We start from the raw sequence: 135,100 nt of genomic DNA, 5'->3' as shown, positions 1-135,100 counted from the left end.
AAACAAAGCATAAATAACAGGTGTCTATGCAGTTGTTTGGAAAACTAAGTACAGCTTTACTGCATCCACAGGAATTAAGTGGTTAAGTATCATCCAGGTGCTGCTAATCATTTGCACTTGATTACCTGATCATCAGCCAGTCTGAGCACCTTTATAAAGCAAAGGTTTTGGCTGTTTGCTGATGGGTTTGAGGTGGGTTATATGGTCGTCGTTCTACAGAGAGAAAGATTGTTCACAGTTGCCAACATTCCCAGGAGTGGACATCCCAGCAAATTCCCCCCACGGTCAGACCATGACCAAAGACAGAGGACGTGAGCTGTCACACTCTTCCACAAAAAGGTTCATCAACTTTTCAAGTAAAGAGAGAAACTGCAAGTCCAAGAGCTGCAGCTCAGACTCTACAGACCTCAGTTAGCATGTTAAATGTTAAAGTTCATAACAGCACACAGTAAGGCAGATGAGACCAGAGTGGAGATCTCAGAACATCATGCACAGACACCTCATACTGACTGTCAGCACGGTGGTTCAGGGTGGATGATTTGGGCAGCCAAAGGACCTGGTAAACCTTGACCATGAACTCTTCTGTATATCAAAGTAGTCTAATGTCAAATGTGAGGCCATCAGTCCAACAGCTAAAGTTCGGCTAAAACTGGGTCATGCAACAGGACAATGATCCCAAGCACAGCAGCAAATCTCCAAAAGAAAGGCTGAAAAAGAAAAGAATCAAAGCGCTGCAACGGCTCAGTCAAAGTCCAGACCTCAGCCTGATGGAAATTCTGTGGCAGGACAGGACGAGAACCGTGCATAAAGCAAATGCCCACGAATCTCAATGAATTAAAACAATGTTGTAAAAAGAGTGGGCCAGATTCCTCCCCAGTGATGTGAGAGTCTGGACTGATAAAGTCAAACAGAACATGATCACTTCAGGTTATTGCTGCTAAAGGTGGTTCTACAAGCTACTGAAACATGGGCTGTATTACACTGCAAACAATTAGTTTGAGGTACATGACAAAAATTTAGGGTCTCCAAATACCAGAGATCTCAATCTGATTGATCTTCTGTTTGATGTTCTGGAAAAACAAGTTCCATCCATGGAAGTCCCACCTCTCAACTTCCAGGACATAACGGCTCTGATGTTAACATCTGGATGCCTGATACCACAGGCGGACTTCAGCAGTCTGTGGGGTGTCTAACCTGGCAGATCAGAGCTGGTTTATTTTGTCCTACACTACGATTAGACAGCTGGCTTCAGTGTTGTCCCTGGTTGGTGTATATTTCTATTTAAATGTATGAGGATTAAAGGCTGATTTGCAGCTCCTTTAAGCTTTATGGAGCTGTAAAGCTTCAGGTTATTGTTCAGTCCCACCTTTTCTGCTCTCATGGTGTAATATAGTGCAGCAGCCAGGAAGTGGTTTTCAGAATAAGATTTTTGTCATGTCTGGCAGTTTTCGTAATTGGAATGATGATCCGAATGCACTGACGTACCAAGCATATTTGCTTTTATAAGAACAGCTCTATAAGTTTTCTATAGGCTATTCTTGTTAATGTTTGTATTTTTATTTTTTTATTTAGTTATTTATGCCAGGCCTGACAGGCAATAAAGAAGGGATAAGAACATTCAGAATGAGATTTAAAATGTCTTCACAGATGACCTGAGCAGCAACCAGCAGCCCAAACCTTTAACGCTGGGGGAGGTGGAGACCAAAAACAGAGCTAAAAGTGGCTACATTTTAAAGCTATACTCATCTGCTGACATAACTCCAAATAGGTTCTGTTGGCTGATCCTTAGGAAAGTTGTCTTCATACATTTTCTTCAGAAATTTATTTATTTGTACTTTGTTGTTTTATTTTGTTTTGCTCAGTGATAACGTCTCAATGATCAGCCAATAGTACAGATTCAGTGGTTATTATTTGCAGCTTTTCTTGTCTCCACTGCACAGAGAGGTTTACCCTGGCGACGCCGGTCCAGCAGGCCAGCCTGTTCTTCAACACCTCGCGCCGATGCCAAGTGAGCGTTTAGTAAAACAAAACACGGCGAGCCTCCCAGCTGGCAGACAGGACGGCCCGTCGTCACCTCTGACGGCCGAACACAAACTGAATCTGGGGTCGAAGCCAAAGCTTTGCAGCACACAGACAGAATGTCGACTCAGCGCGTCACTGACTGATCCACAGGTAGATAAGGACGACAGGTAGGCTGATAGACACACACTGAACATAATGGAGCCGTCTGGCTGAGAGAAATGTTGGCCCTAAACGCCTCGCAGGCGGAGTCATCTGTATTTTCTCACATGGATTTCTTCATACATTTGTTCATATATTTATAAAATTATACATATAAGAATAAATGGAAAATAAAGATTTTATTTTAGTCTCTATTTACTCATTCTCAAATAATGACCGAACAGAGCCTGACTTTCCTTTGTTCCGTATTTGTCAGATTCAGTGAGGACAAATATTGTTTTTGAATATTTAACCTGTTTCCTCAGAAGAGGTTTCAAAAATTATTTCTCTCACAAGTTTAAGAGATTAAATCCACAGTTATGGGAATTAGTGTTCGTGGCGAGGTCATCGATATAGTGTCCAGGTGTCGTTTACATTTCATAGTAAGATTTCCACACAACATGCACAAAACACAGAAGCCAAATTTAAACTTTTGTGTTATTAGACAGAAGCTTCGCCTCTGTCATTAACCTGACATTAAAATCATTTTTGGTGCCATTTAACTCTATTGTGAAAACTTACTGTACTAATGAGCTGCTGTAATGAACAGCATGTAGACTGCTTTGTTCCATAGGACTGAGTCACCGGACAATCCTGCATTTATTTAAATGTATTTAAATATGAACGTGGATGCACAGATGCAGTTATATTTGGATTTTACATGGAACTACTGTGTGGTTCACTTTTGTGCCAACACATAATAGATTCTTATTACATAATTATTCTAATTATACACAATGATAAACGCCACAAACAGCCCAGGATAAAATAGAACATCTTTTATTTGGTGGAAAGTAGAAGTCCAATAAAGTCCAATAAAGTCCAATAAAGTATATCACAGTCCAGAACATAAAGCAAACCACGAGGCAGCAGGTAAACACACACACACACACACACACACACACACGCACACGCACACGCACACGCACACACGCACACACACACGCACAAACACACAGCTGGGGAAATGAAGTGCAGGTGAAACTAATTAAGGATAACAACACACTGGAAGTAAAACTAAATGCAACAAACAGGGCCGGAATCACCAAAATGTAACCAGCAGACAAACGAGGAGCCACAAAGACACACAAAACTCAAAACTCTGGGTCCAAAACCAGAATCATGGTGGTGACGGGTATTTATTTCAAAGTCCTTCTAGAAGGAAGTCCAACTATTCAGCATCCATGTTGAAACCTGCAGGTGACCGGCACCTACAGCCCCATTTCCAACCCCCCCTCCATAGTGACTGTAAAATGTAAATAAAACAAAATGCAATGATCTGTAAATCTCATCAACCCATATTTTATTCGCAGTAGAACAGAAAACACATCAAATGTTTAAATGTAGGCTTTTTGCTATTTCATGAAAAACATGAGCTCATTTTGAATTTGATGACAGTAACACGGCTCAAAAGTTGGGATTGTGAAAGCGAAAGGCTGGAAAAGTGGCACTAAAACGAGACAGGTAGAGGGACAGTCTGCAGCTAATCAGGTTAATCAGCAGAGTTAGAATCTTAGAGTCTGTTATAATGTCTGTGGTTACTTTGACTGTTTTATTCTGTCAATATCTTAATACAGTAGTTACATAATTACATAACTTGGATCCATTTTAAAAAGGCTTCCTGTTATCTGCACTGTTGGGCAGCAGACAGACAGAGAAGGACGCAGACAGCATCGTGTTTCATCAGAAACAAATGGGGATCCGAACAGGCAGGCGGTGCAGGGAGGATGGACGGACAGGTGAAACGACAGGTAGGAGTCACAACTGATCTTGTTGCTGTGGTGTGACACTACAGTTGGACACAAAGGCCAGGATCAGGGAGGCAGACAGGCAGAACCACACAGAGCATCAGGTTTCCTCAGGTGCTCAAAGTTTCCACAGACAGACGGCGGCAGCTCCCACAGCGGGGGTTTCAAACGTGTGGCCCTGATGGCCGACTCAGCCGACCGGTCTGAAAATCTGGGAAGTCAGTAATTACAAAACTTTCACTAAAATGCTGTTCCTGGTGTGGTGATGCCAGCATTTCTAGACAGGAGCAGAAATCAGCATTTCAGGATGTTGACAAGCTCTTTGAATCATAAACATACTTTTGGATCATTTTGTTTTTAAGTTATAATAATTACACGTGGTAACTGCAGGTGTCTGTGAACCGGGTCAGTGAGAACATTAAAGGCACGCCCACACCAAATCTGACACTTTAAAGCCAAAACTTTAAGTTTTTCTATGACCAACTTTGAGAATCATTACAATGGGATATAGAATATAGAAAAATGACCCCAATTTAATGTTGATGCTGTAAGACGGGGGGGCATTGATACCCTGGAATCAGGACATTTCATGTAGCTACTGTAACTCCTGTATTCATAAAGTTATGAGGGTCAAATGCTGGAACTTGGTACTGGTACTTCACTAGATAAACTCATTCAAATGCTCTTTAAAGCAAATAGATAATCAGCCAATCACGTGTCAACAACTCCAGCTCAGGATCAGAATGGAGAAGAAAAGTGATTTAAGTGGAATGACTGCTGGTGTCAGACGGGCTGGTTTGAGTATTTCAGGAACTGCTGATCTTCTGGGATTTCCCCACACGACCATCTCCAGGGTTTATAGAGGAAAGGCCGAGCGAGCAGCAGCTCTCTGGGTGAAAAGGCCAGAGACCAGAATGGCCGGACTGCTCTGAGCTGATGTGAAGGCAACAGGAACCATGGTATGAAGAACATCTCTGAATGCAGACTTAAAGCAGACTTCATGGGACCTGATTTAACTGCTAAAATAACACATTTATGTGCTTCAACCAGGCTCGATCCCTCAGTCCTTTTTAAATTTTTTATTAAATTTTATTTACTATTCTATTACCATAGTATTTATCTATTTACTTATTTATGTTATTCATTTATTATGCTTACCATTATGTGCCTGTATGGCTGTGTTGGGATATGTTTAATAAAAATCAAAAATAAACAACTAGATAAAAAAAAGAACAGGAACAGGAAACACAGGCTACAGTTCAGACTCACTGAAATTGGACAATAGAAGCCTGAAAAATGTTTCCTGGTCTGATGAGCTTCAATTTCTTTCAGACATTCGGACCGCGGGGTCAGAAACAACATCCATCCCAGTTTGTATCAGTGGTTCAGGCGGGTGGTGATATAGTGGTGTGGGCTTTATCAGCCGGTTTCCCAGTCATGGATTAAGCATGGTCCTAGACTACAAGGAAAAAGTCAATGAAGACCACAATAGGAAAAAGTATTTAGTCCAGGATTAGATATAATCCCTGTACGGGAAACTGGGCCAATAAGCCACAGCATACCAGAGTGTTATTGTGTGTCCATCTTCTGATGGCTGCTTCCAGCAGGATGAGGTGCCGTGTCCCAGAGCTCCAATACAGTGAGTTCACTGCAGTCAAGTGGCCTCCACAGTCACCAGATCTCAGTCCAACAACATGTGGTTGAACAGGTGATGTGATGTGGAGGGACGGGAGATTCACATCGTGGACAGCAGCTGACAAATCTGCAGCAGCTGTGTGAGGCTGTCAGGTCAACATGGACGGTAATCTCTGAGGAACGAAGAATTAACACGTCACAAACAAGGTGTGACTAATGAAATGAATGTCTCTATTTTATAGTATGTGGGGTAAAATTTTGCATGGCTTCATTAAATATAACTCACTAAACAAAGTAATCCAGAGAGGGTCAAACAGGAAGTACTGAAGTACCAAAAAGTGTAAACTGTAGTGATCGACTCGATGAGTGAGGCCTGCAGAAGGATGAGAAAATATTCAGATGATGTGGAAAGCGACCACGCGAGCATCAGTTTTTGCACAAACGGAAGCTCGTTTAACACCGGATCGTCCTGCAGTCGTCACTCCGAGTTAAAAATATTTCTGTGTCATTGCAGCTGCTGTCTGTGGGACAGCTGAGGTGTATTTATGTGGCACAAAAAAAAAACTTTTGATAGTTTTATTTACACTGTGCACCATTTTTTTTCCATTTGTGGAAATCAACAGTTGCTCCCTCAGTGAATTTAGCAGAAAGGCTCCCAGCGCCGCTGTAATATTCATGTGACATAACAAGAATATTTTTGCAGAAATAGTTGAGAACAATCACATCAGGGAACAGTAGATATCGTGCAGTGGTGAGTACAGATTTACGCCTACAGTTGAAACCCTGCGTCTGTCGGGCTACATTTGAGCTCATTTGACGCTAAAAATAAAAACTCAACAATTTTCCTGTTAAAGTTCACTGACCTGATTTTATTGATTTTTCTATATTAACATTAAAGCAGCATAGAGTTGGGAAAATCTTGTCATATCCCATCATCTAATTGGGTTTCCTGAAGATGATGTCATCGCCTGGGGCTGGAACGGAGCTTGTGATTGGTCAGAGCTACCAGCCTGCAGCAAAATGCATTTTAGATTAATGCATTTTTATGAACATATGTATTGATTTCAGTTAGTTCATGTTTTTAATGCGACTTTCTCTTTTCATATTGTTCTCCGTGTTTGTAAAGCTGTCTCTGCATGCTGAGAGAGGAACCGTCAGAGGCTTTCTCTCTCCTCCTTGCTCTCCTCCTCCAGCCGTCTCTTACTTATTCCTCCTGTATCTACTCCATCCTCTCACTCTTGACCTGCTCCTCCTCCTCCTTGTATCAGTGGGTAGATCATTAAACTGACACGCCAATAATTACTTTTTCTCTTTCTTCTTGTACAGTCCAGTTCTGTGAAACAGCCCGTTATCTCTCTGCCGTCTTCTCTGAACTCTCATTATTTTTGCTTCGGCTGAAACCGCCACGCAGCTCTGTCTGTACTCCTCTCATTCCATTACAAACAAACGAGTGACTAAAACAAATGTAGTTTTGTTTCCTGATCAATCACAGCTTCGTCACAGTGAAGGGCTCATCTGATGCAGGGTTAGGATGTTGTTTGTGGAGTGAAATGACACATAAAAGCAAAAAAAACTGTGTCATGATTAGCTATGAAATAACTTAGAGTCTTATTCTTGTTACTTTGTGGTGCCAGGCTGTGATACAAAGCTGCTTCACACTGTTTTTAATGATCACAGGTTTCTGTTTTCACCTGCTTCCTGTTGATAGGCTGCAGATGGAAAATGAGGACAACCTGGAAGTGCTTCCTGCAGTTGAGCCTGGCTCTGAAAAGGAGTCAGTGCCTGTAGACTCCCATGTTAAAGCGTCCACCTTTGCAGCTTTCCAAAGCATATTTACAGTCTGGTGCAAAAACACATTTTTGGTCTCTGTGGATTATTTCCACCCTCATAACAACCCCGAGTGGGATGAACTTTGTTATAACTCATCCACTTGGATAATTGAGTTAGGGGCGTTTACAGGCATCCCAACACAGGCAGCTGGAGTCAGTTGGAGCCTGTTAAGCCTCATCCACAACACTGAGTCATTAACCTGGACTTCTTCACTGTGTGTCTGCTGTGTGTGAGCCTTTTGGAGGATTTTTATGGATTATTTCACTAATATTACGGCTTGCAGACCATCCCAGAAATGTCTTTCTGTAGATTTCACCAGTGTCCTGACCAAGACTGTCAGACTGCTGCTTCCTTGTGGTTCCTAGGATACTTAAGAGTAGAATGGGAGGCAGAGCCTTCAGCTTTCAGGCCCCTCTTCTGTGGAACCAGCTCCCAGCTTGGATTCAGGAGACAGACACCCTCTCTATTTTTAAGATTAGGCTTAAAACTTTCCTTTATGATCAAGCTTATAGTTAGGGCTGGATCAGGTGACCCTGAACCCTCCCTTAGTTATGCTGCTATAGGCCTAGGCTGCTGGGGGGTTCCCATGATGCACTCTGTTTATACCCCACTCTGCATTTAATCATTAGTTATTATTAATCTCTGGCTCTCTTCCACAGCAGATGACCCCCCCTCCCTGAGCCTGGTTCTGCTGGAGGTTTCTTCCTGTTAAAGGGAGTTTTTCCTTCCCACTGTCACCAAGTGCTGCTCAGAGGGGGTCGTTTTTAAATGTTGGGTTTTCTCTGTAATTATTGTAGGATATTACAATATAAAGCACCTTGAGGCGGCTATTTGCTGTGATTTGGCGCTATATAAATAAAGTTGAAATTGAAACTGAAGGTTGCTAGCATAAACTGATAAATTAGAACTCCACCCTTTCGTCCATATAAGGTCACTTCCGGCTATCAAAAAACAACATGGCGTCGGTCTTTTATATGCAGTCTGTAAATGTAGCACCACGTTTTCACCAGTTTAAAACTTTTTTGAATTGTTGTCAGAATGATCACAGCTAATATTACAGAATCTGCTGTTTCTGGCAAATAATTTACTCTAAAACTGCTTTATAGAACTGCAAAGCTTAGGTTAAATATTCGTAGACCAATAAATGCTACCACACACAGTAGCTAACCCATTTTCATTGCTATTTATTTAAATTTGTGCAATCACTATAGGGCTGGATTTCATATAAAGAAAAAGTGGAACTAAAGCAAAGGGAGAAGTGATTACATTCTGCTGTGGATACAGATCGCTTCCTTAAATTATGCAAGATAAAATATTGGCCTTGGAAGAGGATGTACTTGCCACGCACCCTTTGAGGTTTTTTCTTCGGCAGTTTTTCCCTTTAAATGTGTATTTTTGCATCAGACTATAATATCCAATATATATATTTTTTAAATTTGGCGTATGCTGGAATCCATGCAGATTATAATAACAGAAACAGGAGAAGAAACTCAGACCCAAACGGACATGATGACATTTATTGTAATTTTTTTTTAGCTGCTCTACAGCGAGCAAAACACGTTGCATCATCTTGTTGTTACTTTGTGTGTCTTTCTAAGTGTTTTACATAATGTGGTCTGCTGATGTGCGTGGACTTGTTTTGCACCTCTCTGCAGTCGTTTCGAGTTTCCAATAAGAAATGTGAAGTTTTGCTGCAGCTGCTCGGGCCCAGCGGCCCCCTGGCGTTTCGGAGGCCTTGTGCCCGGTAAACATGTTCAGTAATCCGTCCGCGTGTGTGTTTTTGTGAAACTGTAGCAGGGCAGGCAGGAAGAACGGTATTGTGTGTCTCGTGCAGCTGCAGTCTGATGTTGAGGACGACAGTTTAATTATAGAACAAGCATGTCAAGAAGATGATACCAGGCTCTGTGTGAGGACTGGCTCAGAGCGTGTGCGGGTGGGTGTGTTGTTAACTATAGATTCTGAGTATATGATGCTGAATTTCTTTCTAAACAAATGACAGTTTTGTCACCTCGGACTAGTCAGTGCAGAGTGACGTGGGCTGCAGCTGCCTGCTTGGCTTTCCAAAACGACCTTCAAGGCACGAGTACAGTAGTCTAGACTACTAAAAATAAATGTCTGGGTCTTCCTGCACTATGAATTATTTACTCACATCACAGTTTTTAGGGGAATTTGATTTTGTCCTCACACAGCTCTGTGAGGGAGATTTCTTAAGTCACAATCAGCTAACAAACCAACACATTCAGATATTGATCTTCTGAAGTTCACATATTAGCTGGAATTATAAAAAAAAAATCTAAATTAAAAACATCATAATAGGTTTTTCTTTTAACCCTGTGAGGTCTGTGTACCCTAACTACCCTGACCCTAACCCAAATGGTCAGAGAGATCCTAATTTTTATCTGCAAACATTTCCAGAAAGACACACTAATGAATACAGAGGAGCACAAAGGTGAAGAAACACAAGATAATGACAAAGCTGCTCCAACAACTCCAAAATGTCACAGAACATCTGTAGGATACACAGCCGGAGACACAAAAACAAAGATGAACGACACCTCTGTGGTTTGCGGTCTTCTTGTGTCTCTTTCAGACTGGGGGGGGTCTTGATCCTTAATGTGTGGGGGTGGACATGTTTGTGCCCGGAGCCCTGGGATTTCCTCCCAATCCATCCATAATGAAAAGAGTCCATGATGCAAAACAGGATGGGAATTAAGTCTCCCAGTTTGTTTCAGTGCATGAATGAGTTAATATGAATGAATATGAATGAGATTTAGAGACAGTGTGTGTGTGTGTGTATGTGTGTGTCTGAGAGAGAGGCAGAGAGGATTGCGTGAGAAGAAAGTGCCTCTTTGCTCTCTCTGTAAATGTAAATCGACCACTCACTGACCTTCCCGTGTGTGTGTGTCTGTGTGTCTGTGTGTGTGAGTGTGTTTTCAAGCATATAGTTTGTGTGTCAGAATGTGTATGAAGATCTGCATCTGTTGGCCCCTGTTTGCCTGATCATGTGTAAAAACACTGTCGTGTGTGTGTGTGTGTGTGTGTGTGTGCGTGTGTGTGTGTGTGCGCACTTCATGTGCTTCCACCTTTGTGTGGAACATCTGCAGTTTTTGGCCTTCACACTGAGAACATTTTGTCTTTCTAGTTTCGAGTGTTGAGGTTCTGACCTGGTTTAAGGTCGGGGTTATAAAGTCTGAGGATACGTGTTTGTGTGGTTTAAGGTTTGAAGTTGTTTTTAGATCTAAAACATTTTTGTGTCTTTAAGAGAAAAGTAAACATAGTAACTAAGTCAGATCTTTTGGCATTCTTGGCACTGTGAAATCTTCCTGCTGCACCTTCCTTCACCACAACCCACCTGGACTGGGGTTCTCTATCATGATACCAGATGCTTACAGCATGTTGAAAGTGCCTGCTGTGGGCGGAGTTACACGGCAGACAAGCACACTCCTGTGGTGTAAAATATAGTGTCTGTTTTTTACATTATGTTTGAAGGAACATGAATTAACAGATTAAATATGGTGACTATTTTACCAGCTGCAGTGAGACTGTTGCATCGAGGCAGCAGAGGCTCGCGTCACGAGTCTGCGATGCTTATATTCATATATTTGTGGTGGAAAGCTCGATCGCTGAAAACTGAGAGCAACACAGAGAAGACAAAAACTTGAACTATTTGATAACTCATGCTTTTTCATTCTATAACCTTTAATGCAGACATAGACCATCCAGTTAGTGTGTGTTTCAGTTTTGTTGGGTAAAATTCTGGCATTTTGTTAGTTGTGTTTCCCCTAAACTCTGTATGGGGGTTAATTTTATTCTTTATCACTCACCTATTTGGATACTGTTGTTAGTTATAGAACTGGACCACTTGACTGTGTAGGAATAATCGGTCAAATAATACAGCTTGCTGTGTACAGCCCATTCAAAAAAAATATGCTCCGGTTTTGGTGAGTTAAATTTTATTATTTTATTAATATTACTGGTAATATTAACAGGTCTTTGTATTTTTGCATTGCACCAATGCATCTTGCTAACCAAGCTGGCTAACATTAGCTGATCTCATCCAAATAATTTCTAAAATGCTGATGTCCATATTACATCCATAACTCTTTATTATAAAACCTGGATTTAAAAGTCTAATTCCATCCATCCATCCATCCATCCATCCATCCATCCATCCTAGTCATCTGAATAGTCTGACATCCTTGTCAGATACCTGAGCCACCTCAACTGGCTCCTTTCGATGTGGAAGAGCAGCGGCTCTACTCTGAGCCTCTCCCGAATGGCTGCGCTCCTCACCCTATCTCTAAGAGAGAGGCCAGACACCCTTCAGAGAAAATGGATTTCTGCCACTTGTATCCATGATCTTGTTCTTTCAGACACTATCCAAAGTGTGAGACCATAGGTGAGGGCAGGGATGTAGATCGGCCAACAATTCGACAGCTTTGCTTTTACGCTGAGTTCCCTCTTCACCACGATGGACCAGTGCAGCGCTCGCATCACTGCAGCCACGACCCCCATCTGTCTGTCAATCTCCTGCTCCCTTCTCCAGTAACTCATGAACAAAACTGCGAGATACTTAAACTCCTTCACCTGGAGCAGCAACTCATCCTTGACCCAGAGCGGGCACTCCACCCTTTTCTGGCTGAGGACCATGGCCTCAGGTTTAGAGGTGCTGATTCTCATAGCCGCTGCTTCACACTCAGCTGTGAACTGTTCCAGTGCGAGCTGGAGGCCACCAGCTGATGAAGCCAACAGAACCGCATCATCCGCAAAGAGCAGAGATGAGATTCAGAGGTCCCGTTTTCATGACACCATTTCAAAATGAAAACGGGTAAGTTTTGATGTGTTTCAGCCTCCCATTTACACGAGAACGGAGTGAAAACGATACTTTTTGGAAACGGGCTCCAGAGGGTTTCTCCAAGTAAACACGTCACATTTCGGAAACGACAACAGCCAAACGACACCTTTTCCGCTGGAAACGTTGTCGTGTAAACAGGGACTGAGACCACAATGGTGTAAGCTTCCCGCCACTTTCCACTGCCTGGAATAAGAACTGTGAACAGAATCCGTCACAGAGGGCAGAAGTTCAACAGCCACCGGAAACACGTCCAACGTATTGACGGTGATCATCTGCATAGAATGACGGCTGGTATTTAAACTGCTGTAAATGACTTGTTGGCCTTTAATCTCTCAAACATATGTCAAACATATCTGTTATGAATAATATCCAGTAATTTTCAGTCATTAAGAACATTTCTTTGATAAGGTAGAAGATGCTTGAGGGAGTTTTTGAGGAAAGTCACTTTATCCTTTATTTATCCAGCTAAAAAGTTCCACTAACAAAAAAGTCTAAAGACAGATCTGCCAAGAGGGCAACAGAAATTGCAACAAATGTAACATCACAGTTCATTAAAATATTTTACGTAGCCGAGAAGGACTGGATTGATTATAAAGGTACAATAACACAGAGATGTGAAGATTCTTGCAAAACAAGTCATTTCTTTATTTTATATGTAACCCTTTCATAAATACCGTCAACTACAGTCTACATTTATCAGTATGAACAAAAATGTTAAATATAGCAAACACAGAAACATCAGAAATCACTTTCTGGCAATCGATCACTTTTTGGCTCACCGGCCATGTGGACCGAGGTCTCGCTGCAGTTGTACAGGGACTGAATGACACCCCATACTCCCGCAGCACCCCCGACAGGTTACCCCGAGGGATGCAGTCGAATACCTTCTCCAGGTCCACAAAACACACGCAAACTCCCACACACACTCGAATATCCATGAGAGGATAAAGAGCTGGTCCAGCGTTCGGCGCATTGTTCCTCGTGAATCTGAGGTTCGAGTGACGGACGGAGCCTCTTCTCCAGCTGATGTTGAGTATTAAAAATGTGAAGTCTATAAACACTTAACTTTATTACTTTGTTATACGTGTTGTGCTCTGATACAGATCGACTCTGCGCTCATTCTCACATCCATATTTTCTGCACTGTGTCACTTCCAGGCTGTGTTTGCTGAGACTTTCAGCAGCTGAATTTTAGCAGCTTTGCTTCCTCATGCAGCGTCAGCCTCAGAGGAGTCTCTTCTATCCTTCCTTCTCCTCGTTTTACTTCCCCCGTTTTTTCTGCTTGTGCGTGAACACCTCTTTACATTTGGTCTCTTCTGTCTTTAGTCCCCTCTCTCTCTCTTGATCTTTCTATCAAACCAAATCTTTCATCTATCTTTTCCTCCTCTTGCCGAGCTCCCATCTTTCTGTTTCTGCTTTGTCATCTGCATTCCTCCTCCCAGTCGTCTTTTCTCTCCCTTTAGTCTTTAAACACTCAAACATAGATGTACTCATAGTAAAAGTCCTCCCCCTCCCTCTGTCTGGATTTCTCCTCCTATTCTCGCTCTCTTCATATATTCTCTCAGTCCATATCTTTTCACCCCCCCCCCCCCTTCCATCTTTCAGCCTTTAAATGCAGAACTTTGTGTCTGAATTCGTTCTATGTGAATGGCTCATCTATCTTTCATGAGTGTTAAATTATAAACTGTGGGTCACTGCTCCGCCCTCTGCTAACATCCCTTTGACTCTGAGAGAGAGACATAAACTAGCACAGAGTGAGTAAACAGTAGATGGATATCAGGCCTCAGTGTTATCGGGGTACTTGCTGGTGTTGTTCCTCCTCCATCTACCCTGCAGCCAAACTTGATACGGATGTCCTGCAGCTCCTCTTGGCAACAACGTGATGGGATTCTGTTTTAGGGGATCTGAATCCTCCTAAAAAGGCCCCAGTACCCTCCCTTGGCACATAAAAAATGTTTTTTGAGGATTCAGAGCTTATTTTGTTTTTGCACCAAGTCACCAAGATGTTATCAGAGATACACGTTTGTTTGCTATCAAACCTTTGCTGTTAACTTGTCACTGCTGCAACTGTTCCGTCACATAATTGTCTCCCCAAAAACACTTCAGTTGTGTTTTGTGATTTTTTTATATTTTTTTGAGCTTCTGCAGCATTTTTTTTCTATTTCCTTTGATTTTTGTATACTTTTGGAGCACTTTTCTATTTTCTGTTGTGTTCTTAAGTTACAGCACGTTTGACCTTTCAGGGCCACCGTAGGAATGGTTGTCTGTGCTTTGCAGCAGTACAGTTGATGCATGCAGCTTGCTAGATTTTGCTCATACCTAAGAAAGGTGAGCAGAATTATTAAAACACGGCCTAAGATGCTGCTTGCACTCTCTTTCTGAAGCCTTGCAGCTGTCCACACGTCAGCTGCTGAGCTGCAAAAGTCTTTGAAGTTGCATTTTTGAAGTTTGGTCAAAGCCCAGCAGAGCGTTTCCTTGTGTTTCCAGTCTTTATGCTACATGAAGCTTAGCATAGCGAATGTGCACACAGATGTGCAGCTGATACTCATGTGAACATTTCCCTCTCAGAAACAATTACAGAGCATTTCCTAAAAATCTGATATTTCTTTATGTATCAGGTCTCTGATACGATTAAATATGATTTTTAGACAGTTTAAACTTACAGCATGATGTCGTACTCTAGTTGATTGTCACAGGTAGCTGTAGTTGTACAGAAATAAATTTAAATTAAATGTAATTCACACTCAAGTCAGAGCTTTAACGATGTGGATGAAGTCTTGGTGCCTGACTTCATAAAGAGTTATTTGCTATGTTACATACAGTTTGCTGTAATTTGTAGAAATTGATAAACTAACTGTGAAATGTTGGAAACTTTTTAAAACTAAGAATAAAGTTTGGTTTCAGAGACTTTCTGCTATATTTCTGTTTTTAGAGATGTTTCCCTTCTCAGAAGATAGTATCTTTCTATAAACTAGTGTGGTTTCTGATTTATGTCTTTTTTGCTTCTTCAAAAATTATGTATTAATAATACAACAATATAGACAGTATTCCTAATCCTATAGTTGGATTATTGTTGTTAAAAGTGTTTAATTGCCTGAAAACGTGATCTGTTTCCCCTGAATGGGAAACACTGAGCCACCTGGCACACAGGTGTGGTAGGGCACAACTCAGCTAACCTCCACAGAACTATTTACACCTCTGCATCAATGATTCATTGAGAAGGCGCTCTGATAAATTACACATGAAACAAACTCTTAGCTGCTGCTTAGATAATACATTAGCACCATCTCTCAGCTCAGCGTTTGTGAGCCCAGATCCTCGGCAGAGAAACACAGAGGCACCTCAGGGTTTATCGCTGGACTCTGAAACACATCGTCTGATTGGCTGAAAAACGTTTGAGTGAAGCTTTTATCTTTTTCGGCTGCACAGAGATTTTTGGAGGAGAGGGTGTGTCTCCAAAGTAAACTCATGCACAGAGAGAAGGGAACATTTCACAGTCGCTGCTGCTTTTTAATGTCCAGAGTGAAATAAGCTCGACTTCATAGATCATCAGTACATTATACACATCAACACAGTGAGTTTATTAGTTTTTCTCTCTGGAGGCTTCAGACCAGACTATTAAACAAGGAGGACGAGCGCGATATTGCAGATGATTCAACGGGGATGACAGAGCGGCGTGGTGAAATGTTTGCTGATGAGATGAGTTTTAAACTTATGAATGATGATGGAAAGTGACTCTTTTGCTTCAGAGGGAACTGAAAAGGACGTGTTTTCGTGATGGAGCTGCTGTTCGGAGGCTTTAAGACACGCTGCAGATACCGGTGGAACGTACTGGCTGAGAGGTAAACAGTTCAGTTCATCAAAGCACAAAGTCGATATGAACACGGCGGCTGTTTTCTTCATTGAATGACCGCTTGATGGTGAATCCAGAACGATTCACGGTTTCCGTCTTTGTTGCTGGTCTCCTGCTTCGCCTTTAGAGAGAGAGAGACTCGTCTCCATCTCCGGCCGCCTGTCCAGCCTTCAGAAGGCCTCCTGAGGGGATCGTTCTTCTCCACCAGCCTCTAGAAGGATTCCACCTTTGACACCAGCTTCCTGCTTGGGTTCTGAAGGGCCTGTGCCTGCAGGTTCTGTCTCCCCAGTCTGCTCAGTCATCCTGTTTTACCTCACCTGCCTTTAGGCTATCTGCACTTCCTCCCGTCCTCAGGCTTTTTTGCTGCAATGTGTCAAGAAACAGGAACAGATGAAAAGTCCTGGACTTCATGTGTTCAGTAATCTCACAGATGCAGGACTGAATGATGGTGTGAGCAATGTTATGATGGAAGAAAGTGACTCTGAAGTCTGACAGCAGAGGGGAGGTCGGAGGTCGGGGTGGACGGGTTAAAGGTCGATAACCAGGTCATTGTAGGGCTTGAACAGTTCTGCAGGTTATCCAGCAGTGACAAATAGGTAATGATGTGTCTTTTATTTCTTTATTTGATTTTTTATTTGAGTGAATTTTGGCCTTTACTGGACAAAGTGATGGTAAAGACTGGATGACTCATTTGGTTTTCTAAAATAAGGAACTGTTCTCAGGAAAAGTATTATTGATTTAACAATCACCTTTGCATTATGTTATCAGATTAATATTAAGTTAGCTTCCGTTAGCCTGTACCTGATTAATTATGATAACTACATAACTTGTTGGCAGAAAAAAGTTAAGCTCACGACTTGAAGCTCTTCATTCCTGACGTCTGTGGAAAAGCAGAAGCTGCTCACACGAGAGCTTCTTGTCAGAACCATCGACTGTTTATAAAATATGGATGAACCCACTGATTTCTCTTCATTGGCTCCCTGTTAAATCTAGAATAGAATTTAAAATCCTTCTCCTCACCTACAAGGTCTTGAATAATCAGGCCCCATCTTATCTCAAAGACCTCATAGTACCATATCACCCCAACAGAGCACTTCGCTCTCAGACTGCTGGCTTACTTGTGGTTCCTAGGATACTTAAGAGTAGAATGGGAGGCAGAGCCTTCAGCTTTCAGGCGCCTCTTCTGTGGAACCAGCTCCCAGCTTGGATTCAGGAGACAGACACCCTCTCTATTTTTAAGATTAGGCTTTAAACTTTCCTTTTTTATAAAGCTTATAGTTACAGCTGGATCAGGTGACCCTCAACTATCCTTTATTTGTGCTGCTATAGGGCTAGGCTGCTGGGGGGGGTTCCCATAATTCACTCTGTTTGTACCCCACTCTATATTTAATCATTAGTAATTATTAATCTCTGTCTCTCTTCCACAGTGTGCCTTTTGTCCTGTCTCTCCCCCCTCAGCAGATGACCCCCCCTCCCTGAGCCTGGTTCTGTTGGAGGTTTCTTCCTGTTAAAGGGAGTTTTTCCTTCCCACTGTCACCAAGTGACCAAGAATTAGAACAGGAAACAACTTCAGAGGCCAAAATAATTTCTTGCATCTGTCTGTAAACATGTTTGCTGGGAGTTTATGGAGTTTGACTTGTTTTGTGGCCATTAGATAAACTGCACTTTTTGCACCTTCACACTGGCTTAATTGATGATGTGTGGTCAAATGTAGGATTTTTTTTTTCTTTTAATTTCTTCTTTTAATATTCTGCCTTTGAAAATTTTATTCACTATTTGTCTTTATATTTTGGGAGATTTTGTTCAATTACTGTGAGGCCAATTAAACCCCATATTTACTTGATAGCACATGATCCTGATTTCCCAATGACAGAATCAGTCCGACTCTCCTCTCAGTGAACCCTGAGGACTTCTGGGAGTTCCCTGTTTGTCTGGGAAATGTCAGCCCACTCAGTTCTGATGCCTATATATAGACATCTCACACACACACACACACACACACACACACACACACACACACACACACACACACACACACACACACACACACACACACACACACACACAGGAATATCATTGTTGGTGCGTGTTCGCCTCTTTCTCTGGATTCCTCCTTTTCCCCCTTCTGTCCTTCCCTCATTACTCCCTCCATCCCTCTGCCAAGACTGCATTGGGCCACTCTGAATTATTAATGAGGCCATACACATACAGACACACACACACACACACACACACACACACACACGCACGCACGCATGCACACGCACACACAAAAAGTGCGTCTTCTCCTGTGATCAATACAGCCACAAAAAGCCTTTCCTCTGACCCTCCCTCCTCATGTTTTCTTTTACTTCTCTACTTTCTTCCTGAAAAACCTATTCTATTCTATTCTATTCTATTCTATTCTATTCTATTCTACCATGTGTATGGTTCTGACCCATGTTAATATTTCACAGAGTGTTCTGTCAGCCTTCGGGGTAATCGCTGTCATTCAGCTGACTTTTATTACAGGGACTGTTCACTATTTTGGGAACTACACTTTAGCTCCATTCAGACTGGAATTACAGAGGAGGTGAGGAGGATTTAATGTTACAAGTACTGCTCTGTAAATTTAATCTGCGCACTTTTCAACCACATCCCAGTAATAATTTCAGCTGCAGTGACTTTTTTTTTTCCTCCTGTGAATTTAAATCCACTCCAGACTCGTGTTCTTGTATTTTAGAGTGAATTTTCTTTTTTAACTTACTCTGAAATTTGACTTTTTTTTGTTATAACTGTGCAAGCCAACTGTGGAAACACCCACATACGAACCACTCAAGAAACTAAAATGATGGCAAAAGAAGTGAGTTTTCAGTTTTGAGATTCTGATAGTTTCCTTCGCCGCTCACTTACTTTTTTCAGTGTTTTATTGGCAGTTCGCTCGGTCTACAAACTAAAGTAAAAAGTGAGCGACAGATGAAACAAAGTGGAAAAAAAGCAAAACAAAATGCTGAACTCGACACCACCACCTCTCCAACCCCCTAATGCAGACTTTTTATCTCCCTAAAATGTGACTATCAGGACAGCAGCATCACAGGAGACCTAACAAAATGTCATGATAACACACTCAGATAAGACCGAGTCGAGGAATCATAACTTTAACCTTCAGCAGCCTTTTAAAACAAAACTGCAGCCAACAGAAGTGCTACAAGGTGTCGACCTTTCTGCAGACTGTTTGCAGTGTCCAGCATTCATGTCTGTAATGATATGAGACCTTATCAAGGAGTGAGCAGCTTCATTGTATGTAGTGTGTATTTTCCTTGTGGTAGTTTTGTGTTACTTCATGGTTGCCTGTTTCTTCTTGGTCTTCTCGTCTCTTTGAGTTCATTTGTTGTGGTTGTTTTGTGTGTCTCAGGACCTTTGTTGAAACCCAAGACCAAACTGGAAGTATACTGGGAATATGAATCAGGCCATTGTGGGGGGTGCAATGGAAACCTTACTTTTTATTACACACGTTTACATTAAATCACCTGAATAGTACACATTTAGAACTAATCTGTAATCAAAAATGAATGTAACTGTATGGTGTGAGTGTGTGTTACGTTTACCTGAGGGGATGTGAGACTAATGAGTCCTAAAGCCCCTCTCACCACCTGATTAACCATTGATTTTTCCACAGCTGTGTGTGGTATTGTCCATCTCTCCACCAGCAAATAAGTCAACAAAATTATAGCTTGACTTTTGCCTTGACAGAAAAAATAAATAGAAATGGAAAAAATAAATACAGGCCAAAACTCCTGAAATACATCCTATAAATTCTTTATAAAATTTAAGCAGCAAAATGAAGGGTTAGTAACACATTTTTATCGGATAAACATCGACTTCCATCAAAAACGAGGAAGCACTAAAGTAGCTTAGAGTGTGATACCATTAATGACCACTAGGTGCTGGTTTCCCCTTCCCCCTGAAACAGCACTCACTTCAAGTCAGTAATTTATTTTTTTGCACGCCATCTAATAAAAGTTCTGGAGACCATTTTGGAAAGAAATAATCAGGTAATAAGATTTCATGTGTGGCAGTATACTGACGACAGTGACTGACAGTTGGCTGCAGGGTTTGATCGTGAACCACTGAGAGAATAACAGATGGATGTAGCTTCTGAGTCTCAGACATGAAGCCTTTAAGCCAAAAGACCATGACAAAAACACTTATTTCATGAGCACTTCGAAATAAGTGTTTTTGCCATTACTTTGAAAGCTTGTCACAAGGGAGCAGCTGAGAGTCGCTTCTATTAACTTACAAAATATCCATAAGAGATGCAAAACATCCAAAAGGAGACACACCGGAGATGAAATCAACAAATGGAAAAAGCACAATCGTAAAATGAGAAACATGAAAGAGAGGAAGCTTCAAAGAGACATTAAAACCAAGTAAATCTGACCCCGAACAACAAATGGACACAATATTACTACAGCTGCAGAATAATGTAAGAAAAAAACAACCTGACTATGAAAAATGACCATTTGGTGTCATAAAACACAAAGAATTATAATCGTGCAAAACTCACAGCTGGGAGACACAGCTGCTTTGATTTATAGCAGACAAAATTTACACCCCATTTCTGTCACTGTGGGGGGGGTCTTTAACCAAGTCTGTCTGCCTGGATCAGCCTTATACTGGGTTTTGCAGGATTTGGGAGATGTTTTGTTGTTGTTGTTGTTGTTGCAGCACTGACTCACAGCTATGAGACTGATGCTCGCTCTCAAATTTAAAGGCACTCAGCCTACCTTCCAGAAAGCCATTGTTGTTAATGACAGCCATTGTCGTAAATGAACTGCGGTTAGCATTCAGCTGTTTGCATTCCTGTGCAGCTCATGCTTATTGTGTGAGCGAACTACTGCAGCACTGACCAAAACTGTGGGACTTCCAGAAGACCGTCACATATGCTGCATGACCTTCTGCACTGTAATTATCCTGTGATGAAGGTACCGATGGCAGATGTATGCTTAGCAGGATTAGTTCTAGGAGTTTGGATGAAGTATCCGACACCGGCTTACCTGTGAAATACTGATTACAGCCAATGCAACGGCTCCTTGGCTAATGTTAGCATAGCATACTATCTGAAACCCTGAGTTACACTGTTTTTTATCCTTCATGAGGAGTTTGTGATGATCTGTGTTGTGCGAGGATCCGGTTGTTTATGTGTGGTACAGAGATCCCAGTGTTTTTCATGTTGGTCTTGAACTTGTGGACGATTGATTTCAGGGATATTTTCCAGGCTGAAATTAAAGAAAACTGCCCGGAGCTTAATCGATGAATAGCTTGTTTAAAGGCTCAGACCTGCACTCCTGTTCTTCTACTCAGTAACTATAAACAGTGTATATGTAACATTCCTGCTGTCTCATCACCTGCTGGAGCACCTTTCAGTCTTTCCAGGCAGCTTTATTCAAGCTTCAGCTTCAGGAGCAAAGACACATGGGTAATCCACAATGCTGCGCATGTGACAGTAAAACACACATACACACAAAAATGTGTGTGTCATGGTACATGAGCTTATTAATCTTAAATACTGTACAAAAGCCCTCCAACAAAGGTCTTTGTTACTCTTCACGAAACAAAGTAAAAGCAAAGACACAAAAAAGTGAACCAATCAGAGTGTGTTACAGTGTTACATTGTTACATTGTTACAGCGTTACAGTGTTACATTGTTACAGTGGGGCTGTTGATGGTGTACATGAAACACATCTCAGAGGCTCAGAGCTTCTGCATCTGTCACAGAGGTCTTTTATGATTTGACCCTTAAAGGTTTCGTTCAGGCAAAACTGAAACTTGACAATAAAAAAATTTCTACACCTGCACCATTATGAAATGTTTGTCCGGCTGCTCTGTGTGTGCGTGCGTGTGTATTTTTGTGTTGCAGAGGTGAAGATGCATCTTTAGGTTTGCGTGTCTGTGATGATAACCTGAGTGACGGCTGAGCAGCAGGGTTTTTTTTTTTGTTTCACATTCATTATTTATCTGTAACTAAGGTGTGTGTGTGTGTGTGTGTGTGTGTGTGTGTGTGTGTGTGTGTGTGTGTGTGTGTGTGTGTGTGTGTGTGTGTGTGTGTGGGTACATACGATGGAACGTGTTCTCAGTGTGAGGCCGTAAACCTGCCGACTCACACTTTTAAACTTGTTTGTGTTTTTTTACTTGTTGCTGCCTCGTTTTTATATCAACTTTAGTTTGAACAAAAACAATCTTACTTTAAATTTGTCATTTTGTAATATCTGCAGTACGCTGCTCTAACACTCATCAAGCTCTACAGCAGCCTCGTTGGGGTCTCCCGGGGCAAAGTGACCCCAGGCAAAAGGCCAGACTGAGATTCAGTGATTCAGACCAGTAGGAGCTGGAAAACCTTCCCTGGCAGTGGGAAACAGGCCCCCCCCTCATGGACCTCGATCTGGGTGCAATGCTGTCTGGGTGGTTGATAAAGGTAGAGACCTGCACCTCTGTACCCCCACTGTTGCAGACTGGAAGTAGGATGAGATTTATTTTAGGGTGCTGGAAACGGCGCTCAGGCCGATGGTCAAACCTTTGATTAATCAGATCAGTTCTGCCTGCAGCAGCGTGGTCGAGCTCTGGATCTTTGTGAGAGATCTCAAGCTTTACTGAGGTTTTACTCTCAACCCTACATGTGAATTATTAGCTTGAAGAATTCTTATAATCTCTTTGTAACCAAAGGGTGTAGGCATTGTTAAAAGCCATCAGATCCTTGTATAACTAAAGGAAAAAGTACATCTACAGTCCTGTGAAAAAGAAAGTTTTCACAGGACTGTTTAGTCCTGAAAATCTTAGTGAAGTCCCACTGCTCCCACAGGAACTAAGAGGGGATAACCTAATTAACTGATCATCAGTAAGTCTGGCCCCCTCTATAAAAGCAGACGTTTTGGCATTCAGGTGTGTGTTAACACAACGCCACAATCTTCTCATGAGTGGACATCTCAGCAAATTCACCCCAAGATCAGAGAACCTGCAAAAACCCCAAGAGCTCCGTCTCAGACTCTCCAGGTCTCAGTTAGCATGTTAAACGTTATAGTTCTTGTTTGGAGGAGTTGCCAGGAGAACGCTTCTTCTCTATTTCTGAATATTTCTCCTCATTTCTCTGTAATGATGTCAAAGTTATTCCTGCTGGAAGTGCATCTACAAGCTGTTAAATTATGGGATGCATTTAGTTTTTCACACGACTGCGCACACTCTTTTGAAAGTGCCCTGGACATTATTGGTAGGCGCTGGACTTCACCGGGGTTTGGACTGTGGACTGTTTCGGGAACCTCAAACTTGTATCCCAGCTTTCTGTGGATGATGTGGTTCCGCTGGCTTCATTGGAGAGTGACCTTCACGTGCACGTGATGGAGCAGTTTGCAGGCCAGTGTAAAGAACCTCCATGCTCGTGGCTGTGGTTCTGGAGGGTTGCTCCCTCTGGCCTGGGGGGAATATGAGCTCAGGAAGATTTTCATGTGTACGAATATGAAAATATTCCTCCTCCCAACTAGGAGGAGACCGTGAGGTAGATGCAGAACACGCAGGAGTGATTATACTGTATATCTCATCTGACCTGGGAGTGACCAGGAGGAACTGAAAACTGATTTTGGACAAAAATGCTTATTGGAAAGAATATGGATGGATCAATACGTGTATTATCAGGATGCTTTCAGTTTATGACACGCAGCAGGAGAAATATTTTAAAGCGCATCGACTCTTCTAATTTACAGCTCAAAGTTTTGACGAGTAATTTGACTTAGTACTATTTTAGTGTGCAAATAAAGAACAAAGGTCAAAGGTCATTTTGTGATATCAGTATTTAAATGTTTTATTCTTATTCATGATTTGAAACTAAAAATAACTTTAACAATTTAAAAAGTCATTATTACACAAACAAAACTAATTTCATGGCTTCCCTCTAATAACAAATGTGCATTTTATGACAATTTTTTTTAACTTTTTATTTGTTTGTGTTTATTTATTCGATCAGAAAAGTACCCTGAGTTCAGATGTGTGTTTTGTGAGGAAGATTTTGTAATTGAATCTGAACATGTTACATCAGATGTTGTAATTTTCCTCTCTCTCTCTCTCTCTGTCCATTTCTCTCTCTCTCTGTCTTCTTCCAACATGAAACTCCCATCAGTCTGTTTAATGTGGAGCAGCGCGTGTGTGTGTGTGTGTGTGTGTGTGTGTGTGTGTGTGTGTGTGTGTGTGTGTGTGTGTGTGTGAGATGAGAAAAGGGAGGGACATGAGGAAAAAGAGGAAGAGAGCAAGAAATGACAACACTGAGAGAGAGAGAGGGGAGAGTGAGAAAAGAAAAAGGAGACGAGGGGAGGGTCGAACAAGCAAACAGGAGGAGGCGGAGCCACAGAGAGAGAGAGTGTGAAAGAGAGAGGGAGAGAGAGAGAGAGAGAGAGAGAGAGAGAGAGAGAGTGAGGGAGAAAGAGTGTGAGAGAGAGAGGGATGACAGGAGATGTGGTTGTTGCCGCGGCAGCAGAGCAGGACAGATCTGAGACAGTAAAACAACACTCCTCCTCCTCTTCCTCCTACTTCTTCTTCTTCTTTTTTATTGTTCTTCTTCTACCCTCCTGCATCCGTCCACAGTGGTTTCACCTGGAAAACCTGCTTCCTCTTTCTCCTCGTCTTACTCTTCACCTTCATCATCATCATCAGCAGCAGCAGCAGCACCATCACCAGCAGCTGTGGTAAGTAGGATGGAAACTGCTCCAGATACACCGCTACACTGCTGAGAATAGAATAAAAAGGGAGTGGAGAAGTCGAGTGGAGGAAGAGGAGCGGGACGGGACGGCAGGGTGGAGAGGGGTGGGGGTGGAAAGAGGTGTGGGGGGGTGGAGAAAGAGTTTGGAGTGAGGAGGAGTAGAAAATAAAATGAGAGCAGAAAAACTTGCAATAAAGAAGAGCAACGAGGAAAAAGTGGCAGATGTGACAAGAAAGAGTGTAGATGATGGAAAAGAGAAGAAGCAGAACAGGGCGAGGGAGGAAGAATAGAATAGAATAGAATAGAATAGAATAGAATAGAATAGAATAGAAAGGTTTGAGTTGTTTGGGGAAACAGGTGAAAGTGACTGCACCAATTCACAAGAAAGGCAAAGAAAATGTGTGTGTGTGTGTGTTTGTGTGTGTGTGTGTGTGTGTGTGTGTGTGTGTGTGTGTGTGTGTGTGTGTGTGTGTGTGTGTGTGTGTGTGTGTGTGTGCAGGCGCACGTGTGTGTCTGTGTGTTGAGATTGACGTAATCCAGCTGGATGAATTAGTGATGAAGTTCTGTGTGTTTGCTATTAACAGTGGTTAGGAGTAAAGCAAACACACACACACACACACACACACACACACACATGCACACACACACCTGCCTGCCTGAACACTTGTCATATGCATGTGTGCGCACACATACATGTGCACACTGTGTGCTCATTTAACATCCAGGCGCCTCCTGAACTCCTGAAACTGAGCGTGTGCAGCAGGCAGCTCGAACGCAGCGACTGTTTCTACTTGTTTAAATTTGTATTTTAAGGAAAGATGGAAACGATGCAAAGTCGCACGCTTGTGTTTCTTTCGTAGTCCGAATACTTTCTGACATCACGACTGCATTTGTGGCTCGTAGCTTGAATCCATCACTGAAGGCGTACATCTTTTTAAACACCTCACACGTGCAAAATTTCACGTTTTATTTTAGGAAGTTAATTTCCTAACAGTCAGTATTTTCAGCAGTGGATTTATCCATATGTCAAAAATATAATTTTTCCCCTATAAGGCTCTGTGGTTTCCTAAAGGTGGACGCTCCACATCAAGAAAATAAACATTTTAGGATGAATAAATATGTTTTGTTCATATCAGAGCTGAAGATTGTTGTGAAGTTGCTCCGTTATCAGACTGTTTCAGGGAAGCTGGTCTTGATTTGTGTCAGTGACGCAGTGAGTCTGTTTTTTTTCAGCTGACTGCTGAGAAGCAGACGGTAATAATCTAATATGAAAGGTCTTCAAATGAAATCTACACCAGTTCATAGATACGTGATGCTTCACAGGCCTTTAACTGGTTTTAATGTTGCTTTTTTTTAAAAGAGTTTTTGAAATGTAACTTTGCTCACGAGTGAAACTGAGCTGATTGAAAAGGAAAACACTGGTGTATCTGTCTTCATTTGAAGAATTCCAGCAGTTTCATTAACAGAGGCGTTATGATCAGTATTATGACCAAATGAAACCATCCCTGTTGCTGTGCTCTCTGATGCTGCAGTGTGTAGTTACTTTTTCCAGAATATACCTGATAGGCTACAGAGTTAATAAAATACTATAACTCGAGCATTTGTGTCTTTTTTAGCATGCAGGGTAGTGAAGCACGAGCAAATGTATAAAAACCTTATATGGACGTGGAAGCATGTTGAACTTTCACCCAGTAGATTGGAGTTGGTGTGACTTGTGGAATTGTGATTTTGAGACTCTTTTTTTTAGGTTTTGTTTACTGTTGGACTAAAGAAAAGATCCTGATTCAGGCTCAAATATACACACAAGCTTAACAAAACACCAGAACTAAAATTTGCCTCCATTTTCTCGATCACCAGTGTGGAGAATCGCACCGGGACTCACGGCATCGGTTTCAGATGGTGAAACCGATGTGTGTGCGTTGATCGGACAAACGCACACATTGAAAAATGGCTCTAAAACCGTCCTGTGTCCATGTATGAGATTCACCTCGTAACATCCATCAGGTCTCTATTTACAGGTAGTGTTAGTGTTAGGTTGCATTTTAGCCACATGCTAAACAAGCAGTCATTTCAGAAACCTGAAGACGGTAATCAAGTCTCGAACCTGTAACACTGTTTCTGTTAGAAGGTTTCCCTTTGGAGACGCAACAAAATGCTGATGAACAGTTTTCAGCGTTATTCAGAGTATCCATGACATTAGAGATATGAACTGCTGGATATGGTTCATATGGTGATCGTTCAGTGAGTCAAGTACATGAAAATCAGAACTGTGGCCACTTTAGTCTAAGACATGCCCAAAAATCTAAACAGCACATTGGTGTGCAAAAGCAGCGCTATGCTGGCTGCAGCCACAGCGCAAAAAAAAGAAAAAAAAAGTCAATTTTAATGATAAATATATATCTGTCTTTCCTCCTCGGTGTGTGAAGGTGACTGTGTGTCAGCTACAAGTTTAGAGCAGCCACTAAATACAAATTAACTGTGCAGAAAATAACATCAAATAGCACATGTGCTTAACTGAAATGGTCCGAGTCCAGCTGCAGATCTTTCAGGCTTTGTGCAAAAAAAAAAAATGGACACAGGTCTCAGCAGTGAGAGCGGCTGCATGTTATCTGAAAACGCAGCCGCGCTCTGCATGTTCTGATAACATGCAGCCTGGTGCATTTATGCAAAATTTACACGGCTTTTCTTCACTTTCCTCTTGTCCTCCGCGTGTTTCTTTTGTTAATTTTAACTATCTTCTTGTGCACAGAATAGGACATCAATCTGGAACATAAAATAACCTCACAGTAAGTGGTGATCAGCGTGTACGCGTCACGATCAGCGAGCCAGCAGCTGCCGAGCTTGCTACCATTATCTGTCCTTGAATATATGGGCCTGATTTTGTTTCTCCACATAGATGCAACAGTCATTTGAAGAAAAAAAAAAATTATTACAAATAAAAAACTAGTTGGACCCAAGAGTAAACGTGAGTCCAAAAGTCTCTGTAAAAATAACCATTTTTATTTAATTTGAGGTTGAACAAAGTAAAATCTTCAGCACATATATTTATAAAAGGAATATTTTTTCCTTTTTTGTGATGTTTTCCACACACTGTTTGAACCTTCGCCACGTGTAGTCCAACATTTCCAGTCCAATTCTTGCGCTACACTTTCCATGATGCTGCTGAGCCACTCCTGGTACCACAAACTGTTTCTAATATAACTGAAGGAACTGGAGTCCTCTGGGGGACATATTTGTTTACACATTAAGACAAAAGCCTAATCAACACAGGTATGGCAACAGGTACTAACAGGACATTGGTGCCCTCTAGTGGTCAGGAGGTAACATGAACTACCATCGAGCTACTCCCACCGCACTCATGAGCAGCTGTGGTCCACGCTAATTTAACTCTGTTCTGGATGAGGACAGCACAGATACAGATGCTGACACTGAGTCAGACAGACAAACTGAAACATCTGTAAATGTTCCAAACAAACATTTGAATCATCGCATTTTTAGGATTTCTTTTCAATCACAGTAATGTAGTGATAACAGTCAATAATTACATCACAAACAGGAGTTTCTAATAAAGAATTCACATTAATAAGTTGGTGTGGTGCAGCTCTCATCATCATTGTATTGGTTCCCAAACAGGGCCTACATGTAGGTGTTGATATGAAACTCAATGTGGAAAATACCTTTGGTTCCACTTCAGAATTCGAGGAAGATGATGGGATTTAAATGACAGGAGGAACAGCCGGTTCTGGTCTCTTCAGCTGTGTTTGTCGACTGAATTAAATCCAGCGATGAGGGCAGTTTATATTAACATGAGGGAAATTTCACCCACCTGATGTGTGTGTCCTAAAATGACTGGATCAGAGTGTTTTAAAGGGAGCCAGCTGTGAGTGTGAAGTTTTTGAAGTATTAGTCCCTCACATGTGGTCGTGAGCTTTGGGTGGGGGCTGGTGGTCGTGGAGAGAGGACTTCTGATCAGGATGAATCTCGATCTCCTTACTTTAGAGGTTTTCCGGGCATTCGCAGCTTTAGAAGGAGACCCAGGGGTAGGCCCATCACCCACTGCAGAGATTATATGTCTCGTCTGGTGTGGGAAATCCTCGGGATCCTCCCGAGGTGGAGCTGGAAAATGTTGCCACCACTGCAACCTGACTGTGATTCAGCAGCAGTAAATGGATGGATGGATGGATGGGTGGATGGATGGGTGGATGGATGGATGGATGGATGGGTGGATGGATGGATGAACAGACTGGTGAATCATTTTGCTTTTGTTTACTTTTGTTGGCTGACATGTTTTGTGTTAATCATTGCGTTCAGTTATATTTTGTTCAAATACTGTGTTGTTTTGCTTGTACTGGACAGTGTGTGTATGTGTGCACGTGTATATGTGTGTGTCTGCTGCAGTGAAATGCTGCTCACTGATGGTCGTCTAATGGTTTCACACAAACACTTAGACTGACCGGCCATGTGCTGCCCTTCATCACTCTGTGTGCACGCGTGCGTGTATGTGTGTGTGTGTGTGTGTGTGTGTGAACAGAAGTTTCCACTCCAGCTCAAACACTCCTCCTTCTGTTACTTACTTCAGCTTGAATGACAGCATCTGTCCTGCACATTTTTCAGCTTAAAGGAAAAGTCCAACATATTTTTTCTTCATATCATCGTTGGTCGGTATCTTCTAGTCATCATGTGAGATGCCATAAGTTCCTTTAGCAGTACTCTCTAGGATCTGTAGTAATAACGAGAGGAGGGAGGAGGCCGGGGTGGATGGACGGGTTGAGCTGCTGTTTACTGAGTTTACTGATCTCAAAGATTTGTGTGTCTGGTCTTTGGCAGGTTCTGCAAACATTTTGCTTTCTGCACTGAATGGTGGAGCAGCACGACAATGCTACATCAGAACATGACAAAAAGACAGTTTAACAATGTCTGAAAAAACATTTAAACCAGAACCAGCACTTCATTTTATGAGAAAGTGAAACTTTAGCACTGATGACCTAAAGTGGTATAAAAGTAGCTTCCATAAATCAGCCATAACGATGATTTTGAGCTGAAACGCACTAATCTAAATTTTACTGTAGTAGCAATAATGTGAATTTGAAAGCTGGAAACAAACATAAGAGACGGGAAAGGAAAAAGGGAAAAAAGAGGGAAAAAAGATGTTTGAAATAACTCATCTGTAGGAACAGGAAGTGAACGTTAGCTGAAGAAACTCATAATCAATAAAACAAGAAGGGAAATGTGTAAAATGATGATGAACTGAAAAGTCCCCTGTGGACTTCCTGGGGACTTTTAAACCTCTCATTGATCAGTGAGAACCTGGTTTCTCTTTATTGACTGGTAAACAGAAGCATGTTTTCTGCCCCATTGATTAATGATTGGAGACCTGTTGTTTTCCTGTTACTGATCAGTTTGCAGAGGCACAGAGATTTATGTTTTACTGAAACTTTTGGATGCAGTTATATCCAGTTTATCTTTATTTAGCACTTTATGATGGTGAACTAACACAGTCAGTGGAGGAAGGTGATATTCCAAAAGAAAAAAGACTTTTTTCTAAGGTCACAGTCGTTTATCAGGAAAAAAATCAAACTTGGAATTTGTTTTTCCTGTAAAGGAACGGCTTTACTCTGAAAGGTTTCCTGAAGGGGATGGAAATCCTGATGGCTGCACTGCAGAGTCACCATATTATCACAAACATCTGGACCTTGAAGAGAAGTTGCTGCGACTTCGTTCAGCTCAGATGAAAATTGCATATTGATTTGGATGAACTTCACTGTTGCTTCTCCCTCACTCGTCTATTTGAGAATAAGGAAGTTTCTTCTCAAATATTTTATTTATTTATTACTTAAATATTACACTGCAGCAGCTCTTCACCTTCTCATGGATAGTTAAGGTCACATGGGAGTTTCTCCAACTAGTCCAACAAGTGTTTGCCCACTTGGAGAAATCATATGACCTTCTGGGTGTCCTCTGGAGATGCTTTGGGAGTATTGTGTTTGTTTTACAGGCTGTAGTGAGAGCTTGAGTTGCATCATCAGCCTCATATTCTGTGGGTGCTGGATGAGTCCAAGCGTGAATGAGCCAGAACTCCACAACAGGCTCAAACAGACTACAGCATGAAGAACAGACAAATAATCTAAGCACAGAAACTAGATAACACCCTAACAAGAACAACCTGACAATCACCATCGATCCTTAAATACTGGATACCTGACTGACTGATCGGGAACAAGTGCAGGAGAAAAGGACACCACCTCAGGCGCTCCACCTGATAGTGTTTGTAGAAGAGAGAGAAAAAAAAAGGAAAGAAGAACAAAATCCAGCTGTAACCTGTCAGACCACAGAAGGTGTGCGCTGTCTGGGCCTGTGACCCAGGCCTGGAAAGGAGGAAGGGGATGGATGGATGGATGGATGGATGGATGGATGGATGGATGGATGGAATTAGATGTTTGAATGCAGGTTTTATTATAAAGTGTTATTGAACATTAAAAAGGACGCTCACTGAATGATGGAAGCTATTTACCTCATCTAAACACACTACTGGTCCCACTATTGAATAATGCATCTGTTTACTTCAGCTGGTTCATTTCATAATCACAAACAGATGCATGTAGAACACAAATACAACAATCAAGCAGATCCCATTAAAGGAGAACTCAGGTTTACTCAGAGCTTTTAAGCTGGACAGACTGATGGTGAAACGGATCATATGTGAACACAGTTCAGTGTACAGAGCGGCAGGAAAAGCCTCAGATGACCTCGAGATATCCCGTGGAACAAATGCAGGACTGTAATGTGTTGAGTTTCATACTGAAGCTTCAGTTGTTTACATTCTTTGAGTTGTGGAAACTCTTAAACTTTTGGGACTCAGCTTCAGCTCTCGGGCGGTAACGACCATAAAACGAGCGGCCGACCGGTTTCCAGAAAGGTTGAAGCCACAGCAGCAGTTGCTTTATGGGAGCTAAATGCTGATCCCAGAACAGTGGCTGCAGATAAAAGACATTATGCAGGTGCTGTAAATATCTAATGTTCACTCAGGAACCATGATGTCAGCAGGGATTCCCACAGAGAGGATGGACAGATGGATTTACCACAGACCTGCAGACTAAAGAACTGCAGGTGGAAAAATGCTGTCCAACATGTGCCAGAAGCAGAAAGGCCTTCCAGCTTTAAGCTGTTTACTATTTAAAGACATTTTTTACATTGTGCACAAATTCAATTCAATTCCTCTAACTAACCTGAAATACCAGTTTCAGAACCTAATCTCCGTTTTCTCAACCATTTAACTCAAATTACTAAATCATAGAAAAAAAAGGTTCCTCAGCTGGTTTTTATGTGCATTTCCAGTTTACACAAAAAATTTCCAGCCTGTTATCATTCTGAGGAAGTCAAAAGCTGCCGTTTCATCGAAGCACCCTTTGGCTTTGGTGCATAATGCACTGGGCTGTGGCAGCAGGGAGGCAGGTCCTGCTTCCAGTTCATCACATATTGATGCTTGTGAACTTGGCATCACATTTAAAAACACAAGATATTTGAACCCACACCACAAGCGGTCTAATCAACGCTGATTAGACGCACACAGATTTTGTACTCAGGATTTAAAGAGACAATGGCCTAATTCAGTGCAGTACAGAACTAATGCAGTAGGTATCCTCTCAGACTTGTCATCTTTAAGCCTTGATTAAAAACTACCAGCCAAAATAAAGAGAAATAAATTGAAACATTAACTTAACTTAATGAAACAGTGACTGAATATTACTGCTGAGTTAAAGCCTTGCTGCTGAGATGACGGAAAGTTCAGCCTAGAACACGTTCACCACTGAGCACGGGGATGCTGTGTATGTGTGTGTGTGTGTGTGTGTGTGTGTGTGTGTGTGTGGTGGGTTGCATGTGCTTAGTGGTGACTGAGGCAGTGCAGCTGAACTAAACCAGTCAGGCTGAAAGTGTATTCATAATTCATCAGCACACACACTGGAGGTTTTACTGAGGCAGGTAAAGGAGTGCGTGTGTGTGTGTGTGTGTGTGTGTGTGTGTGTGTGTGTGTGTGTGTGTGTGTGTGTGTGTGTGTGTGTGTGTGTGTGTGTGTGTGTGCGTATGTTTATAATACCTTGTGGGGACAATTTTCCTGACATATACTACGTTGTGGGGACCAATTGCTCCTTGTGGGGACTGGAACCTTGTCCCCACAAGGGGAAACCCTGTTTTTGGGTCAGGGGTCAGAGTTAGGGCTAAGGTATGAATTGAGTTTAGGTTAGGGTTAGGGTTAGGTATGTGATGGTTAGGGTTAGGAAAAGGGTAAAGGTAAGGTTTAGGCTGTAGAAATGAATGGAAGTCAATGGAAATTCCCCACAAAGATAGAAAAACACACTTGTGTGTGTGTGTGTGTGTGTGTGTGTGTGCGTGTGTGTGTGTGTGTGTGTGTGTGTGTGTGTGTGTGTGTGTGTGTTAATATATTTTACTAAAGTACTAAAAGCAGCAATACTATGGTATAGAAGTATTCTACTAGTCAGAAGTAAAAGTCCTGCACTTGAGTAAAATAATGCATAATAATAAAGTTACAACATCATCATGTTACAGTGTTACAAAGTGCTTCCCAGAAACACAGAAGACATGTGACTTCAGCATGAAGCACCCTCTGTCTTTAGTTAGTAAGTAAAAACAGACATCTGGATATGAATAAGTAAGGAACAATTATCAGAAGCTTTTCAGTTTAAGTCTTTTTGTCTTAAGACCAGAGCAGACTTTGGTTGCATGCAGGGAAACGGTCCATATGGTGAGCGACAGAAGACGCGCATTTGCCGAAATGCAATGTCACGACTGCAAAATTGATTCGCTTTTTGTATTTGTAAAAACTCTTGTCCTGATGAGCCCCTTAAAAACATATTCACCATTACTTTTAGTGTGATTGGAAATGATGGCAAAAAGTATGAGGAAAAGCCTCAATGTCCAAAAACCTTCGACTGTTTATGAGAGGTCATAATTAGAGTTTGTTTATCATGAATAAAGAAAGCTCTTCAGGGTTTAAGAGGTTAAATTTCCTGAAGCAGACAGATTCAGTGTGATTCAACCCAAAGCTGAGGAATGAGACGCCTTATTGCTCCCACTGTGGACTTTATGCAATAAATGCATGACAATAACTTTTCATCTGATGGAGAGGAGTTTCACAGGAAACTTTATTGTGTCTGCTTTATTGAGTGAAGAACGCAGTGGGAGAAATAAAGGGAGAGAGAGAGAGACGGCCGGTGATGTTTTTCCTCAGCAGACCGAGGATGTGCTGCTCGTCTCATCATAAAAAATATCTTTAATAACCCGAAGCTTTAGATCTTCATCTTAAACACATGAATGTGGCTGTACGGCCCTCGGGGGAAGTTTGAGAAGGAAGGAGAGGATCGATAAACAGACATGAGATATACATACTGTCCACTTTTCATTTAAGATGTTTTTTTTAGATTTAGCTTTAATGGAAAAATATTTAGGGGCAGCACGGTGGTGCAGTGGTTAGCACTGCTGCCTCACAGTTAGAATAACATCTGGAAGGCCTGGGTTCGATTCCACCTTGGCCCAGGCCTCTCCCTCTCTCTGTGTGGAGTTTGCATGTTCTCCCCGTGCTTGCGTGGGTTTCCTCCGGGTACTCTGGTTTCCTCCCACATTCCAAAGACATGCACTTACTGGGGTTAGGTTAATTGGCTACACTAAATTGCCCATAGGTGTGAATGACAGCGTGAATGTGTGTGTGTGAAAGGTTGTTTGTCTCTGTGTTGGCCCTGTAACAGGCTGGCGACCTGTTCAGGGTGTACCCCGCCTCTCGCCCTATGACAGCTGGGATAGGCTCCAGCCCCCCCGCGACCCTGAACAGGATGAGCGGAAGCGAATGGATGGATGGATGGAAAAATATTTACACAGCAGAGCCGTTAAAACAGGATTTTATCATAGAGATAAACTGAAGCAGCCTCTCGATGCTGCCTTGTTTTATCCTGTAAAGCATCTTTCTAAAAGAACATTAATGTGTGATAATAATGAATGTTATAAGTTAAAATGTATTTAATCCAATCCAGACATTCTTTAAAAGGAGCCTCTTCTGCTTTCTGTCATATTTGAATGTGTTTTTGCACAGTTACATTTATGGTACTTAAAGGCACATTTCAAACATTAATGAAGGCAGAACTGCCCAGCACAGTGCTCACCAACCATCAGAAGTAGAACTTCAGGGTCCAGGCTTCACTCTTGCCCAAGGACACTTCAGCACATGGAGTGACACAGGGATTGATCTGGCAACCATGCCGCTGACTCTGCTGCCTCATCCACACTCGCAGTGAAATCTTAGACCTACATGAACAGATTGATGCAGTAATGTTGTGCAGGTGGGAGGGGGTTAGATATCAAAGGGAGGAGGTCACCACTGCAGACCCAGAACATTCTGGAGAGATCCTCAGTATCTCACCAGAGGAGCTGGATGAGATGGCTAGAGAGAGGGAGGTCTCTGTATCTCTGCTTAAACTGTTGTGCCCTTAACTTGGGCACAGATAAGTGCCAGAAGATGGATGGATGGATGGATGGATGGATGGATGGATGGATGGATGGATGGATGGATGGATGGATGGAGGGATGGATGGAGGGATGGAGGGATGGATGGGTGGAGGGATGGATGGATGGAGGGATGGATGGAGGGATGGAGGGATGGATGGATGGATGGATGGAGGGATGGATGGATGGATGGAGGGAGGGATGGATGGATGGATGGAGGGAGGGAGGGATGGATGGATGGATGGATGGAGGGATGGATGGATGGCTGGATGGAGGGAGGGATGGATGGAGGGATGGATGGATGGATGGAGGGATGGATGGATGGAGGGATGGCTGGATGGATGGATGGATGGATGGATGGATGATGGATGGAGGGATGGATGGATGGCTGGATGGAGGGAGGGATGGATCAGGCCAGTGTTGCATCAGTCAGATATGATATCATGACCTCTTTGTGGTCCCAGGGTTTTGAAGGATTGTGTTTTGTTGGGTGTTCTCTGTTTGGGTGTTTGTTTGGTTTATTGTTAGGTTTGATTTTAATTTGCCAGGATTTTGATCCTTCTGCTCGGCTTTTAATTTGTTGGGCATTTGCACCTCCCTTGCATCTGGTTTCATGCCCCCTCCTGCCTCATTACTTCACCTGTATGATTGTTCTCACCTGTGCCTCATTTCCCCCAGCTGTTTCCAGTCCCTGATTACTAATGTGTACATTTACATTTATGGACTGTGTACTCTGGAGCCTCAGCCTTAATAAACAGCATGCTGTCTGCAGTACAACACGATATATGACTCAGCTGATGAGATAAAGTTGGACTTTGGCTGTTCCACGCTGGGTCAATCGATCTGTTCCCACCTTTCAAACTTTATCAGTGCATTATATGGTTATTGGTGAGGCTCTCACAACTAATGGGTGATTAAATGGACTTCTAGAAGAACTGCAGTTTTTGGCTGTCCTGGCTTTATTTTGCTAAATCTAAACCAGCAGTAAGCTGAGAGCAAAACTACTCGTCTAGTGTTGGAGAGATCACAGTTTGGGCTTAAAAATATCCAAATACACACACAGAACACGTTAACCTGCCAGAACATTTGACACCAAATTTTGACACTGACTTCTCCACACAGCTCTGTTTATCACTGATTACAGTGGATAACATCTGCCTACTCTTTTCTCTTTTAAAGCAATTCTGTCTCTTCCCTCCGTCTCTCCTCGACCTCCTGGTTTGTCTCTCACTCTCTGCCTCTTTTTGTGTTTGTGTGTTTTCTGACAGGACAGCCATACATGGACATGGAGTGAAGAGTGCCTGACGTCTCTTCCACGCTCCCAGAAACAAAGCTGGTGTCTCTCTTTCTCCGCCGCCAGTACCCCGGTGACTTCAATAAGAGGGGGAGAATAAAACACAGAGACAGATAAACGGAGAAACAGCGAGCAAAAGCAGAACGAGAACCAGAGGAAGAGTGAGGCTGCAGAGCCATAATCTCCACAGCAGAGAAACACTTAGAGGGAGGAGGCAACACAGGCGAATCTGTCTATCTTGCAACTTCAGGGACCATCATCACAATTTAATAAGAATTTGAAAGGCTGCGGTGCTGCAACAAATCTGTCTTCACAGGGAAAGAGTGGGTGAGAGAGCCAGAGTCAGACAGAGAGAGAGAGAGGAGGCCAGACACAAATGCTTTAACACTTCCCTACCTGGATTCATATCTTTCTGCCTTTTGTTGTAAATCCCTGCAGCAATAAACCTGTGACGGCAATATCAAAGAACCACTTTATTATTATTTTACACATAATCTATTGTGCTAAGACTGCTGAGAGTTCAAGAAATTATGTTTTCCTATCAAGAGACTTCACGTTTTCAAGAAGAGCATCCTGTTTAGAACAACAGGACTGAGAGGAACTTGTAGGCATTTTGGGAAAAAGAAAAAAAATTCCAGTTTCCAGGTTTAAAACAAATAAAAAACACTCCAGACGGAGCTCTGCGTTTGACTCTGGAGAGAAACAGGAAGGAAGGCGTCACCAGAGGAACGTCCACATTGCAACAAAATAAAAAGCCTCACATTTGTCCAATGCGTCGGCATTCCTGCACCTTTACCTTTTTTTTATGGCTTGACACCTAACTGCAGTCTGGCCCCTCCCCCCTTCCCCATAACTCCCTCCACAACATGTCCAACCACCCCATCCTCACTGCCCAGACTGCCAAAGGAAATCAGGGCAGCTAAAGAAGTGAGCAAGGCTTTAACCAAGGCAATAAACAGCTCCGTCTCCTCTCCCCTCCTCTGACAAAGACACAACTCTCAGACTCTACAGGTGGGACGCTCTGATTCAAAATGGCAGCCGGCGTGGCGACATGGCTGCCATTTGCACGGGCGGCAGCAGTGGGCTGGCTGCCGCTGGCCAAAAAGACAATGCCCAAACCTCCGGTGGACAACTCGTCCAGATCGGATGAGATCCTGTACCTCAATGTCAGCGGAGTCAGGTTCCAGGTGGGTGCTGCCTTCCACTGAGCATGCTCCAAAAAATGCCTTAAAAAGTGAGAGTGGCTGCAGGTTAACTAAGAGTTAGTCAACACAACATGTTTGTTTGTTGAAGATTTTCAGAAATGTGAAGAGCAAATTTATATTAATTTTTACTGAACATAAAAGTTTGAACTAGAAACAGTTTTAATATGTGCAAAAAAGAATGTTTTATAAAAACTAAGATAAAACTGCATAAAATCCTCTAAACTGAAAGTGAAAAGAGGCCAAGAGATTGTTTTTACTGCTTATAATAACAGTCAGTATGTTATGAGATGGCACTTAATCATTAATGTCCAGACCATCTGAATGATGTTCCATCCATCCATCATCCATCCATCCATCATCCATCCATCATCCATCCATCATCCATCCATCCATCATCCATCCATCCATCATCCATCCATCCATCCATCCATCCATCCATCCATCCATCCATCCATCCATCATCCATCCATCATCCATCCATCATCCATCCATCCATCCATCATCCATCCATCATCCATCCATCATCCATCCATCCATCCATCCATCCATCCATCCATCCATCATGCATCATCCATCCATCATCCATCCATCCATCATGCATCATCCATCATCCATCCATCCATCCATCCATCCATCCATCCATCCATCCATCATCCATCCATCATCCATCCATCCATCCATCCATCCATCCATCCATCCATCCATCCATGCATCCATCCATCCATCCATCCATCATCCATCCATCATCCATCCATCCATCCATCCATCCATCCATCCATCCATCCATGCATCCATGCATCCATCCATGCGCACATTCACAGCCAATTTAGTTTCCCAGTTTATTTAACACTCACGTTTTTGAACTGTGGGATGAAGCTGGAGTACCGAGAATGAACTCCAGAAAGAACTGTTGGGCAGTTGAGTCTCCAATATACACACAAAGCATTGTAGTTATATCATAATAAAATTTTTATTTAATTGTAAATTAATTTGAGTACATGCAGTGAAGTAAAAAGTATAATATTTCAGTCTGAAAAGGAGCAAAACAAACACACATGAAACAAACAGTGCTGAGTCAGAGTGCAAGGCTGACATTTATGATCCGTACATCATCAGATATTCCTTTGATAAATGACTGGCTGTTTCATGTATTTAACCAGGAAATTAAACTCTTGAGATTAAGAATCTTTAAAGTGAGAGCTGTCCCGGGTCAGCAGAGTTAAAGTGAATGCAGATGCTTTTCAAAGGCAGGAGAAACAGGAGAGAACCCCATACAAGCTGAAAGTGCTGCTGCTGTGTTAGAAAACATACCTGGAAATATTCTCTCACGTCCACAAGTAACTGACAAATATCTTGGTTTAAGAAACCAGAAATTTTATGGGTATCTAAGGAACTACATGTGCATGTGTAATCTGGGAAAGAAGAAGAAGAGGCCCAGAACACTAACTGTGCCCACAGTATGCCACACTGGTCTCCTGCATGAAAAAATCCTCCACACACCCATCCACCACCCCAACCTCAGCAGCCTTAACTTCCGCCCTGCAAACCAGAGGGCACGCTTCTCTGTGTGTGTGTGTGTGTGTGTGTGTGTGTGTGTCAGTGCTGGGTGTGAGTTATGGATTGTGGGTTTGCCCAATATGAATGTAAATCCTCTGGATGTCGGGCTCCTTCCTGACAAATCAGGGACCTCATTTATCAACCATCTGTGCTGCATAAACAGCGTTTATGCTCATGTCTACATTCTCCAGCAGACTTTTATGTTTTTTTTATGTTTTAGATTGAAAATCATTCTTCTGCATGTGTAAACACAATTCCAGTGGTAGACAACTCCAATATTAATATCAGCTATGCACAATTTGTGGATTGTCAGCTATGGTTCAATATATGTTTATTATTTTTGCAGTGCAACATGAGCAACTTTGAATTACAACAAGCAGATTTATTTCCCTGACATTCAGTCTTGCACGTTTCCATTTGTCATGACAACAAAATACTTGATTTCTTCAGGTGAAATTATGTTTTTTTTTTAAATTCGCATCTGCCTCCTGCTGTGTGTCTCTGACGTCAACAAACCTCTCTTACATGCTCCGTCTGCAGGACCAGCAGCTCCGTACAGCAGATCCAAAGATTCTCTTAATGGCATCCAGTTAATGTATGATTATATAATATATTATATAAGAAGTCAGTTGAACTGTTACATTTCAGCGCCCCTTCTCTCCTAGTTTTTTCTGTTCAGCTCAGACTACTAAGTTTATCAAATATTAGTGACAGTAATAATATGAAAAAAAAAAACAGAAACCTTCCTTTGGTGATTCTGACCAAAACTACTCTAATCAAGTAAAGTACAGTTCATTTATATAGTGCAAATTCACAACAACAGCTGCCTCAGGCCACGTTATATGTAAAGATTTTCTACGTAAAGACCCAACAACAGTAGAAAGAAACCCCAACAATCAAACGACCTCCTATGAGCGACCGCTCGGTGACAGCAGGAAGGAAAAACTCCCTTTAAACAGGAAGAAACCTCCAGCAGAACCAGGCTCAGGGAGGGGGGGTCATCTGCTGAGACTGGTTGGGGCTGAGGGGAGAGACACAGGACACTCACTGTGGAAGAGAGACAGAGATTAATAATAACTAATGATTAAAGGAAGAGTGGGAGATAAACAGAGTAAAAGAGGTGAATGAAAAGAAGCACTCAGTGCATCATGGGAATAGCAGCATAACTAAGAGATGGTTCGGGGTCGGTGACTGTCTCCCAAATCCAAACTGGGAGCTGTTTCCACAGCTGCACCCGCAGTTATTCCTGAATGTTTATGGATGACTGTTGTGACATCATTGTCATACAGAATGTTGTTTAACTGATTCACACACTTGGAAACCTCAGGCAGGGCGGTGTTGTTCCACCACAGCCAGTGGGAAGGATGTTTTAAGACTCCTTAAAATTCCAACTCCATCCATGGACTCCTCTGGAGTAGATTTGGATGATTAAGTTCAAAATAATCCTTACTTATCTTAAACTGGACTTCTGTCTGAAAGATGATGCTTTAGCTCGTTTCCCTTTAAGCCAACTTTCTGAAACAGAAGTAGTCATTATTTGAAACTGTGGTTGTGTTTAATATGACACTTTCGAAGAGGAATTTGAACTTGTGGTGTTTGGCTGATTTCCCAGCAGTCATTGAATGCAGCAGTGCTGAAATCAGGACCTACTGTGAAGTGTTCCCCAAATCAAAAGTGGATTGAAATTATATTTGCAGGTCCTACAAAGGTCAATTTCTAATTTCCTCCTAAATCGTCATACGTTTATCCTTTTTAATGAAGAAGAACAGTTTAAAGGTTATTAAAACTCATTATCCTTTGAAGTTTTATAGTCACTTGACATTTTCTAGGAGGAAAATTAAGAGCTCTGTCACTAACACAACTATTTCCAGAGGCTTGTGTTCCAGGCCTGCTCCTACTTCCACAGCAGCAAGCTGTAAATCCTGTACGTCTAATCAGTGCATTGATGTGCATTTAGGTAGAAATAATAATAAAATGGCTTCACAACTAAAATAGATTTTTGGTGGCTTTCAAGCATCAAGCAGCACCAGCGTACTTTTTGCTGTGGTGGCGAAATAAGAGGAAAGTTCTTGTCAAGCTTGTGACTTTGTCCTAATTTTTAAAAACAAAATGCAGCAGCTTGAAGTTGCAGTAAAAATAGAAACATGCTGTAATGCTGGCTTTTAATATGGAATACTAAACAATAAAGCAGAGGCATTAAAAAGGGCCCTGCTTCACTGTTACCATTAGTTACTGACAGTTCTCTAACATCTCACTACCTCCTTCAAAAATCACTTTGTTTTTCACGTTAACGTGATATTTGGATATTACTCAGTTATATTTTTAGAATCTTTTGTACAGTTTATATCGGTCACTTCACTAAGCTCCAAACCAACAATTTGAAATATGATAGTTTAGAGATGGTTCTTCACTTTATCAAAGTCATGTAACTTTTTATATTTGATTTCTTTTTGATTACTGTTCAAAACAAATGTTTCCAACTTGGCAATGAAGCAGATCATTAATCTACTGTAGCTGCTGTAACTTTGACTTCCAGCATTTCAGTGCTGGCAGCATTTTTACTGGTGGTAAACAGCTTTTCTCTGCACAGACAGTTTTGAACATTTTTTTCTGATTTCAGAAAATATCATTATTGAATTTTCAGCACTGAAATCATTCTTGATCAATAGCATGGCCACCTGCGTTGACATGGTTGGCTTGTGCAGGCTGGAGCAATGCATACTGATTTTATTGCCAGACAGGAAGTGATGTAAATTTATATCAAACTTAATCAAAAACCATTCTAAATTTTTGAGTTCATGTGACCCATTTTAAGTCAGTAGCATTTTGATTTATAGCTACAATTTAATTGTAGCTATAAACCAGTAAACCTATACTAGGTTCTTAGTAATTATGACAGATTATAATTTTAATTTGTTTTTGTAATTTTAAAAAATGTAACTAGTTATTCCCACCTCACTTCAAGTCTTTGGGGACTTTGTTTTACAGATTCAGATTAAAATTCAGTCATGCTGCTTTTTTGAAACAATAATTGCTTCAGGTGCTTCGGGTCTATTACACATGATTTCATGCAAATTCACGCTAACACACTTTGCCTTATAGAGATTGTGGCTTAAGCTAACAAAATAAGCCAAAGCAGGTAGATGTTAGCCTTTCGTGCTAGCATTAACAACTTAAATTCTTAATTTCTCACATAGTTTTGTTAGACTAGAAAAAACAAAGGAAAAAAAAACCATCCCTCAGCTGAAACTCCAGGTATATATATATATATATATATATATATATATATATATATATATATATATATATATATATATATATATATATATATATATATATATATATATATAAGCATGTATAATGTAAGCATGTATAATGTAAATAAAATTGGTCCTAGCACAGAACCCTGTGGAACTCCATAATTAACCTTAGTGTGTGAAGAAGACTCCCCATTTACATTATACATTATACATACATTATACATGCTTCCCTTAGGCAGTATTATTAGAAAGCACTGCATCAATTTTCATTGTTATGCAGATGATACTCAGCTTTACCTATCAATGAAGCCAGATGACACACATCAATTAATTAAACTGCAGGAATGTCTTAAAGACATTAAGGCCTGGATGACCTCTAATTTCCTGCTTCTAAATTCAGATAAAACTGAAATTCTTGTTCTCGGCCCCACAAATCTTAGAAACATGGTGTCTAACCAGATACTTACTCTGGATGGCATTACTTTGGCCTCCAGTAACACTGTGAGAAATCTTGGAGTCATTTTTGACCAGGATATGTCCTTCAATGCACATATTAAACAAATATGTAGGACCGCTTTTTTGCATTTGCGCAATATTTCTAAAATTAGAAACATCCTTTCTCAGAGTGATGCTGAAAAGCTCATTCATGCATTTATTACTTCTAGGCTGGATTATTGTAATTCATTATTATCAGGCTGTCCTAAAAGCTTTCTGAAAAGCCTTCAGCTGATCCAAAATGCTGCAGCTAGAGTACTGACAGGGACTAGAAAGAGAGAGCAGATTTCTCCCATATTGGCTTCTCTTCATTGGCTCCCTGTTAAATCTAGAATAGAATTTAAAATTCTTCTCCTCACATACAAGGTCTTGAATAATCAGGCCCCATCTTATCTCAAAGACCTCATAGTACCATATCACCCCAACAGAGCACTTCGCTCTCAGACTGCTGGCTTACTTGTGGTTCCTAGGATACTTAAGAGTAGAATGGGAGGCAGAGCCTTCAGCTTTCAGGCGCCTCTTCTGTGGAACCAGCTTCCAGCTTGGATTCGGGAGACAGACACCCTCTCTATTTTTAAGATTAGGCTTAAAACTTTCCTTTATGATCAAGCTTATAGTTAGGGCTGGATCAGGTGACCCTGAACCATCCCTTAGTTATGCTGCTATAGGCCTAGGCTGCTGGGGGGTTCACATAATGCACTGTTTCTCATTCACCTTATTTACTTTGTTTATACTCCACTCTGCATTTAATCATTAATTGATATTAATCTCTGGCTCTCTTCCACAGCATGTCTTTCTCTCCCCTCAGCCCAACCGGTCGCGGCAGATGACTGCCCCTCCCTGAGCCTGGTTCTGCTGGAGGTTTCTTCCTGTTAAAAGGGAGTTTTTCCTTTCCACTGTCGCCAAGTGCTTGCTCATAGGGGGTCGTTTTGACTGTTGGGTTTTCTCTGTATTATTGTAGGGTCTTTACCCACAATACAAAGCGCCTTGAGGCGACAGTTTGTTGTGATTTGGCGCTATATAAATAAAATTGAATTGAATTGAATTGAATTTACATGAACAAATTGGAGTCTATGAGATAAATATCATTCAAACCACTGCAGTGCAGTACCTTTAACACCTATAGCAAGCTCTAATCTCTGTAATAAAATGTTATGGTCAACAGTATCAAAGCTGCACTGAGGTCCAACAGGACAAGAACAGAGATGAGTCCGCTGTCAGAGGCTGTAAGGAGATCATTTGTAACCTTCACTAATGCTGTTTCTGTACTGTGATGAATTCTGAAACCTGACTGAAACTCTTCAAATAAACCGTTCCTCTGCAGATGATCAGTTAGCTGTTTTACAACTACTCTTTCAAGAGTCTTTGAGAGAAAAGGAAGGTTGGAGATTGGCCTATAATTAGCTAAGACAGTTGGGTCAGTGATGTTTTAAGTTTTAAATAGTGGTTTAATTACTGCCACCTTAAAAGCCTGTGGTACGTAACCCATTAATAGATGTCAATTTACCAGTAGATCATCCCTACCCTAACTTATGGTCACATACTCGAGGTAGTGACAGAAAGAACAAGATCTTGGATACAAGCAGCCAAAATTAAATTCCTCCAAAGGGTGGCTCGGATCTCCCTTGGAAAAAGAGTGAAGAGTGCGGCCTTTCAGGAGGGACTCTGGACCTCTCCTACTGGGAAGAGGATCCCAGAGCAGATCCAGGACATGCTGTGTCATGGTCCTGGGCAAGTGGCCCAGTGTTTTATGTTCCTTTTGTATAGTTCTGTTTTGTTACTTCCTGTCTTATTTTGGTAGTGTCTTGGTCCTTGTGCTTTAGGTTTAGTTTTGCTTCCCCTTGTCTCATCAGTGTTATTGTGATCAGCTGTGTTCCCTGCTGTTTCCACTTCCCTCATTATTTCCTGGTCTATTTACGTCCTGTGTTTCCTCTGCTTGTTGTCGTGTCCTCATCGTCGTATGTTCTCCTGCTGTGTGTGTCCTGCTCTGCCTCAGAATTAAGTCTAGTATATTTTGCTCTGCATTTTGCCACTAGCTTTGCCTAGTCTGGCTTTCTGTTCTGCATTCGCCAAATAAAAGCTGAGTTATATTTTACCTCCGTCTTGTGTATCCTACACTGGGGTCCTCTTCCTGTCTGCCACACAGACATTTCATGACATGTTGGAGAGATTATATCTCTCAGCTAGCTTAGGAATGCCTTGGTTTCCCCAAGATAAGTTGGAAAAGGTGGCCGGGGAGAGGGAGGTCTGGGCTTCTCCGAACTGCTGCTCACGTGACCCAATCCCACAGTGGTAGAAAATGAATGGTTGGATGGATGGGTGGGTGAATCAGAGAATCAGAATCAGAATCAGAATCTTTATTGTCATTGTACACAGAAGTTGCACAACGAAATTTAAAATGCATTCCTTTCTAGGTGCCTCAGACAATAAATAATAAAATAATAAAAATATGAGTGATAAAAATGATTACTGGGTGGATGGATGGACACCATGGATTCTTACTGTATCTGAGAACCTGCTTAAATGTCAGAAAATAACCTTTCTATTTTTCTCTCTTTTTCTTTTTTATTTCTCCAGACGTGGAAGAACACTTTGGATCGTTATCCCGACACACTGCTGGGCTCCTCTGAGAAAGAGTTTTTCTTCAATGAAGACACAGAGGAGTATTTCTTTGACCGAGACCATGAGATGTTTCGACACATTCTGAACTTTTATCGCACAGGGAAGCTCCATTACCCGCGACATGAGTGCATCCAGGCCTTTGACGAAGAGCTGGCCTTCTACGGCATTGTGCCAGAGATCATTGGAGACTGCTGCATGGAGGTATACCTGTAATTATTAAAATTTTGCTAATTGTTACAAACTGCAGCACAGAACACGTTTTCAAACAGATTGGTGCTCATCAAGTTAGACAGATAATTTGGATTTTGTTCAGTTAGGAACAACAAAGGATCCATTCTCAGTTGTTATCAATCACATTATGATGCTTCATGTTTGTCAAAGTGCTCCTAAAAGTGTAATCATAAAAAAACTGTGTCTAAAGTGTAGTAATCCACACTACTAAATGATAACGAAAAGAAAGAAAGCCACACAACAGTTTGTTTGTGTAAATTAGTGACTGTAAAATCTCATTCAGTTTCACCCAAGCATCAAATCGATCCACTGGTATAAGATACCACCTCTACGCCACCTTTTGCCTCACCTGGGATTGAAAATGGAATTTATCCCAACCCAAGAAGTTTTGGTCCCTAAAGCTAACCAGTGACTGCAAACAAAAAAAATCTAAATATAACAGTCCGGTACAGGTTATACACCCCAGTCTCCAGGGGGAAAGCCCAGCAACATTCTCACTACTGTGATCTGTGCCACTGCCGTCATTCAAGGAAATAAACGAGGTAATAATAACCCACAGAACCATCATGTGTAGTAGGATGCCTACTAGCCACATTCAATGAGGTAATAGCATCTAATAATGACATTTAACATTCAAAATGGGATTGTATGACCAATCCTCATAAACAAAAGTGCGATAAAAATCCAAAATTGCTGCATATTCTTGCCCAATAACTCCATCCAGCCTCTGGGCTTCATTACAGCTCTAACAGTCCAAATGATGAGGGCAGCAGGTTTCAGCTTTATGTTCTTTTAACTGCAGTCCTTTCAGATGGGTTTATAATGCCTGCATCATCTGTACTGTACTTATGTGGGTGCTGTGACCTTTGACCTTTTATCTCTTTCTAATGGTCGACTCTAATGTTAGTTATTCTGCTTCTGCACTCATTAAGCCTCTCTAGAGAGGAACATCATCAGCCAAATGCCTAAAAAGTGAAAACATCGATGGATCTGAGGGGGATTACTAACCGGAGCTGCTCTCAAACCCTATTATCAAACTTCGACTCATTACGGCGGCAGTGATGAGCCCTCTGGAACAGCAGCCCAGATACAATGGGATTTGCCTTTTTTACTGCTACTGATTTTGGCAAGCTTCATACGATGGCTTTCTGTAAGGGATTTCTTTAACGAGTCATAAACAAGTCTTTTTGTTTCCTGCTCACTCTCAGCACAACAAATCACCTTCAGAGTTCGTTTTCTTTTTTATGTTATCCTTGTCCGCAGAAGCTTTTACATCTTTATATCCTTGGTTTTATGGCTGACCCATTCACTGACTCGTGAATGAGTAATTGTTCATTTCCTCTTATTTGGCAGATCTGATCATGTTCACAAATGTTGAGTCAGCTGGAACAGATTTCAGTATCCAGATTTAATTTTTTACTCGTTCGAGTCTTCCTCCTTAAATTCCCACAAACACAAGAAATAATTTTTATTTTTAGTTCTTCAGGTGGTCCACAAATTCTGTTCTCACATTTGATATTCAGCATTTACTGAAAAATAAAAGACTTTCTAGATCAGTCTGTAGAAAATGCTTGCTGCTTTAAGAGGCTAAATTTGACTTGTCTTGTTAAAAGCAATCAGAAAAGTCAGCAAACCTTGAAGCAGCAGTCATTAAAGATAGAAATAGGAATAGATGTGATGCAGCATGTGAAAAGCAGGTGAAAATGTTAATTTTTTTCCTTTTACTTGTAGTCAGTTGCTGTATTCAGACCGACTTTGGTGGGTGAAGTTGACAATAAAACAGGGATAAGATGAGTCAGTCTGCTATCATATTTCAGCAATTACATACAATCTCTTTATGATAATACTGCAATGAACTGTGATAAATCTCAAATCTGTTGCTGTCAGAGGTGCAGTGCTGTACAGAATCCACATACCGGGCACGTCTCGTAATAGCTGACATGTACGAAGTGTAGAAGAACACAAAACAATTTCCTGTCAGATCCCGAGTCATCGCCGTGTTAATGAAAATGCTGTCACTGTGCCATGTGCGTAAATGCATGCATCACTCTGGGTTTTTCTGTACTGTGTGAAACTGAATTGGAGTTATGCATCAGGGATGCTGTCTTACATCCTGCAGTTTGAAAGCTTTGCTTTGAGGGCGTCTCTGAAGAAATGTTAGGCACAGGATTTGTTGGCTTTGCAACTGATAGTACAGCAGCTATGAGGGGCCAATAAAGAGGAGCATCCACACTCTGGAGTGAAAAGGTCAACCCTAACCTGACCATCATTCACTGCGTTATTCACAAGTTAGAACTTGCTGTCCATGATGCTGTACACGTTACAGAGCAGAGTCATTTTCACACATTATTACTGTAACTCTCAAACTCCAAAAGTCTGCTGTTGATTTCAGTAAGTGAAACGAGATCCGTCCTTTCCTGTGCAGATTCACAGATCTGAGTTTAAAAAAACGTGTTTAATCGTGTCTGAAGAGGAAAGCACGAGACTGGGAATATTGTGACAAACCATAACCCTGACATAGTCATAAATGGCAAATGGACCGGTTCTTATAGAACGCTTTTCTACTCTGTGTTGAGCACTCAAAGTGCATTACACAATATGCCTAATTCACCCATTCACACAAGCACTTCTTTCTGAGCTTAAGTGCTTTTTAGCTAACATTCACACACATTCATACTCCAACGGTTGCAACTTTGGGTTCAGTATCTTGCCCAAGGATACTTTGGCGTGCAGACTGGAGCAGCCAGGGATTGAACCACCAACTGTCCGATTAGTAGGTGACCTCCTGAGCCACAGCCACCCATTAATCTAACACACTAACACAGTCCCATGAATAGCTCAGTTTTGACAGACATATGTAATAGTACCTATCGAGGGAAGTAAAAGAAGGAAACCTGAATGTTGCTCCGTGTGTGCACTGCTGAGAAAAGACACGGAGAGATGTTGCAGAGCAGGAATCTGTGGGACTCGGATCTGAACACTCGGAAAGAGGACGGATTAAAGAGCGACAGGACCGAGCCAAAGTTTTTTACCCCTGTGCTCACAGCTTTGAGTCATCCTGCCGTACCAGCTATACACTCGTTCTGATCTCTTCCTCTCATTCCTAATGAAATGAACACTGCAAGAAGCAATTTTCACACACATATCAGGCACAAAATAAGACATGCTTGTTAATTTAGTGGCATTTACAGTGAATTGGCTGCTACAAACATTAGTCATCTTAGTCACACTTTGTGTGTTTCATTATTTGATGGAGCAGACGAGTTACTCATTGGTGCAGACGGACTCGGGCTGATGACGTGTTGGCGATCTTTCTACATTTAGAAATTAGATGGTGATTAATTGCAAACTTTTGCAAAACTATTCAAGAATGATCGCAGTCAGCCCAACTCGACTGACAGGTTGCCTCCTGCCAGGCAACCTGTGCAACTGCCTTTTGACAAAAAGTGGAGGTCCAGAGGTTGAGGGTGCTGCACACTCAACCTCTGGGCAATCATTTGGTCATCCCAACTGCACGCAATCAGGCTCGGGCAGCAAAAGATTTCAGATCAATTTCTCGCCAGCCGCTGGGTTTTCCTGGTTGCAAGGAGGTCGTCGTCCTATTTTTACTCTAGTGAGTACGAGGCCTAAGGGGGGCACTCTCACCGGCTGGGTGGACAGGTGTGTGAGTGGGGGTTTTCCCTCACAGCTCAGAGGTTTGCTGGATGAAGATCTGGGGCAGAATAGTGCATTGTTTATTTGCAATTTATGCATTTCAGTCATAGTTTTGGTGATGTCACTGCTTACCTGTTTTCTAGGTCTCCATCTTTTCATCTTTGTGATGAAAAATGTAAATATCAGTTTGATTAAATGGGGACTTTAAGTAGCACTAAACATTTTTCCCTCTCCCCCTTTTCTGTGAAGGAATACCGAGACAGGAAAAAGGAGAACCAGGAGCGTCTGGCAGAGGACACGGAGGCCAACGAGGTGATGGATGCCCCGCTTCCTCCAGACAGCACCCCCAGGGAGCGTCTGTGGCGAGCCTTCGAGAACCCCCACACCTCCACTATGGCGCTCGTCTTCTACTATGTCACCGGCTTCTTCATCGCCGTCTCTGTCATTGCCAACGTGGTGGAGACTGTGCCCTGCCGGCCTCCCGAGGGCAGGGTTAAGGACCTTCCCTGTGGGGAGAAGTACCAGCTGGCCTTCTTCTGCATGGACACAGCCTGCGTGCTCATCTTCACTTTTGAGTACTTGATGCGCCTGTTTGCTGCGCCCAGCCGCTGCAAGTTCATGCGCTCTGTGATGTCTGTAATTGACGTAGTGGCTATAATGCCATACTACATTGGCCTGGTGATGCCCGAGAACGAGGACGTGAGCGGCGCCTTCGTGACCCTCCGAGTTTTCCGCGTCTTCCGGATCTTCAAGTTCTCGCGTCACTCACAGGGTTTGAGGATTTTGGGCTACACGCTCAAGAGCTGCGCCTCCGAGCTCGGCTTCCTGCTCTTCTCCCTCACCATGGCCATCATCATCTTCGCCACCGTCATGTTCTACGCCGAGAAGGGCACCAAGGGCTCCACCTTCACCTCCATCCCGGCCTCCTTTTGGTACACCATCGTCACTATGACAACGCTGGGGTGAGTAAACATTAGTTCAGTGTTATGTGTTTGCCGACCTTACATATAACAGATTTTATCTTGCTACTGATGACTGTACGGCTGTTAATATCCTCCCCATGGCAACCTCAGAGTGCGCTCTTTGCTGTAAACATCCTGTTTTGTGTTGGGACATGGAAATGTCACCATTATTGGTTCTGGAGGAGAGTTTAACCGTTTCCATCATGAAAAGAGATGAGGTGTTTGTGTATGTGTGTGTGTGTGTCTGTGTGTGTGTGTGTGCGTGCTTCCCACTCATTGCTTGTCGAGTACGTGGTGTAGCTTCACCCTGCTGCCGCCTACACTCATCACTGCTGCCATGTGGATGGAGTTTGAATGTGTGTGTGCGTTGGTTTCAGTGTGTGTGTGTCTTCACCCTGCAGCTCTCCAGCCCTGATCCATTATCTGCTGTTCAAAGAGCCTTTGGAAACATCAGAAATAGAGTGTGAGTCAGAAATCCGCCATAAGCTCAGACCGAGCCGACCGTACTGCTTTTTAACAACACACATTTAGTGCGTCTTCTCTATACGACTCTTTACACCTACCTGTCTGTGAATGGAGAGAAAGAGAGTTCAAAAGGTGTGAGTGGGAAAGTGTGAATTGTAGTGAATGACTCAAACAGTTCAGTACTGTAGTAAACCAGCCGTGGTGTTAAAATGTAAAGAGATGTGAAACATTGGCTTATTTTGGTGAATGGAAATAGTTTATGAGCTTTTTGCATTTATTGGATAGTATCACAGTGAAGAGGAGACAGGAAATTAGGGAGAGCGGGGGAAGACGTGCAGCAAAGGGCCGCGGGTCAGGCTCGAACATGGGCCGCTGACTTTCAGCCCTAAGGGACCTGCTCACACTATGAGCTAATCTGCTACCCGGAATAATATTCAATTTTTATGTATTCAGCACAAGGCTGATTATTAAAACCCAAAACTTTGCATAGCATATAGAGCATATATATAGTTGGACCTTCTTAATTTGTGTTGGGAGACTTTTGAGACTATATGGATGTCAGTTAAGACTAAGTGTACTATGACACGAGATTAATGGGTTTGTGAACTTAAAGTTTTCTGTGTCACCAAAGGGGCTGCCTTTTTACCTGGCTAAATCACCATGCTAAATTATGATGAAGAATGTTCCACACCACTCTGCTCATAATCATTAGTTATTATTAATAATCTCTGGCTCTCTTCCACAGCATGAGTTTTGTCCCGTCTCCCTCCTTTCGCTCCCAGCTGGTTGCAGCAGATGACCCCCCCTCCCTGAGCCTGGTTCTGCTCGAGGTTTTTTTCCTGTTAAAAGGAAGTTTTTCCTTCCCACTGTCACCAAGAGTTTGCTCATAGGGTGTTTTTATTGTGTATCTATATTATTGTAGGGTCTCTACCTTACAATATAATGCACCATGAGGTGACTCTTGGTGTAATTTGGCACAATATAAATATAATTGAATTGAGTCTAACTGAATCATGCCCAACATTGTAAAGCATCACATTTTCATTGATAGTTTCATTTATATGTGTTTTAAGTGTGATACAGATTCTCTGCTGTAGGAACACGTTTGATATGTGCACATCGTAAAGCCAAAGAACGAAGCTGTCAGTGAAACTTTCACGCATTCAGTCGGTGATGCAGAAAAATATTTTATACTTGGTTCATTCTGCTGCTAACTCTGTTTTACATTGCTGGAACTACACCTAAGCCCCATTTTGCTCACCGCTCTCCTGTTGTACGGCGGCGTGCCGCAATGTCATCACATATACTGGCGCAAGCCACTGTTTTGGTGTCGTTTTGGCGGTCGCACGCATCTTGATTTTTGTAAACTCACGTGTTGTGTTGCTGCTGTCGTTGCCGGGTTGTCACTGATGTTTGTTTTTCACTTATGTGGCTGGGCTTAGGCACAAAAAATAATTTGGTTTAGTTTAAGAAAAAAAAATCATGGTTTGGATTAAAACACTTGTTTACCCTACATGTTAAAAACAGGAGAAGTTCAGAGAGACAAATCTGCCTCACTGATGTTATAACCCAGTCATAACCTAAAAGGACATCTTGTGCATAATGAGGTGTGCGAGCAGCTATAATAAACAGGTGCAGGTCGTTTGGTGTCCATATTACTTGACCGGTGGTGCACAAAATGATCATCTGTCGGATTATTCTTAGCGGCCCTCTGTTTGGAGGACTGAGTGACAGAAGAGTGCTTTGTATGCCCACCATCCGCCCCAGCCTCCACCTGCTAACAGATGCAGTTCATAAAGACGTGCTAATGGAATCATTACTGTGTGGTGTAGCACGTCCAAGTGTATTAGTTTTCTTTTTGACTTGATTTTATTGTTTTCACTCATGTTTTTATTCAGGCCTTGTAATTTTTTTATACTTCAAAATGTGTAGTCCAGAAACAGTACGTAACATTGCAGTTCCTACATCCAATTTTGGCTTCTTTTTTTTCAGTAATTATATTAAAAGGGTTCGATATAAAACATGTTTGTATTCTGCAAAGCCAGAGATGAAAGGTGTAATTTTAGAAACTGATTACTTTTAAATAACCAAAAAAAAAAAAAAAAACACACACTCCTCTCCTCTCCTCTCCTCTCCTCTCCTCTCCTCTCCTCTCCTCTCCTCTCCTCTCCTCTCCTCTCCTCTCCTCTCCTCTCCTCTCCTCTCCTCTCCTCTCCTCTGTCTCCAGGTCCATTAGTTATCAGCAGGGAGAGGCTGGCTTCTAAATGGATTCTGCTGGCAGCTTTTCCCTCCTCTCTCCTCCCTCTCTCCTTCATTCCTTCTCCCATCTCTCGTTCTGCTCCCTTGTAGGGAGTATCCCTCTGTTTCCTTCACTTCTTTGTTGTCGTTACCGTTTTTCTCCCCGTTTGCTTCACACCAAAAACCTCGGTCCTAAAGCAGCAAACAAAACTGTACTGTGGTTGATGGATTGCCACCGTGGCCCAAATATTGACCTGTGGAAATCAGGTCAGCAGTCACCAACCTCTTTGAATCTCTTCTTAAGATGTGCTTCTGATAGCCTTTCCCGATTTCCCCTGATTTTTGTTGTATTATTTTCAGTTGCTTTTCTTCTACAGTAAGTGTGAAGTTAGTCTGAAGTTAGTCTGTGGCCAGTCTAACTCAGAGAAGCACATAAAGGAAATATATAAATTTTGACTCATAAAGCTGTCATAACTCAGATGAAAGTCTTTTTTGGTAATGATGGACATCATGTCCTCTGAGCATCAGAGGAGAGCGACCATTCGAGTTGTTGTCAGAGTTCAAAAGTCAGTACCTCTTGTGGTACGAAGGCCCCATTAATGATAAATATTGCATTCATAATTTAGAACAACGTGGATATCATTCTTTGATTATTCTTTTCTCACCTTTGTTTTGTTTTTGTTTTTCTTTCTCACTCCTTTTTGTACCCTTTCCTTTCTGCCTGTCACGCCTGGTATAAATAAATAAAATAAAATCAAAATACAAACTAAATACATGCTAACAAGAGTAGCCTATTGTAAAACTTAAAGAGCTATTCTTGGAAAAGCAAATATGTTTGGTACACCAGCATATTCGGATCATATTCTGAGTGCGAAAACTGCCAGACATGACAGGCTAAAAAAAAAAAAAAAAAAAAAAAAAAAAAATTTCGAACAACATACACTTTCATTTGAGTGATAAATATGATGGCTCACTAATGTACCTGTTTATCAACTCTTTGTGTTCAGTGCCTAAATTCTGCATTCTTTCTAAAGACCAGCAGGGGGCGACTCCCATGGTTGCAGGAAGAAATCTGATTAAAAAAAAACAGGCCCTGGCTCAAATGACCTCAGTAAATACTTTCCTGGATCTGCTGTTTACAACATGATGTTAATTTTATAAATTATGAAATCAATTAAAATAAAAGTGAGGATAACGTGAGACATGCTTTAAGGTGGGCCGACTGTGTCACAAGTCGCTACTATGTAACCACCGTGCTTCACTCATCATGTTTGCCGCAAAACGTCACGATGGTGATGGCTTGAGGCTACACAGCTGGACTTTGCTAACCAGTGGGTGATGTCATAGTGGCAACCTCCATCTTTTATATACAGTGTTTAACCCAGGCCTTAAGGAGCCACACATTTCACTTCATCTATAGATCGAGATGAGTACGGATGCCTGAAGTAAAGACGGGTGAATGATGCTGAAAATGATCACCGGGGATTTAGAATGAGATATTTTTGGTGTCATCTGATGTTTTAAATGAAAGCTTTTTTGTATCAGGATAGACTTTCAGTAACTTTCAGTGATCAGAGTCAGCAGGAATTTTCTTTTTCGGGTAATTTTTTAAAATCCTTTTCATTTTAAAAACCCTTCCATCATCTTTTCTTTACATCTCCTGGTATATCACTTCTTTTTTTCCTTCCCCCCCTCCATCCCCTCTCTGGCTTGTTTCTTGTCTGCAGTCCAATCTACTCATTTGTTTCTCTTTGTTCAGTTTGCTATCGCTGTTTTTCATCGCGCTGCTTTTATTGCTTTGCTCCTGTGTTTTATCACTGTGCAAATAAACTGGAAGTGAAATCATAAACCCATTGCAGCCCTTCCAGAAGCAATATATGTGAAGGGAAACATAATCTGCTGGAGCTCATTCAGAGAGCTGCTGCCAGGAAAATATGCACACTGTTTGTGTGTGGACTTCAAATAATCCGCGCTTTCCTTCAGCTGGTCCAATAAAAAGCATTTAAATTGGACAATTAATAGTTTACTTCACAGGGGAAATACTCCATTCATCTGTTGATGAGTTGAAATTATCTCATTAAGATTATATTCTAGTATTCAGCTGGAAATTAGAGAGTGGGCACAACACAGAAACCAGACTAGAATACAAATGTGACACGTGTAATAATGAGGACTCTGCAGTGCAGTTTTAAATCTAACAAATAAATAATTTTGGGGCTTTTTTCTTGTTTCTCAAAGTTTTCAGAAGTCAAAACATTTTAAAAGACAAACTCAACGGGAGTTTCTGTGTCTCGACTCAGTGTTGGCTCAGTTTCCAGCAGATATCAGTTTATTCCTGATTACCTCTTCTTTGTCCATCTTTTGATTTGTTTTTGTCTTTTTTTGTTTGTTTTTCTCTCAACGCAAAAGTTGGATGTCTGCTCAAAATTGAACTGTTTTCATAGACTAGTCCTTGGATGCTAAAGAAATATTGATCACATTTATACAAAGAAACAACAACAACAACAAAAAATGTAACAGAAAAAGCATAATACTTTCTATTTTCATGTTAAGTGAAATCAGTGAGACTGAATTTTAATCCAGTTAATATTTTGTCAGTTGGTTTCGGGGAAAATGAAACTGCCATGAACACTCAGGGTGGGGGGGCTCAGTGAGGGTCCAGCACACATTTCTGCCCCTCAGCAGGTTGATCCAACCATTGCTTCATGTGAAACACATTAAAGAAAGACTAAGAGCAGCCTTATTACCCGCTCTGTATACTTCAGCTGTAGAGTTTGTACTGCTGCAGAGCACTTTACCATCAACATTATTTATAGGAACAAGATAGGAAGCAGCCATTTCCTCTGAGGAACAGGATGTATATGAGCCTGAGAGCAAGAGCAGCACTGGCCTTATAAAACAGCCTGGATGGAGTTATAGACCATCTCAACACATGGCATCCACAGTTAATGTTTTAATAGAGAGCGAGACGTGGCGAGGCAGAGGGGGTTCAGACAAACAGAGCTCTGAGTGGAGGAAAATGAAAAAATTCTAATCAGAGTCCAGAAAATACTTCTATTAACTGAGTGGAAATGGCCTCTGGATTGATTACTGCCTTGCCTGTGGGCCCATAGGTTTGGGAGCGGCCTGGGTTATAGCATTGTATTTCATGTGTGAAAGTCGCTAAAATGAAAATAAGCAGCCACAAGAGGATGCAGAAAACCAACACTGCAGGCTCGTACGGCTGATTCCTCACCTCCAATGTACTTTACACTTGGTGAGTTTATTCCTGGGGACCCAAGAAAGGTGTTTGGATGTGCAGTTATTTTAACTGTTAGACCCTGTTATATTTTCACAAGAGTATTTTCAGGAAGATCTCCATGATGAGAGTTTTGCTGATATGTGTGACCTTACATCTATCCCCTCTTACTGGGCTGTGATGGAGTGAGAACTCCACCACAGATCCATAACGGAGGAGAAATCAACTGCTGTCTCCTTGGCGGAGAGCTTCTGAGGGCCACAGTGTGACACCGATCGATAAAATGCAATCGATCGACTCCTGGCAGCAACTGTAATGAGTCTCTGATCTATGCTGCTCTAGATCTGTGCAGGAAGTGTAAGTGGAGAGCAGCAGATCTAGAACTATAGATCAGTGCTGGATGCATGAAATGACAATTACTCTGATAGAATTCTGGAAGTAGGATTATTATCCTACTTATAATAGGTTATTATGAGCATTATGAACATTTTCTTAATAAAAAAAAATTGAATTTCTTTTTAATTAACTCATCAATTTCACGACAAAAATAGTTTTAGTTCCCATTGTCAGTTTTTCATTTTAGTCCAGGTCCACATTGGCACTTCAGTCTAGTTCTCCCATCCGTACATCCATCCGTCCGTCTGTCCATCCATCCATCCATCCGTCCATCCATCCATCCATCCATCCATTCATCCATCTGTCCATCCGTCCGTCCGTCCGTCCATCCATCCATCCGTCCGTCCGTCCATCCATCCATGCGTCCGTCCATCCATCCATTCATCCATCTGTCCATCCGTCCGTCCGTCCGTCCATCCATCCATCCATCCATCCATCTATCCGTCCATCCATCCATCCATCCATCCGTCCATCCATCCATCCATCCATCCATTCATCCATCTGTCCATCCGTCCGTCCGTCCGTCCATCCATCCATCCATCCATCCATCTATCCGTCTGTCCATCCATCCATCCATCCGTCCATCCATCCATCCATCCATCCATTCATCCATCTGTCCATCCGTCCCTCCGTCCGTCCATCCATCCATCCGTCCGTCCTTCCATCCATCCATGCGTCCGTCCATCCATCCATTCATCCATCTGTCCATCCGTCCGTCCATCCGTCCATCCATCCATCCATCCATCCATCCATCCATCCATCCATCCATCCTCTTCCGCTTGTCATATTTCAATGGATGACATTTTAGTCCAGTTTTCCGTTGCAACCTTTATGATGTGTTTACTATTGCACAGATTTTCCTGCTTTGCTGTTAAATGCTTCAATAAATGAAGTAATTAAATCCTCATACTGTTTTCTTTTTATCTTGAAAAATGCTCATTAACATTTTTTTAAATTGTATAATAGGGTGATGATTTTAGGCTTGATTATAGAATAGAATAGAATAGAATGCCTTTATTGTCATTATACAGGATGTACAATGAGATTGGAGAACAGGATGTACAATGAGATTGGAGATTATGATTATGTGCTGCTAAATTATGAGATCTGAAATCAACTATGATTCTCCCACAGTACAATGAGACAGTGAGACCACGCGGCTGCCCTCTGTGCTTCTTATGTAACAGGTTGCACTTGTATAAGATGCTCCAGTCAGAGCAGCAGCATGACATTTACCACAGGTCATTATGTAACATGGTAATTATCAGGTGATACTAATCAGAATATGCTAATTGAGACATTTATGTAATGTGGAGGTGCACACAGAAATAAGTGTTCATAAATTACTTATACAGCAGGGATCCCCAGCCTGTTATTCTGAGGCTCTGTTAACTGTGATGCAAAACTAGTTCAGCCATTTCTCAGAAAACGTCATACAAAGTGCAACAAAGAAAATCAGATCAGTGTTTGAGAACCGTTCTCCTTCAGAACTGAACCAGTTTACTTTTGTACACCTGCACACAGTTTTTCAAGCTAGCTGGCAGGTAGGTCACTCAGCAACTCAGCACATTTCTTTAGTGGATTTAGGTGTTTTTTTCATGTAATCCCAGAATGACTCCATGGGTCATTTCAAACTGTTTCAGACTTTCGTGCTTCAGGTCTGAACTCTTTTTGTTCTGGATTTTTGGACCATATTTAGTTCTGGTTTTGTTCTGGAAATAGTTTTTAGGATGTTTTCAACTTTTTTTGGATTTGTATTTGGATTTAATATTTCATTAGTTTTAAAGTTGGGTTTGGACTGTGTCAGACTGTTTTGGATTGCTTTGGTTTTAGACTGATTTACACTGTTTGAGTAGAGTTCAGACATGTGGTTGCTGTGGCTCAGGAGGTAGAGCAGGTCATCTACTAATCGGAAAGTTGGTGGTTTGATTCCTGGCTGCTCCAGGCTGCGTGCCAAAGTATTCTTGGGCAAGACACTGAATCCCAAGTTGCTCTCTGATGCAACTGTAGGAGTACTGTATGAATCTGTGTGAATGGGTAAATGCAAACATGTTGTATGAAGTGCTAAATAAGAATCAGTCCATTTACTATTTTAGACTTGTTGCATTTAGATGTGTTTTAGTCAGTTTTTGAGAACCATGTGCTCGTTTTAGTGCAGCTTCAGACTTTGATTTGGAATTGATTGTTGGACAGTTTCAAAACTGGTTACAGAATGAGTTTTAAAATATTTTATGCTGTTTTCAGAATTGGTTATCAGATGGGCTCAAACTCGATTTTGCAGTTGTGTAAATAGTTTGGCCGCTTTCAAGCATTTAAAGCAGTCTAATTTTAGACTGGTTTTAGACCAGTACTGGACCAGTCTCTCCAAAACACAAAACATCAGCACAGAACATAAATGCAGCACATGCGGCTTTACCAAAATGAAGAAATTAGATGATGTTGGAGACCGTTTCTTATATCTGTACAAACATTTTTTATGAGCTATTTGTAAACACCTGTTTCTATTAGAGACTTTTGGGCAGCATCTTCTTTTATTGTGAAATCAGTGACCTTTGTAGCTGCAGTGTGTTTAATGATGTTCATCTTTATTCATGTGGGGACACTAAACACGTTTTTCTCCACCTGCTTCACATTCATAGAAAACACTCACCATACGAGCTGAACGCCACAACCACAATCTGCTGCACATACATCAAGATGTTGCAGTTCTGGACTGTTACGTAACTCAGAGGCAACATTCTCTCAAACCAGTAAAAACTAAACATCTACAGTTCATCATAATTAAAATATTTATGGTCCCAGAATTACTTTTCCTGTTAATTAGTTGTACAATAAAAGATGGCAAAGTTCTTGCCTAAACCTCGGATCAACTCTGCACAGCGACCAAAACGTCCTTACAAGTTCAGAACCCCTCAGCGGGCCTCACAAAGGCAGATAAGCATGTGCACACAGTTGGTCTCTTCCCTTCAACAAGCACTACCAGGAATTTATTGCAAAATGTAATTAAGGATTTGATTTTCTACTTTTACCCCTGAGACACACACAGGCACATCCACCCACCCACCCACAGACACACACACACTTACACACACACACACACACACACACACACACACACACACACACACACACACACACACACAAACACCATTCATTCACGGTGTCCTTCAACATGGCAAGAAAGTAATTTATCTTGTTGCTTTGTGATTAGGAAATCCTTGTTTCATCACAAATCCCCTGACACACACACACACACACACACACACACACACACACACACACACACACACACACACACACACACACATACACGCAATGCCTAAATGGGTGGGGCTGTTACCATGGTCACGTACAGTAGCCAATGATTTTTCCGGGAGTTTTGGTGATCAGAAAATTTTATAATCTGATTAAAGTATAATTTTATGTGACAGAAATTGAGACAGATGGTCTGTCAGACATGTGCGTGCGCACACGCACACACACACACACACACACACACACACACACACACACACACATACAAATGAGTGTGTGTACTTTTTACTTGTATTATGGTACATAAATCTGTTTACACTGTCACATTGTGGGGACTCATTCCCATAATAGGCTATAAATTATGAAACTTTAGTATGAAGTCTGGGTTTAAGGTCAGGGTAAGTCTGCGGGTAATGAATGCACTTTACGTCAGTGTCGTCTGTTTTTGTGTTGCTCATGTTCCTTGGGGCCCTAAACACCTTTACACAGCTACACTGTGGGGACTTGACATTCCTCTGGGGACAAAATAGTGTCCTTAAGCAAGTTTAAGTTTCTTTTTTTGGCCTTTTAAAATTTAGTTTCTGTTGGCCGTTGTAAATGAACTGCGAGTTCAGTTACATGATTCACACCATCAGTGTTTGCGACCCATGTTGCACGATTATCCTGTCAAGATTTTCTACTTTATTTCAGTTGTTGTGAGGTGGCATCACTTTTTTTCAGATTATATTTACACATCATTTACACTGACACCTGTAACTGCAGTTTCATTATTTTAGCTATTACAAAGTTTTGCTGTGAGACTGGGATGGGATTAGCTATCTGATTAAAGCTTGAGGTCAAGACTTGATTTAATTTTCTTGTTGTGTTTAAGATGTCTCAGAGAAATGAATGTGAGTAAATGTAATGTCCTCTGAAGTGTGTGTGAGTGTGCTTGGATTGCCCATTTTACAGGGATATAAATACACAGAGCCATTGTTGGGACTGGCTTCCTATTAAAGACAAGAAAGTCTCCAGTTCCAAGGTGACACCCTGTATCATGGCTCGTCCCTAGCTGCTGGTGGTCCATTTTTATAGTGGGTAATGTGTGCCCATTCAGAGGGCTGAGCATTAATATTAACAGCTAACTTGATCCACAACATACTCTTTTTTTTTTAACCTGATATTCTTATGTCCTCAGTGAAAAATTTCAGATCGAATCAGGAGAACAGAGGAAATTAAATCTCAGCTCTGAATCTACCTGTCGACCTCTGCCACCCTCCCATCATCCTTGGGCGTCCCCCACAGCGTCCAATAAAGCTCACAGCCATGCCGGTCGTCTGAGGGTCAAAGCTTGTTTCTCTCAGCTGAGATTTCACATTAAGCTGATTTGCAGACGGTGAAGCTACAGTGGGAAATGTCAGAGCAGGACTAAAGAAGAGCACAGGAAGAGAAGACAAGGATGATATTTAAGCCGTTCAGTGTAATATGAAGAATGACTGATATTAGAAAGTCAAGACTAATAACTTTGACAAAGTAAAGTCGCTACAGTTCAGGAGCTATACTCTTTTTATGCTCTAATCATTTGTAACCTGGAGCATCATGTTGAATCTGTATTTTACACTGGTGACCTTGTAGACTCTTGTTCAGTGCTGGAAATGTAGTCGGGCTTTTTTAAGTGAATCCAAAGAATACTGAATAAATACCGGTCAATAATATCTCAATGTTTTGATCTTTAAGATGTCCTTGAAATGGTTCCAGGAGAAGTGTGAAGATGTTGCAGGGGTCATTAGGAGTTTGAGCCATCCTTCAGGTTGTTTAATAAACACTTTAGAAGCTTCTTGATGTCCTTGAGAAGTTACAAGCCTTACTCAATGGCATATGGGTGTTGGTGGACAACTTTAAAGATGTTTCAGGCTTGTTTGAAGAGGTCTTGAAAACATTCTATACATTTAAAGGGGTTTGAGGCTTCTGGAACCTCTTGTGAGGCATTTCAGTTTTCTGCTAGACCTTACTGAGGATGATGCAGAAATCTTTGGTGTGGTTCCACTTGATATTCCTGCAACACTTAGATTCATTGATTCCTTGAATTCAAGTCTAATTTGAAGAGCTAGACCTATTTCACAGTTTTCATAAGTCCTTGATTAAGTTCTAGATATCCTTGATTCCTCAAGGATGATTAAGGTATCCCGTGGTGTTACAGCTGCTTTTGAATATTGATATGTTCTTGAGGAAGTTATAGTCATCCCAGGGACAGAAGGTACTGTGGAGGTTAGACATTCCTAAAGATGTTCAAGGAAATCTTAAAGATGAGGTGGTGGTGTGATGAAGGATCAATTCAAGGATCATGGATTTTCTTCCAGTGGAGCTTGAGGAATGGAAGAAATTTTAAACATTTTAAAGGTTTAAAACTCTTTAAGATGCTGAGAGGATTTAAAAGACGGACCATGGAACAGTGTCTGTGTGGGATCTACTCTCACTCTGCTGCCTGCTTTTAGAGCTGAAGAAGCCTTTCAGATGAGAGGTGAAATGTCTTCAAGAACTCTCTGGAGCTTGAAAAAAGGCGACTGGACTTCTTTTTGTTTCTTGAAGATGTTCCACCTCTCATCCGAAAGGCTTCTTCAGTTCTCAACCAAATGGTAGAGAGACCCAGGTATTTAAACCCCTGTGGGCGTGGTCCCCTGGAGGTGGTTGTGACCCTCTATTGTTCATGTGCGTAAACACTCGTGCCCAGGTGTGAAGGGAGGCGTGGGTCATTTCAATCAGTGGTTTCAGTTGAAACCAATTTAGAACTTCACTCTATTGTTTCAAGAAACAAAAAGAAGTCCAGTCGCCTTTTTTCAAGCTCCAGAGACTACTATGACCTGGATGACTGAGAATCTACACAGACATATTGTCTTCAAGAACTCAAACAAGAAATCCAGTTGTCTTCAACTTGAGAACTTGAGACTCCCATGGAGAATAGAGGGCGTGATGAGTTTCAGGGAGATTTGAATAAATAAGGCATTCTTGAAGTTATTCCAGAAGTACTTGGAGAGATTAAAGGTATCCTTGAGGGGGTTCCAGGTGGCCATAAGGAGGATCTAGATTTACATAAAGATCATCCAGAACCTCGTGAGCTCCAGAAATGATTATATACAGTTAAAACGTGTTCAAGGCCTCCTATAGCTACATTTAAGATGGGGAACCAGTTGGAAGGGAACATCTCATCAAAGCTCCCTGCAGGAGGAGGCTCGAGAAAGTCCATGACAGGGTGTGACACGAGTGTCAAATGTGATTGTGCACAGAGTCAACTCTTACGTGAAAATGTGTTTGTGGTGAGCACTTCAACAGACACATGGCAACCAATCAGAGAGCAGGATTCTCTGTGTAAAAGCTAACAGAGATCCACACAGTGCACACCAGAGAGTATTTCTTTCTTTCTTTCTTTCTTTCTTTCTTTCTTTCTTTCTTTCTTTCTTTTCCTTCCTTCCTTCCTTCCAATTTGTTTCCTTACCTTTGTACTTCCCTTCATCTCTCTCTGTGTGCTTATCTAAAACATTTAAAACATCATGTGATATTCAAATCACGTGCGCCTGCGAGTGTGTTTATGTGTGTGAGAGCGGGAGACAGAAAGAGAGGTAAAAATAAACACAGAAATGTAGATTATGCAAAATGAACAAATAAAGCACATTAGAGATGCTCTGAAACAACGTGAGCTTCTTCTCAGTAACAAACACAGATGAGTTAATAACAAGGAGAGGAGTATGCAGGGGGAGGAGGAGGAGGAGGGTAGGTGGGAGAAGGGAGAGCGCGTGGGAGATGTAAATACAGGAGAAAATGAGAGGGCAGAAAATAGGAAGAACGAGGCGTAGAAACAGAGAGAGAGAGAGAGGAATGTAGAAAGAAAGCAAATGATTTCATTCTTTTCTGGACCAATGTAAAGCTCCCTGAGGTCAAAATAAATACACAGAGAGAGAGTGTTGTATTTGTCCTAATGTATAATAATTGGTTTATTTTGTTTGCTTCATTTTGCTCTGCCCTCTGCTGTGTAGAAGCCGGCGTGTTCTGTTTATGTGTGAAACCTCCTCATTAGCAAAAATATTTGTGTGTCATATAAATGCAGATCTCAGATTTTTTTACAACTTAAAAACTACAAACGTGGGAAATTAGAAGTTTGGATGTGCTGCAAGGGCCTGTATCAACAGCAGGACTATTGACCATCTGTGGTTTGTTTGCTGTCTGCTGCCATAGTACCTTTAGAGGATAACCTACATACACTGTGGATCTAGTCACAGTCACTACCATCAGGTAGAAACTACAGCAAGCACTGCAACTCCTGCTTCAGCGTGTATGCGTATGTATGCATACTGTACAGTATAATCATTGCTTCATACATGATAAATCAGAGTTTTGGTAAAGAAATGTCAGAATGTGTGAACATGTGCATGTCTATACAGGGTTAGCGTTAAGATGCATCCATGTGTCCCTAAACGCATGGAAGTTGTCACTGAACACATTTTGGAACTAGACGTTCATCCCAGAACACGTTTAATAAATTGTAAGTGGACATGTGGTAGACGCATTTTCACTTTCCAAAACCCCAAAACAGCGGCGTCATTCTAGATGCATGAATTTCGCCTTGGATCACTCAGGAAAACGTCCATCTCATCCGTCAGCTGACAGCGACAGTCTTATAACGTGTGGTGTATTGCCCAGTGTTTTAGTCGGCTTCTTCCCATTGGAAAAACCAAAGCCTCAAATCCGGGAAGTAGTTTGTTTATATAGATATGTATCCCTAGTATATTAGAAACAAGGTTGCTTTTGTATCAGGTTTAACTGTGGTAGAAAAATGATGACCAGCGAGATGGTCAGAGATTTTTTGTCTTCGGATTTCAGCCCAAATGTATGCCTTCAAGGCCCTTCCTTAGCCTACAGCTTAAAATCAAAGAATTATTCAGTTACTATGTTTTTTTTTTTTTTTAAATCCCAAGTTAACATAATGCAACATTATTTCCTTCCCCACAACTCTCAGCCCAAGCCTCCCCCTGATTTCTCATTTAGACTTCTCTGTCGGGGCCTACGTACATAACTGCACTGTAACCTATGTAACCTTATGTGCACATCTCGAGAAATGTAACTGCACGTCAGGTCAACAGTGTAGGGATCAGAGACCCGTAGACCTGACACAGAAGTCTAAATTGGGTCCCTAGCATTTCCAGACACTCAGTAGTGGCCTAGGTCTTCTCTCTGTCCCATTGCTGTACAGCAAGTTTGGACTGCAATTTCAGGGTGCAGGCAAATGTATATGCACTCAGTCAGTGTTGAATAAACTGTTTCTGTGTATGAATATTTGTCTGTGTATTTAAATGGAAGTTAGGAAAGCCTACTTAACTGATCTTTTTTTAAAATTATTTCAGAGCAGTGGTAGCACTGGTATCTGTCCAGCTTGTGAACCTCTCAGTGTGTCTGTGATGGTATTTGCATGTCCATTTACTGATGACTAGTCCAGTCTTAGCACTACTATTTAGTGCTTATCCAGGTATTTTTTTCTAGTCAGTCAAGTCAACTCTTTGTAGACTCAAGAATGTGAGATAACCAATGATACCAGTACTGTAAAATGCTTCAGGAGAGGTGGCAGCACCTAGGCGTTCATAGACTATATCACTGAAGGAGAGGAAATGTTGACCTCAGTCAAACACTGTTATAACAGCTTTGTGTGGACTAAAGTTTTTCTGCTGTTATAACCAACAAGAAACAGTACAATTACATGTACGTTGACTGGTGCTTCAAAAGGATGCTATTATATCTAAATTTTTGCTATAAACAGAATTCTTTTTTATTTTAACAAAAAGATGATCTCTGTCTCACTCTCCACCCTGCCAATTATGCCTCGCCATGGTTGTTGCTGAGTTGTGAAATATTAACAAGAAGGTATCTCTGCTGCTTGCCAGTAGTGAGTTATGTTGTTCTTAATAATATAAAATAATTCATTAGACACCTGTATTTCTTTCATTGCTTTAATTCAGAACATCTTTGTTTTCAAGGCGTCGTCTTCGGTTTACCTTCGACACAGCCAGAAAATCTACAATACACACAGCACAGCTTTGTGAATGAGTGTGGCGACTCTGACTCTAGTGCCTGCATTTGGGGCCTCAAACTGAAACTCAATAGGAAATCTTGTTTTGAGATTCAAGAACCTGTTTTGAGATACTGTAAATAAGAGCTGTTTGTGTTTGCGTGTGATGCTACTGTAATTTTTTTAAAGCTATTTTATTATCATTATTTTTCTCCATTGTCTTTTCTGCTACATGAGTCGGGCCCCATATAAGAGATTTTACATGTCGTACTTATTTAAAGTGCATGACCTTTTCCTAAATGCAACAAGCCTGCAGCTAAAAACAAAAGTAAAATTATTTGTCCATTATCCAAAAACACCTTTTAATCTAATACATTTTACTTTTTATGATTTTAAACTCAACATATCCCACTTGATGCCAAATACCAACTTACACCATCCAAAGATGAGATCATAAATACTGTTTAATTGCAATCATTCTGTGTCTAGTCAGCTACTGAATCATCAATGGTGTTCATTTAAAAAAAGGTGTTGTTAGCTTTTCAGCCTTCCTTCTCGTGTAAAATGGGTTAGTTGGTGACAGTATAAAGGCCAGAGACTTGGCACGAACCATAAAGCCTATAAATCTCTTCCTGGTCACTCACCTGATGAGTAATGGCTGCTTTTCATGCTACAGTTTATGTTTTATGTACCATTTGTCCAAAACTGGGGAAAAACTGCCAGCATGTCATCTGTTATTTTGGGAGACATCTGGTTGGTTTTATTTTCAGAGTGTCTAGAGTCTAATAATAACCGTCTACAGCTCACTGCTCACATGCCACATTGATCCTCAGTTTATATTTATATTTCAGCTCTAAAGTCTGCCAGTGGATTAAAGACTGATCAATAAAGAATCATTCCATTATTCTGCCACTATACTGAGTCAGGACAGAACTTCATAGATGTTATTTTTCTTTTTATCATGAGAGGGAGTTTTTGATATCCATATAAGGCGCTTAGTCACGTCCATGCCGAGAATAAGGGATGTTCCTGAGTTTTTTGGCACCAGGAATGCTGACACGCAGTGAGGTTATTGTCAGGACTTCCTTGGGGCCATTATCATGTCTCATGTTTTATTCACTTCAACTTGTTTCATTCGTACAAGCTCTTACCTCCTGTCTGTATGCTTACTCATCAACCGCGCTGACACCAACAATCGGAGCAGTGTCGTCGGCAAACATGATGATGCTGCATTCATTTGAGCTGCATTTGGCAGCCACGTTTGGCAGCAGGTCAAACCAATATTACTGTTTTTTCTTCAGCAGTTAATAGCTGTCTAAAATCAGTGATAAAACAGAGAGATGAAGGCTAACAGGGACACCTGTCAAACAGCAAACTGCAATCAGTGAGCAGCCCATATGTAGGAGCCTTCATTTTGCCCATACCTGGCCTACACTGCAGGTATTTGGTCTTTCTGATCTGCAGTCACTGTCATTTAGGCATGGTTACCTTTTAACAACAGACTCAAGACATCACAGACACAGAAATAAAATCCTCATTGGAAGGGAGAAGCAAAAAGGTTGCAAGGAAAAAGGAAGCTCACAGTAGTCTTTGGTTTAAAATCCTCAATTTGTTCATCTGTTACTCTCGCTGCAGCCTGCTAATGCCACTTTCAGATAAGAAGTATAATGGGATCAGCATCTGATGCCTGACAGGAAACACTTTGATGCTTGTCCTCATCATCAGTTTCCCTGCAGATAGAAGAGAGTCCTCATCACGGAATAACTTTAAGTTGTTTAAGTCCGACCTAAAATGCAGTAAGCCCCACATGTATCTACCACACAATGATTTTCTCTGACAGTCTATTTTCTTTTTGAGCTCATCATTTGTGGCAGCTGTCATTCTTGGCTGTTTGACAGATTTCGTCTGTCATATTGTTATATTTGTCTGTTTTGTTATGTTTGTGTTTTGACTCCTTCACTCCTGCCTCAGTTTTAGCCCTCCTGTCACAGTGTTGGTTATTTGTCTTTTGGTTTCTTCCTATTTTACTTTGGAGGTCAGTTTTCTCCTGTGTTTTGTCTTTGTCGTGCTTTGTGAGTGATTATCCTGTCCTGTTAGTTTCACTTGGGTTTGATTGGCCCCCCCTGTGTCTCTTTCTTACCTGTGGTCTTTTGTGGATTCCTTTTTTGTGTTTCTTTTTGGACTTTGTATATCTTCGGGATTTTGTGACAATAAATAAGGCTTGCTTTTTGTTGTTAAGCGTGCCTACACGTCGTGTTCCTGGATCCTCTCTCCTGCACATTCTGACATCATCTTTGTTTCATTTCTGGAGCATAGAGTTGACAATCCTGCAGGTAAAAACTGGGGAAAATACTCGCTAGTCTCAAATTTAAGGATACAAGCAGCCTATTTCTGTAAAATATAAAGTTATGTTAAGTTACATTATCTGCCATCCACTTCCTTTGGGTTTGCCTCTCTCTTCCCTACAACAGGCAAGGTAACCTCTCCATTCAGCAAATACATCTAATTTTGTCTAAACCTGCTGGTAACATCCTCAAATATAAGACTAGAGACAGCCATGCATGACTTCCACCCTCATCAGTTTCTGAATCCCATTAGTTTGGCTGCAGCATCACAGCAGAGTGCATCACTGTGGCTTTTGCACTCCTTGTTTCCTGTTTCCTACCAGCAGTGTTGGTTTCAACTGACTGTTACGACTTTCCAAAACCAGATACAAACCGCAGTGTTGTCAGATAATAGTTTCTGATTCTTCCTAATTGAAGACACGTTCTGTTACACTGTTGATGGAGCGCAATTAGAGCAACGTGTTGTGTCTTTAATGTGAAGCAGCTGTTGGTCATTGCTTAAAGGGCCAAACAAATATGTTACAAAGCACAAATCATATTCAAGCACCTGCAAAAACAACTAATGCCTGTCCCTAGAGGACAGTCAAAAAAAATACTTATTAAGGGTGATAAGTGGAGCATTTTGGGACATTACATTGGACATTAAATCATATCTGGTTATATGATGAGTCATGCTGAGGTTTTAATGTGGCATAATCTGGTGGGTTCCTGATGAAATAAATGGTTGTTAATAGGATTGTTTTATGTTGGCAATTCCTTTATTTGTGAGTAGAGATCATTTTCTTCGTAAAAATTGTCCAGAGCATCTCTGACGTCACTATACAGTCGAGTTTGATGCGCTTTGATCTGAATGCTGGATCTTGATCTGCAGCTTTAAATAACAGCATGCTGAAAATAGACTTTTGATTTTATTTTTCTGATTTCTTTGATTGTAACTCATCTTCAGGCTTCAGATATATCTGTTCATTATTTGCTTCCCTTCGTCTTGCACAAATCTTCCCATCATTTCAATTTAGTGTATTTAACGTTTGTTTTATCCAAGGTTCAGTTATAAAGACTCTGAGAGCAACTGCTTTAAGGTATAGGGTATCTGAATCTATAATGATAATAATAATGAATGTAACAGAGAGCAAGAGGGGATGAGGGAGGCTTTAGATTCACACCCTCAGGTTGGGACCCACATCCCTCCATCTAATGGTGTTTAAATGTGACAGCGACTTTCAACCATATGTTAGAGTTTTGGACAGGGATGCTGTCTTTGAGCAAGATGATGCAAAAAAAAAAAAAAAAAGCTTAAATAACAGAGAAAGGGAATGTTAGATGGAAAGGGGATGGAGAGGCAGGATTTCAGTTTGCTTAAAGAGCTGGATCTCCTTCACCAGAGGAGGAGAAAACATGGAACAACCATCCCTCCTCCTGCAACTTTCATCATCACTCTATCAATTAAACATGGCTGTGGATTACACTGAAGGAGGAGAGGAGAAAGAAAGGGAGCAGACAGAAGGAGAGCAGAGGATTTAGGAAAAGGAGGAAGGCAGAAAAGGTGATGGAGGAAGGAGGGGGAAAGATGAGGAGGGACAGAGGAGGAGCGCAGAGAGGCTTTTAGCAGCCTGATGTAACCCAGAATAGAAGTTTTCAGAGAGGAAAAACAAACTGAGCTGGTGATCAAACTCATCCGGTCGATACCGGTGTCCTTGGGAAGAACAATTCAAACAGTTTGGAGGCAGAAGAGGAGTCAAAGAGTCCAGATCAAACCCCTAAATTTCACCCTTATTTCACCTGTTTTCACTGCAGTTGTGTGAAGAAGCATAAAGACAGTAAAATATTCAGTGTTCCTGGAAGCTGGATTCATTTATTTGTTTTGTCGTGTTTTTATCACATTTTCCTTCTTTTTAACACAAAAGTTAAATTCCACAGTGAGCTGATGAAATGCAGGAGATGGATGAGGCTCATTTTAGCTGAAATTATTAATGGGGAGTCGACACAAACGCTTGGGATTGGACTAAAATCACATTATGGTGTAACACCACCACTCTGGCAGCATCTCAGCTGCTGTCAGTCAGGCGCACACAGATACACCCAGTCAGTTTTTTCTGAGCAGATTCTTTGAATAACAGAATGATTAAGCAAAATATTATTTTACATGAGTTGTTGCCACTCACACCCATCTGGATTCTGCTGGAGTAGCTTTATATTAATCATTTTTTTAAACATTTGAAAATTGCCATATTTAATATGAATATTCAGAATGATAACTAATGACAAATAGCCCCTCTTTATAGTTTGCTTTATTTTGCATGAAAACGATCTTGTGGCTTCAGTTGTGGTTTTCTGGTGTGAATTCCTGTCAGCAGTGCTGTCAAAGGCTTCATCATATCATTAGGATTTACATACCATCATTATTATAAAAATTAAAATTAACTGTGCCAACATCTGTCATATTAAACTGTCTTAGACTGCAGGACTTAGATTGTCTTAGACTTTCAGAAAATATTGAACAGTTTTCATTATTTCTTTCTCAGAAATTAACAGATTCAAATATTTTTTAGTGTCTGACCAAAAATCAAAACTCCAAATAATTATTTTAGAAAACTGAGAAACTAGCAAATCATATATATATATTTGGTTTTATTTAAAATATTACATGAAATATATTGATTTTCCTTCTGTATTCTGTAGTGTCAGCAGAGTCTTTATCTAACAATATACAGATCTTTGGGACAGCTGTGTCCTGACCTGGCGCCATATAAACGAATGAGTTGGCTGCGTGATGCGTTTTGTGAATGTTGGAGCTCGACGTGTGTTTCTGGAGTTTGTTCCAGCCATGACGGCGATGTCAGATTGACTTTCTAATCTGAGGTAAATCCTATGTTGTTGTTGTGCGATTGTTGGTTGAACTTTCAGCACGTTCTTTTCTTCTTCTCTGAGATTAAAAGTTGCTCGCTGTCCCATTTTTTTTTAGCTTTTCTATAAAAACCACCGTCATCAGTCGTGTTCTGGGTTGTTGATGCAGCATTTGTGTGAAGGTCCTTTCAGACTGTGACATAGAAAACATTTCATGTATGAAAAACTTCCACAAATGAATAAAATCACTCGCAGCACGCAGTGAAGAGCACCTGCTCTAAGGGCGGCTCTTGCTGTTTGAAGGCAGACCCTGATCAAACATCTGGCTCTAATGGAGCTGTAAACACATCAGTGTGATTATTTTAGGCGCTGAGGAGAAACTGAAAGAAAAGCAGGAACCCCAGAAGTCGAGCAGCACTTCTCAGCGTGCCTGTACGCTGCTTAAAAATTAAAAGAAAAGAGCATTAATATCCAGGCGTATTAAGATGAGTTTGAGTTGAAATGTTCCAACTTTTTTTTCTTGTTTGGTTTTGTTTTGTTATACATGTGAAAACCTAAAAAATCTGATTGATTTGTTGAAATAGTATCGCAATAAAAATGGTAAGAAATAGAAGTCCTTCTTCTGTTGTATCTGATCGCGGGGCTCTCCCTACAATTTGATTGTCCTTCCTGCTCTCCTCTCTAAACTAATTACCATTGGCTGTCTGCCCCTCTATTAGATTGTGATTGGCTGGCTCCCCTATTACAGGTGGGAGATAAGGATCGGTCTTTGTGTTCCATTGGCTGACTTGGCATTATTGGATTTCTATCTTCTCCAATTGGGAAACAGCACTCGCTTTGTCTTTTAGTCCTTATAGACGGGAATCTGTTGTTACATTTTGAGTGACTCGCTTGTTCTGTCCAACCTTCCCAGCCTTCCTGTTTCTTTTCACTTCCCTCCCCGGTATCTCTCTCTCTCCCAGTTTGTGTCTGCCTGCTCTTTGGTATCGTGGCTCGGTGCAAGATGACATAATCCTGAGTATGAAATATTTAACATAGTGAGAGCAGCTCAGAATATTTGGGCTGACCTGTGCCTCCTGAGACACTCCCCTTTTGTAAAACCTTTATTTGTGACGACGGTTGACCAGTTGCGGGGTCACTGCCGTACTCGGAGGCTCCGAAGCTTCTGATTCAGCCTCTCTGCGATCTGAATGAGACATTTTTGCTCTCCTGGATTCAGCCACAGTTTTTATTTATTTCTGTAATAAAAAGGAAAAGTTAAAAAAACTTGAGATTTCAAAGAAATCAAACAATAAAATATAATTTCTTGCGATTAGACTTTTAGTTTAAGCACCTCTGAATAATCCTGAGACAATTTATTTTTTTACTTTAAATGCTATTAAAGTCTTTGAGGCATGGCAGCTTATAATTTTTACAGAGTATCTCAGTATTTTCCATATTTACTACTTTTCAGACCGAAAAATAAATAAAGAGATAAACGATTCGTTATTAAGTTTCTCTGCAGATTTATTTTTATGTTCACTGTGGAGGAGACTTTGATTTACCCTTTAGGCCGTGCTGGGTTTAAATATAACTCCTATTTTACAGAAAATATGATTATAAGGTTGAGTAACTAAATAGTAAGAAGCCTGTATGTGACTCCACACACCTGATATTCACATCCTGTTTTTCCACCTCTTCTTTCTCACGCTGTGACCATCCCGACCTTCTCTCTTTCTTCTTTTTCTTTTCCTCTGCCCTTCCTCATGCCTGTCCTTGTTCACCCACCTCCTCCTCCCTCCCTCCTTTGCTTCCTCCTCCTTCCATCTCCCTCCTCTGGCTTCATGTCAAGCTACCACTCGATGTGCCGTCCTCCCCCTGCTGCAGGACGGAGACTTGGCTCCAGCAGCTGCAGATAATGACCCAGAGGAAAGAGGGCGAGGGCGGGGAGAGGAGAGAAATGGGAGATGGGAAGAAAGATGGAGGAGAGAACAGAAAGGGCACGAGAGAGGGGAAGGAAATAAAGGAAATGTGTAGAGAAAGGGGGGAGTGATGCAGAGAGAGACAATATAAACTTTCTAATGCCTCTCTCGACATACCAGCTACAAGCCCTCTAATGCTGCCATCCATTATTTAATATTAGCAGCTCCAGGCTCTCTCTAACACACACACACACACACACACACACACACACACACACACACACACACACACACACACACACACACACACACACACACACACACACACACACGCAGTCTTAGCTGGTTTAATCACCCCACTCTGCAGACACAACCTTGTACATTATAGAGAACAACTTTACTCTGAGCTGAAAAGCTTCCTCTTACTGACCTCTGCTGGTTGAACATCTGTTGCGGTGTAGTCTGAATGAGTTCATGGTGAGCTCTGGTTAACGTTTGGCAGCTAACCGCTAGTTTAGCTGAAATCCGGGAAATGCCGGCGGAGCAATAACTCAGCTCTAGGAAAGTTATGGCTAAATTTAGGTTCATCTACAGCTGAACTGGTAAACTTCAACTAAATGCTGGTTTAACTGCAGCTAAACTCCAACAGAATTCCAACTAAGCTCCTGCTGAACTTCCCACCAAACTCTGGCCAGGCTTTCCAGAGCTCAGCTTTAGTTAAGCTCCAGCTCATTTCACTCTCTATTGGAAACAATGTTTCTGCTTCTTCAGCAGCCACATTTCAGTTGTAGTTCAGCTCTTTTGCCAGCTTTTATTTTTCAGCAAACTAGCAGCTTGAGACCGGAGGAGGAGCACCGGGCTGTTAGTATAAGCTGCTTCCATTTTCATTACATCATTTGTAATGTGATCTAAATTTTTCTGTCACCACAAACACATGAAATGGTTCTTTATCATCAGAGTTATTGATCCATTCAGTCCAAAAACCATTTGGAAACTGTTAAAAACAAATGATTGTTTTCTTTAAATCTTTTTCATGTGTTGAAGAAAACACATGCTGTGTGTCTGCAGAGGCACGCTGAGCATCCAGGTACCTCGTGGGAAAAGCTCTGTGTGTGTGTGCCACTGAGCAGATTTCACTTGAATGAAGGAGACGGCATTACGTAATCCAATATCTCCTTAATTCATTCACACTGAAAAACATTAAAAAAAAAAAAAATCAGCACCTGGAGCTTTAAACCCTCCTAACATGCTACAGCTGATGGACAACAACTGGTGCACTGACAGATGGATCAGAGTCCTGTGTGTGTGTGTGTGTGTGTGTGTGTGTGTGTGTGTGTGTGTGTGTGTGTGTGTGTGTGTGTGTGTGTGTGTGTGTGTGAGAGCACATGTGCATACAGTAATAATCTTCGGGTCAGCGAATAAGATAAATCATTAAAGTCGTGTTTTTGCCTGAACGAGTTAAATATAAATCAGGCTTCATTGTGAGTCTGTGCCTGTGCGCTCTGTGTACTGTGTGGGTATGTACTGTATAATGCATATACAATGCGTGTTTGTGTATGCATTATGGAGGAGGCGGGTAATAGGTTGAACATGCTTTATGTTAGCGATTTTTCTGTTGAATGACTGCGGGCCTTCAGGCCACTCTGGCTAATGTAATTGGTCGACCTTTTGATCTTCTTTTCTTCTTCTTTATCTTTAGATACAGCATGGATCTATAGAGAGGCCTACACAATATCTCTAAAGTTCTACTCAAAAAGAAAAGAAACTTAATTCATGTATAAGAAATAGAGTAAGTGGCTGCATCCAGATCTCTAGGCCTGACTGAGATATAAAATAAAATCAAACAGCAGCACTGAAGTTACTGAACCCTTTGGATGCAAGAGAAAGAGAGTACAACAACACGACATCCATTTTAATCATAGTGATGATAGGCTATCTCCACACAAGTGGAACTTCTCAACATGGCTGCAGGTTGTGTCTTGCTAACAGATACAGCGTGACTCTGATCCAGGCTGGAAAGAAATCTTAAACAAATGCATCATATAGAAAAAGGTGTTGGATCACACTTTGAATTCAGGTGTTTTTAGTCCCATTAGGTGCATAAAATCAAGCACCAGTCTGCTTTTTTACAAACATCTGTGAAGGAACGGATCGTTCCAAAGCGCTCACTGTGTGATCCTGTAACAGGATGCCACCGTCACAACAATTTAGGAAATTTCTCTCATTCTAGATATTCCGCCGTGAAATGGAAGTGGGATTACTGCAAAGTGGAAGTGTGTGGGAACGACAGAGACACGGTGGCAGACCGCGTAACATTCCAGCACTCTGCTCTCTCAATGCAGAGCTCATTAACATCAGCACTAAAACTGTGCACCACGAGCTTCGGGGCTTTGGTTTCTGTGGCTGAGCAGCTCCTGCAGATGCAGTGTGTATATTTAGAAATAAAGCTTAATTATTCTTAAATCTATAAATCCATCTGTTTTACAGTGACATGTATGTGTCATCTTACATTTTACAGTCTTTGTGAGGAATAAGGGGAAACAGGCGAGATGATGTTCAGAGAGATGCTGTTTGGTCCCACTGAAACATCCGGACAGAAAACATTCAGATTGAAATGGAGCTCGAGGAGATTTATGATGTTTCCAGTGTGAAGTCGATGGGCTGAGGACCTCAATGAGCCAGCCTGACTGTTTTAAACCTTAATCAAATATTTTCATTGATTTCTGCGACACAAGAACAAAACAGATTCTGTAGATACGAACATATTTAGAACGGCTTTAACTGCACACAATGGAGACAGCTGTGTTTCATCTCTCAGACAAGTTTGCTCCATGTTTATTGAATTTGTTTCACCACAGCATGCATCCATTCAGCACACACTCACACAAACCAACAGGCAGAATAAGCAGCAGCATCAAGGCTAATTTATGGTCCATTAAAGGGGCACTGCGTGTAATGTTTGGCTCTGGATGGAGGGCCACGGCAGATTTACTGCTGCTGTCTGGTAGTAAAAACACACAAGCACAAGGAGGACACTTTACAGCCACGAGAGTGTGTGTGTGTGTGTGTGTGTGTGTGTGTGTGTGTGTGTGTGTGTGTGTGTGTGTGTGTGTTGGCATTAAAAGAGGCAAAAGCTAAATGTGTCTTATAATTTAGGTCCAGCAGTAAACAGTGAATGTGCTGTAATAACAGATACCAAATGATCCATGATTGCGTGACATTTATCAGGCGTTGTTGCTGTTTCCTCTGTAAAAACATTTCATAGTCTAAAGACAAAGAAAACAGTGAGGAGCAAAAACTGCAGTGACAATCTTTCAGAGAATATTAAGTTTCAGTTATACAAGTTTTAGTAGAAATGCAAAGACATAGAAAATACATCCAAAATCAGTGGCTGCTATAAAAAGTAGAAGGATGATTAAAAAATAATTCAGTCATTAAAATTAATCAAATTCAAATGCTTTTGTGACGTGATCATTTTTGATCATTTTACATTCACAAAGTGCAGGTTTCTTCTTCTTCTTCTTCTAGCTGCCACAGCAGATCATCTGCCTCACCCTATCCCAGCATCCTCCTCTGTCACACCACCCCGCTGCATGTCCTCCTCCTTCACCACATCCATGAACCTCCTGTGTGGTCTTCCTCTTTTCCTCCTGCCTGGCAGCTCCATCTTCATCATCCTCTGTCCAGTACCTCCACCATCTCTCCTCTGCACACGTCCAAACTCAGCCTCGTGTCTCTGACTTTTGTCTCCAAACTGCTCGACCTGATTCGTCCGTCTGATGTACTCGTTGCTAACCTTGACCACTCTGGTCACTCCCAGTGAAAATCTTAACATCTTTAACTCCGCCTCCCGTCTTTTTGTTAGTGCCATCATCTGCAGACCATACATCATAGCAGGTCTCACAGGGTACAGATTTATTACTAACTAAAAATGAAACATAAACTGATTTAATTAAAAAGATCATGACCTGTTAAAAATACATTATATGTAATGTGTTTTTGTTGGCTAGCAAAAAGCAGTTCTTTCTCTCAGATCCATTTGTGCTAATGTTTCTGCCGCCTTTAATACTGCAGCTTAGAAATGTTTTCCTATACGTGGCTGCGCTCGCCACCTTTTTATCATTTCACAAGTTTTAATGAGCGCTTTGAAGCATTGGTGATAAGATAGCTATTAGAAGTTAGTTAGAATTGGATTTCCCCACAAATCCATACAAATCGCCCATGAAATCTAATTTAGCTTTCAACATTTGCAAGTAAATGTAAATTTGTTGTTGAACTGATTAAATTGTAGCGCCCTCGGGGAAAAATGATTTGGCTGCTGGGGCACAGCTGATAATGACGGCAGCACCTGATGAATGTGGGGGCTGTTTGAATCACAGGGTCCATAAACCGCAGGCTAATGAGGCTGCTGTTCCAGCTGTACCGACTTAAACAGCTGGCAGATGCTCCGGTCGGCCGTCTGCCCGTCACAGCGCCGTTCATTTACACTTACATTCATTTACATTCTGAGCTGTGCTCACACGGCTGGCAGCAGCGCCGTGGCTTTCTTCCCATCTTGTCTTCTCAGGAGTTGCAGCGGGGCTGGCAAGTTTATGACTTTGCCCTTCATCCATATTTTGGGTTAAAGTCCTGAACTCTGCTGCCGTCTGAAAATGAGATTTCTGAGATGTTTTTTCTGCTGTGATGGTTTCTCCTGTGAAAATATGGTGCCAGCACCACAGAAACGATGCCAATAGGAGGTCACTTAGGAGGATACTAATATCCTGATGGTGACACTGCAGCAGCCATAAAGACTGAGTCTTCACTTGGAGGTGGACTGCTGTGGCTTAAACGAGCTCAGTATGCTAACTCAGGGAAGTGAGGACTGGATCCTTTCATTTTAGATGCTAACATGTAGCTTTTAGTTCTTCGCTCCAGCATGTTGGTTAGATGTAGGCAGCAGAAATTAACTTACTGTTTTGGTTTATGTTTGAGCTTGTGTTTATTTTTGTTGTTTTTCTCCCACCGTATTTCTGCCTTTTCTGTTTTCTTGTCAGTGTCCGTCTGTCCTTGTTTGTCCGTGTGTGTTGTTCATTTCTGTATCTGTGTTGTAGGTGTGTTACCTTACTTCCACCTGCTTCCTTACACAGATTCCCTGTTTGTGTGTTTGATGCCAGAGTTGCTCCTTGTGTCGGGTGTAATGTTTCAGCTTCATCAGGCTGTGTTTAGTTAAAAAGGGGGTAATTGTGTTGCAGTTTTTTTTTTAAACTGTTTTAGCTACAGATCTACAGAGTTTAGGGCATCTGACTCCAGGCTGTAATATTTTTCCTGTAATTTGCACATTTTATGGGTTTTATGCATGCTTTAAAAATGTGATTTAATCAATCTATGTCTACAGGGAATCTGTGATCACAATTTATGCTCATTTTACAAACCTTAAAGGCTGAAAAGAAAAAAAGAAAACATGTAAAAATTTAAGAAATGATAAGTGATGCAGGATCCAGCTAGAGGCCCTGCTTATGTTCAGGCTGAATTAGGTTAGAGATCCAGCACAGATCCATCCCGGCTGTTTGGCCACAGTCTGACGTCTCTGTCGATTCTTCTGAGTGCTTTTTGCCAACAATTACAGATGACTTCTGTTCCTCTCTGCCCTCTGTTATCACCATTGATCTGCTCCCAACTGCCGATATGCCTCCCGGCTGAGGACGGTGGAGATTCAGTAAAACTGACCTGAGTGCCGTCATCGCATCTTCAGCTTCCGGGGATCCCAGCAAATTACTGTCAGAGATGCACTCTCCTCAGCCGTGAGATTACAGTCCAATGAATTTAAAACTGAGCACAGAACAGGGTTGAAACCGTATCTTAACCATGAACTGCACATCACTACGAGTAATTCAGCTTTGGAGAGTTCAAGCACACTCGACACCAGTCTACACTTACTGGCTGATTTTAGGACCTCAAAGTAAATCTATGTACCTGTGAGAGGTCCTAAAAGGTACATACGTATATTTGCTGCTCCAGAGGCCATCCATCCATCCATCCATCCCAGCTGTCATGGAGCGAGAAGCAGGGAACACCATGGACGGGGTCCCTGATCTCACTCAGTTTTTGTCATTCCTACTTGAGTAATTGAAAGAAACCTCTCGCCTCTCTCTTCTCAAATATGAATTTTAACGTGCAAAATTTTTGGCTTTCAGGTTTTTGGTCCTTTGAAGTCAAGAACTTAAAAAACCAGAGAGTGAAAAAAACGACCATTAAATCAACAAATACACACAGTGATGCCACCCAAGATCAGTTCTTGTGATTAAAGATTTGTAGTAGACGAGATACAGAAATGTAGGTGTTAAACGTATCAGTCATTATCTCTGTTGATACTTTGATCCAATGAGAGGGCAGATAAGGGACCTGTGATTTTCTCAGAGGCACTGAGATTAAAATTCAAGGATGTTCTGGTTGCACGAGGACCATCTCTGCACTTTTTACCATAAGGTAAAAGGATATATGAACTATAAAGGGAGATTATAAAGGAACAGGAGAAAATGCAAATCCTTCTGTCAGCTGGGAAAATGCATTCCAGTACATATGGAATTAGATTTAGACGACAGGAATGATGCCAGGAATGAGAGGCAATTCATTATGAAACTCATCTTCACGGGGAGAAACTACACAGTTTTAAAATTAGCTTCAAAGTTTTGAAAAATAATGAAAAATGACTTGTAAGGTGTGAGCATTAACGTAGCAGACGAGGTCGCGGCCTTATTTTGTGGAGGACGGAGATATAATCCACTGCAGCAGGTACATGAGCGGGGAGCCGCAGTTCATTACCTACATATCTGATTTACTGTACAGACTCTGCTGATTTGCATATTTGTAATATAACGAGTTTAATTCCACAGTGAGACAGACACCAGTTGAGAAAAATTGAGAATGTGGTCTTACACATTAATCATTTAATCAGCTGGAAAAAAATAATTTCTTTGAGTCTGGTAATTGGTGCACAGTTCACTGAGGACTTAATTATAATAATGACTTTATGAGAGATTTTATTTTTCTTTTGAGAAACTTTCTAAAATAATGTTTCTGATGCCAAAAGAAATACAAAGAAAATGTTTGCCTGTCCTTTAATACTGTGTGATGATGTTTCTAATAAAAAGGCTGATCAGGAAGGTTAGCGATGAAAATGCACTGCAGGGATTCCGGTTTACTAACAGAAGAATAATCAGCAAAATAAAGGAGGAAGACTTTTATACTGTAATGGGCAGAAACTGGAGAGCCTGAAAGAACACTGGTGGGCTCACCTGTGGCTAACAGGACAGACTGAATATAGCAAATAAGACACGGGTGTGACCTATGGGGGCCGGGCAGGCGATCCCAATGAAGAGGGAAAAATGGAACCCTGGAAATAAACAAAGGAAAATAAAAAGGACTCGTAACAGAAACGACAGGGAACTGCAAAAACCTCAGCACGCTGTAAGCAGGATAAAAAAATATGAAGTCAGGGAAAAGGGAACCCTTGTGTGCAGAAGTTTGTGAGTCTCTGACATTAATGTGACCTAAATTTCAGATAATTAGCCAGACAGATGTAAAAGTAATTCCTGGGAGCAGAAATCTCAGGCTGCTCTAAATACTCCACTTTTTTTTTTTTTTCCTTGTGAGTCAGCTCATTGTGGACTTCTTTATGTGTTCAGTTGCTTCAGCACAGGCACCGTGTACAGGTAATAAAGCCCACAACCTCAGTGCTGCCCCTCTGTAGGCTTCCAGGAGCTGACCAATCAAATTAAATCGAATTAAACGAACATGAATATTTAAATGAATCCAGGCGCAGAAAATGTTTTTCTTTGTTTCCTTTGCATTAATCATCTCAGAGCCTCTCTGATCAGTCAGAAGGAGAACATTTAGACTGCTACTCAAAGACTGTATATCAAACATGGACATAGCTTCTGAATCTGAATGGGCGCCTATGCAGAAATACCTTAAACCTGCTTCCTTTCTATGCTTGTAAAAAGAATTTCAGCTGCAAAGAAATCTTGGAAAAATGCCCCTCGCCTCCTTTAATCCACTTTCCTGATGAGTTTATGGTCCCATCTACCCATTTCAAGCCTTATTAAATATAACATGATGTTCATTTTTGAAAAATTAGGATCCCCATTAAATTTAAAAAGCCACGTATGCTTTATACCACCTAATGACTGACAGATTGCTCTCATATGAGCGTGCAGTGTCGGCTCCGGCCTGCGCTCGTGGCGTCTGGTTTAATAAAGCCAAGAAAATTCTCAGCTTGAAGATTCAGAAATGAGACAAACAGTCACAGCGGCTCCAACCACTGGAGGACTGAGTGCCGATCATACTTCTTTGGATATGATGTAAACAGGTGGAGCTGACTGTGAATCAGCTCCGAGCTGTTGTGTACAGTAAACTGTTGAGCGGTGCAGCTGCAGGAAGGTTTCTCCCCTCAGTGTGTCTGAGCAGAATCACACAAAGCATCCTGGCCTCCTGCCCACTCCCTAATCTCTTCCTCCTCCTCCTCGTCCTCGTCTCACTGCCTCTGATTTATGGCTGAGCGCAATGAAAGGTGAAGGCCGCATGAGGCAGCAACCAGGAACTTGTGAGTGTGTGTGTGTGTGTGAGCAGCTTCTCAACATGGACACAGTAATCTTGTGGGGGACGTGTCTATTTATCTTTAACCTAATAACCTTTAACCTTAAAAAATCTCTAAAATCAAAGAAAATGTAACTTTCAGGGATTTGTGAGAACGTTTTCCAGTGTTGAAGCTGCTCGTCCAAGTTCTGTTTAGTAAATTGTGGCATTGACGAACTGTATTGTAGGACTATAATAATATTTATGTACTTGTTGTCATAAAGAAGTTGTGTGTCTTCTTCTTGCTGAGCCTCCTACCAGGACGTGCTGCAGTGAACCAATGGATTCATTTATTCAAAGGTTTTCTATGAAAACTGTGTTTTCTGGGCAGATATGGAGACATGGTCCCAAACACCATCGCGGGGAAGATCTTCGGCTCGATCTGCTCTCTCAGCGGCGTGCTGGTGATCGCCCTGCCCGTGCCTGTCATCGTGTCCAACTTCAGCCGGATCTACCACCAGAACCAGAGAGCGGACAAGAGGAGAGCGCAGCAGGTCTGACGTTTCAGTATCGAACTCAGAACACTGTAACTAAAGAGTCAAACTGGAACTTTTAGATTCTGATGCAGGTTTTAAGACAGCCTCACTGAACACCGGCGGGTCGTGGCAGCCCTTTGAGGTCGTCTCCTCACACACATCTAGACTGCTTTCAGCGCTTCTGCTTCTCGGTTCTGGCCACTCGCCATCTGGGATCCACACTGGATATCCTCCACTGTCAAAACAGGCACCCCTCAATTAGATTTTAAGGAAGACGGTGAAGTCACAAGAAGCCTGCAGCCAAGGATTGTGTTGGTGCAGCCCAGAAAATTGCAGCCGTTTTACTGCACTGTGAGCAGCTGTGTAATGTCATACATCACAGTTGCACGAGTTGTTCCAGAGATGTAAGAAAGAGGCTTGGGAACAATGGAGGTGGAAGTATAACTTCTAATGAAAAGGGCTTTGGAAAACTTTATTTTCAGCTATAATATAAGTGCCCAAAGGCATTTTAAGATGTTTGCCTTTATCTTCCTCACATCTACTACCACATTATAACCACCAGTTCACATAACATGCTTGTGAAACCAGTGCAGACACAGGGAGAACATGCACACTGTAGCCACTGCACCTCTGTGGCTCACAGATGGGCGTGTGGAAACCTTCAAGGGGAGATCAGCCAAATTCAAAGCAGGTACATTTTTTGGCTTTTTGTGGGTGGAGCCACAAAACGTTTAATTCACTGCACAAACAGAAATTGTCCATAAAAAAACCACTTCCTCCCACTTTAGATAAATAAAGCCAAAATATGCTGAAGCCTGTGCTGGGGTTGTGCACCTCTGACACCAGGAGTGTGAGCCTTATGGCGAGTACTGCAACCAGGAAGGAGGAGGCCGCTGGGATATTCTGGCTTCACTTCTGTGGAGCTGTCATTGCATCAGTTTTCATTTTCAGTCTTCAGGTGCATCCTGAGCATTTGCACATGTGATGCATCTCAATGATCTTATTTTATCAGCTGAGAATATAAACTGCCATCAAGAGCACCTTTAAAATCTGAAAACTGGAGCTTTGCAGCAAAAATGGTGATTCGCCTGAGAGATGATGAGTTTAGAGACAACAGATGATGTGCTCCTGTACTGTGTGTGTGTGTGTGTGTGTGTGTGTGTGTGTGTGTGTGTGTGTGTGTGTGTGTGTGTGTGTGTGTGTGTGTGTGTGTGTGTGAGTGATGCGCTGACTCTGCTGTTTTCCTGTATTTCTGTCAAACAGAAAGTGCGTTTGGCTCGGATCCGCATGGCAAAGAAAGGAACAACCAACGCCTTCCTGCAGTACAAAGAAGACCGAGCTCTCGGGGTGAGACACACACAAACATGGATGCACAGACTCACACCAACAGCGGATGGTTTCTCACTGTCTCAGACAGTTGTGGAGAGGTAAGGAGAGATAAAGGAACCAAAGAGTGAAAAAGCAAAGCAAGTGAGAAAGGAAGTAAAATACCACCTCACAGTTAATCCCCATAATTCAGAGCTCAGTGTGTCCCACAGTTTACCACAGTCTGCTGCTCCAGTTGTTGCTGACGTTCCTGCCCTCTTTTGTTTGAGTTTCTTCTTTTTTCCTCATTTTATGTAGTTTGAACGTTTGAGTGCAGCTGCAGCATCGTGTAATGCTGGTTTGGAAAGGCACTATAGAAACAAAGTTTAATATTTTTATCATAAACTGGTGTTGTGTGGACTGTAGTGATGAGGGGCAGGACACAAAGTATCCAGCAAGAAGCATTATTGTTATTGGGCAGCTCTGAAAGTGAAGGACCATTAGAATAAAGAGCAAAACCAGAACTGAGACTCTCAATAACACAACAAAGAAATTAAAGCAGGAATCTGAAAATATAATCAACTCAAATAATCTAAACTTTACATAATCAATAAGTTAAACTTTATTTCAGAGTTGTGGGCCATAAAAACAAATAAGAGTTGCATAAACCACAACAAACCAGATAAAAAAACAAATAAAAACACAGGCAGCCACACCAGCGTGTCTGCAGCACAGACTGGTAACATGTCAGGGTTACTATCCAGCAAAATTATTTCTATAACTTTTCAAAGCTTTATGTTTCATGATTGGTGGTAACAGAACAGACAGAAAGCAAAGGAGCTGCTCTAATATTTAATGCACTTAACATCAGAATTAAAGGAAAAACCTAAACAGAAACCCAACAGCAGGACCGATCTCAGAGACCGCCACAATTATTCTTAATAATTTACAGGCATCGAGAATTTGGAGTTCATAACATAATCGATTCATCTTGAATATTTGCTGTTGTCCAAACACTAAAATATTTTTTAAAACCTTCAGTGATGATTCAGATAAATGTTGTTCTTGAGAGGACTGACAAAACCCACCAAACTCTGAAGGTCAATATTATTTCTGAACATTACTGAAGGTTACTGAGAAATATGTAAACATAGCCGCCGTTTTCTGTCTCTTTTATCCAGAATTTCATCTTTAACTGAACTCTTTCTCTCTCCATTTGTCCAAATTTAACCGTAGTCCATCGATAACGTGCTGCAGGTAACAGCAAACACCATCCACCATCTTTTTTCTGAAAGTTTGAAGTTTGGTGAGTCAACAGTGTGAGCTGTTTGCTTCACAGTTCTCAAAAATGATGAATGTGGTTTGAGTTATCATCTTCAAACTGAAATCCATATTTAATTAAAAAAAATGAGATGCGAATTTAACGAGTTTTGACATGACAGCGAGGAGGAGGCAACACTGAGGGAGGCAGAAAGGTAACAAAGGAGGGACAGAAACAGAGAGAGCTTCGGACCCTCAGACAGACGAGGAGCTGCTGGGTCAGCAGTTTGATGATTCACCGCGAGTGAGAGGAGATTTTCCCAACAGCTACTTGGCAACAGAGCAGTGGAACCTGATCAGTGCCCAGACTCAGAGGAGGACAGAGACCGGGCGCATAAATAAAAAGATACAAACAACAATATATCACGAAGTTTTACGGTCAGTCTGGATTCAGGTCGTTCTTCAGCATTCTGCACTTAACAAACGCCAGCTCGTGTTTTTCCTTTCAGTCAGAATGAAAAGGATCAATTCAAGTGATCAGTTTTCCTGAAGAGTGCAAAGTTAACATCACTCACAGAGACACAAAACGCACACACTAAAGGAGAATCCAACAGGATGAAGCGAGCCTGAATGATACTGAGCGTCTCTTCTGATCCTGTCTTATGTTTCTTTGACATATGGAGCTGTCAAAGAACGGCATTAAGATTTTCTGAAACATCTTTAACACAGACTAAAACGCTGCTGCTTCATCGAAGAGACTGCAGTCTCAAAAACGGCGTCCTTTGGTGTTTGTGGCTCAGTCATGAGCCAGTTCTCCATGTTGCCTCCAAACAGTCACAGCCTGACTCGGACCAGCTGCAGTCACTTTCAGACAGGTTGTCAAAGGTTTGGAAATAATTGCGTTTATTAATGCAGACAGACGGCATGCTGCAATCAGCTGGAGTCAGTCTGCAGCAACAAGCACGTCTCGTCTGTGACGCTTCTCTTTGCAATATGAGCTGTCAGCTGATTATATCGTGGATATATTCATACATAAGAGTACAGTTGCTGAGCGCCTGTGTCCTGTTGGAGTTAAATTGCTGTCCTGCAGCAACTACGTTACTGTTTGTGGAGGAATTTCTGTATCAGATCTGTGAGGTTCTGCCTGGACTTTGAATGTAAGTCATTAATGTAAATTCATTTATTAGTTCATTTCTGTTTAATGTGAATTTCTGAGTATGTAGATGTCAACAGATTTCACAGAATTATCACAGTTAATTTGTTGTATTATCATGAAGAATTTGAGCCCTTTCAATCGCAGACTCTATATTTTGTTGCCATCTTGAGTCTCCTTGAACACGGCCGCTGGCTGCGAGTGGTCACGGCGCTGCTCGCTGTCTGCAAAGCAACCATTTCAAAGGCTTTGATTGTATCGCAAACACCAACCTCTGTTTCCCCCAGTGTGGCTGGAGCATTAGGCAGCACTGAGATGGGTGTTAATCCCAATCCCAGTCTTAAAATCTACCACACTTCCAGCCTTCCACTACTATTGGCTACTATTTCAGAACTCACATATTTTTCTGGGTGTAATGAGTATGAAAGAGTCAGAGGAGCCCTCAGTCTTTCAGTCCTGGTCCTGTTTACTGGATAGATGAATCCCACAGTGTGGACCTGCAGGAATATTTTTATTACATTCTGAAAATAAACTGGATTTGAATCCCTGCTGATCTTTTTTTTTTATCTTCCAGCTTAATCGTGACTCAGAGTCTCAGTATTTTTCTTCAGTCAAGAGGATGAAACCGTTTAAATGTTTTATCATGAAACCGGCTTTAGGCTTCAGGTAGAGGGTGAGTGGATGGGTCTCATACAGAGACTCACACTGATACTCTGAGCCTTAATCTCACTCCAGCACTGAGCCAAAGTGAGGGATGACTGCTGGATTTAAAGAGTGCATAATGAGGGTGAAGAGGAGAGAAATGAGCAGAAGAAATATAAAATATGCAGAGAAATATATACATATATAAAATATAGAGGGCAGGAAGACTGCTTCACTTTTCTTCATCATAACACATGGAAAAAAGTTGAGGGAGAATAATTGAACTCATTAAAAATGGCTGGAAAATAAAAACAAAGCAAGAAGAAGAAGTGAGATGAAGGTGATTCAAGGAGGAAAAGAGTCTTAAAGACGTGCCGGCCGGCTCTCAGTTAAGCCTTTTTAAAAACATTCAAAGAAAACCTTTGCAGTCGTTTCTTAATAATGTGGAGAATTGTGGACTGTGACCGAGAGCTACTGATGAGAAACTGAAACTCTGCATTTCAAATCGAAGGTTTTGTCTCCGGAGAGATGAGCTCAGCAGTGAAACTCACACCGTCTAACAACTAAAAATAACTCCTTCACAAGTCCTGCTTATTAGTTTGACTGTAATTATTGACTGTTAAAAGTACTCGTATGAATTACGCAGAAACCCTCCTTTCACATTTTATGTTATTATTAATACGTTCCATTATTTGTCTTTTATTACATTAAATTTATTTACCTGCAACAAGTTAGAAAAACAGTTACTTTTATTAGAACCTCGTGTGAAGAACCTCAGTGTGAGCTGTCAGCTGTTGGAGAAATGTTGGGTAAATGTAGCTGAATATAAAGTCTTTTTGGACAGGTGTGCCAGCTCAGGTGGGACTGCACAGCGTTTTTATCCCTCGTCCTGCCGCCCCACATACGCACACAATGTCCCACATTTTACAAGTTTATGAAGGTAAACTCATGTGAGTCTCACAAGAAACATGTGACTCAAAAATAGATGTTCTGATCTATTTAAGCTTCCCTGCTGCAAATAAAGTGATTACCAGACAGAGCAGCAACCGAAATAAGTGTGACCAGTTACAGAAACAGAGAATACACAATTTTACAAAGGCCCACAAACACAAACAAACTTCAGCTTTGTGCTTTGCTTTTTGAGTTTACTCAGAGAAGCAGTGGCTCCATGCTGTGGTAGTTAACATGTGTGCTTTATAGACACAAGATCCCTGACTTGTTTCCAGGAGACACAAAACTCGCCCTCAGTGGGTCACAAGCCCGGGTAAATGGAACGATGTGTCAGGGAGGATCCATCACGTGGATCCATCTGCTGTGGCGACCCCTTGGGAAATAAGGGACCAGCTGATATAACTTTATTTACTGGTAATAAAGTTAGTACAAGGCTGACAACTATGAAGATTACCAGCCTTGTGGTCTTCGTAGTTGTTGCTTGTTTTAGATAGATGTGTGTGATCTCTTAGACTGTTCTGATAACTCGTGGAAAAGAAGTCCTGTGTTTGAATAAATGTTCTGACTTTACTCGTCTTTTATCTCCTCTACTTTAATTTTATTTAATTTTATTTTTATTTCTTGTGTCTCGAGGCTCCCAACAGTCTGTAAAGCACTTTGAACGGTCACACAAACAAAAGTTCAGTTTGTGCCTCTACGCCAGCCTGTAAATATAGTGATCAGACTTTCTCTGATAACATGAAAAATTCTGCACTTGACTGGAAAACAATACCTGTCCATCATTACAGCCTGAAGCCAACACATTATAGTAATTAATACTTGTCTGTTTTTATGCAGACGACAAGATTTTCTACACCTCTGAATTGGACTCACTTGAATTTGTCCCCTTTTCTTTTAAATGCAGATAAGGTCGAGTATGTGCCATTTCATACATCCTGAATCTCTCTAACTTTAGTCTTCACACTCAGTCACACGTTATTAGTGCAACATGATAAGGACAACAGATACAGATATAGTCAAAGGTTTGGACACACTTACCCATTTATATCAATGGGAAAGTGTGTCCAAACTTTTGACTGGTACTGTATAAATCTTTAAAACCCATCAGACTGAGAGTTCTCCTTCACACTTCTTTAGTATTTTTGAACACATTCATTTAACACAGAGCCAGCTTAGATATTTAGTTTGATACCGTCTTCATGAAACTAGAGCGCATGTTAGATACAGGGAATGTTATCAGTGTATCATTGGATCATACAGGACTAAATATAGGAGAGCAACATAGAAGCAAACAAAATCAGTGCGCTGACGTTTCTGTCACATTACACAGAGGTACACGATGGAAATGTGAATTCCCCAGAAAATATTGAACTAAATTTAAGCATTGGTAAAAAAGAAGTACTAACATATGATGAACCATAACAATTCTATGAAACTGTAATGCTGCAATTTATTTGTTGCAATTAATTTCTTTAATTTTTTTACTTATTTTGTGTGTGTGTGTGTGTGTTCAGGATCGGGACAGTGATAGCACAGCTCTGTGTGTGAAGAACAGATCAGCTTTCGAGCACCAACACCACCACCTGCTGCACTGTCTGGAGAAGACGACGGTGAGGCTCCAGATGTTTCATTTGTCCCCGGATCATCACATCTCATTCAGACACAGCTGAACTTCACATTTTCAGCAGTTTAAAATACCTTCAGCTGTTCTTTGTCTTTGTAAACAGCCTTAATATAAACTCTGGAGCTCAACTCATTTGTGATTGTGGAAACAGAAGCTGCACAAACAGTCTCACCAAAGTTTCCTTTAAATAGCGCCTCTGGATTCGTCCTCTGTAGATTTCCAAATTTGCATTTCATTGAGTGCTCGTCATCCGTGCCATTAAAATAATCTCTCTGTTATGCTTTAAAGGTATTTTCAGCCTCACTTTCTAAGTCAAGATGAGCAGCAGTCAAACTAATGATCACATATAGATTAATAAACATACAGTACAGATGCAGGAGCCCAAAGAGTCAAGAGCTTTATCTGGAAAACCTTCACTGAAAGACACAAATTAAATCAGAATAAAACAGTCCTAACACAAAAATGCAGTAAACAAAAAAAAACAAGAAAATAGCTTCAGAGAGATTTAGAACATGGCAACATAAAAACTAGACAAATATATGCAAAAGATCAAGAGGCAGACAATGACAAAGAGGTAAAATGACTACAAAGAAATACAAAATTACTAGACAGACACACAAGACTTTGCCAGTGTTTCTTATTCCACCCATGAAAGTACGAAAGTGCAAGACTGTCCTTTTCCTTTTATTTATGAAGTGTCTCACCTCTGTCCTCTGACATTAAATGAACAGTAGTAAAAGTAAAACACATGAACTGGCTGAACCTGAGGCAGTGAACTCAAGTGCAGGACCCAATCAAGAGACCACAGAGAGGAATTTACTGTAATCACTGCATCTTTATTTTTTCACAGAGCTCGGGAGTTTAGCCAGGGGTACAGGGTTAATCAAGCTTTGCAGGTCCAGGTGGGATAATTTGGGTTCTTAGACGGGAGGTCCGGGGGGAGTTCAGAGGCCCTGATTAGATAGATGATCTTTGAGCTGGATGAAGGAAAGGGGGGTGCTGAATGAGGGTGAGCAGGCAGTCCGCTTCATGAGGCAAGCTGAAGAAAGCAATCTGAGAGCACAAAGAGGAAGGGCGTTAGCGCCAGTACAGATCGTACAGAAAGGAATGCAAACTGAGCCGAGTTAGCGCTCCAAGGAGGTAGATAATCTGGCAGAGACTGGATGGTCAAGCTGGTCCTGAAATACCACAGATGACGAGGCTTGATGGGGTACAGGTGCTCAGCTGACGAGTGGAAAAACCCTGGCTCCACCCAGAAGGGTGGAGATCCATTCAAACCTCCTGGCCCAGAGTGACAGGGAGATTAGCTGGTGGCAGACCATGACAGTGTGTGTGTGTGTGTGTGTGTGAGTGCGCTAGTTCATTCTCCTCAGGATCTGTATGATCTCCCTCCATCCCTTCTCTCCTTACAGAACCACGAATTCACAGACGAGCTGACCTACAGCGAGCTGTGTATGACAGAGTCGGTGGGCTTCAGGACCAGTCGCAGCACTTCTCTGTCCAGCCAGCAGGGGGCACAGAACAACCCCACTGGCTGCTGCCCCCGCAGGGCCAGGAGGCGAGCCGCCATGCGTCTGGCTAACTCCACTGCGTCTGTCAGCCGGGGGAGTGTCCAGGAACTGGACACCCTGCATGTGAAAACCACCTCCATACCACCACAAACGTAAAACAGAGATGCAACTTACTAGAATCTGAAACCTTTATAAAGATATACAACTGCATATGTAAAATTATATCGTAAAAATTAACCAATAACCTTCTGCTTATCCTTTTTTTTTCTCAATCTTTATTCCAGTCGTTCCAGTCTGAACGCCCAGGCGGACGACTTAAAGCTGAACTGTGGGGAACAAGATTTCACTGCTGCAATCATCAGCATCCCCACGCCGCCTGCCAACACGCCGGACGAGAGCCTCCCGCCATCACCTGCCCCCATCCCCGGCATTCTGCGCAACACCCGAGCAACGGCCTATACCCATGAAACCGTCAAAATCTCCTCCTTATAACCTCCAGCTCCACCCGTGACATCCCTCCTGACACCCCTCTGCCCCACCAGCCACTTTCCCAGTGAACTCTGAACTTCCTTTGATCCTCTGATCCTGGATCTGGGGCGCTGCTAGCTGAAATATTGGGAAGAACTACTCAGATTGATTCCTGATTGATTGCTTTAATTTCCACATACATTTTGCTGGTTACATGGATTAAACAGTAATATGGGCAAAATGGCAGACCAGGTGGAAATTAAAATGTGTGGTCAGATACAACCGCCAACTGGAAATCTCAAAAAAAGCTCAAATCAAAAGCTACAACTTCATGAAAGAAGCAAAAGACTTCCTTAAATCTTTAGTATCCACCCTCATGCATCCCGTCTCCTTGCACACACATGTTCCCTTGCACAGTTTTGACCTTTTAGATCTCATTGCACAAACCCATGAAGGGTTCGACTCCCAAAGTCCTACCAAGCAGGCTGATGGTCTGCTGAGGACAGTAGTTTATTTTTCAGAGTAAACTTGGCATGAATGGACCGAGTGGGTTTTCTATCAAAAGAGAGGCCGACCTTTTGGTCTGGCAAAGAAATTTGAGGGCACAGCAAATTCTGGAGGATCATTTAGACTCAGCTGGTTTAGTTATTGGTAAAAGATGGAGAGGACCTGCAGAGAGCCCAACTACCCTCTGCAGCTTGAAGGGCCATATATCTGGTTTTGTTGACAGAGGCCACACTGAAGCCTGAGTGGAGCAACAGCGCTGCACAGTTAAGTTCACGTTCGTGAAGGTTTAAACCCCAAACAAAGAAGCTGAAAGATGAATCCTCACTCAAATGGACTTTTGGACTTTGCATGTGGACGGCCTCTTCGATGTCTCACGTTGAGCAGCTGAAGCCCCTCTCTGTCTCAGATTTAGAAAAATAAGGAAATTGTGAATGAGAACTCCTGAGCTCGACCTGCAAATGATTTGAACGACTCTGTGAAGCAGACTAATTTAACACAGAAATCGAACTGACCTGGGTTTAACTGATATTTGTTGAGCCCGACTGCAATTCACACAACTCCACTGGGCAGTTTTCATCGTCGAGGAGCTGGGCTGGTCTGAGGAGCGCTGGACTCACCTGGTTTTCTAAATAAAACTGTGGAGGGTTAAATTTGTGATCGTGGACTGGACTCATCCGGTCCAACGTGAACTGGTTTAGTCTCGTTGTAGCTCTGAAGTGTTTGTCAGTGTTCACACTGACGCCCAGACCGGGATCAAGAGCCTTTTACCTTTCAAAATATGCAACATTACAACAAGCAGGAAAATAGCATCAACAAATGAACAGAATAATATTAATAACAGTTATAATGTGTGTGTTTAAATCTACAGTAATTATTGCAGGGAACAAGTGTAAAGCAACTAAAAAAAATCATTTGTTATGCGATCTTTCCACAGAGAGAGCATAACGAGTATTCTGCAATAGATCTGAGTGGGAAAGGAAACGCTAACACTGAGAGCTGTTTAAGCACTGAATCACATTTGCCCCGATGACGTACACTCTGGAGGAAAAACAGTTGTTTTTACACATTTACTGAAGCAATGATTCACTCTTATTTATATCATTAATCTTCCCTGACTTCTGTAATGTCTTCATGCCTGTAAACGCATAGATGAATAACTCATGCACAGTATAAATATCACACTTAATCATTTGCACACAAATTATTATACTATGAGGTAATGCTATATGTTGCTATTGGCACCAAAAAATGAAAGTTCCAACAAATGAGAACCCCATGCTACATTTTTTATTTTCAACACCAAAATGCAGAATTTCATTAAACCGGATCGTCGGCCACCAGTGACATTTTTGCAATATGCACAGCTTCATTTTGTTGATAGAAAGAGCAATCACTCAGACTCTATTCCATTCAACTCTCATAAAAGCTGAAAGGAAATATTGAGCATCTATTGCTAGACAGGACAGTAATATCAGATATTAAACCTCTAACAGCTTCAGCTTACTTCAAAATGTTCTTATTAATGATAATGGACCTGCATACATGAACTGCTCTGGAACCAGACTGAGACCACTTCATCCCCATGTGGTGATTTTGGTCTGGAGAGTGTGATTACAGTGTTCATACCTGCACTGAAGAGGAAAACCAACCTGAACGGGTTAAACAGCTTCTTATATGTTAGAGAGTCGGGTCTGTCACATTTCTGTGACGCATAAATACAGGGACACTGGTTTTACTGGTATCTGAACCCTGACTGAGACGTTTGTGTCATGGTGGTCTGTTAGTAGCTAAATCTTTACAAACACTGGAAACCACATCGCCCATCCATGAGAATCCAAATTGAAACAGAGTATAACTGAAATTATGGTCACAACTCTACAAATAAAGGCTTTGAAATGAAACATGAAAAGTCTCCCATGACAACTCTGCTCCTCAGTACGCAGGTAGAAAGAAATGACTGCTCAGTTTGAGTTCATTTACCTCAAAGTCTAGAATAAACTTAGTTCAGCGCTCTAATTTGAATCAAAGACATTGTTTAAGTGCAGATGTGTTAAAAGTGATCCTTTAAAGAGACGTCAGCAGCTGTGTTAAAAACCACGCATCCTTTTTGAAGAGTGTACGCCGTCGGCCGTGTGTGTGAGTTCAGCTGTGACTCATTTGGTGAAGCGTTTCCTCGAACCATTTAAGAGCAAGTGTGAATGCGTGACACACAGACAGAAGACAAGACGTACATACTGTAACATATTTTGTATCATAAACTTTCACCCGCATCTTCCAATCAAATCCTCAAATCTAAAAAAAAAAAAAAAAGATAAAAGATAGATGAAAGTCGTCGGGTACCTGACTGGCGTTCCTCCGTGCATGAGCCTCGTACAGTAGAAGTAGCACTACTGATCATAGGAATTTATCAAGCATATCAGAGAAAAAAAGAAAAAGAAAAAAACAACACAGTGGGGAAGAAAATCTCATCATCTGTTCTTTTGCATGACGACTCTTATCGTTTTCTCTCCTGCCAGTTGTTGGTTTGTTTTCCTCATTTCTCCCCCCCCCGAATCTTTTCAAGATGAGTGTTTGCACCACCGAGTACGAAAGAAATCAAGCAAATTATTATCAGTGAATCATTCAGGCATGTTCCTCGCCAGAATGCAAAGCGTGTGTGCGTGAGAACGGGCGGCTGTTTTTGCGCGTACGTGTGAGTGTGTATGTGTTTGTATGATGAGCAGTCACAAATATGCATGGATACCGTTGTAGGTATTTTATCTGTTTTCTCCGGCAGTTTAAAGAGAGAGGGGAGACTGAAAGGACGGGATGTTCGCTGGATGGGTCTTTGACACATTTTCTAAAATACCTCTGCGGTTTCAGTGTTTCCACTTTATTGTGTAGCCACGGCGCCCAGCTGTCACTCACCCCATTTGACCACATCATCCAGGTCCTGCTGCAGCAGCTGGATTTTTACTTAGTTTAAAAACAGAGTTTACACAATGCTTTGAAAAGCTCAAGGAGCACGGTGGATTCAGACACAAAGCTGGATATTAGAGACAAACAAAAGAGATTCAAATTAAAGAAAAGTTAAGACAGAATAAATAAAACAGTACACAAAAAGAGCTCAATTACTGTATTAGCTATTAGCTTTTTCGGCTAATTAAACCAGTGTTACTGAAACTGACTGATACAGTTTGCACCCTTTATCAGTGTAAACTTCCTTTAAACTTTTGAATCTGATAAAAGTTTGTTAAATTATTCATAATTTATACCTTATTTATCCATTCTGCAGTCTTTTTATGAACCTTACAAATTAATTATTTTAATTATTGTTTATTTAAAATTTCAAAACTGTGAAGTAAATTAATTTTCCAGTAATTAAAGTAATTTAAGTTTTGCTAAAACTCCAGTATTGCCTGGTGAGTGACCTGATGGCACTTTAAATATTTGATTGTACTCATGGAGAGGTATATGGGGGATGGCCGGGAGCCACAGCTCTACTGTACTTTACTGGGATCGACTGTTTAATGTTGTTGTGATTTTTTGTGACAAACAGGAAACATCTGAAATTTAAATTTGAGCTACCTTCTTTGGGTAATTTAATAGTTTTATAATCTTTCATAAATATGCATTATGTAAGTTTCAGTCATGCTCACTGCAGTGCATAACTGTAGGAGTTAAAGTAATTAAAATGTGGTGACGCTGTTTTGGCCATGAGATCATGATAATCACAGAGTCGCAGCTTCTGTTGTGTTTGGTCTGCAGGTCCAAATTCATTCATTAAACTGTTTTTTTTTTTTTTCTTTTCCAACCAGATGTCTGTATGTCACAGTTTCAGTGGGAGGTTTAAAGAGCAACTCAATACTAAATCCATTTTTAATGTGCAGAATTTGTTCAGTCTTTGTTCTGCTTTCAGTTGAATTTGGTCGTTAGTGTCCGCTCAGCAGTTCTTTTTCAAAGGAAATCCAGTAATGCCTTCCTTTAGTTATTCCCACCATCATCAAAGTTTTATCCCTTACAGCAAAAAGTTTCTCTGTTCACAAACTCATCAAGTCCTACATGACTTCTAAATATTCTTTTAGTGAGAAAACAATAACAATTCACTTAATGTTGCATCTTTTTATTTATTTATTTTGTCTCTTTTTATGTTAAATGTAAAATAATTTATTGATGATTAGGATCCAAAGTTTTGGGGACAAATGTCAACTGTTAAAGTTCAGTTTCACTCTTTCTGTCTGCTGCTGCTGCCACCATCACGTTTCCAGAAGAACTACTACAGAGTTACATGTGCAGCTGATTTGATGAATATGTGAAAGTCTGTTTACAATTAAAACTGTGTTTAGCTGCTCTTTAACTAACAGCTGTATTTATTTTTGAGAATTCAGTGGAGCGTACGCTGTTCATCTGAAGTGGTGGTTATTCAACCTTTGAGCAGAGGTCCTTAAATTTAAATGTCGCGTTTTTCATTTCCTGTCATATTAACCTGACTGAAGCACACTGGTCGTATCCTGAGGTGACAAAATGGGAGCTTAGACGCGATGATAAGCAGCACTTCAGACGCCTCAGAATTAAAGTGTTGGTGTTCGGTCTCAGAGAGAGAAAGAGAGCAATGAATGATGGAGAAAACAGCATTAAAGCACAGAGGTGTATATTCCATTCCACTAATAAAGACAACAGAAACCAGAATGCAGTGGGCTGTGTTTGTTAACATGTATCCATTCATCTGATTATTACAAACTGCTCCTGCTCGTTTGTAACAAATGCCAAAGTGTACAAATTTCTCTAGTTAGCAGCTTTGCTCAATAAGATTTTAATCTATTTTGCATCTGCTGGAAATGGTAAAGACAAAACAGATGCAGCATAAACTCGAGAGTATGGATTCAGAGGCTCAACGTTTGAGTAGAAATTGATGAAGCACTGACCTCTAGTGCCATGTGTGCAGATTTATCCAGCCAACCCTTTTCTTAACCACATATCCGATTATTCTGGAGCCTGTGACAGCCAACACTAAGCACGCTAACATTCAATCAAATTACATCAATTCAGTTACACTAAAATCTATGTTTTGGACAGTGAAGTAATTAGAGAAAACTCACACAAGCACACAGAACATGTAAACGCTGGCTGAATGCACCAACATGTGTTATACTGACATGTCGTTGCAGGATGTCCACAATTCATTATGGTTGTATGTATGGACAATAATCATGAAATTTAAAGAGAAGGTAGAAATAGCCACCTGGTATTTATGTCAACATTCGTTCAAAATTGTCTTCAAATGATTTTCATATACTTCAGTAGACTGCATACTTCCTGTGGGGGTAGAGCCAAAATGAGTGTGTGAAAGTATTACGTGGTTTGCTTTAAGTTTACAGCGTAGGGCTGTGGCCTGGAATGTTTCTCTGGTATGAGTTTTGCTCGTCTTTGATTTCATGTGGTTAGACACTTTATCTCGGTCGAGTTGAGAGTCCTACCTTTCCAGTTACCACCAGTACTGCAGAAGAGGCCTGTTCAAGAGGAAAAGAAGACCTTGAGTATTTAAGTGGTTTTATATTGACTAAAGCAATATTCTTTAATATAAACAATAAAAACAACCACACACTCACTTTTTTCTTTTAACAGTTGCACCAGCAGTACAGTACATGCTTCCTGTCTCATGGTTCAACACATCACAGACATATCCTGTATTTAAATAGACCATGAACTTAAACATGAACTTAAACTTAAACTAATCCAAACATGGTCATGAAACAGTTTCATAACACTGGTGTCATCACAAACTGCTACTGGACTAAAAAGTTGGAGTCTTAATATCTCATCATTATTTTCATGGCATTTTCACATTGTTTTAAATGGGGTGACACAGTGAACACTAGTCTGGGAGGTTTGAAATCTGAAAACTATCAGAAAGAAATACCAAACTAACCATATAAAACTGGTTGACTATGTTGTGAGTTATATTGAATTTAATGGTGTTATAGCATATGTCTTCAGCACATGTCTTGACATAAAAAACGAGACAGAATAAAGAAAAAAAGGGATAATAATTATAAACAAAAATATAATTATGCAGAATGTGTATTATTCTGCATAATGGGTCCTTTCATTTGAGCTATTTTAAGCACATTTAATGTTAAAACTTTTGTCTTAATGTCCAAGCAGAATTATGACTTTTACTTCAGAGTCTAAATACTTTGACTACTTTGTGAAGCAGTTATTCAGTAAAAGTAAAAACATAAATAATATGTTTAAACTCTCACACTGCCAATTTTAATTAATCTGTAAGAAGGAACAAATCTGCACATGAATGTGAAAAACATGTCCGATCTACACAAATTGTCTACACTATATATTTGTTAAAATAAAATATTCTTGTTCCTATTTTGAAAATCACTGAAAGGCCTCTGACCTACAGAATGTATATAATGAGTGAGTCGCTTGATTGATGTAAAGTGTGTGAATTACTGGTAAGTTGCTGGTGTTGTTCTCACAGGTAGACATATGAGTTATAATGCTGAAACCACATGCAGCAGCAATGAGGAAAAAGCAAACAAACAACTTGGTTTCCTGTTGGAAAGCAGGCTAGTTCAAAGGTGTCAGACTGCAGGGTAATTGTTCCTTCAGTAAATTCACACCTTCTACCAATCACACAGTCTTAAAGTCACACTGGTAATCCAGTTTGTTAAAACAGCTAGCACCCATGCTGCGCTCACTACATTACATCATGACCTATTTGAAAAGGACTTGGTGTTCATGTGCAAAGATGAACCACTGACTCCACCTACATGTTTGGTGGCCATCTTTTTTTTTCCTGTCTCGACTGAATTGTTCCGAGGGGTTTAAATCACTTTATTTTCTTCATATGATATCACATTTTACCACCTATTTTTATTGGTCTGGTGCGGTCTGTATCTATGTTGATCAATGGAGACAGTTGTAGTAAAATTTTCCACTATGACTCTGAAAATTGATGAGAACCATTATAAATATGGTAGTTAAAAAACACACACACAGGAAAATCTGCTTTTTCACTTATATTTAACCTCCTGAGACCCTGCGTCCACATGTGGGGACATTACATTTTGGCTTTGCTGCACCTTATTCTTCATTTTGCTCAACAGCGTTTTATACTTTGTTAAGTCATGTTGTTTTTGTTGTGTTATGCTATGAAATAATCCCAGTGTCCACATCTGAGGACATTTTTTTTCACAAAAGTATGTAACAACGATGTAACGAAATACAACTTCCTGTTCAAAGAGGAAGCTTAGTTTATATACATATCAGGTCCATCTAATCACAAATATCTAGGAGAAATTAAAAATGAATTGCAAACAGGAGCTCGGGTCTCAGGAGGATAAAACAATTTTAAAAAAATTTATGTGAGACTTAACTGCTCACCTGGGCAATGGCAGTGAAGACCTGGAGGTGTGTGACTCGGAGAAATGGCTTGACCAATCTGAACCCAAGTGGTGTTCTGTTATTAGACCTCTGTGCTAATCACAATTTGGTGCATAACGAACACCATGTTTGAGCACAAGGGCACCCCCAAACCAGAAGAACACCAGAGGTGAAGGGCGCTATCAAGTCAAAAAGAGTGTCCCATCAAACTTGGTTAATTTGTGGGACTCCAAAGGCAGCTCACAGGACAAGTGGGATACGACTCTGGCAGTAACTGAAGCAAAAATTTGGGGTGGGAGGATTTCAGGGAGATCATGGATGAGATTCCCCTTGAGTTTCTCTGCACACTTGAGGTTGTGGGGGTGTCTTGGTTGACATGTCTCTGCAGCATTGTGTGAAAGGGTATTTCTGAAAAAAGGCTTTCTGTAAGAGATAGGGTGAGGAGCTCAGTCATTTGTGAAGGGCTCAGAATAGAGTCGCTACTTCTCCAGATCAAAAGGAGCCAGTTGAAGAGGTTTGGGCACCTGGCTAGGATGTCACATCCCAGGTGAGGTGTTTCATGCATGTCCTGCCAGAAGAAGGACCCAGGGTATTCCCAGGGCATGCTAGAAAAATGAGATCTTTCAGCTGGCTTGAGAACATTTGGGTGTACTCCTGGAAAAACTGCAATAGGTGACTGGGGAGAGGAAAGCCTGGGTGTCTTATATTGCAGCCCACAAAACCTGGACTATGTAATCAGCGAGTGGATGTATGTATGTATGGATGAACCATTAAATTAGTTAATTCAATCATTTTCACTTATTATTTGAATGTATAAGATACATCTCCTGCATGCGCTGGGTTGCATCATCAGTGATGTAACTTGGGGTCACTGGGTGTTTCAGGTCTTTCAACATCAGACACCGTCACCCAGGTGACCCAGCCGGGGTTGCTCAAACCCCAACTTGCGTCTCAGCAGCAAGTGTCCACGGACCCACCCTCTTTATCCACAGCCACCTTGTTGCTTTCTCTGCGGCTTCGCTCACAGATTTAACGGCCTTCTTCTTAGCCATTCCTATTAGGCCCAGTCAAATTCAGCTTGTTAGTTTCCTAGCTTAGTTTGTATTGTTTTAAAAATAATTTATTTTAGTTTGGTGGTGTTGTATTGGTGGTATTTTTTATTCTTATATACTCATAAAAAAGACCTCAAGGACTTGAGGTCTTTTTTACGAGGTACAGAGATCTGAGGTGATCATGTGATCATGTGTAGGTGCCGTGCACTCTTATCTGCATCTCTGCAGACTTCCTGGACTTTGGCTTCTGTTTTCAGATCATTTGGCTCGCTTGTTTTCCATGCTGGGTGGAGAGTCCCAGGTATTTAAACCCCTGTGAGATCAGGTGACCTCACTAAGTCCCTTGATATTGTGGGGTGAAGTCTCACAGTGGTTTCACTTGAAAACATTGATTGTGATGACCTTTTTCCACACCTTGGCAAATGTGATGAAGGATATGAAAAGTAGTGGGCCAATGAACAGCTCCAGGGGACAACCCCCACTGGGGTTTTAATACCTGGGACTCTCCACCTTTTGGTTTTAGAACTGAAGAAGCCTTTTGCATGAGAGGTGAAATGTCTTTAAGAAACATATAGAAGTCCAGCCAGCTTTTTTCAAGCTCCAGAGATCATGTTTCATATTATTTAAGTCGGCAAATCACATTTTATGTTCACTTGTTCTCCGTTTCAATTTTCTAATAGCTTTTTTTCTTTATATTTGAGGCCACATAGGCAGTGTATCACATACATAATGTAGGTAGATGCACAAGTAATCACACCCCTGAACTTTCTTCCAGTGTGTGGAAGTTTTGCTTGTTTCGTGACACTGGAAAAAAAATGTTAAATGTACGAGGACTTGAAAGAGTCTGGTGTCACTGACGGTCTTTTTTTAGAAGAGGAAATTACCGGTGTGGAAATTTATTTCCCAGTGTTACAAAAAACAACAAAATGCCATATTTTTGTCATCACACAGAGGATTACTTTGTTTCTCTGACTTCATGAGGTTAGTGTCTTAGATTCGCTCATCCACAGCAAGCATTAACTTCAAGTCCCAAGTATTACACAGTTTCCATCAGTAATATCGAAAAAGTCACTGAATATTCCTTTACTAAAGTAATATTCTGTAAAATAAATGCACCTCAACCCTCAAATTCTGTTTTTTTTAAATCTACCAGCTGCTGGTGGGCGGTGAAAGAAGGGCTCAACTTTAGTCAGACCTCAGTGAAAGGCTCGGCTTCCTGTTGGTTCAGATGTATCAGAGTGAAGTTATTCAGCTCTGTGCAGAGTTTTAAGCATCTGCTGAAGTTTGCAAAAAATGAGGTACCACACGCTGAAAACCACGTAAACAACTCTGAGCTGAAAAGCCAAAGGTGAGTTTTCTTTTTCTCAAAAAAAAAACAATTACAGTACATTTTTATTTTGTTTTGTTTTTTATTTATTTATTTTTTATAATAATTTTTTGTACATGCATTTAATTAATCTGGTGTTTTAAGCCTTTTAATGTACCTCAGTGATGTGTTCTGTTTGTTTTCTGTCAAAATTCATTCTTTCTAAGCTTGTAACAGCTGAAGCATTATTACCTGTCGCGTTACCTTTAAAGCATTTTGGGACCCAAGAAACGTCTGTGCTGGTCTGTGAAGGGTCGTCAGAGAATCTCACAGCAGTAAAACAGCATAGGTGGGATCATTTATGATGCACAAAAGGAAGTGAAGTCTTACAAAGATCAGCGGATGCCTTAAGAGAGGGTGCTTTGATACAGCACAAGATTTGAAACAGGGTTGTGTGGTGTTGCAGTGTTGCCTCACAGTCAGAAAGCTCCTGGCTCAAACTGTGGCCGAGGCTTTTCTGTGTGCACGTCTCCCTGAGTCTGTGAGGGCTTCTTTCAGGTGTTCCAGTTAAATCCTGTCAGGTTAATCGATGATTCTAAATTGGCTGCGGTCACAATATAAAGTGCTTGAAGTCGATAAAATAAAGAGCGGCATGAATGTATAGTTAAAATGTGTGTGTAAAATGTATAGTTAAACTTGTAGCTAAAATTGCTGTGAGTGGTCAGTAAAATTAGAAAAGTGCTATTCAAACGTGAGTACATTAAATTTGCACCTTAAAGCACAATCACCCACAATGTAGCAAAATATGAAAATAAATCAATTTATTCTGAGCTAACTGAGATTACAAGAAAGACGGGGGGGGGGGGGGGGGGGGGTAAAAGTCTAACAGCACCTGAGCTGCCGTTTCAGTGAATGTCCTGGGAAGAACAAGATCTGGGCAATCAACACCTACACCCTGCTGGTCGTCAGATACCCTTCTGGGATAATAAACTGGCCAATGGTAGGAGATAAAAGCCACTGATGTCAAGACAAGAAGGTTTCTTACCATGAATGGAGGGTTTCACCCCAAATCCAGCACTCAGACTGTACGCGAAGCGAAAGAAGGTGGCCGAGGACTAGTTAGTGTCAGAACCACTATCCTAGATGAACCAACAACAAAGATCCATGAGTACATCAGGAAGATGGCCACAAATTATAATGTTCTTAGTGAGTACCTCAGGCAGCAGAAACCCAAGACGGAAGAAGAGGAAGAACAGGAACTGTCGTGGAAGGACAGGCCTCTGCACGGCACATACCACCGGCAGATAGAAGAAGTGACTGATGTAGGAAAAATCCTACCAATGGCTGGACAAAGCTGCACTGACAGACAGCACAGAGGCACTAATCATGGGAAGTACCAACGGCTCAGAGAGGAGCTGGAAGGGATGTGGAAGATGAAGGTAACAGTGGTCCCTGTGGTAATCTGAACACAAACTGGGAGAGTGGCTCCAGCAGATTCCAGCAATGACATCCGAGATCTCTGTCCAGAAGAGCGCAATACTGGGAACAGCTAAGATACTGTGTAAGACCCTCAAGCCCCCAGGCCTCTGGTAGAAAACCCGAGCTTGGAGGAGGACAAAGTTTTCCCTTTCTTTAGGCACACTCTGCTCCGACCAGCACCCATTTTTACAAACAGCTCCCGTGTCTTGTTGTCTGGCCTTCGTCTTTGTGTGGTGTTTACCTGCTTTCTGCTCTGGTTCTGTTTCCATGTTTAGTTATCATCTGTATTCAGTTCTTGTGTCTTAGCCTGAGTGTTTGCGTTTTGTAGTCCACTCTCCCTAATTACCTTGTGTGTATTTAAGTCCTTTGTTTTCTTCAGTTGGTTGTCTACGTCCTCCTCGAGCTGTGTGTACGTCTGTTTAGTGAGTTCCCTTTTGTCTCCAAGGTGTTGAGTGGCTGACTCCAGCCCTGCCTCGGCTCTGGGACCTTGTAAGAAGACTCCGAATTAAAGCTACATTCTCAGTTCAGTTCTGTCTCCCACATCCTGCAAACAGTGACAGAAAACACCGATACTGAACCTTTACACTAACATGAAGGACTCTTTGCTGCTGCTCCTGCACTGATAGATAATCAGTGCTTTCAAATGAAAAAAGAAAAAAAAAAATCACTCCTTCAATCAAATTAGTTCATTCCACGACACAAAAATATTTCACAGCATTACTATATTTAGCTCATATTTGCATTATTTATTTTCACTTTTCAATTAAATTCAGTTAGTTTCCAGAATTATTGGTTTTCATCTAAACGTTATTTTATTTTAGTGTTCAAGTTTTAGTCTCACTGTTAGTATCATGAGACGGCAGGATTAGGACCACAGGAACTCATAGGGAAATAAAAATCTGCAGAGCAGGAGCCGGGAATTCCCAACCTGTGATCCAAGGGGGAAACACAGACCCCACAACTGTTAGAGGAGACACCACAAAGGGCAAGGGAAGCTGCAGGCAATACATACACAGATGAGGTGAGAGAAAACAGGTTGGAAACACAGCAGTGACAAGACTAGACAGATGGATTAACTCTATCTATAGATCTGTTGATCAGCCGGGGCTGATCGTGAGTAGTGGTTAACACTGTCTCTTATCTGCATCTCTGTGACCGTCCAAGTCCTTAGCATAATTGTTCAGATAAACTGGGTTACTCTTAAACTGTGATGAAAGTCGTGCACCTGCATGTGTAGTGTTGCTCAGTTTCCATGCTGTGGTTTTCTTTAGAAGTGATCATGGTGTTTCCACTTTGACTGTTGGTGGTTTTGTGACATACTTCAAGTTTTATGAAACGTTTGAACTCACATGGTGAAGTTTTGTACGTTTCAGTGAAGTTGTTTTCTTGAGTTGGTCAGGTGTTTTCCAAGAACCTAAATACAGGTCTGTTGGTATGGACAGCAGAGGCCCTCTTCAGTGATTTAATTATTTTATATATATATATATATATATATATATATATATATATATATATATATATATATATATATATATATATATATATATATATATATATATATATATATATATATATGCACATTTTACAACAGCAACAGTGATGATTTCAATATGTTTTAAATTCTGAATTAAAATCAGGATGATGTGTTACCCACGTCAGAACATGAATGAAGTTTAAAGACCATCAATCTGCTTCTTCATCTCTTTGTTCTTTCTTGTTCCAGAGCTGAACTTCCAGTAAGAACCAACATCGACCAGACAAAATAGTTTTATCAGCTGCTTGGGTTTCATCTCAGCTTCCACCCGGAGAGACAGAGAGATCTTCTCGTTGGCCTGACACCAGGAGAGTTTCACAAAAAGGAGAAAAAGGACAATAAAGAAGTTTTAAAAAAAAAAAAACCATGAGGTGGGACACTGATGAGCTGGATTTACTGGGTTCACAGGAGAGTTTAAACTCCACACAGGTGAGTCCAGAACCTGCAAAGTCAACCTGCCTGTGACATCATATCAGAAACAGGTTTGTCGGTTTCACCTGAGATTAAATAACAGAAGTGTGGTTTGGTTTATATCTAAATTATGAAAGGAAGTATTGATATGCATATGATGTGCATGAGGCTGGCTCTAAATTGGTTTCCAGCACAGATTAGTTATATAGTTAGTTATTACACATCACACTCCACTGGTTTTATGACCTGTGACCTGTGTGATGACAGGTTTCTGTTACACAGTGAAACATGACGTTCCTCTGACAGGAGAACCGATATAAATCCAAGCTACACAAACACACAGAGGAAACACTTTTACTGGCTGATTTTGCAAAATTATTCAAAATTTTAATCACTTAATGAATTTTATTGACTGAGTGATTTCACTGACAGAAAGTTACTTGTTACAGTTTTAATCATCAAATAGCAATAAAGAACTTACTTATTATCATTGTTTCCATCTTGTTTCCTGTAATCATTGTCTCCTGAGGACAAAGCATTTTAATCTGGAAATCTGAAGCTCTGGTACAGAGTCAGCAGAACTCAGAGGAGTGGGTTCTTCTGCAAATGTTCTAAAGAGAAATGCAGACAGCTCAGTCAGTGTGTAGCCTTAAAAACCTTAATAACAGTACATAGATCTATTAATGTTCTGTCATCAGTTATGTTACACTGATCTAAAATTTCAAGGCTTCTTTGTGTCCATTTCAAATCACTCATAAAAATAATTGAGTTTGTTTGCCCTCATGGTTTCATTATCAGCAGCCGTGAGCTTCCCTTTAGGGTTCATACTTGTAGAGTTTCACAGTTTCTTCCTCTCAAATTTGGACACTTTATGTTTCTTTTAATGTATCCCTGCAGCTCGCAGTCACCAATTAACTCCCTTTGTGCTGTCTCCTCATCTATATGTGATTTTCTTCCTAATTATGGAATCTTTCATTCTTTTAGTGGTCTATGTTTTAGTGTCATACAGTCAGGAAATTGTTAAACTCTAATAACCTGCCTCCTCCCTGCCTCTCTTTCTGTCTGCAGGGCCGTTACACAAACTACAGCCTCTGCAAGAAGAGGCTGCCGGCAGCAGTCGGCCTGCTGATATCAGCTTTTATTCTGGCTCTGATGGTTGGGCTGCTGCTGCGGCCCTTTCACCGTAAGCTGACTTTATCAAACTTTACCCGTACATCAATGTGTGCAATTCTTTCAGCTCAATTTTGCAGAGCTGGCCTCTGTAACCCCATAACCGAGGCAGGCCCACCTAAGACCCAGCAATTCATTTTTGTCCAGTGTGGAGGACACGAGTCAGAGACCCATACATCAATCACCATTTATGCAGGCTGTATGAGGCCCACTGTAAGAGAATATCCTGGGCTGTGTATCGATGCCATGTTTGTGGGGGCTAATAGACGTTTTTGGACTCTTTTTTTAAAATGATGGAAGTTGCAGCTTCCACATTTTAAGGCCCCAAAGGAGGTTAAGTGATGTTTTTTCAGATATTGTGATTCTGTTGCTAAAAGTTGTTTCATCAAATTGAGACAAATTTGGTTTCCTAGATTTCAGGATTTTACTCAAAACTGTGGAAGTGGAACGTCTAGACGGGGAAATAACCTTATCAGTTGAATTCAGTCACACACACACACACACACACACACACACACACACACACACACACACACACACACACACACACACACACACACACACACCAACTAAAAGTTTGATTTCCTGTCTTACCCTATTGATTTATATGATTTATAATATATATCCTAGAAGTGCATTAAACTGTACCTCACCTGCCTACCATGTGATACATGCTGGCCACAACACTGAGACAGGCAGGTTTCTGGTTCATCAAACAGAAAACAGGCAGCCAGGTTTTAGAGAAAAAAGTGTCAGCGTGTACAAACCAGAGGCAGGTGCTCCTCGCTGACACTGATCACAGGGCTGCTTCTCCTGTTATCAGTCTTCTGCTGACTACAAGCTGTGTCCAAACATTCGATTTTCTCACAATCACAATATAATGTTGTGATTTCTATCTTACACTCACACACAGTCACACTCTGACGAGCACATCAGGAGCAACTCGGGCTTCAGTATCTTTCCCAAGGCTACTTTGGCATGCAGACCGGAGCATCCAGGGATCAAACCACCAAGTTTCTGATCAGTAGACGACCTGCTCTACTTCAATGCGCAGTTATGACCTGTTCCTCTACTGCTTGATAACTGCAGGCAGTTATGATAAGAAATTAAAAATACCATGAGTAAGGCAGTGGTGATTTAGACAGTGTTTCACTGATAATATTTTTGCATATTTTCAGCATTATGGCCTGTGTGTTACTGACGCTTTCCACAAAATATTATTACATAATAAATATAAATATTGATTTATAATACTTGCATTAAGTTCCTGTTAATACAAACTGAGCGTTTCCTCCTGCTGCAGTCTAAGGCATTGGAATAACTGCAGGTAACTTTTGTTTTGAGCTACAGAATATTAATTATGTTGCTTTCTGTGAACAGCATCACTAAATGAGCTCTTTCAATATAGCTGATTAAAATAAATAAATTTTCGTATTGTTTGTAAAATATTTGAAATATTTCTGTGTGTCTTCAGCACCCAAAGAAGTCACAGTGAAGAGAACTTTCATCGGCTCCATGGGAATCAACAACCACAGGTTCCTGCCGGAGTACGAAGATCCCAGCAGCACTCAGTTTGCTAACCTGTCTGCTCAGGTCGGCCAACAGGTGAGACTTTACAGACTCAAAGCATCATGGGAGTTCTCTGCATGTGCTGTGTCACATGTGGAGTTCATGAAGACACAGAAGAATAATATGAAATATGGAGTGATTAACACATTTATTGGACCACCTTTCATAAAACAAGAAAGACCATCTGATGCTTTAATGATGACTCTACAGACAAATAAAATCTGATGTTGGTCATTATCAGTGCTCTTAATTAAGGGCTGCTGTGGCATCAACTTTACACTGAGTGGTGATCTAATAAATTTATTAAGCACAGTAGATAAATGTATTGAAATTAGTTAATGCAAATATCTAATCAGCCAATCATTCAATTCAGTTTGATTCAGTTTTTATTCAGTATGATTCAGTATTTATATAGCACCAAATCACAACAGTCACCTCCAGGTACTTTATATTGTAGGTAAAGACCCTACAAAAACACAGAAATGACCCCCTATGAGCAACACTTGGTGACAGTGGGAAGGAAAAACTCCCTTTTAAACAGGAAGAAACCTCCATCAGAACCAGGCTCAGGGAGGGGGGTCATCTACTGAGGGGGGGCTGAGGGGGGAGAGACAGGACAAAAGACATGATGTGGAAGAGAGACAGAGATTAATAATAACTAATAATGCAGAGTGGAGTCTAAACAGAGTGAAAAGAGGTGAATGAAAAGAAATACCCCCAGCAGCCTAGGCCTATAGCAGCATAACTAAGGGATGGTTCAGGGTCACCTGATCCAGCCCTAACTATAAGGTTGATCATAAAGGAAAGTTTTAAGCCTAATCTTAAAAATAGAGAGGGTGTCTGTCTCCTGAATCCAAGCTGGGAGCTGGTTCCACAGAAGAGGCACCTGAAAGCTGAAGGCTCTGCCTCCCATTCTACTCTTAAGTATCCGAGGAACCACAAGTAAGCCAGCAGTCTGAGAGAGAAGTGCTCTGTTGGGGTGATATGATACTATGAGGTCTTTGAGATAAGATGGTGCCTGATTATTCAAGACCTTGTATGTGAGGAGAAGAATTTTAAATTCTATTCTAGATTTAACAGGGAGCCAATGAAGAGAAGCCAATATGGGAGAAATCTGCTCTCTTTCTAGTCCCTGTCAGTACTCTAGCTGCAGCATTTTGGATCAGCTGAAGGCTTTTCAGGGAGCTTTTAGGACAGCCTGATAATAATGAATTACAATAGTCCAGCCTAGAAGTAATAAATGCATGAATTAGCTTTTCAGCATCGCTCTGAAAAAGGATGTTTCTAATTTTAGAAATATTGCATAAATGCAAAAAAGTGGTCCTACATATTTGTTTAATATGTGCATTAGTGTTTGTGACTCAGTAAAGTGCTAAGCTAATAGCTATAGTAAGGAGCAAATCCCCAAAGACACAATAAGTGAATACTGTGAATATAATTTCAAGGTAATTCAGCAGAGAGCGTACTTTGGATAAAGCATGTGAAGATTACACTATGAAATGAGCCATTGTCTAGAGATTTATAATTTATTAAGCTACATGGAAACACCACTGCGTGGTGTACAGGAACAGGAAGTGGTACAGTACTGCAGTGAGTGTCAAAACCAAGTGAGAGCACCATTCAATGACCAGAAGTGAAAGACTTTCCCAGAAAAGGAGAGGCCTACCAGTTGTTTGTGCTACCTGTGGGTTCTCCTCAGTACAGGTAACAGCCAGCTACATAGGAGTGAAAGAAGCCATCTATGTCCACTGTGAACAACCATCATTGAACAGAGGAGGTGGATTACGTCACCAACTTCCCCCGCTTACAGTGCTGTCCTGAGCTCCCTTCCCAGACGTCTCAACCCCCATTCACACCTTTGTTCCAGTGACCTCAATAGGCCACAGGAAACAATGGAGCGGAGTCCTAAATTGGTTTCAACTGAAACCACTGATTAAATATGACCCACGCCCCCTTCACACCTGGGCACATGTGTTCACGCACATGATCAATAGAGGGTCATAACCACCTCCAGGGGACTACGCCCACAGGGGTTTAAATACCTGGGTCTCTCCACCATTTGGTTGAGAACTGAAGAAGCCTTTCGGATGAGAGGTGAAACGTCTTCAAGAAACAAAAAGAAGTCCAGTTGCCTTTTTCAAGCTCCAGAGACTGCTGCTAACAAAGCAACTGTGTCAACTGTATCCTGTCAATATGGATCAAAATGTTTCCAGCATTTCATCTTAAGCAGCTCTGAAGGCAAAAGGAGGTCCAACCCTGTGCTGATAATATCCAGCTACAGACCAATGGGCTGTCATTGTCATCGTTTTGCTAAATGACTGTGTGCTATGAATCTGGATTGTAATCTTGATGTTATCACAAACCACTTCTGCTCTGCGGCTTCTTTTGTTGTGTGTTTCTGTATTTGTTGATTTAATCAAAGGAAGTAGGTGTAATTACATGTGACCTTTTTCTCTTTCAGCTGAAACTGATTTACTCCAAAAACTCAGTGCTGGCCAAATACTTCAACCACAACAGTATCCAGGCCTTCAGGTACTGTGAAACACAAACCTGACTGACTGCCAGAGGCCATGGTGTCATTCTTGTTCAATGCTGTCTCTTTGTCAGATGTTCAGATAGATATCAGTGATCAGCTTATATAGTTAAAGTTGCACACAGGCAAAGTGAACAACACTGTTGTTAAGATACTGAAACAACAGTTACCAAAGTTCATGTTTTAGAAGCAGCATGAGGATCAATGTAACTCAGACAAGGATCAAGATGTAATGCTTTATGACTGCGTTTCCACAACAATTAGTGGTTTGTGCCTGAGGCTCATTAACGCTCATGTATGTGCAGATAAATAAAACCATGCCACAAAGCTCCTGGCACCCAGTTTATGTGCTGATTTTTAGGCCACAGGAGATCGAACCTGGTTATTGAGACAGTTTGTATGTACTTTTGCCAACTTTATGTGTGTGCTATTAGACAGGCAGTTTTAATGTGGTGGATGGTTTATGCCCAAAATGTTGAATCTTGTTGTTCAATGTTGCCCTTCAAAAATAAAATCTGTATAAATCCTCTGTGTGTGTACTTGTGCTGCAGTGAGGGTGACAGCGGTGATGACAGCATTGTGGTGTATTACGAGTCAGAGTTTGATGTCCCCGTCCCTCAGCAGACCTCGCTGGATGAAGCCATTGGATCTGTGGAACCTCCCACGGGAAGTCAGTGGGATCAGCAGGGACAAGGGCTGCAGAAACCCACAGACACTCTGAACATCAGCAGCATCACCACACAAGGTTTGATGGCTCACAGATTCACTCAGTTTACAGTTTTCCACAGGTTTGTTAATCATTTGTTAGCAACTTTATTAACCAAACAATGCTTCCATGTTTTATAGAAAGTGCCATGATTTAGTTCACATGAAATTAAAACTACCAACATTAAACAGAAAAAAGATGAAATAAAGGAGATCAAAGTAAAAATCTAAATAAAATGATGCAAGAAAGGCATAAAGTAACGATTTCAATAAAACACTAAAAAGTCAAATATATTGAAATAATGTGGCTCTATTGTTGTGATGAGCAGTGTGGCAGGCAGGAAGTGGACCCAAATGCAGGACTCCAAATGCAAAATGTACTCATAAATACAGCTTTATTGCTGATTCACCAAAACACACAGAGAGGCATGAAGAACCTCAACAAACACCAGGAAAACTGGAACAAAAACCACACTTCTATGAGGGAGGACGCAACAAGAAATAGATGAAAACTGAGGGCTTAAATACACACAGGAGGTGATTAAGGAGAACAGATACAGCTGGGGATGACGAGGCATGGGTGAACAGAATCTGACTGATTAAATAAGGGAAGCAAAACCAAACAATGCACACAGGACAGGGGCTGCAAAATAAAACACAAAATGACTAACATGACAAAAATGCAGACTTGAAATATAGAGCACAGGGAATCGAGGAATTAATATCAGTAACCTGGTTATTGATATTAACTCCTCAATTCCCTTGGTTATGGTTATTATAATCATAACCAAGAACACTCAGAAAAATGAAACTAAGGTCTGAGGATATGAACAGGGAAACCAACCAGAAAGAAAACCCGTAATAACATAAGAAACACTGGGAGACATTAAACAACAAAAGCTTAAAGTCTGAAGGACTGAAAACACTGGAGCACAGGACCAGGACATCTATAGAGCCAAATGGTTTAATAAATTGAATTAAAGTAAAATAAAACATTTTATAATGTTAAAAATATTATTTAAAATTTCCACCAATATTTATCTGAACATGCTGGTGTTGTACTTATATCAACACAGTGAAATATGTGGTTTACTAAAATATTTAACTTTGTGTTTGCAGCTATAGATCAGCGTTTGACCAGAACCCCGTTGGCTGGTGAGATCTGGTTTTCCTGTTGGCATTCCTGTGTTTAAAGTTTGAATTTTATTAAAATGTAAACAGATTTGAGTTGCCTTATAATTCAAACGAGCTTGTTTATGAAGGTAAATATGTTGCAAAATGTGAGCGTTTGTACCTTCATACGCTGTTGCAGTAAATATACTTCATTGATTGTAACACCGCTGTGGCTAAATCTGGACCTTTGTCAACATATTTTCAGAGAGGAAGATCTTCAACATCCACGTCAGAAATCCGGGTCGTGTAAATTCTCCGGGATTTCCAGGCTCTCTGTACCCTCCGAATATCAACATGCAGTGGAGGCTCCGGGCCGACCCGGGCCACCGAGTCTGGCTCGAATTTCACAATCTGGTCCTGGAGAACAACTGTCAGCACGACTTCATCAAAGTCTATGATTCACTGGCCCCCATAGAGAAACACGCTCTGATAGAGTGAGACAAATATCACTTTCCCAGACACACACACACACACACACACACACACACACACACACACACACACACACACACACACTCTTTTTGTTGACAAATTTACAAAGTTTGTAATGAAATTTTTGAATTACTTAGTTTATGTAATAAAGTGGGCAGATGTGTATAGAAAAAAAAATCTGTTTGCAGGAAAGCTGCTTATTTTTTATGACACACTTCTTGTATAAATGCCAACTTGTGTTCGGGAAGAGGAACTTTTTATAGTTTTTGTTTCCACACAACCTTCATCCATCAGGCCCCAGGACTGTGGCATCACTGTGGTGTGTTATTAGAAATGAAACAGGCTTCTGTTTACCTCTGTTTTCCTTTCTCAGACAGTGTGGAAACCCTCACCACGCATTGTCCTTCATCTCCTCTGGAAACATCATGTTACTGACGTTTGTCACCAATGAGGAGAAAAACTTCGCCGGCTTCAGAGCAGACTACTCCCAGATTCCTCTGACTGGCCTAAGTAAATCAAGACTCTGAACTGTAGTCACTTCATATTTTTTAAATTCACTGGGACTGAAATGCATGAAAATGTAAAGCTAATGTTAGGAAAATACATGAAACTCTTGTGTCAAGTAGGTGAAATGCTAAAGGTACAGTCAGTATTGGGGGGATAGTCTAAAAAAGAGAGATATTGTAATCATAAGTATACATAGATTAGTGTGTATTTACATCCTCCCACAAACTGATGAGATAAAAATGCGTAGGAGCAGCAGCTGCCATGTTCCCCCAAGTTGAGTTATAATAGTAATTTTTCAATAATCTCGTCTGAAGCTCTCTGTGTTAAAAGGTCTGATTCAAAGGTAGCATCACTGTGTCAGCGTCTCTAAGTGACTCTAATGATAATCTGTCCGTTTCTCAGATTGTGGCGGTAATCTGACTGGAGATAAAGGTTTATTCTCTTCACCATTTTTCCCCTCCAATTACCCTCCAAGGACATCGTGTGTCTGGAACATTGAGGTGAGTGCAGAGATTCCTACATTTTATTTCATCCCCCTACATGGAATGTACCATTGACAGATAGAGGAAGTGGCTGACAGCAAGAAATCTTATTAATGGCTAGAAAAGGCTGCTCTAAAGGACTCTGATCATGGTAACACAGAAATAGGCTCTAAGCACCAGATCCGTAGAAGAATAAGAGTACAACAGTCGACAGGACACCAAGTTGCAGACTGTGTTGATGTGCAGTCCAGCACATAGTAGCAGGATTTTAGATACAGGCTGGATCAGTGGGACACTGAGAGGCACAACCAAGTGGTTTACAAGTCTCTATTTCCTGATGGGAGACTCTGACAAAGATGTGTTAGAACAACCAAGACCATAAATACAAAGACAAAAAAAAAACAGGGATCCAAAAATCAAAACACAAGGTGGCAGCACAAGGCCCGAAAAATAGCACAAGGGAGGGAGGAAGCTGGGGGCGGAGCAGAGCAGGGGTGCAGTTCAGGAGCCCGGCCAGCAGCGAAGATGAGATAGTTCTGGGGGTTGGCCTGAATGACAGAACTAAGAATTAAAGCTTGCTCTTTTTTTCACACTTATTTATGTTATTATTGTTTTACAGGTTGCAAATGGAAAGTTTGTGAAGGTTCAGTTCAAAACGTTTTTTGTGGGAAATCAAAGTGAACAGTGCCTCCACGATTATGTTGACATCAATGGTGAAAGGTGAGTAAGCGCTAGTTTAATGCCTCCTTATCTTTCAGCTGCTTTCTACATCATCCATGGTCACTGTAGGATTGCAGCGGTCCTAAATTAAGACTGCAGAGCTCTGAGTCAGAAAATCTCAAAGGGTGGCTCAAGACTTTTGCACTGCACTGTATCTCAGAATCACAAATGTTACTGTTCAAGCTTCCAAATCAGATCCACTATTTTAAAAATCGTAGGCCAGGCCTAGGCAGTTTGAGTCAGCAGTCAGAGTCAGCAGTCAGACTGTGCAGTGATCTCCAAAGTGAATTTGTTATCATTTGTTATCACTGCATCTTGATAATGATGTTCTGTGAAACAATGCCACACTCAAACCCCGTGTAATTCACAACAACACTGCGTATTATTCTAGACTATTAATAATTAAGATCAACACAAGATTCAGAGAATCAGGAAAATTCAATTCAATTTAATTTTATTTTATTTAATTGGAGTTTATTAGATAGATATGATTCAAACCACTGTAGCACAGTAACTCTAATACCTATGGCATGCTCTAATCTCTGTAATAAAATGTTATGGTCAGTAGTAATGAACAGTGCACTGAGGTCTAGCAGGACAAGCACAGAGATGAGTCCACTGTCAGAGGCCACGAGAAGCTCATTTGTAACCTGTGATGTTATGTCATGAATTCTTAAACCTCAGTGAAACTGTTCAAATAAAAGGTTGTGTTGTTGTGCATGTATGTTAATCTAATAGATATGCAATGTAATGCCTAGCTTTTTTGTTGTAGGCTGTGTGGCAGTCGTTTAAAGAGCAGAGTGATCACCATCAAAAGCAACAAGGTGACCATCAAGTTTAACTCAGAATCCTACTATGTGGACAAGGGTTTTGCTGCTGAGTATGAGGCCTTCAACTCAACTGATTGTAAATATGACATATTTATTTATTTTATAAATGCTTAAATAATGGCAACATTTTCTGAAGCAGGTAAACAGATGAAGGGTTTATTTATTTTTTTTGTCTTATCAGCTTGTCCAGGAAGGTTCCAGTGCAGCAACAGCCTCTGCATCAACAAGACTCTGCACTGTGACGGCCTGAACGACTGTGGAGACAACAGTGATGAGATCAACTGCAGTGAGTCCGAACCATCAAACATCTCTTTCTAAAAAGAGTTCAAGAAAGTTTAGCACCAACTTTATCAATAAACCCCCACTCGCCCTGCACACATTCTTGAGGGTTGAGCTTGAGGGTCCTGTGCAGTATCTTAGGAGATCTCAGATGTCCTTCCTGGAATCAGCTGGAGCCAGTCTCCACTGCCCCGAGTGTTCTGATTACCTCGGGAACCACTGTTGCCTTCACCTTCCAGATTCTCTCTAGCTCTTCTCTCAGCCCTTGGTGTTTCTCAAGTATGTTACTATCACTACTATATCTGACAGGTTAGCTATAAGCAGTTTGCCTGTCTATATCTGGAAGTCCCATTGATCTTAGCTTGGTCATTCTCAACTACTCGTGGGGACGTATCCCATTTTGACCTCGGGACTTCCAGGCCATACCTGGCACAGATGTTCCTGTTTACTATGGCAGCCACTTGGTTATGGTGCTCTATGTATTCCCTCCCTGCGAGCATCTTGCACCTTGCTGCTACATGCTGGATTGTCCCAGAGGAATATCTGCATACCCTGCACCTGGGGTCTTGCCTGGAATCAGCCTCTATCGATCTTACACTTAGAGCTTGTTCTTGTGCTGCCATGATTAGTCCCTCTGTGTTGTCTTTCAGTCCAGCTTTGTCCAGCCATTGGTAGGACTTTTCACTTCTTCTCTCTGTCAATGGTACATTACATAGTCAAATGTGACCGGTCCCTTCTAGAGATCCTTTGGGATCAGGACTTCAGTCAGCCGTTCTGGGTGTGTCTTATCCATTAGCAGCTGGTTCATTTGTGCTGCCAGGTGCTCATGGAGTGTAGTTAGCTTCTTTAGCCAGCAGGTGTGACTCATGTCAGGGGCTGGTGCTGTCCAATTCTTCATATTCGAGACTCTTTCTTAGATGTCTGCCACTGTGATGGTCACTGGATCCTGTTCAGGGAGCTTGCTGTGCACTGAGCATTGTTGTTATGTATTGCATCCTTCTCCCACATGCTCTTCCAGCATTGCTCCATCTCCAGCCTTGGTGGGGAGGATGTTCTCATATTGTTCCCCTGCCACTGAGAGTACACCTTGGATGGTTCAATGTAGAACATCTAGTTTTTTCTCCTGGCATCTACCTCTCTGTTATACCTGTTCAAGCAGTTAGCTCAGGCTGTGAGTCTTTGCTTGGCAGTTTCTAAGGCCTCTGGTATTGACAGCTTGTTGTATTTCTTAGGCACCTCTTTCTTCATCACACCTTTCTGCAGCTCTGATGTTGGCTGACTTCTCTCAGTGCTTCCTTGATCTTGGCCTCAGGTCTCTTTCTCTATGGGGGGTACTGCTTTTTGCGTCTGCTCATCTTATAGCCAAGCATCTCCAGGTTCACTGTGGTAAAGATCAGCTGGCTGGTTTCAGCTATGGTTGCAGTAGGTATTGTCTGTGATGCTGCATTAACACCTTCTAGTAGGCTTTCAGAGGCTAGTCTTGGTAATCGACCATGGAGGGTCCAGGTTTTAAGCTTCGCCATCATATTCTCTTTCAGGTCAGCTGATCTCATGTTTACAGTACCAGTTGTTTTTGGGGCTTAATACCCAGTTTTGCTTGCTGTAGAATTTGTGTTGTACCTCATCGATCTCTGGTTGTGACAGCAGTTGCTTCTTGTGGATTTTGATGTTAGTCTAGATGTTGGGTGTTGTCATAGGTCCCACATCCTCTTTGTGTAATCCCTTTCACTGGGGTTACATGTGTAGTAGCATTCCAACAGTTCTCTATTCTCATCCCATGTCCACTTATGTCACAGCCTTGTTCCAGTCGCCCACTTCTCATCAGTAAGTCCTGGTTCTTCAACACCTGACGCATACCTTGTAGTCAACTTTTTTTAATATGGTCACCATTGAAAGTAACAAGTATCAAGTTTAGCTCAGACTCCTCTTACGTTGACCAGGGTTTCACTGCTGAGCACGAGGCCTTCAATCCAGCTGATCGTAAAGAGGATTCATTTAATTAAAGCATTTTCTGTCACGGTGCGTGGATGCATGCTGTGTGGTGTGTAAAGGAGGAGAGGACCCAAAAGCAGGATGCAGGTGTAGGCAGTTGTAAAGGAACCAAAAATGAGCATTTATTACAGCAGCAGGAAACAGAGGAGAAAAAATAAACAAAGGCAACAAAGTGAAACAAAAGGAAACTTATACTGAAGAACAACTAAGGAATACCAGCAGGCACAGGGAAAACACAGCCACAACACAATAAGACTCTGACAAGGAGAAAACTGAGACAATAAATACACAGAGGGAACGAGGGGTGAGTGGAAACAGCTGGGATGAACAGGTGAACAGAATGACACTAACGAGACTCAGGGAAGTAAAACAAAACACAAAGCACATGAGACAGGATGTCAAAATAAAACAGGAAGTGAGAAGACTGATATATGAATGCAAAATTGACACCACATAAGGAGGACACAGACTAGACATGACACAGTGACAGACACTCTGAAAATAAAACAAAAGAAACTCCACACCAGGGGAAACACTTTGGGATGGAACACAAGGAGAACCAAGAATGCATAAGAGGAACACATGAAACAATATAACAAAACAGTAACAATAAAGATAACAAAACTACGAAAGACCATAAACTAAGAAACAAGCGGTCGCAGACCCAGGACCGTGATATTTTTTTGTTTGTCTTATCAGCTTGTCCGGGAAGGTTCCATTGCAGCAACAACCACTGCATCAGCAAGACTCTGCAGTGTGACGGCTCTAACGACTGTGGAGACAACAGTGATGAGATCAACTGCAGTGAGTCCAAACCATCAAACATCTCTCCCTGTAAAGTCTAAAAAGAGTTTTTAAAAAAAGCTTTAGGACCAAACGTGGATTCAATTTCAAATAGAAGTAGTCTCTGAGTCAGCTCAGATGAAGACAACTCAGTTAATATGTTTGCATTAATATCCCTAATTGGAATACAAAGAACTCAAGATACTAAGGGATAAGTATAAACAAACTGAGTCCACACACTGAGAACTCTGGGTGTTGAGTCCCAGTGCAAATGCTTTGGAGATGCTGAAAAAGAAGAATGGTCTGTCTGTAAGAGTTTCTTACTGTGTGTCTCCTGTCATTCAGCTGTTGTGTTGCAGCAGTGCTCGACGTTCAACTTCCGCTGCAGGAACGGACACTGCATCAGTAAACTGAACCCAGAGTGTGATGGAGTGCAGGACTGTGAGGACGGCTCCGATGAAGCTGACTGTGGTACGTTTACCGCACACTCACCCACAGACGGCTGCAGTCTGAAGTTTCTAGTTACTTTTGTATTAAGATGTGTTTGTTTTCAGAGTGTGGGATGAGTCTGTACCAGAGCACTCGTATTGTGGGAGGTGAGGCATCACGTGAGGGTGAGTGGCCCTGGCAGGTGAGCCTGCACTTCAAGGGGATAGGACACGTGTGTGGAGCTTCTCTGCTGAGTGACCGCTGGCTGCTGACTGCTGCCCACTGCGTCCAAGACACCAGAAGATACAAGTAGGAGCTCCTCCCTCTGAAGTGATGGGGCTTTAAAACCTTGTCTGAATCACCTGTTCAAGGTCATCTCCTCTCAAATTTCTAGACAGCTTCGAGTGCAGCTGTTCGTTTAAGATCTCTGCCTGGAAAGTCCTCTTCTTTGTGTCCACTGCCATTTTATCACATATGCTAAATTTGGACCCAGAGCACCCAATACGCCTCCCTGTGACTATATCTGCTTCACAAAAATGAAAAAGCATTTAAAGGATTGTCATTTTGACACACTGGATGAGATTCAGAAGATGACCCTGAATGAGAGATTTAACTGTATTTGACTCAGGAAGGTTTTAGTCTTTAAAGCCAGTCACAGAACTTTTTATTAAAAAGGTGTAGACTGTATCAACTGATATGTGGAAACTGTTTCACTGTATCAACTCTTAACCACTCATTTTTTAAAAATTTGAAATCATTCATTTAACCTATTTTTAAAGCCTATTTCCATCCATCCATCTATATTCTTTTGTTTATCCAAGTTCAGGATCACGGGCCTGTTTTAGTCTGATTAAAAGTAACAACAAACCTAATGATTTGTTTAAAAGCATATTTAATGTCTACAAGTAAAGATGGCACTTTTAAATATAACTGCATTTTAAATCCATATATGCATTCATGTTCTTTCGAATTTTAACAGCTTCCGCTGCAGTTTCTGAAGATGTAAAACCTTTTTGAATAAATGAGATTATTCAGCAAATACAAACAAACTTTGTGTAAACTATAAACCATCCAGTATAAATTCTGGAAAAAGAAACATGTAGGGTCAAATTTACTGTTGGTTTGCAAAAGCAGGAAAAACTGTTTTGGCATTAAAATCTGTAAGGATTTATTGAAGAGGTCCAGTGACAATTTTACAGCTCAGAGGCATCAACAGAATTAGGAGCATATCTAAATAAATCATACAAATATGACTCACTAAAGGCAAAGGTTTGCTGTGTCATTACTAAACACATCAGCATTAAACCCTGTTTAATCAGTCCCATCGCCAGATCTCAGTCTTAAGGGGGGCTTATGAAGTCCAACAGGGGGGCACCACTATTATTAGCTTGATTAGTGATCTGGCTTGGGTGGGCGGGCCAGGGCGGGCCCAAGCGTATCAGTGGGCGGGCACGGCCCCCTAGGGCCCGCCCATAGCGACGGGTCTGTGTTTAATGCTTTGTTTAAGACCACAGTTATGTCTGTGTGTGTGTGTGTGTGTGTGTGTGCATGTACACATTTACACAAACATACATTTTAAATCCAGCCATATTCTTAACCGCTGATCCAGTTCAGCAGTTTATTTTGGATTCAATTATGAATGTAGTTCAAAGTATTAGTTGACAGCGCTGCCTGTTTTATTGATGCAGGCTCTCTCGGGCTGACCAATGGGAGGCTTTGCTGGGCTTCAACGTGCAGAATCAGACCAATGAGTGGACAGCAAAGAGGGGCGTGAAGCGGATCATCCCTCACTACTTCTACAACAAATATAACAAGGACAACGACATCGCTCTGATGGAGCTGGACGCCGCCGTCAAATTAACCCAGCACATCAGTCCCATCTGCCTGCCTTCCTCCACCTACTACTTCCCATCAGACGGAGACGCTTGGATCACCGGGTGGGGGACTACAATGCTGGGAGGTGAGCTGATAATAATCATCAGAGTTCATATGTTCCACACTGGAAATGATGAGGATGTTTTCAAGTTTATCTGAAATAAAGAGGAAGACAGATGTTTGGGTCGTTAGAATGAGCCGAGCTGCAACCACAGAAACTGAATCTGTGGAGGTCATTTGGTTCAATATGTTGGAGTGTTCCATCTCACTTTGCCAGGTTCAACAATACAACTTTATTGATTATGGTATACAGTTGCTCATAAGATGTGTCTGTCCAGCCCATATTTCACTTACTGCCTTTGAACCTTATAAACATGATCAAACATCTGTTTTTCATCCATCTACGAGCTCTACAGGATATGATCTTGTTGTCTGTCAGGTGTCCCGTCGACCACCCTCCAGAAGGCGGAAGTTAAGATCATCGAGCTTTGGTTTTGCAGCTTTCTCCTGAATTACAGGGTCACAGATAACATGCTGTGTGCCGGAGTCCTTTCAGGAGGCGTCGACACCTGTCAGGTACAAATCATTTACACATGCTTGTGTTAGTGAGACAGTGACATATGAATTAATATTACTAATATAGTGAGATATGAATAATTATGCTGCTGAAACCAGTCCCCACCTGTTCCTCCTGATGTTTCTACAGCGAGCAGCTGTTTCCAGAACAGGGATTAAAAAATAATAATAATTCAAATAAAATGTATATTGTTGATGAATTCAGTAAACAGGTGTGTTTAGTGTTAAGGGTAACCTGCAGAGTGTGGTTCAATCCAATTTTATTTATATACCATCAAATCACAACAGTCACCTCAAGGCGCTTTGTATTGTGGGTAAAGACCCTCCAATAATACAGAGAAAACCCAACAGTCAAAACGACCCCCTGTGAGCAGCACTTGGTGACAGTGGGAAGGAAAAACTCCCTTTTTAACAGGAAGAAACCTCCATCAGAACCAGGCTCAGGGGGGGGGGGGGGGGGGGGGGGGGGGGGGGGGTCATCTGCTGAGGGGGGAGAGACAGAGATCAATAATGATTAATGATAAACAGTATTCCCTGAAAGCCCCTCCTGTCTGATCATTTCTTAGTAACATTTACATTTACTCTAATGGATTACACAGCAGTGAGGAATAAGTTTTATTACAGAGGGGTGGCTGTGGCTCAGGAGGCAGAGCAGGTCACCTATTAATCGGAAGGTTGGCGGTTTGATTCCTGGCTGCTGTGGGCTGCATACTAAGGCATCCTTGGGCAAGATACTGAACCTCAATTTGCTCTCTGATTCAATCGTTTGAATGTGTGTGAATGGAAGATAGAAAGCACTCAGCTGCAGAAGGTAGTTCTTGTATTATTGGTGTGAATGGATAAATGCAAACATTTGAGTGCTCAGCTAGAGTAGAACAGCGCTATATAAGAACCATTTACCATTCAGAAGTCTTTCTGAAAGTGCTGTAAGTTTAAGGATATAAGGGCCTGACTCTGTAGTATAACTCACAAATATGCAGCTTAAAGCAGATAATCAGTAAACTGGAGAGGATCTTCATTTAGCCTGGAAAAAAAATTTGTTGCTCTATAAAAAAAAGCCCTCTGTAAAGCCAGGACATCTTACTACTCATCACTGATTGAAGAAAACAGGTTTCTTCAGAGTAAATTGATTGATTTTAAAAATCAGGCTCTTCTGTGACTCCTCTCTGACTCTCAGGGTGACTCCGGTGGGCCTCTGTCTGTCGCCAACCCCAGTGGGCGTTTTTTCCTGGCAGGTGTGACAAGTTGGGGCAAAGGCTGTGGTCTCATCTACGCACCTGGCGTCTACACCCGAGTTACCAACTACCGCAGGTGGATAAAATACAAGAGTGGACTGTAGCCACAGGAAGGTGGACAGGTTCTCTGGATTATGGGAATTTCTCCTGGAAATGGAGCCAGATGTTGGAATTTTTGAAACAGTTTTGTTTGTTTTTAGTTTTGCTTTTGCTAGAATATGAGAGCTGGTATCACTGGTATTTGTACTGATCAATGAAAGTAATTATATGTCTAATAAATGTCTATAAAGATAGATAAACAGAAAATTTAACCTAATTACTTAATTTCATGTCATATAAAGAAATAAAAACTGTGGTTTATACGTGTGTGTGTGTGTGTGTGTGTGTGTGTGTGTGTGTGTGTGTGTGTGTGTGTGTGTGTGTGTGTGTGTGTGTGTGTGTGTTCCTGACTTGAATCCAAAAAGACCTCCACCTCTCTGTGTAATATTGTCATAGTATTTTTTGTATGAAAATTTTAAATAACATTTATATCTTGTTACTTATTGAGGAACTTATTAAGTTATGGTTGATTTATGGCATCATTTGGTCTGATTGCCATTTATGGTGATTTTAATTATTTGTGACTCCTTCATGACGTCATAATGGTCTCACACTTTGTTTATTAGTTAATTATTGATCCCCTTTCGCTAACTTGCTAAGCTGATTGATTAAGTGGTTGATGATGTAGAGTGAATATCTTTGAAACTAATCTTTGAATCAATGCTCAATGACTGCGCTCTGAATAAAAATCTTTATTAATACCAGTGAAGAAAGTATTTTCAGCTGCTGGCTGTGTGTTGCTGTTGCATTGTTATTGTGTTACTGTGCGATGTGAAGTCAAAGTCTCTTTATGTGCAGGACATACAGAGGATTGAAACTGTGTAACTGTCAGACCTGAGGTGGAACGGTGGACACATGAATCAGAATTTGTACAGTATAAATGAAGAAAGTGCAAAAGAAGAGAGGTCACCACCGCCCTTACCCCTCTCCTGCTTCCTGTCATGCTGCTTGTGTCTCCACTCGGGTGAGGTGCAGGCGTGGGTGTCGGGGATGGTGCAGTGTAAGTGTGGCTCCTGGCAAGTATCAGTCATTTGTAATTAATGAGCACAATTTTAAGTGATTTGCAATTTAATTGGCCTCAACCAGCTGATGAATCTAGCAACCTTTTTAACTACCTGACATTGAGGGCTCGAGGAGGCCATACACCTGTATTATGAAGCATGATCATTAAAAGTAAAGCAATAAAATAGAAAGAAGTTTTTTGAAAAATACAGATAAATTTCTGCATTATTTCTTGGCTCAGGAAGTACTGATCAGAAGGATGGTAGTTTGATTCCTGGCTGCTCCAGTCTGCATGTCAAAGTATCCTTGGACAAGATACTGAACCCCAAGTTGCTCTCCGATGCAACCGTATGAATGTGTGTGAGTGTTAGACAGAAAGCACTTAGCTGTAGAAGGAGGTGCTTGTATGAATGTGTAAATGCAAACATTTGAGTGCTCAGAGTAGAAATGTGTCGTATATAAGAACTAGTGCAGTTACCATTTGTAGTGCAGGAAGTTTCAGTGCTGTGAGGAAGATCCCCAGTTTGATCCTGGGAGGAGACACAAATCCCTGTTTGTCAGAAAGGGCGTCCAACATGACAATACGCTAAATATCCAGAAATACCTGCTGTTATAAAACTTGTCAATGAGGGTGAAAAAAAAGCTTCTATGAATATAGAATTAAATCATATAAAAGTTCGTTATGGATATCCATCAGTAAAAATACTACGATGATATGAAAGCATTCATATGGAGTTAGTACTGTACAGAACTGTCCATCATTTTATTTTTTTCATTAAAAACATGAATGTTGAAGGATAAAATAAATAATCATAGATGGAGTAATGAGCTCCATTGTATTTGGGTTTGGTTTCCTTTTGAGCTGAGTTGAATTGAAAGGTCTGGATAACTTTTAGTAAGGAGTACTTTAAGGTTATATCAGTATACTCATGTGTTTTAGAACCCTTTCTAGTTGTAATTTTGGCTGAAAGTATAAATATCTCAAATAAATGAATTAATTTCCATGCTGGTACAGTTTTAACAGCAATTATTTTATTTATTATTTTAACATTTCAGAAATTTACTTGGTCATGAATATAATATATTTTAATTGTGTTTCAAATTACAAATTACAGTGGTTTGTTACAGAGTCTAACAACTCCAGTGGTGTTCAGATCTGCATTAGCTGGTTCAGGGTGATGTACTGGAGACAAATGGGAGACAGGCCAGGTGTGGTTTTATGATGGCAACAGAACAAATGAAAAGGAGAAAAATGCTCTCTTGGTCTGAGAGTTTCCTCAAGAAAAGAGCTTTTTTCATTGAAATGGGGCAAATGTGGAAGATACCACCCAGAGATAAAGAGGAGTTTACATGGTTGCTGTGCTGGTGCAAAGGTGAAGGCTTGGAAGTGGAGATATTTCAGCTCAATTCAATTTTATTTATACAGCACCAAGTCAAAACAGTCACCTCAAGGCGCTTTATACTGTAAGGTAAAGACCCTACAATAATTAAAGTGAAAACCCAACAATCAGACGACCAACTATGAGCAGCACTTTGAGGTTTTTCCTTTAGAAGAACTGTTGGTGTCACCAAAGAGGTTTAAAAAATACATGAATATAAATACATCGCTGTAACACTATTTAAACTAGTTTTGTGAATACATGTTTATTTAAGCATAACATTCATTTTGCTTGATTAAAGGATCAGAAATAAAGAGACAAATGTACACTTTTCTGTCATATAAGGCAACAAAAGAGGTTTCATTTCGAGTGTAATCAGAGGCAGGAAAAAGCTTTTAGTTTGAAGGTGTTTGTTAAAAACCTTCCGTGAATAAAACGGTGTCACACAGTAACTCAGTTTTATGGCTGATTCGGTTTTAGGGGAGAGTTTAGTTCACAGACAGCATGAGAAGGAGAAAGAGATCAAACCCAGACTGAGCCTCTCACACTCAGCACATGGTCGCTGTTTAAAGTTTACTGACACTTTCAGGTAATTAAACAATACATGTATTTTTCTGATATGACATACTGGGATGGATCAGTCCTCGGGACTCCGCCCCGCGCGCGGTGTCAGCTGGGATGTTTTCAACATTTTTTTTTTTTTTTACTTTCACTTTAACAAAAAAAAAATCAGCTGATTAGAAACTAAAAACATTCAAATATAAAATCTATAAAGTTTCAATACGAAGACCGATCAACATGGAATAGACTAACAGTTTAAAATTATTCTTTTTTTGATCGATGGTGAGTGTCGGTTAATCACACTGACGGCTCGTTTTTATCGCAGTGACTGAGCAGGAAACAGTTTCCGGGCGCGGTGAACAGACGCTCCACTGACAGGTTTTCATGTTCAGACTGTTTGAATTCAGAAAATCTGATTCAGGTCGATTCTGTTGCTGTGTGATAGTTAGTGTTCATTTTTAACCGTCTCTAATGCTGATGATATGAAGGAGTATTGGGGCCAACCTGAGGAGGAAAAACCGCCTTGTTGATTTTGGGCGGCTCAAACAGCTCTTCTGTCATGGAGAGCAGAGAAAGTGTTTGTGCAGGAAGCTTAGTGCGATCATTTATAATATTTCACATTTCAGTAAGTGCTCGATATACGATATACAGTCCTGCGGCTGTGAATCAGCTCCGACTTTCTCATTTCTAATTTGTATTTATACATTTTTCTCATTTCCTCATTTTATTGACACGTGTTTTTAGTTTAGGAGGTCACAGAGCAGCACTAAGAGTTCAGCTAAACCCTGAGTATCTCTGTGAGATGGTTCAGAGAGAACTGAATCGATTATATTAAAATGTTTTTCATTCATTTTCATTTCATCCAGATTCTTTGAAATAAGTTGTTGGAGCGACATCATGGCGGCCGCAGCAGGTGAGTCCAGACTGACTTTAACATTTAGACATGAGCATCAACATTTTCAGCTTAAATACGATTACTTTCAAACTAATAACAGAAACCTTTGAAACGTGCAGCAGAGAATCCCGTAAGTGTTAATACCGTCAGGAAGCATGTGGCGCCCTCCTGTGGTAGAACTGAAACGTTGTTCTTTCATAGTGTCTGATGGGAGGAGTTCATCCTCTTCTTAATGATCCAGTTTTCTGTGAATTGATGTCTTTATTTTATTTATTCCACTAACTGCTCTCAGAGTTTATTTTACTGTTATTATTTTAACCTTTCTAAGAACTTGTTGCTGATTTTCTCTGATCTGATATCTGTAGCCTCTTTTTTGATGCAATCTTTTAATATCCCAGTGCATATTTTATCATGTTTTATCATGTTGCACACACTGTATTTTCCTGCATTGTACTAATATGGAATTTGCAGTATGTTTTTATGTTTACGTTTTCTGACCTCAAACTAATAACCTGCATAATAATCATCTTTAAAGAGTTTCTTAAATGAACTGATTCACTTTAATCCTCTAACCCGAATCACAGATTTGCTTCTTTAGTTCCTTAAATATTTAATGGAAAACTCTTTTACCATCAGCTCAAATGTTCATCAGCACTTGTCACAATATTATATTTATAGCTGTAGTTACATTTTAACAGATATCTGAAAGTGGAACACATATTTCTGCACATTTGCTGCAACATCAGATGCTGGAAACCGGTTGTCTCACTTTCTCCTTCACTGACAACATTTAATCATTGTGGGATTTTGATGATGTCAAAGTTTGTAACTGTTATTTGTTATATTCACAGATGCACATCAGCAGCGATCAGCCAGCAATCCATTACTTCCCCCCAACAGTAAGTTAACCTTTACACACACTGCTCAGCCATGAAAAAGACACACACTTTTTTTTTTTTTTCACACACGTTTCTTTGGACGGCCTTTGGACTGCAGAGTTTATGAGAGGAAGGCTCTTAGGGGCACCAAAAGTGACAAATGTCATTGAGCTGAAATTAGATTCATTGTTGTTTAAAATACAAACTGTTTTTCTTCCTTTAAAGAGGATGAAACTGATTTGGATCCTTTTTTGGAAACAGCGTTGTGTGTGTATGTGGCTGTTTCCAGCATTTGCAAATTACCATATCTACTGTTGGTGTTACCATTTTTTCTTGGAGATTCTGATTTGGCAACATGTTAATCTAATATTTGCTCTGATAATCAGCAAACAGGAGTTTATGAAGATAAACATCTTAGATTTGTTGACCTGTTTGTGTTTCTGTGTCAGTGTCTGAGCTGAGGGTGGTTCTGCTGGGGAACAGCTGGTCTCAGAGGAGAGACGTGGGGAACTTCATCCTGGGAGGGGCCGTGTTCAACACCGAGGAGCCAGACTGCTGTGTGAGGGTCAGCGGACGGTGCAGGTGGAAAGAAATGGTTCTCATCAACACTCCAGATCTGCTGCATCCAAACATCTCTGAGGACAAACTGACAGAGTTTATAAAGAACTGTGTGCGACTCTCTGCTCCTGGACCTCATGAGGGTAGATACAGATACAGACACTGGTTCTACAGCCTGAAGACTTCACTGAGGAGCAGAGACGGAGGCTACAAACAGTCCTTGAAGACTTTGCTGATCAGTCATTTGAACACTCGCTGGTACTGATATCAACACCTGCAAAGGAACATTTAGCTTACACTGAAAACTATAAGCAGCATCCACCACTGAAGGATCTGGTCACGATGTGTAGATACAGACACTTGAAACAGAGGGACCTTGAACTTCAGGAACTGTGGACTCGTTTTTGTCAAATGGTGAAAGAGAACAATGGAGAACATGTGAGCTGTGATTTAACTGAGACTGGAGCAGGTGGGTCTTATCCAAACCTGTCTGCAGTACCTGCCAACATGGATCCCACTCGAGCTGCAGGTAAGTTCAGGAAAACATTTCACTGATTTTTATACTTTAGTTTCTCTAAGATTTTCTTTCTGGCAGGAGAAAAAGATAAAGCGTAAATACAAATTTCCACCAAATTAAATGTTCCTCTAGGATCAAACTAAATAACATCTTAGTTATCTCCTCCCTGGAGTTAACGCGCTCTCAAAAAAAAAAGGTTAATGTAGAGTTTGTGGACTACAATGTAGACTATGGCAGACACACAGACAGAAATAATCAGTATAATCAAACCTGAAATGAATTACAGTTCTGTCAGGACCAGTTTCAGTCCGATGATGATGAATCAAAGTTTTTTCCTGTTCCTTATATAATATTGACCCTCATGCTGGACTGAAGCATCACCAGAATAATAATATACAACATACCTGAACCCTGTACCACACTGTACAGTTTTGTGTGTTTGTGTTTGATTCTCAGACGATATTTTGACCGTAGTGCATCAAAAATGACCCATTTGAACATTTTCTTTCCCGTCCCCTCCTTCAGGTTTTCTTTTAACTACATAAAACTTTTATTCTAAAATCAAACCAGTGTTAACTTGTAGGTGATTCATACTCTGGTCTGACTATGAAGCCACTCAACACAATCATCCATCACAGCCTCTTCCCTAAGAATTCTTACATAATAATCATGTTAGCTCCTCCAGTTATTCTTTTGAATATTTGCAGTTAGGTTAAGAAATCTTTGGACAGTGACATAATTTTCAGCTGAAGTGCAGATTCAAAGAGTTGTTCAAAATGTTGCTTTAACCTCTGAGGAGCTGAACTTTACAGACAGCCTCTAAATTTAAGGGGCTTCAGTAGGTACTGACTGCTTCATTTAAAATAATTATGAACATCCATCAGCGGAACATTCAAACATGATCTACAGAAATCTCAGAGTGAGACTGACAGAGACGTCGGAGGAAAACAGAACCGTGATTTCAGCTTGTTTGTCCTGCATGGACTGACCAGCTGAGAGCGCTGATACAGCAGACTGAAAACATGCTTCAAACACAACATGTAACAAGTGAAACTACATATAATAGGTCATCCCTGATTTCATTTTTCAAAGCTGTTTGAGATTTTAAATTAGTAATGAATTCTAAATAATTATATTATGTTCATGATGAGCCTCATTAAACTCTTTTTTCCTTGTTGTTTGGCAGCTCGTGGACTCAGGATCGTGCTGTTTGGGAAAAGTGAGGAAGAAAAGACGACATTTGGAAACTTCATCACAAAGAAAAATTCTTTTCAGTTCAGAAAAATTTCTCCTGCTAAACACTGTGAAGCAGCTCACGGAGCCTGGAGAGAAGAACCACTGACAGCAGTGAAAACTCCCGACATGTTCAGCCTGTCTGTGGAGAGAGTGAGAGAGGAGATGAAGAGCTGTGTGAGTCTGTGTCCTCCTGGACCAAATGTTCTGCTGCTGTTAGTGAAACCTTCTGATTTCACCGAGGAGAACAGAAAAACCCTGAAGTTCATCCTGAGTTTGTTTGGTGAAGATGCCTTTAAGCACTCAATGATCATCAGCACACACAGACATCAGTGGAAGGAAACGAGCATCTCTGTGAACAAGCTCTTACAGGACTGTGATGGAAGACACTGCAACATGTCTGCAAATGACCTCCAACAGTTAATGGAGAAGATCGAAGACATGGTGCAACAAACCAAAGGAACCTTCCTCACCTTCACTGAAGAGAACACAGAGATGAAGCTAGAAAAACAAAAGGACTGGGAGAGGAAAGAAAAAGAGTGGCAGGAAAATCATCAGCAGGAAATTCAACGAATACGTCAGGAAGAGGAAGAAAAGCATAAAAAGCTCCAAGAAGAGTTCGAACAGGAGAGAGAAAAATATGAAAACCAAAGGAAAGAAGATCGAATCAGAAAACAAGAAGAAGAAAAAGAGAGAAAACAATTAGAGGAAAACTACAAGAGAAAACTGGAAGACGTTAAAACTAAATATGAAGAGGAGGCCAGAAAACAAGCTGAAGAACTAAATAATAGAGAAAAATACACCAAAGATCTTGAAGCTCAGAGAACTGAGTGTCTCAGGATTGTGTTAATAGGAAATACTGGTGCTGGAAAGAGTGCTTCAGGAAACACGATTCTAGGAAGAAGAGAGTTTGAAGCTAAATTTAGTCCAACACCAGTCACCAAATGTTGTCAGAAAGCACAGGGTGAGGTGGACGGTCGTCCTGTTGTTGTGGTTGACACTCCTGGACTGTTGCACACGACTTTGTCAAATGAAGAAGTCAGAGAGGAGTTGGTGAAATGTGTCAGTCTCCTGGCTCCAGGACCACATGTCTTCCTGTTGGTGTTACAGTTTGGCAGCTTCACACTAGAGGAGAAGGAGACAATAAGATTGATGAAGAAATTATTTGGGAAGAATTTTGAAAAGTTCACCATCGTTCTTTTTACAAGAGGAGATCACCTGGAGTTTTATGAAGTTTCCATAGAGGAGTACATCGAGTCAGAATGTAATAATTCCATTAAGAAGCTCATCTCTGACTGTGGAGGAAGATACCATGTATTCAATAACCGTGATAAACAAAACCGCACACAAGTCAGTGAGCTGATAACAAAGATTGACACCATGGTGAAGGAAAATGGAGGCAGCTTCACCAATGAGATGCTGTAAAAAGCTGAAGCAGCAATGAAAGGGAAATGCAGAGAATCCTGAAGGAGAAGGAAGAAGAGATGAAGAGAGAGATGGAGGAGCTTGAAAGAAAGCGTGAAGAAGAAAAAGAAGCATTGAAAAGAAGAATAGATGAAGAGAGAGAAAAATAGAAGAAGAGAGAAAACTGAGGGAGAAACAACTCAAGGAAAAAGAAGAAAACATCAACAGGGAGCGTGAGCAGAGAAAGAAAGAACAGGAGAAGATATCACGATGATGAACAGAGACGTTTGATGGAGAAAGAAAGACTTGAAAAGCTTTAAAAAGAATTTGAACAGGAAAGAAAGAAAACTGAGAAGAAACAAAAAGAAGATCGAATCAGAAGAGAACAGGAAGAACAAGAGAGAAAAGGGTTGGAGGAAAACTACAGGTCAAAAATGGGGGACATGAAATGGAAATGGAGCAAAAACAAAACTAAAGGGTGAAAAAGAGAAAAAGGGAAAAAATTCCAAGATGAAACAGAGAGAAGAGAAGAACAACTAAAAGAAGAAATGCAGAGAAAAAAGAATGTAAAGATTTTAAGTGATTAAAGAAAAGCACGAAGAAATAAACGCTCTGAAAGAAGAATAAAAAATAAATGTATCATGTGCTAATATTCTAACACTTACAGCCTCAATCACCATGATGATAAAAACTATTTATCATTTAATGCCACCAGGATCAAAGAATCCTACAGCTTTGACTGTCATTGTTTATCATTGTTTTGTGTACAGCTCATTAGAATACGTACATTTTTATTTTCAATTTGTTAAAATAATACAACAAAACATTAAACTGAAATAAGAAAAGTTGGGAGACATAATTTTGATGTTCTCATGAAAACATTACAAACTTATCCAGATATCTTCTCTGGATTTAGGGACTCCTGTTACAGGTAACTTTCATACAGGACGATCTTTAGCTACAGAACAACGGGCAACGCAAAAATAAAACTTGAATTATAATTATTATTTGGTTGTAATTAAAATCATTCTCACACTTGTTGTAAGCCTTTGACAGCTCATTGATAAAGAATGATGTTTGTGTCGTTACAACTGTGTACTCACAAATGTTTTATGTTTTATTAGTTTTTGTCAGGGCAGCTTGGTGATTGGAGTTCTGATCTGTAACTGTGATTTATTTGGATTTGCCACATATGTAGATCCGCATGTGGGTAAAACTTTTTTTCCCTTTTTTGTCCAGCTTCAAAAGTGGTGACTGGTGGATTTTACAACCTTTGGACAAAGTCAGGACAGCTGTTTTATCTGTTTCCTAGTAATAGAGACAATATTAAGCTAACATCTGTAGAGACATCTGTAGCTGTGTATTTGGTCTAACAGTTATGGTGGCACTGGGACTTAGAATTCATTCTAAGTTAAATACAACCTGAATTATGACGATTTTTTGTTTGTTCTTCTTGATAAAGTTAGAAAAGTAAAATAATTTTTAATTGACACAAAAGTCAACACCAAATAAATATGATCAATCTGATCAATATGAACAAAAAGTAATGTTCTATAAGAGGTAAAATAAAGAGAACATTTATTTTAGCCTCATCTGAGTGTTGAACAAATTATATTAACATATAAGGTTAATTACATGTCCATTTGACAAATTAAAGCATTTCACAATATTAAAATATGTCTTCAGTATGTTTTCTCCATTCTAACTTGACTCAGTGCTAGGTATTATTACATGGCTTTTACTGGAAACTGATTAAATGAAGCACATGACCTCTGATCCAAACTAATGTATAACTCAAACACTAAAGTGTAATAAATGGTTGAGAAATATTGAGGAATCATTTGAACGAGTGTCACATCATTAAGGAAATCTGTTTTTTCTTTCTAAAATCATTTTGTTAAAGACTGAATCAAACAGATGCACAGATATTGATAATCCCAGATCCAAAAATGCTGGAATGTGTGTAAACTGTAAATAAAAACAGAATACAATGATTGCAAATCTCAAAAACCCATATTTCAGTCACAGTAGAAGATAGACCCATGGAAAATACTTTGAATTTGATGGGAGCAACACGTCTCTAAAACATTGGGACAGGGCCGTGTTTCCGCTGTGCTGCATCCCTCTTTAAACTACAGTCTGTAAACATCTGGAACTGAGGAGAGCAGCTGCTGGACAGGCATGTTGTCCTGTCCATGTCTGATAGGATTCCAGTTGCTCAGCATTCATTTGTCTTTTGTTTGTTTTCACTTGGTGAAAGGTCTGCTTCAGGTTCAAGAGTCTCAAAGAACCCTTCATGTCTTTATATTTTGCTTCCATGGAGCCAGACTTTAACGTAGTCTTTAGCAGCAGTTTGTCAGCTTTCTGAAGGTCTTTCAAAGTTTTTGGGACATCGGCTGCTTTTTCACTCATTTTCAGTGCAGTACCTTAACATTTTCAGAGGACTTTTTTCTTTTTTCTTTTTTTGTTAACAATGACCTATGAATTATTCAAGCATAAAAAGGGAACCTGACTCGAGATGAACCAGTGTTGTCTCCACACATAACAGAAAATTAAGCAAGAAAGAATTTTAAATTGCATTTTTAGCCACAAAAAATAAAATGTATGTGTTCCCATTTCTTTGGTTGAATCTATGAAAAATATCAAAGATAACAAAATTTGACAGACATGAAATAGTATTTATGCTCCGACATTAGCCAAGCTGAAAACCTATCTCAGCATGGTGTGCAGTGTCCTTAGAACACACTGCACACATATGAATAAATAGAGACAAATAAATGGAATAAAATAATTCATGAAATTGTGGTTTCCAGATGATTTATTTCAAATTGTCATCAATATGTATGGAGGAGGTCATAACAGCGCTACAACAGTGAGCGTCTACACCTGTCTGTAAATCAGGGTTTGGGGCTGTATTTCAGCCAGTTGTGTAAATTATGAGCGCAGAAAAGTCCAAAACATGCTGCCAATGCTGTAAAAACCTGCAGTGAATAAAAATGAAGAAAACCTTGTATTGTGAAAATTGTTCACAAATAGGCCATCTGTAATAAATGTATCTGGTTTTCTTGCATTTTTATTTGGGTTTTCACACTTTTTTCAGCAGTTTCTGGCTGCACAATAAGCGGGTAACGGCTTAACGTGACAATAAATCAATAAAAAAAATGCATTTTCTGCTGAAAGCAGAAAAAAGACAGAGCTGAAAATTTTGGCCTGTTTTATTTTACTCCTTGAAAGTAGAGGCGGTTTCTATTGAGATAATTTATTGAATTTACAGCACAGTGCTGCTTTCTCTGTGAGGCAGTGGAGCTCACAGCAGTCTGTTTCATCTGTAATCATCATCAAATAAGACATTATTATTTTTTACACTTTGGATTCTGGTGTTCAAGTAGATGGATGGTCTATAGTGAGCTTCACAATCCACAGCAAAAATAATAATGAGACGTTGAGTATTTTACATGCACTGTACAGTGCATGTAAAATACTCAATTCTTTTAAATACTTTCACTTTTATTTATTCCAAGCACGTGGTGCTTGGAATAAATAAAAGTGAAAGTATTTAAAAACATTAATTCAGTGATTCAGAGCTCAGCCCAAATGACTGTGGTCGGCAGTGGCGGTTTCTGATATGGGCGACATGGGCAGCCGCCCAGGGCGGCATTTCATCTAGGGCGGCATGACCGCCCCCCTTCCCCCAATGCATTGCGATCGCCGCAACAGCGCCTACCGCACTGCTCCACTTGTGGGGTAATGGGCGCCCTCTGCTTGCTGTGTATTGCATGTAGCTTTCTGCAATGGTCAGACAGGTTGTAACAGAAGGAAAGGGGCAGGCGGGGGATTCTCTGTCTCGCTGTCACTGCTTCACTAGACCGTCACACACACACAGCGCTGCCCCGCCCCCTTCTCCTCTCAGCCTGGGGTGCGAGTCAAGTGAAGCAGTGATGGCGTGAGAGTGAGACAGTCAGCCGGGTTCATTCATTCATGCCTGTACAGTTTTGGCCTGGTTACAGCCAACAGTAACTGCTGAATTATAAATAAAGGCAACTCACCCAAAGCTCTGTATATTTACCTCCGCCAAGGAGGTTATGTTTTCGGTTGCGTTGTTTGTTTGTCTGTCTGTTTTTCAGCAGAATTACTCCAAAAGTTATGAACGGATGTCACTGAAATTTTGTGGAGCGGTTGGAAATGACAAGAGGAAGAAGTGATTAAATTTTGGTGGCGATCCAAATCACGATCTGGATC

General features: G+C 41.0%; 2 protein-coding genes and 1 pseudogene across 2 annotated transcripts; all 3 read left to right on the top strand.

Annotated features, from left to right (window-relative positions):
* The first annotated feature begins 37,699 nt into the window (after positions 1-37,699).
* On the top strand, positions 37,700-91,400 carry kcnd1 (potassium voltage-gated channel, Shal-related subfamily, member 1). The gene is made up of 8 exons (XM_030734034.1): positions 37,700-37,855; positions 45,763-46,008; positions 49,942-50,654; positions 82,318-82,480; positions 83,726-83,809; positions 89,288-89,383; positions 90,810-91,060; positions 91,193-91,400. Exons 1-8 carry the CDS (start codon positions 37,700-37,702, stop codon positions 91,398-91,400), a joined length of 1,917 nt encoding a protein of 638 aa, XP_030589894.1.
* Positions 91,401-104,964: 13,564 nt separating this feature from the next.
* On the top strand, positions 104,965-122,679 carry LOC115783247 (suppressor of tumorigenicity 14 protein-like). The gene is made up of 18 exons (XM_030733985.1): positions 104,965-105,063; positions 106,114-106,228; positions 107,690-107,820; positions 110,246-110,316; positions 110,869-111,062; positions 112,142-112,177; positions 112,401-112,629; positions 113,001-113,137; positions 113,537-113,634; positions 114,236-114,336; positions 115,109-115,242; positions 115,348-115,452; positions 118,137-118,241; positions 118,566-118,691; positions 118,775-118,958; positions 120,338-120,609; positions 120,964-121,100; positions 122,278-122,679. Exons 1-18 carry the CDS (start codon positions 105,001-105,003, stop codon positions 122,437-122,439), a joined length of 2,400 nt encoding a protein of 799 aa, XP_030589845.1. The 5' UTR covers positions 104,965-105,000; the 3' UTR covers positions 122,440-122,679.
* Positions 122,680-126,153: 3,474 nt separating this feature from the next.
* LOC115783248 (GTPase IMAP family member 8-like) lies at positions 126,154-130,998 on the top strand (annotated as a pseudogene).
* The last annotated feature ends 4,102 nt before the right edge of the window (positions 130,999-135,100 follow it).

The sequence above is a fragment of the Archocentrus centrarchus genome, chromosome 7 (genome assembly GCF_007364275.1).
Source record: "Archocentrus centrarchus isolate MPI-CPG fArcCen1 chromosome 7, fArcCen1, whole genome shotgun sequence".
NCBI classification, from domain to species: Eukaryota; Metazoa; Chordata; class Actinopteri; order Cichliformes; family Cichlidae; genus Archocentrus; species Archocentrus centrarchus.
This window is presented reverse-complemented; position numbering and strand designations above follow the sequence as displayed.

Coding starts and splice junctions, on each gene's coding strand:
- kcnd1 (XM_030734034.1), top strand. CDS start 37,700: ATGGCAGCCGGCGTGGCGACATGGCTGCCATTTGCACGGGCGGCAGCA. Junction 37,856..45,762: donor TCAGCGGAGTCAGGTTCCAG/GTGGGTGCTGCC, acceptor TTATTTCTCCAG/ACGTGGAAGAACACTTTGGA. Junction 50,655..82,317: donor GTCACTATGACAACGCTGGG/GTGAGTAAACAT, acceptor TTTTCTGGGCAG/ATATGGAGACATGGTCCCAA.
- LOC115783247 (XM_030733985.1), top strand. CDS start 105,001: ATGAGGTGGGACACTGATGAGCTGGATTTACTGGGTTCACAGGAGAGT. Junction 112,630..113,000: donor GAGAAACACGCTCTGATAGA/GTGAGACAAATA, acceptor TTCCTTTCTCAG/ACAGTGTGGAAACCCTCACC. Junction 114,337..115,108: donor GTTGACATCAATGGTGAAAG/GTGAGTAAGCGC, acceptor TTTTTGTTGTAG/GCTGTGTGGCAGTCGTTTAA.